Source organism: Thalia democratica, chromosome 4, assembly GCF_965202585.1.
Source record: "Thalia democratica chromosome 4, ktThaDemo2.hap1.1, whole genome shotgun sequence".
Classification (NCBI taxonomy): domain Eukaryota; kingdom Metazoa; phylum Chordata; class Thaliacea; order Salpida; family Salpidae; genus Thalia; species Thalia democratica.
In genome coordinates, this window is record NC_139168.1 from 11,802,104 (window position 1) to 11,946,282 (window position 144,179).

Here is a 144,179-nt window from a genome sequence, read left to right on the forward strand (position 1 = left end):
AAGTACACATCAAAATCAAACGTAGGTTAATAATTGCTGACTGAACAAAATATAAAAGGCAGACAAAATCATGATCACTGTGTTTTTGTACACACATATGATTTTATTTGTAATGATAATATTTCATATAACTATTGTGTATATAAATACAATTCCAACAGTCTAAAAAAAATCTTAATGTCGAAGAAAAATAAACTTTTTGACTTTTAAGTGTAATAGATAGAGGTTCAAAAAGTGAACTTTTTGTAAAACAATTAGAGCTTAGTTTGACATAACACTAATTGAGTAATTTAACCAAAAAGTTAAAACTAATTTTGTATTCTTGAATATAAGGTGTATTACTACACATTCAACTAATGCACAATAACATATAAAATACTGCCAAACAATGTAATTATATACCAAGATTAAGTAAGTTTTTAAGTTCAGAATAAAAACACTTCTTACATTTAGAAGTTATAAAAATAAGATAAGCAGACTAAAAACATTATATAGTTTTACATAATAAAATACAATACTTGTTAACTAACAAATGAAGGTTCATGCAAGTTTCAAGTAAATACTTTAAACAAAATTCATATACTCTATTTTCAATACAGTTCTGTTACAAAATTTTTTAAGTTTTATTGGAATTTTTAAAAGTTTCAATATAAACTAAAGCTTACAAACGATTATTTTTAAAACAAAATAAAATAATCAAAAGCTAATGAAACCTTTAGGTTATTTATATCAGGGAGTTATCAATATTTAACTATTGAGTTAAAAACTAATTTGACAGAGTAATCTATACAAAATGGAGATTGAAAATTAAAATTTTATTATTTTTAGATACACAATTACACTGTTTCCTGCAAAGCGGTTTTCAAATTGAATATCTGTAATAAAATGTTAATGGTAAAAATGACAAACAATGTAAAATTTATATGAATTAAGTTAAATGTTGAGAACATAAAATTTTAAAAAATGTTGAAAAAAATGTGTTTTGTTTTTTAAATCCTCTTAATTTCAATGCCTTATTATATACTATAGTTCAATTGTTTGTCTTTATCTACTTATAGCTTATAATATTTTTAAAAGGTTTTTTTAACGTTTTATAGCATTTATTAAGTTTTTATGTTCTCAGCATATAAATTGATTTACAAAATGTTATTATATTTGTTATTTTTACCACTATTATTTTATTACAGATTTACAGTTTGAAAACCCGCTTTGCAATGGTTGTATAAATTGTGTTTCTTAAAATAATAAAATTTTAAGTTTGTTACCAATATTGACAAATTAATTAAAACAAGTTTTATATTTACTTATACAAAAACATTAATAAAGTTATTATGTTTCTTAAATTAAAATAAGTTTGTTGTCAATACTGACAAATCAAATGAGTCTTATATTTATTTATAATATAACACTAATAAATTAATTATTTTTTCAACATAATAAGCTAATTTGTGTACCAAATGAATAACCCACATTAAAAATATAATCAACAGACAAATAAACAAAACATTTTTAATCAAATAAACAAATAAATGATATATATCAAATTAGTAAAAAAACTAGAAAACTACAACAATAAAATAAAAAACCAAAATAACAAACAAAAAACTTCTTCATCTTTGAACACTTGCAGGTTGAAAACATACTTTTTTGGACCCATTTAGGGGCCACAAGACCATAATTTGAAACTCACACTAGTTATTCTAGAGTTAATGGTGACAAGCAAAAAAAAGCTACAGGAGTATTTAATGGCTCTTTTGAGAAGTCTTGTCGGAGGTGGCCATAGTTTTTTTTTAGTTTTTCAAAGTGGGACTTGAGAAAAAAAAAGTTTGGGAAGCCTTGATCTAAACCAAAACTTAACAACAATTAAGGCCATAGGGGGGGTAGGCCATGTTTTTTGGGAGCCAATCATTTCTAACCCGCTATCACTTCTACCCCGATCATTTCTACCCCGATCATTTCTAACCCGATCATTTCTAACCCGATCATTTCTAACCCAATCACTTCTAACACGATCACTTCTAACCCGATCACTTCTAACACAATCACTTGTAACCCGATCATTTCTAACCCGATTCCTTCTAACCTGATCATTTCTTACCCGATCACTTCTAACCCGATCACTTCTAACACGATCATTTCTAACCCGATCACTTCTAACCCGATCACTTCTAACACGACCATTTCTAACCCGATCACTTCTAACACGATCATTTCTAACCCGATCATTTCTAACCCGATCACTTTTACACGATCATTTCTAACAAGATCACTTCTAACCCGATTATTTCTAACCCAGTTTAGCCAGATCATTTCTGACCCGATCATTTCTAACCCAATAATTTCTAACTTGATCATTTCTAACCCGATCATTTCTAACCCGATCACTTCTAACCCGATCACTTCTAACCTGATAACTTCTAGCCTAATCGTTTCTAGTCCGATCGTTTCTTACCTATTTTACTTGTTTATTTACATTTCTTTGTTTTAAAGATTTAATGCAAAAACCAACAAATCTTTATAAAGTAATTAAACCAATAAAAAAAATTTCCATTTTTAATTTTTTATAACATAATGATTTAACATGTTATGTAAAAAATAATTTTTGTATAATTTTTTTTTTAGTATTAACTTAACATAATATTAATTTACTTTGTTTACCTCAATTTTTTAGTTGTATAAACAAATCTGTTAACTTGTATTTATAATTCATACATAATGATTGCTAAATAATATAAAGTTTTTATGTTTTTGGAAATCTGTAAAATAATAACTTTTAAGACATATCAAAAAAAATATTAAAGAAGTTTTTACTATTAATCGTGTAAAATTAATTTTGGAACTTTAAATTACTAAAACTTTTAAATTTTTATTAAAAATGTAAATTTATTTTGCTCTATATATTTTTATATAGAGCAAAATTTCTATAAATTTATTTCTATTATATTTTTTAAAGAAATATGAAAAAATCAAAATATTAAGTTTTCGACACTTAACTTTTATGTTTAAGTTTATTATATAATATTTCTTATTTAATCTTTAGATATAATTTACCATTGGCTAAAAGAAATAAAATCTAATTTAAGTTCTAGTAAATGGCAGGGTCTATTTATAAAGAAAAAAACGTTTACCTCTACTTTTTACTTTGTGCTATACAGTATACACTTTCGTTTTAAGAACTTATGATTTAATGATAATAATTTTTAATTAAATTATCATACTAATTATGATTACTAAATTTTTTTAACTGTATTATTTTAAGTTTTATATATACTCATACTAATACTCTTAAAAAATGGTATTTCGTTTAAATTTGCCCTAAATTTGAATGCAACTTGCCAGTCTGGTCTCCATACTTAAAATTTATACTAACCATATAGAATCTCTTCAAGAAAAAGTAAAGAATAGTCTTTAACCACTGCAATGCTCATTATAATTCTTACATTGACGACTATCAAAACTTATTATTTAATTTTTAGAATTCAGAAGACTTCTACTTTTCCTAATCCTTTTAAAACTAAAAACTACAGTTAGTTTATAATCAATTTTTGAACTCTATTAAAATAATTAATTACCACGAAAATTACCACAAAGTCTAAATATTTCTCAGTTTAAATGTGGACTTAGCTTTTAAACAAAACTAATCTTTACATAAAGTTGAACAAATTTAATTAAAATAAGATAATTTATATTAGCAACTATCAGTAAATTAACAAATTTTGTACTTATGAACCATTGATTTAATATGTAGGATTTTTTTCATTCTATAGTTTGATTTTATTGTAATTGCCTTTCCTATGTAAATAATAAATCATTTTCTAATGTTTCCGATAAATGTTTATTTAAACTGTATTATTAATGTGCTTTGGACTTAAGGTTTTAAACTTAGTGGTTAGTCAATGTATTTAAATTTTTCGATTATGCTTTGGCAAAGCTACAAAAAATGATAAAAAAACAATGAAATACTAAACGGTTGCACAAATGAGCAGAACCTAACTCTAAAAGTAAGGATGTGAAAATCTGGTAGATGTATAAACTAGAAGAAGTTTTATTCATAAGTTTTTGTAGTTTGTTTAAATTCTGACACTGTAGAATATTCTAAATAAATTTCATAAAAGTAATACTGAACCTTATTTCAATGTAGAAGTGCTTGATTAAGACTACTTTGCTGATTTCTGAACTAAATTCATAGAAGAAATTTACTAAATTGTCTCAATATGTATTGCTGAATTTTGCAGAGAAGGTTGTTTGTTGAAAAGAAATTAAAGTTAATTCTAAAAAGAAAGGTTAAGCAGCTGTGTTTTGTTTTATTGCAACTTACTGATCGTTGAAAGAGTTGATATTTAAGTTGCTTATTATAAAATAAAAACTGAGTTTGTTAAAAAAAAATTTCTTCAAATCATAAGTAACTTAATTAGTCTTATACTAAGTGTTGATTTTTTTTTTGCTGTTAAAAAAAAAACTGTAGTTTTTGTTTTTAAGATATATAAATTTTTGTCTCTTTGTTATGTGCTGTTTAGTTTAAGCTGCCCAGATTAATATGTGTGGGTCTAGCGTAGGAAATAATAAACTTCCAATAACAATAAATATCAAAAATTGAATTTTATTAAAGCTATCTAAACATTAAGTTTTACTTTAAACAAAATATACTAAATTTCGATAAAAAAAAAACTTTGTTGAGATTTTTTTGTTTTTAAAACAAATCTTTAATTTACTTCAATAATACATAAACATATTAATACAGATTGAATTAATAATAGTCGTGTTAGAAACGATCAAGTTAGAAATGATCGGGTTAGCAATGATCGGGTTAGATATGATCGGGTTAGAAATGATCGGGTTAGAAATGATAGTGTTTAATCGGGTTAGAAGTAATCGGGTTAGAAGTGATCAGGTTAGAAATGATCGGGTTAGAAGTGATCGGGTTAGAAATGATCGGGTTAGAAGTGATCGGGTTAGAAATGATCGGGTTAGAAGTGATCGTGTTAGAAGTGATCGGGTTAGAAATGATCAGGTTAGAAGTAATCGGGTTAGAAGTGATCGGGTTACAAGTGATCGGGTTAGAAATGATCGGGTTAGAAATGATCGGGTTAGAAGTGATTGGGTTAGAAATTATCGGGTTAGAAGTGATTGGGTTAGAAATTATCGGGTTAGAAATGATCGGGTTAGAAATGATCGGGTTAGAAATGATCGGGTTAGAAGTGATCGGGTTAGAAATGATCGGGTTAGAAATGATAGCGAGTTAGAAATGATAGTAAACCATGTTTTTTACAAGTTGATCATATTTTATAGAGTTTTTACTAAGCTTCAAGTTGCTTTTTATCGTTTTTTTGAAAAAAAAAAAAATTTGATAAAAAATCACTTTTTTTTTAATTTTTGTCATAAAATTTTTATTTTTTACAATTATTAAAATTCACAAATAACATTTTTTCTCATAATGTAAGGAACATTTCCTGAAAATTTGAAGAAGATTGCTTGAAAAATGAAGGAGAAGATAGATTTTAAAGCCCGTTTTTAAAAACTCGAGAAAAACGGCTTTAAAGTTACCCTTTATAAAGACAACCCTTTATATAACTGGTCATAAAAAAAAAGTTACTTAATATTTTTAAAATCTAAAAAAAGCATCTGAAAGATTATGAAATTTACTATAATATAAGTCTATATGTTATTTTTGATCAAAAAATGGCTTCTACCCCCCTATGGCCTTAAATAACACAACAAGCTTACATTTTTTAAAATATTTTACACAACTAACTATTTTAATAATTTTTTTCTACCTTTAGAAAACAAATTATATCAAACATAAAAAACTAAAGTTTTGTTATTAAAATAAAGATTATAACTAACTTTATAAATAATAAATTAAGACGCAGGGAGGTCGAGATTTTTTTTTACAAAAATTAACATTTGCTCTTAATTGAAATCTTGGATTATGTAATATAATGTATTTTTAAAAGCAAAAAAAATCAATTAATTTCAAAGATATAACTAGTTTTGTTATAAAGGCTGATACAACTGTATAGAATAAAAAAATTTCAAGGTCAATTTTTACAAAATTTTGAAAAGTTGAACAACAGTCGTCTGTCTTCTTCTTCATTTTTAAAGCAATGTACTTCAAACTTATGAGAAATAATTTTTTTCAATATTACAAATAACTTGTAGGAAACAATTTTTTTGTAAAATAAACCAAAACAGTTTATGACCAAAAACTTTTTTTGTTTATTAAAAAATCTAAAAAATTGTTTTTGACAAGTTATTCAAGATTTATTTAAGATTACCCTGATAAATATTTTAAAAGACTGACAGAGGAGCTCAAAAACTGACGGAGGAGATAGATTTTTGGTAAAATAGTCTTTTTAGTTTGCTCCTCACATTGAGAATATATTGAAATTTATAACTTTAATCGCTTTTATCTTAAAACTTACTTCGAAATTTAACAAGCTATGAAAAGTAAATGGTTTAATTAATTATGTAAAAAATATACTAACTTTTAAAATGCTTTACAACCCTCTTACCTATACCTTTAATAAAATAATAGTTTACCTCATAATGTTCAAACACAGGCAAATTAACACCAGCAACATTGTCAACTTTTGTCCTCACTTTTATCTGTGCTTTGTCCACCTTTTAGATAAAAAATGAATTTATAAATTGTTACATATAAACTTAATGAGGTTTGCTTTTAATAAAATATTTTGCCATTTATAAATTTTGCATTTTAAGCAAACTTACTTTAAAAGCCCTCTGAGTTTAAAGTTTATTTTGTTTGAAATTCTTTTATTTTTAATTTTATCATACATATACATATACACATTTTTAAATATATATATACATATTTATCAACCTTCTCAAGGACCACAGCAGAAAAATCGCCTGCAGCAAAACGAGCTTCAGTTTGTGAGAAAGTGGCGTCTTTCATCATATCACCCATCTTCTCTTTTGCCTGCAAAAAGAAAAAAATAAGTAAAAACATAATATACAGACAAAATATTATACAATTACAAATAATCCATCAATTCTTTTCTTCTTTGTCTGAAAAACTTATTGTTTTTTTATAATTAACTAATTTTACATTTATCAGGGTTGCCAATCGTTTTTTCAAAATTTTTTCCATGTTTTCTAAATTTCTTTCAGGTTTTTAAAAGTACACATTTTTGGGTCTACTTTTAGTTTTAAGCTAATTTCTATATAAAAACTGTGTTTAATAGTTTAAAAACATTGAACACATACTGTAAACATACTGTAAAGTTACTTTAAATGTGTTTTTTAATCAAAAAATTTTTGATGATGACAAATTTTTTTTATTTATATTATAGATTTATTGTGTCGAATCGAAATTTTACTACTGAAAATGATAAATTATTTAAAATTCCAGGTTTTTTCATCAAATTTCCAGGTTTTTTCAAAATATCTGAAATTCCGGATTTTTCCAGGTTATTTTTGCCTAAATTGTCAAATTCCAGGTTTTTCCAGGTAAAGTGGCAACCCTGATTTAATAAAGAACTTCTTACTAGGGGAAGGTTTACTCAAAATAATGACTTGCAGACCACTGTACTTTTCAAAAACTTGTTTAGCAAAAAAAAACATAGATATAAGAGCAAATGTGTAGAATAAATAAAATTAAAATATGTTTCAAAAAATATAAAATTGACTCAAAATGCAAAAAAAAAGTATTTGTAAAACTTTATTATAATAAAGAAGTCTAAATCTGTTTATATCACAAGAGTTGTTTGTAGCTAAAATCACATGGGAATTAAACACATTTTTCTCAACTGGTATGTTGTAAAGAGAGGTGAGGAAATTTTTATAAAATATAAATTATAATATGAACCCTAAACTATAACTTATAAGTCATTTGTTATAGAGCATAAATTTATTTTATGACGTTAAGCTAAGGGCATTGGGGCAACTTTTATTTTTCAGTCTTGTTTTTTTTACAGATAAGAATGTATTTGGCCATTTGTTAAAATTTGAAATATTTTTTGAGATATAACCCATCAAATTTTGAGAGTTTCATAGGTACCTTAGGGAAGACGTAAATTATAAAGACAACACTAACTACTCAACTAAAAATCTATCAATTTTAGAACTTTTGAGAAATACTTTTAAAAACTTTTTAATCTATTTTTTATAAAATTTATAAAATCTAAGACAAATAAATTTTTAATTCCTAAATAATCTATTTTAAATTAATTTTTTTTTCCTTTTATTATCATATTTTTTAGTACTTATTTAATATTGCAAGAAACATCACTTAAAAGTTACAGTCTGCAGCTTAAAAAAATAGTTAAGTAGAAATTTAAGTTCCTGAGAAATTTGACAATAAAAAAACTGTGGTCTACAGGTTGACATAAATTTTACAAAATGAACACATCTCAAAAGATAATTGAATTTTATTGCCCTATCAAAAACTAACTTAAAGTTTGTATACTTCAACCTTAATTTAAAAGCATACTTTAATTTTTGAAAAAATAATTGTTAAACCTCCTATGCCCTTAAATGTTTGCAAAACAACTAACATCAATGATTTGCTTCAGAATTTTGTGGAACCTCATTTTCAGGGCATCAGACTTTTTTTTGAGCAGACTGTGGCCGGTCTTGGCACCCTTCAGCCTTGTTTTCATTATTGTCAGGTTCCTAATCAAAAATTAAACAAAATTATTTAGATGAATAAATAATATACAAAGCATAATACACAAAAAACTAGTAATAATGCACCTAAATTTTTAAAAAAAGAAAACCAGGTTGCTAAATTGTGTTACAGACAATTTATAATTGATTTATCTCAAACTATGATATCTTATGAATAATACAGTATAATATAGATAATATATTTTAAACATAAACTTTGCATTGACTTATAACTTAAGCTTTAGAAATATTAATTTACCACAGATGTTTTTGTGTTAAAACTTTATTCCGACTAACAGCGTTTTACTGCTCTTAAATAAATTTATGAACAGATCTACTGAGTCTATAAAATATTAACACACATTAGAAAAAAAGCATGTACAATTATGTATAATATCTAAGTGAGTAGTAACTATAAACAAACTTTATGGTTTAAAAACAAAGTTTGGAATAAAAACATAAAATATAAAATTGTTTACAAAAACTACAAATTTAATAATAGCATGTACAAACCACAAAAAAGCTCTAAGAATAGGCAAGTTTTTTAACAAGAAACATGAATTAAGTTATGCAGAAACATTACGCCATAATAAATTTAACAAACTAATCAATAAGTTTTTCAGAAACAAACTATGCATCAAAATGTTTACTAAAAATTTTTACTAAATTTAAAATATTTATTTATACAGTACAATATACACCGTATATAATAAATAGAGGAAACATGTAGTATTAAGGCCATAGGGGGGGGTCCAACATTTTTTTTACAAAAATTAACTTAGGCTTTTATATGAAAGCTTTAAGTACAAACTACAAACCAGTTTTTATAGAATTCAAAAATATCATTGAACTTTTGAGATATTTAATTTTTTCTAAAAATTTATCAATATAAACGTATGGACCGCAAATTTTTTGGGGTCAATTTTCTTGAAAATTTTAAATTGCACTAAAAACCTATCTACTCCTTCATTTTTTGACCTAGAGACTTCAAATTTTCAGGAAATGTTCCTTTTAATATTTTAAAGAATCTGAATGTTGGAATTTTTGAAATTTTGAAAAATAAAAATTTTATCTACAAAAAACTAAAAAAACGGGTAGTTTTTTGACAATAATTTTTTTTTACTCAAAATGAAATAAATTCCTACAACAGATCTCTTTAAAGTTTAATGATACACATTCTGTAAAAATTTGAGAAAGATTACTCAAAAAATGAAGGAGGAGATAGATTTTTAGTGAAATAGTTTTTTTTTCGCATTTTTAGTTTTCGCCTTCCATAAGGAACCTATTGAATGCCCTTTCTTTGATCGCTTATATCTGAAAAAAGTGTCTGATAGCTCAGATTAAATTCTACAAAATAAGATCAAGTTGTAAAAAACAAAGTGGACCCCCCCCCCCTATGGCCTTAAACTTAATGTTTATGATTGTATATAAAAATGATGTAAAATAAATAAGTGCATAAGTAGACAGAGTTATTTAAAGTAAAAGCTTTTATTTAAGATCTCTAGGGTTTAACGCTTTTTAGTGTTACATCTTTGAAATATTATCTTATTAAATTAATAAACGTGTCATGGTCATAACAGAAATATATCAAACTGTACAACACACAGGATTGCCTATTTTTGAACCAAAAAATTATGAAGTTCAAACAAGCCGGAGTTTATACAACAACTGAAAAAGTAATCCTATGAGCCAAATATAATAAAAAATATAACTATCAATGAAGCTTGAATACTTACAAATACCTAAATTAAAAAATTCAAATGTACTTAATATAAATATAATTTTTAACAAAAAAAGAATTAAAGTCATAAAAACTATTTTTTTATTTTTAACAAATATATAAACAAGCCTTAGTTTATTTTATTTTAAACTGGCCTTAATGTGTAGGCAATCTTTAATACATGTTTAAGACTAACACTAATTATTTTATGTAAACTTTAAATTTGAAAGACAGATATAAATCAGAGTACATAAAGTTTGTACTTATTTAGTTTTTTCAACTTTGTTTCTATCAATACATAAAACTTTACAAGTATAATTAAAATTGCATGAATATAAAAAAACTTTATATAAAAACTTATAAAGCTTTCATGAAAATTAGTGCAGCTGCCAAAAAAATCTACAGAACTTTTTATTGAAGAAAAGAGTTAACAATAGTGATTACTTGATATTAAAAAATTTACTGCTTGTTAAGCAATAATTAGCTAAAAATTACTCTTACATTCTAGAAGGAAAGATATCAACTCTGTCAGAAGCCATGTTGATGTTTTGTAGTGTACCTCAAAATATCTAAACAAAGTCTGAAAAATTTTATAATTGTGTTTTTATTCAAACATTCACTAAATAAGTATAAAAATCAACTTAATAATATTCAAGTTAAGATAAATAAAATTAATTAAGCTAGTAAGTATAACAGTTATTAATTTAATGGGCACAAAACAGTTTAAATTTCTCAATTTTAATGATGCATTTTTGAATCAAAAGTGCTAATAAATATTTTTTCAAGTGTCTCTTTTACCATCACAGTTTTAACAATTTAACTAGGGGTGGAAAATGTTTTTAGTCAGTGGGTCAGATGTGAAAAAATTTAGTGGTTGACAGGCCACAACATTTCATTTAATTCACAAAAAATAGTCAATCATAAAAACAACTTTGAAGGATCTTTTTTTTCTCTTAACTCAAAACCTTAAAATATCTAGTGTAAGTTTTAACTGTTCCTGTAAATTTTACCTACGACCTTTTTTTGTTTTTAACTTCAAATATCAGATTGTCCAGAGTAAGTTTAAAATTTTTTGAAAATGTTACCTATATATATATATAACCTTTATTTTGCTGTTCAGTTCAAAATTCAGAATATATAGTGTAATTTCTTAGATGTTCTTTAGCAGGCTGCAGATTGTACCTTTTATGGGCTACATCATGTTTTCCTTTTAATATGCTACGGCTTTCTGAGCCCCAATCTAAATTTGTAAGTTTCAAAATGTTATTTAGTGTGCATGCAGCATTACCTATTGCAGTTAATTTTTGAAACATTAGCTATGGGCCAGATATCACCAGTTGGCTGAACTTGGCCCACCTCTAAATTATACTTTTGAGTATTTTTTAAAATAATTTAAGTAAGTGTTAAAACTTGATAAAATAGAATATTGTAACACTTATAAACATTGTGTTACAATCAACATATTTTCAACTTTTTTTTTCTCTAAAATTAGGCAAATGTCAGTTTCAAAGATATTTCTGTATGTAATGTGGTCTCTTTCATCATGTGTCTTGAATCTTAAGTTTGTGTGCTTAAAGCAAAGGTTGCTTCTAACATTTATATAACTTAGAGGTTAGCAAAGTACAGCCCCCAAACAACATCTAGTCTATAAAGTTTAAATGTTTTTACTGGCAAACTGGTTTACAAAATTTAAATAGCATATCGCCTGCTATTGATAAAACTGTAGCCTGCAAGCAAGTAAATCTGGCTCATTAAATAAAAAATTTTAACTTAAACTAGATATTTTGCGATTTGGTATTAAGACAAAAAACAGTCTGAGGTAAAATTTCCAGGAGATTTGAAACTTACACTAGATATAAACTTATATTACTTTGGTTTTAAGAGCTGCATTTGGCCTGTGGGCCACAGTATTTTGATTTCTTAATTAATGAAATAAGTTATGAAATTTGATAACATAAGAAAAAAGTATATATATTATTTTATTTTGTTCATAATTTTAGTTATTATTTTACACATATAAAGTAGCATTACACTACTTTTGTACCATGGAAGTTTTTTTCTACCTTATGTTTAAATATTTTTTTAAAAAGGGGCTAGAAAAAGCTGTGCTTAAAAACCTGGATGAAAATTATAAACTGTAGAACAAATATTTTATAACTCAATGGCCACCCTGCCTTGAAGTCATTGAGCTAAGAACCATTTGCTTTTAAACACAACTTTAAGCTAGTTATATAATAACAAAATTGAAAAGTTTAAAATTAAATATATTTTTAATGCTTTTTAAATATAGAAAGTAATAAGTAAAAGTTACAAAAATGGTAAGAACACATTTTAAAGCTCATTTTAAGGCCATAGCAAGCTTCCAACATTTTTTTCTTACAAAATGTAACATTAGACCTTATCTTAAAACTATAATTATGTCCTATAAGATACTTTTCATAGAGTTAAAACATAATAATCAACTTTTGAGATATCATTAGCTGTGTAAAAAGTTTCCAATACAAACATATGGAGGAAAACTTTTTCAACAGCAATTTTCTTGTAATTTTAAAAAATCCACAAAAATCCATCTTCTTTAGTTTTTGGTCAATTATCCTTAAACTTTTAGGAAATTTTCCTTGTATTTTAATATAAAAAATCCTATTGTAAGTATTTTCAATAATGCCTTTAAGTATTAAGTATATGTGCTTATAAATTGGTAAAGTGCTTAAATTATTTTGTATTTGCTTAGCTTTTTTATAGACATGGTTTTGTTTATTTTTATGGTAGAAAAACATTGGACTTTTTCTTCCCTCAAAATCAATAAACATTTTTTGTCAAGCAAGCAAGTTTTCATCACCTGATTGAGATCTTAATTGGCTAAGATTTTTTTCTGGCTAAAATTTAAAAAAAGTCTAAAAACGTTCTGCTTGAATAATTTCATCGCGGCTAATGTTGGCTAAAGTAAAAACTGGCTAATGTTGGCTAATTTTGGCTAAAGTAAGAATTCGAATAAGTAAGAATAAACTGAAAAAACAAAATAAAAATTAATAAACTCAAGTTCAAAAGTTAACAAAAAAAAACAAAATCAAAAAAATTAAGAAAATACTCTTGATTGTTAATATTAATTAAACAAAAAAAAAACGCTTATAAAGTATGTTTTAAGAATCTCTTACATAAATCAAAAATCTTTAAGATATCGAGTAATACATCATCATACTACAATACATTTTTTTACAATATACTTAAAAAGCTAATAACAATTTAAATTAATTAGAATAATAATAAATACGTTATAGTCACGTACAAATTAAATGAAAAACCTTCTATTTAAACTGCGCATTATTTGTAAAAGTATTTGTTATAGAGCTTAACACTATTCTTGCATAAAAATCTCCACAGTTAAACACATATTTATTTAAAACTTTATACAAATATAATGGATTAAAAAAATTAGAATTTTAAACAAATCACTTTTATATATTAGCTAAAGTTGGCAAAAGTATAAACTTTCAATAAAAATTAAACATTAATAAAATTTTATTTATAAAATTAATCAGTTTAATTTGAAAGATGTTATTACTTAATGTAAACCTCAGTGAAAGAGGTAATCATGATGTTAAAAATAGAGAGAGTAGCTCTTAAACGCTGTATCCTAAAATGGTTTGGAATTTGAAGTATCAGCAGAACAACAACCTAGAAAATATAATATTTTAAGTTGGTGAAACAGAATATAATTTGGTAAAGAATTTTAATAAGTAAAATAAATAAGTAATATGTATTAGAATTTTAGTTTAAAACAATAAATTAAACTAATATAATTTATATACATTTAAAGTACCGTAACAGTAAAATTATAATTAATTTATACTGTTAAAAAAAAAACTTTATAATAGTCTCATAACCGAAACAGAATAACTCTAGACCATTTCAAACGTTACATTAAAAGAGTTATAGAGTTAAAAAAGTACTAAGAGAATAAAAGATAGACTATGTCCTTGCCATAATCATAACTTTAACAGTTTTATTTAAAATCTTGTCAAACTTTGTAAAATCTTTTTTAAATGTTAACAAAACAACCCATTTAAAAAAAATTTGTATATATATTGTACTTAAAAAGTTATGGTCTTTTTAAAATTACCTTTTTACGTGAATGATCTGCTATTAAACTTAGCGCTGTAACAAAAAGCATATATTTAAGAACTTAACACTTTGTTTCTAGGGTTCATAATTTCTATGTTTTTACTTGAAATCTTGTCAAACTTTGTAAAATTCTTTTTAAATGTTAACAAAACAACCCATTTAAACAAAATTTGTATATATATTGTACTTTAAAAGTTATGGTCTTTTTAAAATTACCTTTTTACGTGAATGATCTGCTTTTAAACTTAGCGCTGTAACAAAAAGCATATATTTAAGAACTTAACAATTTGTTTCTAGGGTTCATAACTTCTAACAACATAAACATTAACTATGGTATTCTTAAGGATAACAATAAACAAACATAAAAATTTGATTTACTTGAATTTAAATTACAAGATTTTTTGTCCTTTAATAGCAATAATTTGGATAACCTGAAATGTACTACTAATACTATTTGATACTTTATATGCTACTCATAACTAGGTAAGACATGTAATGGCTATAAAACATAATAAAGAACTAAACAAAACATTTAAACTATTAAGCGTAGAAACTATAAAAAAAATTCAACTCTTGAACTAATTATGGAAGGGGTTGACTCGAATCTTATTGCAACAAAACTGACATTTTCTTAACAGACAAGCTTATGTATAGTATATCTTTCTTCATGGTTTTCAATTGCATCAGAAAATATAGAATATTTTTCTTCATGGTTTTCAATTGCATCAGAATATATAGTATATCTTTCTTCATGGTATTCAATTACATCATGCGTTTAACTGCTCTTTTTATTCTCCCGTATTTTAGTTTCACCTTAACTACATTTTTTTAACTTTATCAAACGTAAATTTATATCTATTACAAATAAATAAAGTTCCAAAGTAATTATTGAACTCGAGGGTTTACAATCATATATTTAACTACATTTTGCTAGGTTTGTTTATTAAGTTATGCATTTTTCTAAACCAAAAAAAGCACTAACTAAATTAATATATAAAATAAAATAATTATTTTTTTTTTATTAGCCCATTACAAAAATTACTTTAATCATTGCATACGTTTAAGTTTAGTTCAAGATTGTTGCAGTCAAAACATAAATCTTTAGCCAGATGTTTTATTTAAATTTGATACATATATAATTTAAACAACTCATTGTAGTATTTCTTTAGAAAAAACTTTTAATGTGATCGATAATAAGCAGCAAAAAATGCTTTATTAATATTTATTTTTGTGCATACCTTCTTAAAGTACTATTTAATGTTTTTAATAATTTTCTAATAAAATGCGCCCGCGAGCAACGTATATTTAAAATCGGCCCATTTAAAAAGATTACCAACGGCTGTACTGAGTAGTTACCAAAAATGTATAACAAAATTATGTAAAATTTATATATATTTTTCAAATCTTTTAATGTTTAATTAAAGCAGTTTTTAAGTTGTTTTAATTGGTTTAGAAAAATTTAGAATTGTGTTCAGTTATTCAAGATAAACATTTATATAACAAAGATAATTTTAAAAAGACCATAACTTTTTAACTACAAAATGTAAAGACATTTCGTTTACTTGGTAAATTTAGTTAACATTTAAAAAGGATTTAACAAAGTTTGACATGATTTGAAATGAAAATTTGGAAGTTATGACTATGACAAGGACAGTGTTAAGTTCTTAAATATATGCTTTTTGTTACAGCGCTAAGTTTAATAGCAGATCATTCACGTAAAAAGGTAATTTTAAAAAGACCATAACTTTTTAAGTACAATATATATACAAATTTTGTTTAAATGGGTTGTTTTGTTAACATTTAAACACAATTTTACAAAGTTTGACAAGATTTCAAGTAAAAACATAGCAATTATGAACCCTAGAAAAAAAGTGTTAAGTTCTTAAATATATGCTTTTTGTTACAGCGCTAAGTTTAATAGCAGATCATTCACGTAAAAAAGGTAATTTTAAAAAGACCATAACTTTTTAAGTACATGATATATACAAATTTTGTTTAAATGGGTTGTTTTGTTAACATTTAAAAAGGATTTTACAAAGTTTGACAAGATTTCAAGTAAAAACATAGAAGTTATGAACCCTAGAAACAAATTGTTAAGTTCTTAAATATATGCTTTTTGTTACAGCGCTAAGTTTAATAGCAGATCATTCACGTAAAAAGGTAATTTTAAAAAGACCATAACTTTTTAAGTACAATATATATACAAATTTAGTTTAAATGGGTTGTTTTGTTAACATTTAAAAACGATTTTACAAAGTTTGACAAGATTTCAAGTAAAAACATAGAAGTTATGAACCTTGGAAAAACAGTGTTAAGTTCTTAAAAATATGCTTTTTGTTACAGCGTAAAGTTTAAACGCAGATCATTCACGTAAAAAAGGTAATTTTACAAAGACTATAACTATTTAAGTACAACATATGAAAACATTTTGTTTCTTTGGTAAAGTTAGGTAACATTTAAGAACGATTTTACATAGTTTAACAAGATTTCAAGTATAACTGTGGAAGTTATGATAATGGCAAGGACAGTGTTAAGTTCTTGAACAAATTCTTTTTAATACAGCACTAAGTTTTAAACGCAGATTATTTATGTAACAAAGGTAATTTTAATAAAATATTTTCCAAAATCGCTTTATAAATTATTCAAAATACTTTAAATAAAATATGCCCGCGATTAAATTTTAATTAAATTCGTCGAATTTAAATTTAAGGTTGTCAACGGCTGTACTGATTAGATAATGTAATTTAAGTTTATGTAACAGTTATATATATTTTTTTTAAAAGTTTTAATGTTTACTTAAAATAGTTGTTAAGTTGTTTAGAAACTAAATTATGTGTTCAGTTATACAAGATATAAAGAGATTTAAAACCTTAACTTATAAAAGTTAGGTAATAAACGTTTATATCAAACAAAGGATACAAATATATGTAGCTTAATTTATAATAAATGGCGTATGGAAACAAAATATTTTTATTATTTTTACTTTGATATAATTAACCTATTAAATTTTAGAAAAAAAAAAATTATTATCTTAAAATAGTAATTTGTATAAAGTTCTTACTTTTTAAACTCTACATGCAATAACAGTTTTATGCTCTAAAACATATACTTTTACAGATATCGCGAAGTTTTAATGTTAGATTTTTCATGTGTAAGAGGTACTTTGTAAAATACTTTACTTTTTTTAATACTATTTTTAAATTCATCAATAGTGTATGACTCGATTGCCTCATATGCAAGTTTCTTAAAACAATTACTCGCGAAGTTTTAATAATAGAAATTTAATGTATAAAAGGTACTTCGTAAAATACTTTACTTTTTTTATTACTATTTTTAAAATCGTCAATAGTGATATGACTTTTCTCAAAGCTTTTTTTAGTTTAATAAATTATAACCATCAACAGTATTTTTTTCTAATAAGGTTTAAAAACTTAAGTTTTTTTGTTTAGAATTTTTTAAAAATTGTTATGATTTAATTTTTTAGTTCGAGTTTTAAATTAGTTAAAACTGAGTTTTTTTATTTATGTTTTTTGCTTTTATTTTTTCATCAGTTTGTAAGCCTTTTTATTGTTACTTTAGCTTTTTATTAATTTTATTAATTTTTTTGAATCTTAGCCAGAAAAAAATCTTAGCCAAGTTTTACTTTAGCCAACATTAGCCGCGATGAAGTTATTCAAGCAGAACGTTTTCAGACTTTTTTTAAATCTTAGCCAGAAAAAAATCTTAGCCAATTAAGATCTCAATCATCACCTGTAATTTATCTGTCTCTTTAAAATTAACATTTAACAGTTAAAAAGTATCTATCTAAGTGAAAAAAAACCTTGGTGAAACATTATTTGGCAAACACTATTAAGGTTAAAATTTCAACACTTTCAACCACAAAATGTGGAAAAATCATAAAGCTCAAACCCCCAAGCAAGTATTTGCTGACAACACAGCAACAATCAAATTGTGTGATCACTAAACTATTTAGTATAAACTATTTAGTTTCAATCAATTTTGTACTATTATTATTATATGACTAGTGCAATATTTTGATTTTTTAAAACAATTGTGATATTCAAATTACATGACAAAATTTTCTCTACATTTGGTCCATTTACGGAGTCTATAAACTTCACAAATTTTAAAAAGGTGATGTTTACACTCATGATATATTGATTGTTGGTAATTTTGGATGTTGTATCACAGACAACTTTACACGAGCATAAAGTTATTGTTATAGGAAAATTTATTAATTTTTCAAAAAACGTAAAACTTTAATGTCAATTATTTTCCTTATCTTAAAAGCTATCTAAAATTTTTTTTTTTTTTATTATAGAGAACGCACCTTTGCCTTTAATTTAAAAAAAAAATTATTTAATTTGGGGTTGGAATTATTTCATGGGGTCCCTCCAAAAATAAAGGTTTTTTTTTCGTTTTTTTTCATCAAATGGTATTAGAACCAAAAATAAATATTTTAAAAAAATTTTTTTTTTTGATTTCCCTTAGTTTGCATGTTATTAAAACTCGTAAATAGTTATTTTATAAATAATGTTAATATATTTTACGATTTGGCCCAAAATCAAAATGTAGTATATTACACTATCATTTGCCTTGGCCATTTCCTAGATAAAAAATTGATAAAAGGAAAAAAAAAGTTAATAAGAATGTGAATATACAACAAATTTAATTAAATTATTTTATTTTAATTTAGTTATTTTGGGCCAAATCGTAAAAGATATTAACATTATTTATAAAATAACTATTTACTAGTTTTAATAACATGCAAACTAAGGGAAATCAAAAAAAAAAATTAAAAAAAAATATTTATTTTTGGTTCTAATACCATTTGATGAAAAAAAACGAAAAAAAACCTTTATTTTTGGAGGGACCCCATGAAATAATTCCAACTCCAAATTAAATTATTTTTTTTTTTAAATTAAAGGCAAAGGTGCGTTCTCTATAATAAAAAAAAAATTTTTAGATAGCTTTTAAGATAAGGAAAATAATTGACATTAAAGTTTTATGTTTTTTGAAAAATTAATAAATTTTCCTATAACAATAACTTTATGCTCGTCAACTTTACAGCTATGTAAAACTCTGATTTATAACTTTAAAATATTCAGTATACAACAACTCAATAAAACATTTTTTAAGCAACCTTGGTATTTATGCAAAATTTATTTTACTGTCTAAAAAACTTTCAAGTTTAGAAAACTTGTCTCAATTCATTTATCAGAATAAAAATTGGTTATAACAGTTTTTTTAAAACTAAAATTACAGTATTGGGTAATTTATAAAATAAAAAGTACAATATTTTGTAGAAGTAAAACAATAACACTTTCTATTTCTATTTTTTAAAACAGACGTTACATAGCTGTCTTCTGTGAACAAAGGTTAAAGTTTAATAATTATTACTTTACTAAAAAAAATAGCTAAAACTTTACTTGATTACTCGATTTGCGCTTAACAATTGGCATTAGAGTAAATAACATTGTTATCAAAAACAACTCTACTTTAAAAAACAACTGCAGATAAAATTTGTTTTAAAACTGAAAGTTTTGGAAAAAAATACCACATTCCAATTTTAACTTGATAAAAATTAATAACTTGAACATGTCTTTAAGAAAAACGCTTTGGAAGCTTTTTATAACAAACTTGCTAGATTTACTAAAATTAATCTTTTATGAGGCAGGGAAATTAAAAACATAATTAAAAAAACATGTTATTATGTTCTAGTAAATCTTTTTTCTTTTTTGTTAATTTAGTAACTATAACACAGTCGTTCCACTTTTTATCTTGTTTAATTTTAAAGACGTTTTAATCCCAAGTTGAATAAACATAAAAAATATTTAGAAAGCATTATTTATGATAAAAACACGAGGCAATTGTCAGTCGAAATCGAACATAAAGCATAGAACAACAGATATATAAATTAAATTATTTAAACTACAGTGATAGTGATGCAATATCTAAATTATACGAATAATCAATGTAAATGAACCATAGTTTTGCTTTTTTTTTGTATGTTTGTTTACTTTTTACTTGTGATCATCGCTCTAGCGTGAAACAATTGTTAAGTAATAAACTAAATTTAACTTAGGTCTTAATTGTCTTTTTTCTTTGTGCGCTTTGATTTCTTCAAATAATCTTTTTCTGTTCTTTCAGTCTTTTTTGTACAGCAGATCGCCATTTGAATGGTAATTTGCAAGCAATTCCCACTCACCAGCTTTTATACTCAAGCTGGCTTTTAGGTCGCGCAAGTATACGTAACGTTGGACGTCCTCGATTGCGTTTGCCAAGGACATATAACAGAGACTTTGCAATTCGCTCTTAACCCTTCTAGAACATAATCAAGCCAGCAAAGCCTGCGCTGACTAAAGTCTATGGTAGTAAAAATTAGACGTTTCAAAACTTTCTTGCTAACGATATTTTGTTGCCATGCAATTCTGCTGGGTATCGCAAGTGGAATGTGTTGATTTTCATTTTCTGCACGCTAGACAACGTCCATGTTGTATAACAGAGTACTGCATACACAAGATCAATAAACGTAAACCTCCGTGCAAATGCTTAACTTATGGTTATCCTAAACTCTTGCAGTCAAACAAGCGAACGCCTGAGGCCTTACCAATACGACTATCGATTTGTGTCCATTGATGCGTTTGACGCAACATTTGAACCAAGAAATACAAACTATGTTATATTTTCGATATTCTTTTCATTAATATTGATGGTAGATTACCTCTTCATTAACTTATGACTTTATTTTTCTAAGACTTATTGTAAGACCGAAATACGAGCATACTGATGAAATCGGATCACTAGTGTTTAGTAGCGAGACTTGAGCAAAGTGACCAATGAGTACAACATTATCAGCAAATAGAATATCACGTAATGATATAATCTTTAGATTGCTCTCAAACATGCAAGATTGTATTGGCGACCATTAGTTCTTTGATTGAGCTCAGCAATCATTAATGAACGAAATGCAAGCTATAACAACATTAAAAATAAATTCCAAAAAGAGTTGGTGTCAGCACGTAGCTTGTGGTTTACTACAACTTTGATTTTACTACAATCAGAATAACTACAATCTATGTGAATATTTGTTACTTACTTACAAACGAAGCTCAGTTGATTTATGGTTCTGATTTTTAGTTTTCATTATAATTTATTTTATAAACGTTTAATAATAAAAGAACGGATTGATCAACTAATACTTTTGTTATATCGAGTTAAAAACGATGGAGTTCAGTAGTATTGTTTTCTTAACTAATAACTTTTAGTAAAAACATTTTCATACTGGTTCTTCTGTGTCCAGCGAGGTACTGATAGGCATTATTCAGATTTTGGAAATTTTTATAGAAATATTTTGCGCTTGCCGTTTCAGTAACAAGAAAAAGCAAACTTAGCCAATTTATTTTTAAGTTTCCTGGTTGTCTTCTCTTTATAATTTATTAACAAACTTTGTAAATAGTTATAATATAATGGATGCATAAAATGTGTGACAGTTAAGCTAGTTGTGTAGATCAACCAAGTTTTAAACTTCAAAGACACTTATAAATTTTTATAAGTATAATTTGAATACTTATCTACTAATGCTTTGTATATGTTCCTGCAGAGTTGTATTACTAAGCTTTTTTTTCTTGGAACATGACGTAAAATACTTAAAATTAAAAACTATAAAGTTTTTCGTATTTTTTTTAGTTTTAAAACAATGAAGTATTATTGATCTTATATTTCAAGAAGTATTGTACAAACAAGCAATAACTTACTACTGATAAAAGAAAAGTTTCTAAGATAGTAAACCAGTATGTTGTAGTAAATAAAAAACTTTAATCGCTATTTACGCTACAGTGCTATTTTACAATAAATTTGCCGAACAGAGTTAATAGTCATTTTGAAGTTATACGTTAAATTTTTGTATAGTCATTGAACTCAAGTTATTGTACAATAATTTCAAATAGTTAAATTTCCTGTGAGCATCCGAACAACTATATGACAACTATACGACTATATGACTGTATGACATAATAGAACAACTATAAGTTAATGAGCATCAGAACAAGTTAACATAAGAAAATCTTTAAATCTAGTTGCGCAAGCTTGCATTTCTCATCTAAAGTCTCTAACAACTTCATGAATTAAATTTTCAGTTTCTATTGACAACTGATGGTTAACTTCGTCAAAAGCCACAACAAATGGTTCCGCAAGGCACTCTATTAAGCTTTGGAAACTGTCATTTTATTTACTATTTGTAATCTATCAACTTAAAAAACATATATAAAACAAATCATGTTACTTTTATTGACAAAACATTCTTGTAGACGTAAACAAGAATTTAGTTGATATTTAAAGCCTTATATTTACTGCTATTTATAGATAGTACTGCAAACTTCCAAATAACCTATGATAACTTTTTACGATTTGTTTTATAAAATATTTAGCTTTATACCTAAATTAATTTTAAACAGATTTTGTAAACAAACCACAGTGGGCTGGCAAGTGGCCATTGACTATTTTCGCGACTAAACAGTTAAAGCAAGATTTTTATTTAATTGTTGAGAGCGGGGTTTCGTCTTTTAAAAATTGGGTTTGTTTCTGTTCTGCTTAAAGTATATTAAAAGTTATGTAAGCTTAAATGTAGCCAAAGTTTGCTTTTTTTAAGTTTAAAAAAGCCTCAAAAAATGCTTAAATTTTTGTCAGACAGTACAGAATGAACTTTTCAAGGAAAACTTCTCAGTAAGAAAATTTAACAGACTGTTTAAATCGATTATGGGACAATAGTGACTACGATGTTAACAACACCTTAGACAGACTGAATTGCACTTATTGTAAAGAAGTCGGACATACTGCGCGAAGTTGTTTGCAGCTAAATGAAAATATTTCATCATGTAGTTCAGAATGGGAAACGTTGTTACATATGCTTTGTGCTACTGAATAGAGTGTTTTATTTATTTTAGAAACTTAATTTCAAAGAATTTTTAAGAACTTACTGTTTGACTTATATTTTCTAGTAAATTTTAAGTGCTTTTTTTAATCACAGGCTAAGTTATTTTGTTTTTTGCACTGTTTTGCAACGAATAAATGTTTTTATTGTTCAAAATGTTACGGTTTTTTTCTTTTGATAAACTAGTACAAATGTAACGTTATTTATAATACAAACTTTGATATACAAAAATCAGCCTTAAATTAGAAATAAACTGTATTTAGAGTATAGTTTCACCCGACTTGATATTGAAAATTCATTTATATTCATAACTAAAATGGAAGTAAATGTGACTCTCTTGAGGTAGCCAATTAACATTTTCTAAGTTTCTTTCTTTAAAGTTTCATTAAAAATTAAAATTTAAACTATTTTTTAAATAAAAAGAAACATTATTCTTATTGTAACACTAAGTGTAACTTTAAATTGTACTATAGTGCTTCTTATTACAGTTTTATGTCAATGGCCGCTTGATCCCCGTTTTCAGCCCACTGTGTAAACTTCTTTATAAATGAATAGAAGTTTATAAGGTCTCTTAAATAAAAAATACAAAAAGTAGGGAAAGTTTACTTAAAAGTTTAGTCTGAGTTAAAAAAAGTTGAATCCGCAAATATTTTTAAAGCTTTTTAATTTTTCATTTATTTTTACCCTTATCCTTAATCAACCCTACCCAAACATGTTAAAAGTTAGTAAAAAAAAAAAAGTTTGAATAAATTAAGTTAAAAATAACATGAAATAAAGCTATATGTTTTTGCTGACTCAGCTTTTTTTTTCAGCTCAGACTGACCTTAAAGTATAATAACCATGTGTATACTATAAGAATATAATGCAAAATTAAATTTTATAGATTTTATAACGCTTGTCCTGGACAAGACGTTAAAAGGTATCAAAGTGGAGTGCGACTCGACAAATGAAAGGTTTTTTCGTGCACCAGGTCCTTAAACCAAATATTTTCAGCAATTTATACTGATAAAAAATCTAAAGTTCATATACTTTGCTTAATCTAAATTAGTTACTTTATTTTTCATGTTTCAAAACAAAAGTAAAACAGTTTTATTAACTATTATTTAAAAAAAAAAAAACAAACTTCAAATGTTTTGTTAACGTAAAAACAAACAGTTTAATCTTTTAGTTATACTATTTTTGTTTAAAACATACAAAAATTAATCCGAAAGTATGAAAAGAATAATATTCGCAAAACAACAAAAACTAAGCCTTTTAACAACAAAACTAAACTTTTTTTATATTGTAAGTAGCAAGTAGTGTAAATTAAAAGATAATACTCCTTAAGTTTAATTTTTAAACGTTTTAAAATTTGTAAAATTCAAAACTGTTTTTTTTTATGTAGCTAGTCTATTAAGTATAGAATCATGCTGTGGTATGTCATATAGTTTTTAAGGACGTTTTGAAAAAGTCTATAAAATACAAAAATATTTATACAATACTTGAAACAAATGCTTGTTTTTAATTTTCGGCTATAACTTAACTGCTTAGTGTATGATTAAGCCTTTTGTGTTCTGTATTACATTGATAAGCAAAATATAACATTGGTATTTAAAGATAGCTGAATCTATTATATTCTTATTTTATCACTAGCAAAATACATGCTGCTTTTATTATATAGTTTTGAAGTTATTGATAATTGTATAAATTTTGTTTTAAGACATTTAGGCCGTGTATCGTAGGCGATAGAAAAAATTTATAAGTGTTAATGCAAAGCCATTGGTGTTATGTTCGACGATCACAAACAAAAATTTCAACACAGTTTTATCAGAGATACAACTAGTTAAATAATAGTAAAAGTCTACAATGCGTCGCTCTAAACTTGAGAGTTTTTTGTGATTGATCATTGTCTTCAGACGATAAACAACACGTTTCATTGCTTATAAAAAAAATACTAGCCTTTAGTATAAAGAAAAAGTAATATATAAGCCTTTAATACCTGTTTCTGAATTGTTATATATAGAAAGTAGTTATAACTTGTTTTAATTTGTTTAAATAAATCAAAGAACAGTAGTCTAAATTATTAAGTTTAACTCAAATTAAAAATTATTATTAGTTTAGACCAGTAGCAAGGTGTGGTATCTTTGTTAAAGAGTGCAGGAAGTTTACAAAAATATAAAAAAAAGCTTTTGGTTTGACATACTTTTTAACTAATTTACTAAGAAGAAAATACTACAATTACAACAATTTGTTTATAAAAAAAAGTTTATTTAAAAGTAATAATAGCTGTTTTATTTTATTGTTTTTTTTTTGTGGAGCGTGGTTTTTTTGTTAGGGGTGCAAAAAAATTTACAAGTGTTTATAAAAACCTTTAGTTAGACATACTTTTAAACTATATTTCTAAAACAAATGCTACAATTAATTGTAAACAAAAGTTTATTCAAAAGTAATAATAACAGTTTTATATAATTGCATTTTTTTTGAGGAGCATCTGAACAACGCTTTTTCCCACGCTACGCTTCTGTTTCCGACCTCAGGCTGAGTATTCAATGCAACTGAAATGCATCGAAGAAATAACTGATCTACTTTTGTGCACAACATGTTTACTAAAGTAAGATAGTTTGCAATTTGTAAGCTAAAACTAAGAAGTAACTGATGTTATACTAGTTTGAAAATTACCAATAACAGCAATTATATAAGTACACGCATGCATCTTAAGCTGCTGCAATAATATGAAATTAGTATATGAAACAATTTGAACCCGTGAATCAACTTGAACACTTTAATGCTAAACAATAGTAGTGTGTTGCTTGATAAGTTTTAAGTAAAAAATATAAAAACCTAAATGATAACTAATGCAAGTGTTTTAAGTTTAGTACTTAAATGTATTGTGTTGAATAATGAACACTAAACTAAACAATGACTAATGTTAATTTAACTTTGTTATAACTTACAAACTTTTATCATCGATAAACAATAGGTTAAAGTTTAGTTTAACCGTTAAACGGTCAAAGTTAATAAAGTTTATCAAATATTTGTAAAGTAAACATCTTAAAACAAATTGCCTATACTTAAGTTTGTTTGCTGTACGTAACACTTGTTTGTTTTATTATTAATATGAATTTTTTTATAAATGTTTATGGTTTGAGAAAAGTAAACAAACTTACTTTGCAGTTTGTTTTGCAACCATTGCTTTTCACAGTTTTTAGGTTTCTTATAATTAAAGTTTGAAAATGTTAGGGTAAACTAATTTTTATGATAAATGAAAGAAAATAGTTGTCAACATATTTCAACAAATGTGCACTCCTAAAGATATATGTTTACCAAGAACTTATTATTAACTTGAATTTAATTTTAAGTAAATCATTTTAAGTAAAAATACTCGATTTTTTCAATTAGAACAAAATTTTAAATATATATACTGTATTTACTTTACTGCGAAGTAATAAAACGTTATGGTGTAAAATAAAAAGTATAAGGACTTTTTATAAAACTATAATTAAGTTTTTTTACTGAAAGTTATAACCACTAAAATAAAAATCGCATTATATCTTTTTTTTTAGTTGTCGTGAGACTTAACTAAAACTTTGTATGAAAGGCATTTATTCACGATTATTATTTTATAACAGAGTTTAAATAACTAATCAGGTTATAGAAGTTATTTTAAATACAGTTTAAAGTTTATTTCTTCTTTGGAAACATTATTCATTGTTCGTTCACAAAACTTTAGTAGTTTACTAAAAATATTTGATAACTATTTTCTCAAACTATAAAATTTTATAAAACTGAATGACAAAACTTATTTGATATATTGTTTAAATGAGTTCGGATGATTCAATAAATGAAATACTTAAGAAGCTGTTTAATATTTAAAAGTTTTTATATCATTGATTTAATGTAGGTTAAAATAATCTATAAGAGTTGCTGATTAGAATATGTAAATACATTAAGTTAATAAAAAACACATTACTTTTTATAAAATATGCATCAACTGATAATTATGCGTACAATAAGTTAGACATTTATCAAAAAAAATCATTAGTTAAATAAATAGAAAACTTAATAAATCTATTTGAATTTTTTAAATATCTAGATTTTTAAGTAAGCAACTTTGCATGAAAATTATACAGAGTTTAAAATCCACTAAAAGTTCCATAAATAACAATAGTGTTTTCAATGTGCAGAAATTTATTTACTGGGAGGTACAAATACTTGAATATACAACATAAAGGAAATAAAATACGTATATCGACATATTAAAACATATGAAAACATTATAAAAAAGAATGTAAATTTTTTAATCCAAAGTAATTACTGGAGGTATAAGTACTCGCATATATAATCATAAAGTTTATAAAGACATAACACAGCATAACAGGAGAAAAATCAATTTTTAAAACGTATTTTACAATTTTTTCACGGTGAAGAAAGTTGCTACTTTTTCTCCCCAATTCGTGCAGTGGGGAATTGGCTTTCTTTCCACGACTTTTATCTTCTTTTGATCCTCAAGATCTTTCAGGATTCCCTCAAACTCCTTTTAAAGTAAAAAAATAAATTTATGAACTTTAAAAATAAACTCTTTAAGTTAGTCATTTAATATTTTTGGTTTTTTAAAACAAAATTTTGCTTTTTTGTTTGAACATAATAAATGATAAGTAAACTTTAACTTCTTAAACAAAGTACTTACAAAATATGTTCTTAATTCGAATTCCTTGTTTTATTGAACAAAAATTTTATATACTGAATGAATTCCAAAATATATAAGTACATGAAGTTTAATGAGATACTTATAAAACTTTTTGGATTATCAAAACATTTTCTTTTATTGTTAATAAAATCGTTTGTAAAATAATTTCTTACTTTGTTGTATTCCAAGGAGCAGTGATCTGAAGGCCTCAGGTTGAACAGAAAGAATCCTCCTTTCTTGATTGCTCCAAGAAATCCCTTTTAAAATTTATGGATTAGTCAAAAAATCCATTATGTTTTAGAAAATCATAAGTTGGAAAAAAATAAAATAAATTAGTTGAAGTTAACATATAGCTCATTTAACTGTTAAATTTTTTACTTTTTTACTTAAGGAAGCCTTACTTTTACAAGCTTTAAAATTACAATTACATACCCTAGCAGAACTGGGGTTAATATTCATGGGGAAGAACCCTCCGGTGACCGATAACACGTCATAAGCTTCGTCTTTCAACGGTAATATTCCGTCATTTCCGACACAGTGACGTAGAATATTCCTGAAAAGTTTTATTGGATATGTATACTTAAATAGTGCATTTAACAATATATTAATAACTAGCTTTGTTAGACGGTAATATTATACCGTTGTTAACACAATTACATAAAATGGTTCATGAAAAAATTAATCATGAGAAACCTATTTCGAACCAAAATACAAAGTTTTTATCAGTTTTAACTATTTTACAAGAAGATAAAATACCGCAAGCTTAGTAACAAATGATGTCAACTTGTTTTTTCCTACAGCAGAATTAAAGAAAAAACTAGAAAACTTTTAATTGAACTAATCAAAACTAAAACATCAAGAAAAAAACTAAATACCTTAAGCTTAAAAACGAAAAATAGTGAAAATAGTCTTTTTCTTACATTAAAGCATTATTAGCATTAAAGAGGAGATAAAAAAAAAAAAATTTAATTGAACTTTTAAAAGTATTTTGGACTATGACATCAAGTAACGTAAGTCAAACACAGGCTTAAGTAGAAAATGTAAAAACGTAACAGCATATTTCTAAAAACTTCAAAACTTTCAAAACAAGAAAAGATTATGTAGTTTTATTAAATTTTATTTCAACTTTACACTAAACAAAATTCATTTTAATCACTCGTAAAACTTATAAACTAGATATAATAAAACTAACTTTAGTTTGCTTTGTATTAAAAGATGTAGTTAAAATTTGTGCAGTTGATACCTTGGAATTGTGCTGTTATTATTTTATATACAAAAGATTTACATAAAATCTTATAAAAGTCAAAGTAATAAGTTACTATAGATAACATTTTACCTTTTATAAGAACATTAAAAAAAGTTTTCAAATTTATTTTTAATACTTTAGTTATTATTAAATTGCTTATATTAGCTACTTTAGTAAAATTTAGAACAAGTTTCAATGTTTAAACACGTTTTCCTTTTTACTACAATTATGAAACACGAAAACATTTATTTTCCATCTGAAAAAATTTTAACGACAATAATAAGCACCACTCTTTTCATGCAAAACAAAATATTTGTCATGAGTTAATGGTAGCTGTGGTATTAAAGTAACGTCACTATATAAATATTTATCAACAAGTCAATAAAGCCAAATAGTAACCGTAAGACTAAAGACATGGGGACACGCAGTTAGTCAACAAACAGTTTTTATCTGACCTAGATACAATAAAAACAAATTAGCATCTGCTGAAAAATATTTCACAATTTTACTGAATTATTTAAAACAGTTTGTAATAAAAAAAAAATTGAAATTTTATATTTTCCTTTTATTACAGTAACTCTACATTTAAAGAACTCAGAATATTCATTAAAACTAGATCAGTTAACAATGGTGCACAAACAGGAACAACTCAATTGGAGAATAACCTAAGTCTTCACAAAACGACTTACTAAAGTCTTAAAATAGCCCAACAAGCGCTTTTCGCCCAATTATATGGTTTATTTTTCTTGCTGAATGACTGTTATGACAACGTTAACGTTACAAGCAACAACCTGGTCTAAGCTACAGACACCATTATTAATAAACCAGCAAGCGCTTTTCACGTAACTATCGTTTTTGCTGATCGTATGAGTTTACACAAACAACTTTAAGGCTTTTTGTTTCTTGCTCACCAAATAAGTTGTTAACAACAACACTAAAAACAACAACATAACAAGCTAGTCTCAAACCAAACACATAATTAATAACAAAAACAAATACTTTTTATTTTAGTTTAAAATTTTTATCCTTGTTTACTACATTCAACAACAAGAAGCAAGCTAGTCTGAAACCAAAGAAATTACTTATAATAATAAAAAACTTTTTACCTTATTTTAATATTTTCCTTCTTGTTGGCCAACCAAGTTGATAACAACAATAACATAACAAAATACAAGCCAGTTCCAAACTCCAAACATAGTAAGACCAGTATACACTTTAAGCATAAGTTTTAACCACTCTCTAGTAAAAACCGCTTTACCTTATTTTAAAATAATAATATTCTACCTAGTTATCCTAACTGCTGATCAAATAAGTCAATACAAACAACAACATAACAAGCTACTTTCAAACTGCAGACATCATTAAATTATTTCTTTACTTTTTTGCTGACGAATGTGTTACTAACAACAGCAACAATAACAAGCAGCAAGGTTGCTATTAACACGTTATCAAACTTGTTACCTGATTTTGAGGTTTTCTTTCTTGCTGACAACAGTCAACATGTTCATGTTCGCGTCAACCACATCAATATTTCCTTTGAAGTTGAACTTCAGTCTCAAGTGGTGTGGCATCGTTGCGCTTCCTAAGATTATTTACTAATACATTGTAATGTAAATTTTATAATTCAAAAGTAGCAACAAAGCTTTTATTTTAAACTCACTATTAGAACTTAAAGTCTTATAGATAGTTTTGCATAGTTATCTTGCATAGTTAAACATATCGAAAGTTTAGCTATCAAACCATAATGTTAGGATATAAATCTTTATAATTCTAAACTGAGTTAGAGTATAATGCGGTATTAAAAAATTATATATAACTTTATAATTCCTTTTAAAAGCCTTGTTGATAATAAAACGATATATTTTTTCGCTATAACTCATAAATAAATTTCAAAAACCTTATTAAACAGCTTCAAAAAAAAAAAGGAAAAATAAACCAGATTTGTTTCTTATAAAAAGTAAACAACTGTCAATGTTCAACATTTATATTAAGTAAAACTTATATATATAAAACCAAGGAAAGTTTTAGTCACTCGAAAATATATTTAATACATTTAAGTAACAACATATTTATTTTTTCTTGACACACAACATATAGTTTTTTTTTTGCAAAAGTTTGGCGTGACAAAACAAGAAATATTTAAGAAAAGTTAAAACTTCTTTTGCAACGATTGTTACTAATTCACAATGTATTCTCTTATGACGTATTGTTGACAACTTCTCATATATTTTGCTACCGTCGTATAGTAAAACCCAAAATCAATCAAACGGGTTAAGGCGTAAAATAGCAGCAAACTGACATATCACAAAACATACAATACAGTGCCAAGACCGAAGTAACTTTTAAATTTAACTTTATAAACGTGACGTCAGTATTAAAAACAAATAACGTCACAAACCGATTTATATTAAAACAACACAAATTATAAAAAATACAATTAAACTTTATAAAATTAAACAGTAGGTTCATAATGCTTTATAAGAAGCAAAAAATAAATTGTGACGTCACAAACCGGTACCGACGTCGAGCACGTTGACACTTTCTCCCTCCCCAAATTCTCTGCTTATTATTTCCGCTGATGTCTCAGCAGCGGGGAATCCCAATAACTCCAGCGACGATTTGTCGTATTTTTCGCTCCACTTATCGTAGGCTTTCTGGCACTCCTCAAAGTTTGCCGCGTCCCTTACCTGTGATTGTGACGTAAAAATGTATAGCTGTCTGTATTATGACGTAACTACGCATTATTTTTTGAGTTTTTTTGAAAATTTTGATCTCAAAGTATTTTAGTGCAGGTTAATTGTTGGAGTGGTAAATTTAAATGCCTAACCTGCAGTTTGATACATGTATCTAGATATTTATGTATATTTTTATTTTTAGTAAAACAAAAACAACTATATTTAGAAAAACTTAGAAAGCTTATACTAAAGCACTTAAAAGTTAACAATACTAAACAATGAAAGTTTATAGATAAACATGTTGTATCTGTAAAGTTGTGAACGAATTGTGTTTTTAATTTTATTTTGAGTACAGATAGCTTTTATATAGCTCAATTGTTGCAGTAGGTACCAGCTTAAATAAAAACAATTAAATTTGAATGTTCCTTATAATTGCTTTTTAACTCCGTGAGAGCATAAAAACACATATAATTAACTTTAAAATTTAGTTCATTATATCTATATATATATATATATACATTTAGTATTGTTTAAATATATTATATTTGTTTTTTTTTCTAACCGCTATGGAAAGCTTCTTGTGTTCTTCTTTTTCATCTAAAGTCATTTTATTGTTTATTTATTATCTAAAAAATAGTTAGATCACTTTAAATAAAAAACTGTAAGTTTAAAGAATTTCAAAAATAAAGTTGTATTTTTGAACTTGTGCAAAACTTATTTTATATTCTAAACTAGTCTTAATTCAAAACATGCTCAAGTTTTTGCTGTTATTAGATGTTTTACTTATAATTTTCCCTGAAAGCTACATACTTGAAAATGTATTCTTTACAAGTCTTAAATGCTCTGTGCATTTTATAGATTCTAAATATATGCAAATAAGCTAAAAACAGTAGAACAAATAAATATCTCTTTGAACTTTTCTAAACAAACTTTCTAAGACAAAGCTAATTTATGATAAGTTGTTGCAATGCTTATAAAAGAGCATTTTAGTTGCATATTTGCACCGCAGGCAATTAAGTTTGTCATTATACGTGGGTTTGTAATTTTTAGTCATAAAGTTTAAGCGGTTTGTTGTATTAAGGTTTGCAAATGAGTAGTATTTTCAATAACTTTTTTACCGTTTAAAACTTTAACTTTTTAAACTTATAGTCTTATTCTAGGTTGCTGAATTTTAAATTTCTCTTCACGATTTTAGTTTATGTAAGTAAACAACATATTTCATCCGAGTTTCGATATTAGTCTAAAGTGTATTTTTATCCCCTTCTATTTCCTCTGACCCTTAAGTAATCTTACTATGCAATAGAAAAATAAATAGTTTGGATAGATTTGGTTATTATTAGAATAATATTAGATAAAAAAGAAGCTTTTATTAATAACTGAAGTATCCTACAAAAAAAGAAAAGTGTTGACTTAAGATATGGTTAAATAAAATGGTGCAAAATTATAAGCACAGTCTTGATTGAAATATCTTGCTTGATTTTACTGAAGTCATATTCAATTGATATTTTTCGCTAACATAAAAAAAAGAATAAACCATCCAGAAAGATAAAAAATCAAACTTTGTTGGTAAGAGTTTTATATAGTATTACTAGCAGTTTGAAATTATTTTTGCTTAGTTGCTTTTATTTACATGCCTGTTGCGACAAGTGGTATTTTTATTAAGGAGGCAAGAAGTTTTACAAATGTTTAAAAAATCTCTTAATTTAACACTTAAAATAATTAGCTAGTAAGGTTAAAATGCTAAAACTACAAAAAATCGTTAGTAAACAAAAGTTTATAAAGAAAATAAAATCTTTAACAGTTTTTATACTATAAAAAAAAGTTTTTAGTTTCTTACGCCCCTGCTACATGCTACATTTTTATTTTTAAGTTTGCAACATATTTGAAATAACAAACGAATTTACCAATGGTTAACTTTTATATATAACAAATGTTTAATCAGCCCAAATTACTATTTTAACTTAAGTTTCAATAGTTCTAAAGATAAATATGTAGTGTTTTAACTTACTTTTAATCAAATGACTTATTTTATTTAAAATTAAACTTTTTTAAGATTAAAATTTTTAATCAGTCTGCCTTTTTTAAAACATTTAACATACAACATAAATTAAAACCACTGTTAGTTAAAAATCAAAAGAGCAATCAAAAATAATTTTTTGTAAAACATTAAACAACATAAAAAAAACTATCAAAACTTACATTCAAAACTGTTTTTAATAATTTTTATAAATTAAGCTACATTTTTAATTCTAATATCAGTATTAAATATGTTTGCATTTAAGTAATTCTATAAAACTATAAAAATAAACTTCCAGCAAACTTACCAAAAAGCACAAATCTAAAAAGACCAAACTAAACTTTACTTAAAACAATATTGATTTAAAAGTGATCTATTTTTAATTTAGAATAGTTTTTGTATTGTTAACTAAGTTATTATTTATTTATATTTTAAAGTGCTACATAAATTAAAATAAAAACTAGTGTAGATTAAACTTATTACAAAAATGTTTAACTGAAACAACTAAGTATCATTTCGATCGATTGTTACCTAAACTTTATAATAGAGTCTTCACTAATATAAATACGACCTTTGAATATACCAGTAAAAAATAGTTTAAACTGAGTAAAAAACAAAACAAAAAACAGAAAACTAGAAATAAACTTTAAACGAAATTACTAAGTCAAATTTTTCATTGTTCAGCTTTAGTAAAAATATTTTTGTTCATAACAGAAATTTATCAGGTGTTAATAAGTATCAAAAATAAAGTACTTGTAGACAATTATATTTTGTTTTAACTAAAACTTAGGTTTATGGTTTGCATAGTAACTGATCACTAAACTAAACAGAAACTGAGCAGAAGTTGCTAAATTTCTTTAAACATGTAGGCTCAAAACAAGAAAAAAAAAACAAATGAGCTTTAATCTTAAAAATTTTTTCAGATTAAACAAAAGTTTGATTTTAAAATTACAAGTACTTTTGTAAGTTCAACTGAAAATAACTGGGTCTAACCGCACTGTTTATAACGGTATAATTTTTTGTTGAAAGCAAACATATTGCATAAAAGTTGTGTAATTAAAGCAAACAAAGAACAAGCAAGTTATTTTTTTCTAAGCACTTCAAAAGCAAACAACTTATTTAAGGTGTGATTAGGCATTTTTTGTTTTGAAGCTTAGCTTGAAGCTTGTACCAATAGCAATTGTTATTTTTTCGTGCGGTTTTAATCATAATCTGAAAGAAAATATTTTTTTACTTTTTAACTTCGCTGCGTTATAGTTAAAACGGAATAAATATAAACAAAATAAGATAATAAAAAACAAATATCTACAACATATTACTAAAGCATAGTACTAACACTATATTTCACCTTAATAAGCATTTAAACAAGTTTATAAACTGTTCTTTTTATATTTGTAAATAACAAACAAATTTTAAGTTTAAATAGTTAAAAAACTGCATTAACTTTTATTGCAGGCAATTTTTTTTTTAGATTATACACGATAATCATTTTATTGTTTAAACATTAAAAAATCTACGCGTACTCGTAATTTATTAATTAAAGCTATAAGCTATAAATAGCTAAACAAAAACATAACAATAACCTTACTTCAACAGTTTTATTTAGCATCCTTAGCTAGAGTTAAATTTTGAATACATGCGATTTCGCATGTTGAACATTTAAAATTATATTATTTTCTAACCAAAACTTTTCTATAAAATTTAATTAGGAGCAGTATTTTTTTTAAACTTCTAACCTCATGGAAATATTAAGAAGTTTAAATATGGTTTAATAAAACATTGAAACAAAAAATTTTGTTTTTATAATTAAATTTATTGTTAAAACGTTTAAACTTCAACCCTATCATGAATTAATAAAAATAATTTCATTTAAAACATCATGAATTTGAGAAAACATAATTATTCTTTGAATTTTGCACTAATTTATTAATACGAAATAAAAGCATAGTAAATAATAAACTACAAATAATAACCATTTACTATTAGTAACAATAAAATGTTTTGGCTGACTGTTTCATTTTTTATGTTAAATTATCAAAAAAAAAAAATTAATTATTATAAGCGAATATAAAAAAATGAATTTTATATTTTAAATAATCTATTAAACACTTTTGACTGCATTGGTAATATATAATAAAAAATACGAGAAATTTAGTTAAAGCATACACAAAACGCTAAAAAGAAAAATTAATTGCAGGTAATCTCTTTTAATAATGATATAAAATAAAAAGAAAGCTTTTAACATTTTTACCAAGTAAAAAAGTTTAATCAAAATAAATTTAAATCAACAAACACATTTTTGCGGTAAATTCAACGACTAAAAACATTGCTACAAAATCTCTGGTCAGCAGTTTTCGAGTTTGGGTGTTCCCCTGAAAAAGTCCCAGAACTGCAATAATGCTTCCGAGAAGTATCCACTGTTCACCTCCCTGCTGATTCCGGCCACACGGCGGCGCTGTTGCCTCTCAAAGAACTTTTCGATTTTGCTCCTGTCAGTTTCGCACTTTTCGGTGACGATCTTCACCACTTGTTCGTGGAAGGTCTCGTATGATCTTGTGAAAAATTAAAAGTTTAATTTATTGTCATTGTTATTGTTGTTTTTTAAAATGAAAAATATTTTAGATGTACAAGATGATAAAAAATATGACAAATGTTTTCAATCCCAAAGTTCGACTTTTATTACCACAACAAATTTTGTTTTTACAGCCTTAACTAACTAAATCAATTAGTTTTCTAAACATACTAATGTGCAGTACACTTTTGTAATTTAAAAACAATTAGTACAAACATATCATACATTTAAACTTAAACAATTTTTTTACAATAAAAACGTTAACTTATTACAGCTTCCGGCGTTATGGACTGAAAATTTCTATACCAGTTTCGTAATAAAAACTACCTCTAAATAGTCTGAACAACATTTAAAAGTATTTTAACAACATAACTTCAAATATTTTTTCAATTACCTGCAAACGGTTTGGTGATCATCAGAGAACAGCACCTAGTGTTGTTCTATTTCTATACTATTTTTTATACTTCACTTTATTTAAAATCAACCTGGAAACAGTTTGGTGATCTTCAGAGAACACCACTTAGTGTTGTTCTATTTCTATACTATTTTTTATATTTCACTTTATTTAAAATCAACCTGGAAACAGTTTGGTGATCTTCAGAGAACACCACTTAGTGTTGTTCTATTTCTATACTATTTTTTTATACTTCACTTTATTTAAAATCAACCTGCAAACAGTTTGGTGATCTTCAGAGAACACCACTTAGTGTTGTTCTATTTCTATACTATTTTTTATATTTCACTTTATTTAAAATCAACCTGCAAACAGTTTGGTGATCTTCAGAGAACACCACTTAGTGTTGTTCTATTTCTATACTATTTTTTATATTTCACTTTATTTAAAATCAACCTGCAAACAGTTTGGTGATCTTCAGAGAACACCACTTAGTGTTGTTCTATTTCTATACTATTTTTTATACTTCACTTTATTTAAAATCAACCTGCAAACAGTTTGGTGATCTTCAGAGAACACCACTTAGTGTTGTTCTATTTCTATACAATTTTTTATATTTCACTTTATTTAAAATCAACCTGCAAACAGTTTGGTGATCTTCAGAGAACACCACTTAGTGTTGTTCTATTTCTATACTATTTTTTATACTTCACTTTATTTAAAATCAACCTGCAAACGGTTTGGTGATCTTCAGAGAACACCACTTAGTGTTGTTCTATTTCTATACTATTTTTTTATACTTCACTTTATTTAAAATCAACCTGCAAACAGTTTGGTGATCTTCAGAGAACACCACTTAGTGTTGTTCTATTTCTATACTATTTTTTATATTTCACTTTATTTAAAATCAACCTGCAAACAGTTTGGTGATCATCAGAGAACACCACTTAGTGTTGTTCTATTTCTATACTATTTTTTTATACTTCACTTTATTTAATATCAACCTGCAAACGGTTTGGTGATCTTCAGAGAACACCACTTAGTGTTGTTCTATTTCTATACTATTTTTTTATACTTCACTTTATTTAATATCAACCTGCAAACGGTTTGGTGATCTTCAGAGAACACCACTTAGTGTTGTTCTATTTCTATACTATTTTTTATACTTCACTTTATTTAAAATCAACCTGCAAACGGTTTGGTGATCTTCAGAGAACACCACTTAGTGTTGTTCTATTTCTATACTATTTTTTATATTTCACTTTATTTAAAATCAACCTGCAAACGGTTTGGTGATCTTCAGAGAACACCACTTAGTGTTGTTCTATTTCTATACTATTTTTTTATACTTCACTTTATTTAAAATCAACCTGCAAACGGTTTGGTGATCTTCAGAGAACAGCACCTAGTGTTGTTCTATTTCTATACTATTTTTTTATACTTCACGTTATTTAAAATCAACCTGCAAACGGTTTGGTGATCTTCAGAGAACACCACTTAGTGTTGTTCTATTTCTATACTATTTTTTATACTTCACTTTATTTAAAATCAACCTGCAAACGGTTTGGTGATCTTCAGAGAACACCACTTAGTGTTGTTCTATTTCTATACTATTTTTTTATACTTCACTTTATTTAATATCAACCTGCAAACGGTTTGGTGATCTTCAGAGAACACCACTTAGTGTTGTTCTATTTCTATACTATTTTTTTATACTTCACTTTATTTAAAATCAACCTGCAAACGGTTTGGTGATCTTCAGAGAACACCACTTAGTGTTGTTCTATTTCTATACTATTTTTTTATACTTCACTTTATTTAAAATCAACCTGCAAACGGTTTGGTGATCTTCAGAGAACACCACTTAGTGTTGTTCTATTTCTATACTATTTTTTTATACTTCACTTTATTTAAAATCAACCTGCAAACAGTTTGGTGATCTTCAGAGAACACCACTTAGTGTTGTTCTATTTCTATACTATTTTTTATATTTCACTTTATTTAAAATCAACCTGCAAACAGTTTGGTGATCTTCAGAGAACACCACTTAGTGTTGTTCTATTTCTATACTATTTTTTTATACTTCACTTTATTTAAAATCAACCTGCAAACGGTTTGGTGATCTTCAGAGAACACCACTTAGTGTTGTTCTATTTCTATACTATTTTTTATACTTCACTTTATTTAAAATCAACCTGCAAACGGTTTGGTGATCTTCAGAGAACACCACTTAGTGTTGTTCTATTTCTATACTATTTTTTTATACTTCACTTTATTTAATATCAACCTGCAAACGGTTTGGTGATCTTCAGAGAACACCACTTAGTGTTGTTCTATATCTATACTATTTTTTATACTTCACTTTATTTAAAATCAACCTGCAAACAGTTTGGTGATCTTCAGAGAACACCACTTAGTGTTGTTCTATTTCTATACTATTTTTTATATTTCACTTTATTTAAAATCAACCTGGAAACAGTTTGGTGATCTTCAGAGAACACCACTTAGTGTTGTTCTATTTCTATACTATTTTTTTATACTTCACTTTATTTAAAATCAACCTGCAAACGGTTTGGTGATCTTCAGAGAACACCACTTAGTGTTGTTCTATTTCTATACTATTTTTTTATACTTCACTTTATTTAATATCAACCTGCAAACGGTTTGGTGATCTTCAGAGAACACCACTTAGTGTTGTTCTATTTCTATACTATTTTTTATACTTCACTTTATTTAAAATCAACCTGCAAACGGTTTGGTAATCTTCAGAGAACACCACTTAGTGTTGTTCTATTTCTATACTATTTTTTTATACTTCACTTTATTTAAAATCAACCTGCAAACGGTTTGGTGATCTTCAGAGAACACCACTTAGTGTTGTTCTATTTCTATACTATTTTTTTATACTTCACTTTATTTAAAATCAACCTGCAAACGGTTTGGTGATCTTCAGAGAACAGCACCTAGTGTTGTTCTATTTCTATACTATTTTTTATACTTCACTTTATTTAAAATCAACCTGCAAACAGTTTGGTGATCTTCAGAGAACACCACTTAGTGTTGTTCTATTTCTATACTATTTTTTATATTTCACTTTATTTAAAATCAACCTGCAAACGGTTTGGTGATCTTCAGAGAACAGCACCTAGTGTTGTTCTACTTCTATACTATTTTTTATACTTCACTTTATTTAAAACCAACCTGCAAACGGTTTGGTGATCTTCAGCGAACACAACTTCCTTCAGCGCGTTCTGAGCTGCTTCAGCAGTCACCGTGAAGAACTCATCCTTGCACGGGAGGATGTCCTCCCTACTCGGGAAGTCCACAGCGAAGCCTAGTAACTCCATCAGTCTGTTCACCAGGTGCAGCAGAGACGTGTATCTGAGATAATTATTTAACTTAAAAATTATTAGATGATTCAGGGCAATTTATTAATTTTGTCAACAAACGCAACATAGACGTGTACTTTTTGAACAATTCAAAGTGGTGTGTTCAAAAAACAGAACCGCTAAGTTGTTACATAAAGTCTGATAACAACAAAAAGTCGAAAATAAGCTTCAAAGTCAATTTAACTTCAAATTTAAGTTTTTAGATTTTTCCAAGTTGTGATTGTAAAACTATGTTTAAATTACAGTGGGGCTAGTTTTATTTAGTAGCACTTCAAAAAGTCAAAAAGTAAATGGGTAGGTTAGACTATTACTAATACCATGAATAAGTTTAGAACATTTCAACAGAGTTAGTTTATACATTTTACAAATTTGTACAAAGTTATAATTTTATCAGATATGTTAAACTAGTTTATTTGAAAACTGCTAGTTTTGCATCAACTATTCCAAAGTGTTAAAAAAGTATATAAAAACCATAGCGCTTACACAAAACTAATAATCATTGCCACTTCAACAGAGTTAACTTTGATACATACATTGTTTTACAAATGTTACAATTTTAAGAGATATGTTGAACAAGTTTATTTGAAAACTGATAGGTTTGCATAAATTATTTCAAAATGTCAAAACACCATGGTGCTTGTACAAAACTAACATAATTCTTAAAAAATCATCCGAAAAAAATAATCGCAAAGTTACTTATAGATACAAACAACTAAAAAGTGTGAAACAATCGACTACAAACAGTTACTCGTACTTTGATCCAAAGCAAACCTGTTGGACCACGTTTGGTGAGAAAGGACCCTGTTTGCGGGGTCTTCGGGGCAGAAAACTTTGGGGAAGGCGTCGAACAGCGCTGCGGGGTCGCCATCCACGTTTTCCAGGTTGGCGTACGTGAGCACGACGTTCTTGAAAGATTCGAAGTCCCGCACCTGACTGGTCATCATGACGAGGGTCTGTAAAGTTGCAAATATAAACTGAATTGTTTAAAGTAAATTTTGCGATATGAATAATGTTCTAAGATAAACCAAGGTAAAACACATGACTAAACACAATTTTGCATTTTATAGTTGGTAAAGCTATAAGTGGTCAAATATTTAAAGCAACTAGTTCTGATCAGAACTGACTTATATAATTTCAACTAGATTTACTTAAATGTCTTAAGAAAGTTAAAAGTTTAGTTGAATAATTTTTGTAAATTTCTTACTTCTGTTTATAATTAAGAACAAAACAGATAAATATTTAAATATTGATTAAAACTACGAGGGTAGTAAAAGTTTTTTGTCTTAATTTATATTTTAAGTTTAAGCTAAGTGCAACAGTTTTTATACTTTTAGACGCATTTGTAAAAAAAAGCTTTTTAGTTTATTGTTTTGAAACAAATTAAAATGCTCGCTTATTATAATAAACCTTTATAATTTCGTTAAAAGTAATTAACAAATTAAATAAAAAAGTTTATAACTTACAACACTATCCTCACATAAAAATGTGCATTAGTTAACATACTTAATGTGCTTACTGGTATATAAAAAAAAAATCTAAAAATAAATTTGACTATGTTTCAGACTGATTCAAGAAAATTTAACCAAGTTAAAATAAAAATAAATAAAGTTTTTTTAAATTTTTTATAAAGTATTTCAACTTAGTTTGATACTTTGTTAATTTGACTTCTTTTATGTAATGTGTCTTGCTTCTATTTTACTGTTTAGTACAATGCAAAAGACTATTTGTATCTTTAGGTGCTTGATAGAGTTTTACTTATTTAATTTTAACTTTTATAAATATTTAGTCTTGTATATGATACGAAATACATATTTTTTCTTAAAGTACTTAAACGTAAGTTCTGTCAAAAGTAAACAATAGTTACAATGTATACACTTGAAAGCTTTATTAAAGTAGCACTATTGTCAAACATAGTTAAAAAAATTCATTTTCAACCTGATAGTTTGATCTGATACCGGGAACTTTGTCCAGAGCAGTGGAGCATCTTCCGGAGAAACAGGACACGATCGAGCTTGACATGCATCCGAGGAACTTCTCAAAACCAGGTCTGAAATTGAAAAAAAAATCAACGAAAACAGAGTGACAAGGTCATTTCTTGAGAAAAAAGGTCGTAACATTTTGTACTTTGTAAGTTACAAAAGAATACTTTTAAAAACTAAACAATTGATAATAAATACTACCTGTCAATATTAGAAGTGGAATAGTTAAAGCACTTAAGAGTATATACTTAGTCAGTTATAACGTAAAATTAAACAACAGTTAATAACTTTAAGGGTCTTAAATTTTTTACAGCACAGCTCAAAATAATGAAAAATTTGATATTCTTTTATAAAAATGTAAAATGAGTACAGATAGTTTTTGAGTCTATAGGCACACAAATCAGATGGCTATAAGTAGTAATTCTTTAAGTCTTTTAACTAGCTTCATGTGTTGTTTGTTTCACATTATTCATTTTAAACTAACAAGCAATGCTGGCTGTTGCTTTTGTAAGGCAGTCCTTCCACGAAGGGTGCTGTGCAATACTCGATCTTTCCGAGCAAATCTTTGAACGAACAAGAAGGCAAAAATGGGATGTCTGGAATGATAGAGAAAATAATTAATTACACTTATACTGCTAGTGTACTTATCTACAGCAAAAGTTTTAAAAACATAAGTTACTACTATTTTTCTTTGTAAAAACTTGAACTAGAACTTCTTAAATTTGTTTTTATTTTTAGACTAAAGTGTAGAAAAACCTTAAAAAATTTAAAGTATATTTCTTGTTAAAAAGTTATCACAAGTCTCTTTTTCTATGAAGACTTGTACAGTTTAACTCTGTCATAAACCTTAAAGTAGTCAAACAATTTCAAATGAATTCCAAAACGATTTTAAAAGCGGCAATATCTTCTTGTGTTACAAATAAATTTTAGATAGTTGAAAACAAAAACATAGTATTAATTTAGTTCATTTTATATTATTTTTTCAACTGAATAAAACTTATATGATCAAGACTAAAAATATAACGTTTTCAAAAAGTTAATAGTTGTGAATTAAATTTTTATTTCTAAGCAGGTGTCCTCTTTTTGTGTTCAATGCGAAAGTTTTAATTAAGGTTTAAAAAAATGTTTGCTTAAGTTAAACAGTATTTGATAAATTGTTAAACTTTTAACCAACCAACTTCTCTTGTGGCTTAAAAACAGTTTTACAGTAAACTTAATTAAACTAATTTTATTTTTATCAACAACAAAACCTCTTTTGAAATTCTCAGGGGCTTAGAGTGAAAGTAAAAACTATAAATAATTATTTTACTGACTAAGTACTTATTTTTTCAACCACCAACCTCTTTTGGGGCACTTTTGGGGCGGAGGTGTTTCCTGCATGTCTGAACACTGGTCGCCATGACAATAGTTCATCGTGCAGTTTCTCAGGAAACCCATTCCTGAGTATTCCACGAACCTGCTCACGTCCTGACACGTGTAAGCCTTCCTGCTACTCATACATTTGCCTTCCTCAATTACCACTGTAAAGAAAAAATAAGTTACATAATTTGATATTTTTTACTGTTTAGTTAGTTTAATTCTTGTAAGCCTTCATACTGTTCATGCATTTTCCTACCTCTGTTACCACTGTAAAGGAAAAAAACAAATAGTTTGATAATTAGCATCGTTTTATGTATTTCTGTATTACCACTAAAATAATAACTTATAAAATAATTAATAGTTTGTTTTTTTATGTGCTTAAACGTTGCAAGCCTTCCTCCTCTTCATACATTTGCCTTTCTCGATTATTACTGTTATAGTTTTTTTTGTTTTTTTTTAATGTAATATATAATCTTAAACTAACAAGGAATCTGCTGTGATACGTGTACGCATTTTTCAGACATAAATTTAAAATAAACAATTAGGCATAGAAAACTTTAAAACAAATTCCAACTAACGAGGAGTCTTATTTGAAACGAGCACGTATTTTTCTGACATGCACAAAAACTCCCCATTGCCCACATTGCAGGGTGTGACGTACGTGTTGTCCTCAACCACTTTTCCGTCCACCACCATCCTCTTACCAGTCACGCACTCCCTCTCTGTAAGGTTGTAAAAATTTAAAAGTTACCACTGTTTCTGTTGTGCATAATGTTAGTAGTTTTGAATTATACATTTTTCTTTCTTAGTCTTTAGACCAGTGGTCTTCACGGTTTGCATCTGTGCACATTAGTGTGCATAAAGGTAATTTTAGCGTGCACCAAAGACGTAATGTTCTAATATAAATATATAGTATAATCATTTTATAAAATAAGAAAAAATAAGCAAAAGGTAATTGTACTATACAAAGTACTTTATATATTTTTTTTTATTTTACACTTTAAATCGTTAGACTACAACTTTTTAAAATGCTCAATATCATTAAATTTTAAAACGAAAAGATTTAAATCACTGATAACAGTCGTGTTTCTTTATATTTATTGACAACTAAGTTCATAACAATGCATATAGTATAAGTCTGTCGTTCAAAAAATGATAGATTTTTTTGTAAGATTCTTGTAGTTCTTTAATAGATTTATGCAAACTATTCCGACCGGTTTCGGTGGCGAAAAATTGCTACCTTTTCAAGCAAAAACATTAAACTGCATATAACAATGTTAGTTAATAATGCTGTTATTTAAAAACTTATTCATGCGTGAAAAGTATAAACAATAACTAAAGTGTAGTTCTTTCATATAAATGTATGAAAACCTCTATCGCATCCGATGAGCTTCTTGTTGTCGGCAAAGAACTCATAATAAAAAAATAAAATAAACTTATGAAAACCTTTATCGCAACCGATGAGCTTCTTGTTGTCGGCAAAGAACTCGTACAGTACCCTGGTTGCTGTTTCGAACTGGTAGGCGTACTCGTGGTTGTCCGGGTACTTCCTGAACAACTCCTGAAAGTTGACCACGTCCTTCTTGGAGCACCCGTGCCTGTAGATCAGCTTCATCAGCTTCGTGAAGTAGTCGTACGCTCTGTTGATCAGATTTTAATTAAATGCATATAATATTAAATATTTAAATAGAAAAAAAATTTAAATTTTTTTTTTCACGGTTACTTTTGAAGTAGTCGTACGCTCTGTTGGGAGATAAGTGTATTAAAGTTAATTTTTTTATTCAAATAACGTTTTTAGTTTTCTTTGATTAAACCTGAAGCCAAGAGTTTTTTTCTTACAAATATTTTTTTTTGTTTTTAAATTCAAATCAAAAATCAAGTTGTTTTTACAACTTAACCTAATCTCTAAAAATGCTTTTTAATAATTTTATACACCTAACAAAAATAAAAGTAAGAAGAAAATGAGTAAACTTAAACGTGCACATAACTGCTTAAAAACAAATTCAAACAAAAACAAACTTGCAAATGTCGTTTTTGTCCTGAGCCCTGGCAAGTGAACTGTACAGGTTCTTCTGCAGTATAGCAGACAATGTGTAAAAGTTGTAATCGCAAGGAAGAATTTGCTCGATCGTCGGAATTTCCACTTTGATTTGCAAGCTGTTGAAGAAATCCTGTGAGAAAAATTGTTTACGTTTCATTAAAATCATTTTTTAAATTGTTTTTGTCACTAAAAAGTTATTAAAGTTAATATTTGTTTTTACCTGTGCCATCTTGGTAAAATCGGTTGTGATTATCAAGGGTTTCTGGTACTTTCCCTCCTTATCGGGGCACAACATCACCGCTTGCTCCAGATCCTCCAGTAGGGTCGCTGTTTCCTGGAAACCTAGCAACCTGAACCTCTTGACTATTTCCTCCACTGAACTAACCTCGTACATCACTTCTCGGATGGTCTGAAAAAAAATGTTAAGTTTAAATTAAATTAGATTAAGTATTTAACAGAAGTGAATTCATTGTTTATTAGTCGATTAAAAATAATAATTTTGTTTCTAGAACTTTTATGTACGAAAATAAACTGTTATTTATCTATGTCGTTTTGAATTTTTTGTATGATAATTTCGGAAAATCACAATACAAAATTTTCTTATCTAATTATTTTATTTCAATAATGCTTATTATATCTAATTTAAATTCACTATTAAAAGTATATAAAACGTTAACTAGATAAAATGTTTAATAGACTATGTTTAAGTACATATAAATGTTATTTCTTAGTTCAATATATTATATGTAAAGGTTTTAATGAACTTACGTAAAATCATTTTATTACTTTTATTATTCTAACTTAAGTTAAAACTAAAACATAAATAATGCTACAAACTTAGCATATCAAAAATTACCATGTAAGTGAATCTCATACCAGGAATATCATCTAATACAGTTGGACATCTCCCACTCAAAAAATCAACAATCACCTTTGACAGACACTTTATTGTATCTGTACTTGCTTTTCTGTGTAATAAATTGTTTACTAGTATTTGCTTGATTTTATAGAACTACTTTGCATAATACTTTAATTCATCTACAATTACTATAAACATTGACTCGCGTTTAATTATTTTTTTGGAGCTACATTTTAGTTAGTCTTTTTTTTTTGTTGTTTATAAAACATAAATATAATTGGTTGTTTTGAAAGAAAAGCTTTTCGAGTACTAGATAAACATAGTTGAAAAAAGGCAAATTAAGCACAAAAATATACAATAAAAGATGAATATATTACATTCATTTTTTTTATTTCTTTTCTTTTTTTGGGTGGCACGCATGCACCAGTTTCCCTCCCTACGCTACGCCCCTGGTCCTTAGTAAACTTGCTTTTATCTTTATATTCTATAACGTTTGATAATATAACATTCGCAGATAAATTAAACATTCAAGTTTCAACCTCTGATAATTTACAGTCTGGTTTGTTAACTAAAGTTTTGTCTGTACATAACTTCATATATACTATTTCGGTTTGTTATAGAGATCGAAATAGTTTCCATCGTAAATAAATCATTGAACAAGTTACTGATCTACCTAAACTTAATACTACTTTAAACCAATTAAAACTAACTTTATACACTTACGCGCAGCTCTTTTAGCTAAAACATTGTGCTAAACATTTAAACTAAGTAAACGATTAGAAAATTAGTTGTATTGTATATTATAAAACAGTAACTAGATATTATTTGAATGTAGTTGATAAAAATTTACAAGTTGGTAAGAATTTTCCAACTCCCCTCATCCAAAGTTAGATATATCAAGTACGAAAAAAAACAAACAAATAATCTTACACTTACAAAAGTGGTTATTTGTGCAAAACTTTTAAGTAAACAACTTGGAATATTTATATTACACATACATGAAGAGACTCACTTGCAGCTTTCCGGATCATTGGGCAGTGATGCGATGTACGGAGCGAAGCAAACCATCAACCCGTCCAAACTCTCCCTCAAGGTGGCACCAGGTAACAACTGCATGCCTACATTTTTATCTGTTTGTAAGAGGGTGAAATTACGTATGAAGCTAGGATGACGTCACTTCAAATAACTGATTTGTTTTGAAGCTCGAAGCTTTTTTATGATGGGTGTTTTATTTTTGTTAAGCTCATGGTTGTTGGGTTAGTAACGCTTGCAAGTAAAAAGTAATAGTTTTGTTGTAAAATGAACTATTCCACACATGTAAGTATGCGTACGATTTTTGCTAAAAATGAACAATTTTTAACAAAAAAAAAAACTAAAATGTTCTGTGTGTTAGTCTTTTTACTAGTTTAAACTTCTAGTTTAAGTATGTTAGTATCATATAAAAGTATTTTCAAAGTATGTTAGAATCGTTGTAAATTACGTATAAGTTTTATAAGTAATACAAAAATTATAAATGTTTAAAGACAATGTTAGTAGTGGTTTTTTATCGATTATAAAACAGTGCAGGAAGCTAAACAGAATAAAATCACTAACCATAAAAACAAAATCCTAAAAAACTTAATCCATTTAAAACAAACTAAACACTAAAATATTTTGTAAAGCAAATTTAAAAAAAGTATTCTAATAAACAATTAGTCTTATCTTAACAATGTTTTATTTACAAAATCTCACTTAAGGTACATCAAGAAAACAGTAAAATTAAAATAAAAGAAGTCAATAATTTTTGAACTCAGTTTTTTTTCTATTCACTCGCAAACTAACCATGAGGTAGCGGCTTGCAATCGAGTGGCAGTGTTGCCTTAAGTGAAGTGCACATGTCCGTAGAGCAAGACTCAGTTTCGCACTCGGTAATTTCCCCTCTTCCCATGACGTCATTGTACTTTATGACGTCATCGCAGGTGTAAGGTTCGTGGGCGGGCATGCACATTCCGTATTTGATGTCGACTGTTGATAACGGTTGTGAAATATAAAAAATGTTTAGTGCTGTTAAAATTTTATAAAATGAGTTTTTAGCACGGCCAACTTTGTTGTCGACAGTTGACATTTTTAGCGTTTATTCTAAATTAAACTAAATCATAGAACAAATATAAATAAAGTTGTTGTCAAATTTTGCGAAGTTAACTCCTTAAGTAAAAATTCTGCTAAACTATAATTTAATCATATATATTCTATAACATGTAGTGACATATATTAGTTCGTTTGTTTGAAAGTTTAAAGATTTTAATACTTTAGATGTGTTCTCTGACAAAACTTATGCTTATACATATTTAACGATTAACAGAATAATATTAACTAATTTCTACTATATTTTGTTTACTTACAGTTCTGCAACTATTAGAGAAATAATAAGTATAGTTTTGTCAACATAATCATCCTAAGAAAGTTTATTTTGTATAAAATAATTATTTAAAAAAACTGAGAAAACATTTTTAATTAATAAACAAGTAATTATTTTCACAACAAACGTGTGGTGTTGTCAACGTTCATCTTGTATTTTTTCATCTCGCATCTGTCAGAGGGATTGGGGCAGATTGTGACGACTGTGTTGTCGTTTATGACGTAATCACCCATCTTTGTTACGTCACCCGTTACGCATCTTCTTTCTGTTGATTAATAATTAATAGGTTAATTTTACTAAACTTTATACTTTATGATCATCTATGTAAATAATTTTTGCTTTTAATAATTAAGTATGTATATATGATTTGAGATAATATTCTTGTGTATTGTTAATTAAGTTTTTAATGCTTATATAAGTTTTGTAATTTCTATTTAGATAATAACACTAAAAACCGTTGAACTATCGGTTGAAGTTTTGTTTTTGTCAAAGTGAAATCTATCTTAGCTTAAAGCTGTAATAACTTTTAAAACTTTACTAATTAAAACAAGGTTGTATAAAAAGTTACTCCGAGATTAGAACACTAACAGGCTTTTAAAATTACTGTAGTATATAGTACTTATATATTTATTATACTGTAAGTAAACAAACTGTCCATACCTCCTTCACACTGGAACAAGTTCTTGTTGTTTTCCTTGTAACCCTTCAGAACTCTCACAGCTTTCTCAATGTTCCTCTGTCTCTTTTCCTCGCCTGTTGAGAAGCAGCCGACCTCCAGTGTTTCCACCAAAGTGTCGAAAAAGTACTCGTACGATCTTCAAGTAATAATTAATACTTAACTTCTCTTAAAGTTAACAGTTGTTATGGATTTTGAAGTATTCATACTTTATTTATTTTTTTAGGAAAAATTCGAACTCAAACCTGCAGTACTGCAAGCTTTTACTGAGAGATGCAAACTCAATCTTTCTTCTCTTTAAACTTTCGCTTTTTTCCAAATCTTTTACACAATTATTTTCCGGCTGGACGTCTAATCCCGTTGATAACAGCAGTTTGTACATTTCTTGAAAAAAAATAGTTTGTAAGCTTCTTGAATAAAAAAAGTATTTGTACATTTCGTAAATAAAACAAATATGTTCCTTAAACATAAAATTAGTTTGTACATTCGTTTAATTCACAAATCAGTTTGTAGATTCCTTAGATAAAACAAATATTTCTAATGACTTTAGTTTATACATTACTTATAAACAAAAATAAAGTTTATTTTTTGAACACAAAATTAATACAAAAAAAATTGTGAGTTTAGTTTTGTACTAAATACATACAACGAAAAAAAAAACTCCTAAAGAAAAACTTTTCAATTTTCTCAAACTTCTTCGAACACGATATTTCAAGTTATAAACTTTTGACCCAATTAAAGTGCTTGAAACTTCACTTAACGTGGTAAATCTTGTATCAACTTATAAAAAACTATTTTAGATTTTTTATGTCATTAGAAAATTCTCAATGTTATCCGTATCCCGTATCGTGAGGCCAGCTATTTTACTTTTTTAAATAAAAGTACTTTTATCCCTTAAAATATTTTAAATTTTACCAATCATTGTACTATGAGTATTAGTAGTAACTTATGAAAATATTTTTTTAGTTCTATTAAACCAGGAAAAAATAATCTCAACATTTTCCGAATCCGAAACCTTGAAACCAGGTGATCCATGGAATTAATATTTTTTTAATTTTCTAGACTTTTTACCAAGAGTCTAAACTCATATAGCATCTTAATTCTTTTCAATTACTATTAATATTTACCTTCTCCGAACCCAATACCGTGAAGCCAGTGATCCATAACATCACGTGACGATTGATCATCATCGTGACAGAAGATGTCGTAAGCGCTGCTGAGTATTATGGATGAGTTCGCGAATCCCATCATTTGTATCCGGGAAGCCATCTCCGTGAAAGATGTGGCATCCTTCACTATCTCACGAAACATCTTTAGATTAAATATATTTTATATATTTATGATGGTTTTTATAACTGCATATATATATATTAATCAAAGTAGAGGTTATTTTATCTCCATAAATTATGTGGCATCTTTCAAGACCTCACGGAACACCTAAGAGTCGTGTTTTTAAAGAATAGGAAAGTTAATATTTGTTGGGATTTTATAAAGATCAAACGAAAAAAAAAATGCTTAATAAAACTTTGATTAAGAAAATTAGTTAAACGACAAATACTCATTTTCGAAGTATTTTTAATAGCAGAAACATCTTAAGTTTTTTATTTACTCTACTAACCCCGTAATATTCTCTAAAACCGGGGTAGTCGTCTAAGAATGTGGGGCAATTTCCACTGAAACAATCGAAAGCTTTCTTGTTGACACACGTCATCATTACATCAACTGTATCCCTGTGTATTAATTATGTGCTATTTGATGTAGTTAGCTGTATAATTTTCTATCATTAAAAAAAGCTTTCAAAGTACTTTTGTGTGTTAATTAAACCCCTTTAAAGACAGTTATAATTTTTTATTGTTAGATTTGTCCTGTATGTTTTTACCTATTATTAAAAAAAAAATCTATGAAAGGTATTTATTCAGGTGAAAACTAAGTATAGAAATAAGCTATGTTATTTTTTTGTTTGCCGTTTATAGTTTAAGTTTAGTCATTAGTTTAGTTGAACAGGTAAAAATAAAGTTTGATTTCAGAACAGTAATTATAAATCTAAAACAAATAGTTTGCTTGAAACTTATGAGCGTTCAACAATTTTTACTGAGGTTCATTTTAATTTTTATTGTCCTGGACAAGACGTTAAACTGTATCTAAGTAGTGTACGACTTAATAACCAAAAGCTTTTTTCATACACTAGGTCTTAGGACCATTGTTTTTTATCGTTCATTAAACTATTATTACTTAATTTGAATACTCAATAAACAAATTTAAACCTGCACAGTTCATTACTTGCAAACGGTAGCATTGTGGTAAATTTGGACGCGCATTCATGTATTTCTTTAGCTGCATCAACCAGTGAACAACTTGGCATGAAAAGCATATCTGAAATATTATTATAAAATTGATATTAATGTTATAATTATTATCAAATAATAAATTAATATGTGCATTCATGTATTTCTTTAGCTGCATCAACAAGTGAACAACTTGGCATGAAAAGCATGTCTGAAATATTATTACTGAAGTGTTACTAATATTATAACTTATATTAATTAATGAATTTATATGTGCATTCGTGTATTTCTTTAGCTGCATCAACAAGTGAACAACTTGGCATGAAAAGCATGTCTGAAATATTAATATTGAACTGTTACTAATATTATAACTTATATTAACTAAAGAATTTATATTTGCATTTATGTTTTCTTTAGCTACATCAAAAAGTAAACAACTTGGCATAAACAACATCTCTAAAAAAATTGTTTTAAAAGGTTAAAAAAATACCTTGATAAAAAATATGATGTTCTAAGAAGTTTAGAACTCTTTTGACCCATTTGGTTTGTTTGAACTAACTTATTTTTAGATGTTTTAGCTAAAAATTTGTGTTTAGAGCTTTACTTTACCTGTCACTTTTAGTTTCATTTTGAATTAAAAACGATTTAGATAAACAAATGTTTGAGATAAAAATAACAAGCTTCAGTTACAACAAATACTAATTTTTACAAGTACTACATTATCAAACAAACCGTCATCACTTTCAGTTTCACAGTTTTCAGTGGAGGTCCTCCTTACTATGCCCTCATTGCAATTATCGTGATCGCACAACTTAACACTGCAATCGGAAACTTCACCGTAGTTCTGCATCTTGCTGTACTCGTACGCCATCTTGCAGTCGTCCTGAAGTTGCATGTCGTTCAAACAGCTTCCCACCGTTACTTCGACTGGAAAGGATAAAAATTTCAGTTAAAGATAAAAGCATAAAAAATAAGTTGATAAGCAAGCGTTACTTTAAATAGAAAGGTCAATAAATAATAACCTTGTTTATAAACATAATCTTATGTCAAGTTATGCTCCGATAGTCAGTTTGACAGGAAAGAATAACTCGTAATGGTTAACTTCAAATTAGACTAAATAATATTATGTTAACTATGACTTCTATACTTCGACTGGAAGAATTATTATTTGTATTTACTAGTATGAAACAGCATAAATTTAACAAAGCTCTATGTTAACTGTTGTGTTGAGAAGTTATACTGTTTAAAACTTAAAAGCAGAATATTTTTTTACTAATTAGTATTGTGCTTTATTGTTATATTGCTCATGTCTTTTAAACGTATATACTTGTAAAAATAAACAAAAACTGTGTTATTTATTACTCAAGAGGAATTGCAAATTATCTTTTAAATCTTGTCTTTTACAAATATGTGTTGTGAACAGTTGTTTCAATGGCTGTATTGGTATTAAACAAATTGGTGCTAAACTACATATTCATTTAGTTTTCAATATTTACAAAAGATAATGTTAAACAAAACTTGCTTGATAAACGTTACTGTTAAAAATTATTCCACGCAAATATTTTGTTTTAAATGCTGTTTAGACTATCTAAAACTTACTATAATTAAAAAACAAGTTAGTTATTATATTACAGTACAATTTGAGAGTTGTATATAATATAATATTAGAAAGCTTTGTTCCTATTTACGCTTGACTATTTCTCATTAACTCAAAGATTTTTGTGAAAATTGAACATTTAAATTTAAGACGTCATAATTAACCTTGATTTTCAGTTTTATACAAAGAGACAGTTTTTATATGAGACTTTTTTAACATAGCATTTAAACTATTAATTCTAAACTGAAAAACAATTGTTTTCACACAAAAAAATGTTTAAAAACGTTTTGAATTTTTTTTCAATTAAAATCCGGTTAAATAAAGGCTCGAAAAATAATTTAACTGTGAAAACTTATTAACTAATGCAAAGAACGCTGTGTTTCTACCAATAATATATTGACTACTAATTAAGTTCTTATAATGATATACTCACTATTATGCGTGTCTGGAGTGAGCAAACAGACATAGCCCTATATAGTTTTTAATGTGAAAACTTTACATACCTTTATGTATGTAAAGTAAGTCTGGTATCAACAGAATAAACTAAATATTCAAACAGCCTTAATACATTTATTTTGAAAACTAACCTTTGTGCATGTCTGGAGTGAGCAAGTTGTACTTTTGTGTTTTGCAGAACGCACTTTTCGACTTGCAAGTCACCAATCCGCTGTTGTCCATTGACCAATCGTCCCCGACCCTCGATATGTCTCCCACTACGCATCTTCTTTCTGTAAAAAATTTGAAAAAAGCTCACATGAATCAAGGTACACTGGTAGTTAATTTTAAGCCTCAAACTTGTAATGCAAACATTTGAAAGGTTGTTATTTTAAAACGATATTTTTTAGATTATATTCTACTACACATATCCTTTCAGTAGTTTGTTTAAAACATTACAAAAAAAAAAACTATAAGTTTCTCGTTATTTAATCAAGTTTATATTGCAGAAATATGGTAGGAACTTTCTTTATAGTTTTTACGAAACAGCGTCAAATTTATACTAGAATCGCAGTTGGGAAGTCTAAAAAAAACTTCCATTTAAAAAATATTAATTAAAAAGATAATACTTCATTAAAAAAATTTAATAAACTATAGCCGCAGTTAGTAAATCTCAGCCAGTCTCACAGTAAAAATAACTTTATAAAAATTGAAAAATGAAAAGTGAAAAAATAAGTTTAACAAACTAGAGTCGCAATTCGGCAGTCTCGGGAAATCCCCCATCACCTCATTCAACAAGTTCGCGCTCCTCCTTATGAGACCCATGCTCCTTTCGCTCACGTCTCCTCTCGCTCCGATCTTTGTCATCATCTGTCCGACGAAGTCCGGACACAATGACGGTAGCATGGAGTACATCTTCGTCACAAAGTTGTCGTACTCGCTGAGTTAAAAAAATATTTTGTGTTTGTTTTGTCAGATTCGTAGAAGAAACTAGACATACAAACGTACATCTTTATTGAAAAAAGGTCTTACTGTGTTCAAAAAATATAGCTTTTTTGATTTAGTATGGCTTTTATGTTATTAGGTACAGTTGCCTAACACCTAAAAATATAAAGAAAATTAACTCTTCGACCCTAAAAGCTTATACGTTCTAATCTATTTATTAACTTTAAATATTTCTATTTGTATCGAATGGTATATAATTTAAACATGTTATACAAAATGAAAGCTCAAGTCTGAATTAATTTTTTGTGAGTAAAAGCTTAATGCGTCCATTAAAGTTTAACATCGCAATTAAACTGGTTAATAGTTATTTATAATTTTCAATAAATTTATAAGCAATCATAAGCATCTACCTGCACAAATCGTCGTGAGTGTAAGCCCTAAGCATCATCTTAATACTTTCCGCACTCAAATCTTCCAATTCGTTGAAGAATCTAAAAATTTAAAGTATTTAATTTACTTTTTATCTTACTTGTAGATACAGTTAAGAATGTTTAGTAGCTTTTAAGACTTTGACTGATAAAATTATAGTTCTAAGCTACAATGATAGAGAAAATAAAAATACAATTTAACAAATCAAAAATATTTTGTAGCAAAAAGATAACAAATGTACCTTAAAAAACTACTTACAAACCATAGTACCATCGTTTATAACTACCTGTTGCAGTTGGGGAGGAAGTCGAGGCCACTCTTGAACTTCCCGCCACTGAAAACGTCCGCGACCCCTCCCATCAGGAACTTGACGTCTAGCACTTGGGCCCACTGTTCGTATCCGAAGTAGGTCTTCTCGGGTGGGGAGCAGAAGATCTCGGGGAGGGCGTTCACCATGGCAACCGCTCCCTCCATCTGGACCACCCTGAACCCGTTGGCGAGGTCTTCTAAAGTTTCAGCGTCCTTGAACACCATCAGCGCCCACTAGAGGTGAGAAATATTTTAAAAATTATTGTTTGTGTAAACATTTGTAAATAAATCTATACGTTTATAGTCTGAGTCTACTAAAACCCCCAGAATTAACAATATACATACTAAAAACAAGTAAAAATTTTTTTTTTTTTAAAGCACTTCAACGAATATAGAACATTAAGAACAGTACTATATTCTGTGTCTTTTTTCTAGTATTATTGATTTTCACAAAAAGCTTTAAAACAGAATCATTAAACTAACTCCGTATCTGGATCTTATTCCAGGAAGATGGTCTAATTCTGTGGGGCAGTTACCATGCAAACAGTGGGTAATTCCCTGGGACATGCACTTCACTACTTCTTGCAACCGAGAACTGCGATATTGTTTGTGTTTTGTATTAAGAAACTTTTAAAAAAATAAATTGCAAATTAAAACCAAAAAAACATTTTAGCAGTTGTTGATACATGTAATAACGATTTGTTTACTTTTTCATAAAAATAATTATTACGTTTGACAAAATATGGAAATTTGTTTAGTGAAAAATGGAACTAACTTGCATGTGCTTTCGTCTTCAAACGGCAGATTTCCAAGGTAATTTGCAAAACAAACTTGGTAAATTTCAAAAGTGTCTCTCAATGTGCACTGAGGTAGAAGTTGGAAATCTGTTAAAAATAAACAACATATATCTAGTTCTTGATTGGTTAGTTTTAACAAAAAAGTAAACTAAATATTTACTGAAATTAATTAATTGCTTAAACCAGTGTTGTATAACAATGATTTAAGTCTTATAAAACTGCTAAAGTATTGACATGTTTAGTAATTAAATTATGTTTCAAACAGAATTTTGTATAGAGGTTATAATCCTTTTTTTTGAATTAAGACCTGTGAGATTTTTACTTTTTAATAAAATCATTGTAGTAGCAAAAAGGTTTAAAGTACAAAATGTTTTATCTTTTCCTTAAATAAACTACAGACAACTAAAAATACTTAACTAAATTAGTTTTTACATATTGGTACACCAAAGATATTAACTTAAAAAAAAATTCGAAAGAACACACGTTTCACATAAATCACGTTGTTTGCAAACTTTTCAACTGAAAAAAATCAAACCGTTTTCATTTATCATAGAGTACTAAGGTTAAAATATAAAAAAAAAAAAAAGCACATAAATCACGTTGTTTATAAACCTTTTAACCGTTAAAAATTATAAACAAACCATTTTCATTTATCATAGAGTACTAAGGTTAAAATGTATAAAAAAAACAAACCGTTTTCATTTATCATAGAGTACTAAGGTTAAAATGTATAAAAAAAACAAACCGTTTTCATTTATCATAGAGTACTAAGGTTAAAAAACATAAGCAAAACAAACCATTTTCATCTTCAATGACGGGGCAGCCACTCGGCGTCGCCACTGATCCTTCAGAGCACAGATCACCTTTACAATCTTTCTTCTCGCACATCTTTATGTACGTCGGATCGACGTTCTTGTACAGCGACAAGTACTGCTTGATCTGGTCACAGTTGAACGAGTTTCGATCGTTCACGCACTCACCCTCGTTGTAGTCGACTGTGACGTAATATTGAAGTTGCAAGTACTTTAGAAGGGTAAAGGTAAACTAAGTTTATGACTACGTTTGAAAATTTGAAAACTATGAAATTGTTAGTAATTGGTTGTAAAGTAGTAATTGGAGTCCACTGTGACGAGAAGAGATATAGACCTTTTTTTAATGTAAAATAGCGAAGTAAGAACATAAGAGATAAAAAAAAAGTTTTGACTGTTTAAACTATTTGGAAGGCTATAAAGAAGTAGTAAGGTGCGCTTGTAAAGGACGTAAAATGTAACACATTGTAAGATACTATAAGATACGGTTTTAATAATTTATATATATTCTTATGTGTTGATAATTAGTTAAAAACTTATCAACGACCTTCGTCAATGCTAAATAGTGAAGTTAATTATTAGATGTGTTCTTTAAACTTTAAATATTTTTACAAAGTTAAGTTGTAATTGTTAATATTTGTTACTTAATTAACCACTTTAAACAAAAAAAGTTAAACTTTTTACCTTAAGTTTAAAATAAACGTATTAAACACTAAGCTACTAACATAGGGGAGAGTAAGACCAAAAAACTGTTGTATACTTTGTAAATAAAACTGCCCACCAAAAAAACTATTAGCGTAATAAAAAAATTTAAACAAAATTAGAAAATCTTCAAACGAAAGTTTATAAACTTCTTTACTTGTTATTAATAATATAGTAAAAGACACAGTAGTAAAAGAACTAATATTTCTTCAAAACTACTCACCAACGACACCACCCGGATACTCAAACCTCATCTTCAACCAACTGCAGTGGGTCATCTGATCACCGCAAATGCTGACCACCCTGTTGTCACTGGTAACCACCCCGTTGGTAACCTGGTATTCCCCGGTCACGCATCGAAGGTTGTTATCAGGTTTCTCTATCAGGGGGATTCTCGGGTTTGCAGTTACTGTTTAACAATTAGTTAAAGACAAGTTATTTAAATTGTAATACATAAATATGTAATGAAGTATGTAAATTAGTTTTGTAATGAATAATAAGATTTTATCTTTTTTTCAACATATTCAGTAAATAAGAAAAAAAATCTAAATGATAAAACTGATAAGTAAGTTTTACGAAATTTTTCAACTAAAATTGTAAAACTAATATCACTAAGCAATTTTTTTTAATTTAGGGTTAAAAATTAATGTTATTTACACAACAAACAGTAATCTTTTGAAAAATAATAAAATGTTAAAAACCTGTCTCAGTAGTGGTTGTTTCAGGCTCCACATACTCGTAAAAGTTCTCGCATCCGGGGAAGTTTTTGTTTTGGCGGTAAAACCTCCTTAGCGTGTTGAATGTTGAAGCTTCGTTTTCGTTGATCTTGCAGGTCAGTTTCTCTTCTGCGACCAGACCTTCCGTCAGTTTGTTGTACGCTCTGTAGTAAGTATCTAACGTGTTAAGAGAAAGATCTTAAATTTTATGATGGAATTTAAAAAATAAATAAAGTGAAGTAGTTCCATTTTACGATTTATTTTTCCTACAAATCTGTAATAATTTAACATTTTTTAACGTTTTCTTAAACTCCAAATAGAAAACAATCACTACTGTCAATAAATTTAGTAAGTTCTTAGAGTAAAATTGAAAACAGACACAAACGTTCTAAAAATTAAATTTGAAAAGCCACGTATAAGCATTTTAAATATCAAACAATGTTGAAACACAAAATACCTGCAAATATCGTTCTTGTTAGCCGCACCCGCCACAGTTTTCACGAAATCGTGGTGCAGTATGGAGAAACTGCTGGCGTAAATGTTGGTGCAGGGGAATATCTGGGTCAGGGCCGGAATTCTCAGGTACACGTTCACGTTCTTCAGTGCTTTTCCTATCAACCTGGGAATGAATTAATGTAATTATAAAGATTATAAATATTTGGCTGAAACTTTAATGAATAAATAAGAACTGAGCATTTTAGCGAATAAAGCATCGTATTTTTGTTTAGATAAAGACCTTGTATGTGTGTTTTTACATTTATATGTGCAAAATCCTTTTTTATAACTACAAACCTAATCTTTAAAATTCAAACACTTTGTTTTCGAAACAGTAAATTCAAACATCTTTTAACAAACATGATAAAAAACAGTTTTGTATTTACAAATATTCTTAATTAAATTTATAATAAATATCAACGGTGTAACTTTAAGGCAAAATATTTTAAAGCTAACAAAAAACCAACCTCAACGGATCCTGGGTGAAAATCTTGATGTTCTCCTTGATCTGGACCTGATCTCTGGTGCAGAAGTGGTCGTAAGTGAGAGTTTCCGCCGCTTCGTTCAAACGGAGCAGTTGGAGGCGTTTCTGGAGGTCTGGGACTGTGTGCATGTTCTTCAGCAAGATCCTCATGAACTGCACAATGAATTAAAAATAAATATATGATAAAGTGTAAATAACAACTGATTAAAACGTTCTGGAGGTCTGGGACTGTGTGCATGTTCTTCAGCAAGATCCTCATGAACTGCATAATCAAGTAGTTTGTTTGAATGTTATAACAATATATTATAAAACATGATATTAAATGGCAAATGTTTATAAAAGTTTTTTGAGACCTATGAGCGTATGCATGTTCGTTAGTAAAATTCTTATCAACTGTAAAAAATAAAGTTTTACTGGTGTATTATAAATAATAAGGTATAATGAAAGTATATTGTTTTTATAAAAGTTTCTGGGTATTCTAGAACATTTTAGCCGTGCATATTCTTAAGCAGGATTCTGTCTTTATAAGTTGGACTTGTTTTTTTTTTTTGCATAAAAATGTGTCACAGATATTAATAATAATTAATACTTTTAAAAGTTTTTATAGGTTTGGTAGTTTGTATGTACTACATGTTTTTAGTAGGGTGCATATCACTAACTTAACTAATTAGTTTACTTTTATCTTTTATAGTATATTTTACTGTTTTTAGAAATAACTTAAAAACGTAAGTACTTTTTGCTTTAACTTTTCACAAAACGTTTTAGACGAAACCAAAAAAGAAAAGCAAAATCCATAATTTAATTTTTGTAGTTATAAAAAAAATATTTTGATCAAAAGTTCCTTTTAAAAACTTACTGTTGTGGTTTAGCAATTTATCTTTTATGTTTAATTGAAAAATAAATTTAAATAAATAGTAAAAGTAACTTACAATCTTTCAACAAAAAATTTGCCTTATTATAATTATTAAAGATATTCCTTACAATCAAGCTACTAAAAGCAACAATAAATTACAACGAATAAAATGCAGCGAAATGACAAAACTTTTGACATTAAGCCGTTTTGAGAATTTTGACGATGTTCAAAGTTCAAAGCAAGAATATAATCAAAAGATAACAATCACAAGGTTTTAGTGGTTTTTATGGCTTCTTTGAAATAAAAAATCAATTAGTTTTGTGGCATCTACCGCAGACTATGAGTTGTAGTATGGGAAAATGGTTACAAAAGTTTTACAAATACTGCAGTAGTATTTAAGCTTGCAAGTGTAAATCGAGCGATAAACTTACATTTTTTAGCTGTAATACTCATATTTTAGGTGCTTTTTATTTTCTAAGTACAATATAGCAAACAATAAGTAGTAGTATAATTCATAAACATTACTTACAGTTTATTACTTGATATAAAACAAATTTAAGTTTATTCAGAAGTTTCATTATAACTTGTTAGCTTGTAAGTTTTATTTATAGTGTTAATACTAGCTAAATGAAAATTATTTTAAGAATTTTTTTTTTGAATCGAAAAACTAATTGTTGTTATAGGTTATTGTTATTATTCTAGTTAAACAATTGTTCAGAAACATAACAAGGTAAGAAAGATAATAATTTTCTAAATTACACAATTTCACTGTAGTAGATACAATTAAAATTTTAAGAACATTTCGTTACTATGCTATATAGTTGATAGTGTGATTACTTGATAACATTTTCTTGAGTGAAATTTGAAGAAACTTAGATTTTTATTTAATTTTTACATCTCTATTAGTTTTCGTATGCTATTTATCACTTCAAATGTTATTTAATAGTATAAGAAAATAAAAAAAAGTTCTTTGAAACTTCTTATCTAACCCTGCAGAAACTTTGTTTAAAAATTGAACAAAAAGTTGCTTAGATAAATAGGAAATTAAGATACATAAACACCTAAACAAATGTTGGCTAGTAGACATGCAGTTTCTTTTAAAAACAAGTTTAAGTTTGCTAGATTAACAGTCAAACACTTGCAAACACATCAGAAATTCTCAGAAGAAATATTAAAGGCGTTAGCGGTATTATTGGTTCTCCGCAAAGTTCTATAGCGGGAAATTTACAACCTCTAATGCGTGTGCGACTAAAAAAAGATAGTAAACATATTTGCAGTTTTTACTAGATTTTAAACAAAATAGCTTCTTTTTAAGTTTTTTCTATCTTTTTGTTAGCAAAAATTTTAGTAACAATGTGCCTTAAATCTATTATAAAAAAAATACTCTTCTGAATAAAGTTTTTTAGAGTGATATAAAAATAAGTAAAAAAACATAATAATTGGAGGTTTAATCAGTTTGTTTATTTATATAAAATGTTATACTTCAATTTTGTCTTAAAAAGAGGTTTTAGAAATTTTACTACTTATTTAAAACTCTTTATTTTTCATAATGAATCATAGTTATTCTAATTCTACAAATGTTAACTAGTAATTTAACCTGACACGCTATCAAAACGTACAATTGTTACCCCGTCAAACCGGTAAAATAAAATTAACTCTCGGAAAAATACAATTTTTACGTTCGTACCTTGTAATTCTTAGTACACTTTACAAAAGATACATTCCGTGTCAACCTGTATGACAATGATAAGCGCAAAACGTAATTATCAAGCCCTGACGTTAAGCCTTTTAAAAAAGTTCAGACATCAAAGAAAATTTAAATTTACAGATAACAGTTTTTATACATTAGAGGTTTTCGTTGATTAAATGAAAACGCTTTGATTTTAAATTAATCCCAACTATTTTAAATTTTTACTAAAATATAAGCATATGAATGAGTTTTTTAAGTTGACGTTTTAACAAATAATTCTTTACAATTGTTTTCAAGCTCTTTAATTAATTTCAATGTTGTAAGAAACTTTAGTTATTTGAATTATTAGCTTTGTTTATTTTTCAAGTTTTTTTAATATAAGTTTATAGCAAAGCAAAAATAAAAATTGTTTATTTGCTGCGAGAACAACTTATAAGTCGTTGCTACAAATCGCTAAATTAGAATGTCGCAACTTTTCTGGCAAACTTGTTTCAAGTGTAAACAGAACACCTTGAAATTCTAATTAAGTTCGAATCAAGAGTGTCACCTTGTAACAAGCAATTTGACTTGTAATAACTCGTAACCGTGGTAACGACAAGCACTTTACAATTCGTAACTAACGTAACGATGAAACCAGCAGTTATTTTGCACACTGCTGCAATGTTTTGCTGCAATACTAGACTCTTGTGATGGAGTTGCAACGTAAATATTTTAAATGGTATTAGCGGTTTTAATGGTTCTCGGTACAAGTCTTTAGCGGGAATTTATAACCATTTAGTTGTTGTAGCTACAAACCAACATATCTTATTGATTTCAAATTTATAAGAAAAAAGTTTAAACTGTAAACTTATATAAAGATTTAAATGCAAACTAGTTTTATTTATAGTATTAAATTTAACAAGTACCAAAAATACACAAAATCTAATTTTTTAAACATTTTTTGTACCCTTGTAAAAATTGGCATTTATAAAAGTTAGTTTATTCAGATTAATGTAAACTTGAGAACAAAATATAACAAGTTAAAGCTATTTGACTTTTATGAGAAAGTTCTAATCAAATTATTTTTAAACTGAATTTTTTGCAAAAAGTAGCAATATAACTTTTCTAGAGTAAAAAATATAAAGTAAAAACTATACTTCTTAGTATACTATAAGTTTTACTACCAAGCTGAAAAGTAAAAGCCTGTTTTAGTCTTAACATTTTGTAACAATAGCAGCTTGCGAATGTTTACGTTAAATGTAAACAGGTGCTAAATACAATGCACTGCTTTTGATAAATTTAGTTAAACTGAAAGTGACATCTGCAAGTATTTAAATGTAAACAATTTTCATCAGTAGCACTTTTGTTTTAAACTGAGTTTATGAAAAAAAATTTCAAGTAATTGATTCTTTTGCAATATGAATTGTATATTAAAATGAATACAGTTGTTTAACGCTACGAATTTATTTTAAAAGATAAAACAGTTTTCTAAAAAGTGCAAGTAAACGTTATAAGTGGTATTAAAAACTGTTTTAATTAAAATTATCAGTGCATTCGACAACACAATAAGCTTGTTAAAGGATAGTTTTATATAAAAAATTTTAAGCTTGTTAACTGGAAAGTTTTTATAAGATATATTGTCTAGTCTAGGTATATATACTATCTAATTTAGAATTAATACTTAAAGCTTTTGTTTAGTTGCAACGTATTAAATGTGTCAACAATGTTTCTTAGTTTGTATGCTACACCTTTATTTAATGTAAATACAAGAGTTCACAATTTTAATATTATGGTTTTATAAGCGTCAAGTTGTTATTGCTTTTACCATCCTTTAGATTAATTTGTAACTGTGCTAAAAAATTATTTGAACTATATAATCGATGCTCGATGCTTTTATAATAAACTTAGTTAATGTGGTTTTTTCAAGCAAATATATAAAATTTTAATGATTAATTTAATTTTTGTTTAAAATTTTTGGTAGGAACTTGCAACTAATTACGCTTTATAGCTGAAGTGCTGAATTAATACACTTATATCAGTGTGTATAAATGGAACCCCTAAACAATAATTTCAATAAAACTTTTGGTTTCTGTGTGCATCCTGCCCAAAATAATCAAGTACTAAATATTGTTTATCATAAGTTATATAAACTTAATATTTAAAAACCAATTCTACAAGTATTTTCATACAATACAATTTTGTTTAAACGTTAGTATCTGAACTGTACCTTGAACGATTGCTTTAAGCATAGATGACCATCTAATACATAGAATAAGTTGTAAATAGTGTAAATATAACTCTTTACAACTAAAGTGGCATACAACTAGAACAGTTCTTTTATAAACTTGTTAGTTTTTATGCTCCTTTTATCTAAGGTAATAGAATACTTTAGAATTTTAATACTAAAATATGAGAAATTCAGTTTTAAAAAGCAGTTTTACCTACAGCTTTATACAAAATACACTCAATAGTCATAGCAACAACATAGAAACTGTACCTTGTACGATTGTTTCAGCCCTGGATAATCTTGTAACACAGTAGGGCAATCCCCTGTTGTACAACTGATGAAAGATTGGATCAAGCATGATATCATCCTGTCTGTGTTTGTCCTTAAAAAGATTGTGAGGTTTTAACTGGGTTTATAATGGCAAGTTTTCAAATTTTCACATTAATAAACTGGTTTAAAAAAACTTTTTATTTTGTTTTAATACTTTTTAAAATATTGTTTAAGTAATTCATATATCTGAATAATATTTTTCCCACGTTTAAAAAATTAAAAGTGGGTTGTATTTCGATTAAAAACCTACGTATAGTTTTTAAAATTAGTTGTTTTAAGAAAAAGTAATTGTATGAAATGGATACAATGTAAATCAAAAAATTTTATAAATTTGTTTAAATAAAACAAAACTTCAAACGGTATTTGGATAAGTAAGAATATAATTAAATAATTATAATAGTTTAAATAGAAAATATAAGAAGTTAAAAAACACAACGATTACACAATTATATAATTATATAAAGTTAAGTTTTTATATTAAAATCTTACTTGCAGTTGTTCAAGTCACTGTAAGGCATATCAGTGGCGTATAATGCAGCGCATTCGTACGTTTTTTCCAAAACTTTGTACAAATATCAAATATATATGTATTGAAATGTTAATTATACATTTAATTCTTACTTGCAATTGTTCAAGTCACTATAAGGCATGTCAGTGACGAATAATGCAGCGCATTCGTATGTTTTTCCAAAACTTTGTACAAATATCAAATATATATGTATTGAAATGCTAATTATACATTTAATTCTTACTTGCAATTGTTCAAGTCAGTGTAAGGCAAGTCAGTGGCGTATAATGCAGCGCATTCGTATGTTTTTTCCAAAACTTTGTACAAATATCAAATATATATGTATTGAAATGCTAATTATACATTTAATTCTTACTTGCAATTGTTCAAGTCAGTGTAAGGCAAGTCAGTGGCGTATAATGCAGCGCATTCGTATGTTTTTCCAAAAACTTTGTACAAACACCAAATATATATATATTGAAATATTAATTATACATTTAATTCTTACTTGCAATTGTTCAAGTCAGTGTAAGGCAAGTCAGTGGCGTATAATGCAGCGCATTCGTACGTTTTTCCAAAAACTTTGTACAAACACCAAATATATATATATTGAAATATTAATTATACATTTAATTCTTACTTGCAATTGTTCAAGTCACTGTAAGGCATATCAGTGGCGTATAATGCAGCGCATTCGTATGTTTTTTCCAAAACTTTGTACAAATATCAAATATATATGTATTGAAATGCTAATTATACATTAAAATCTTACTTGCAGTTGTTCAAGTCAGTATAAGGCAAGTCAGTGGCGTATAATGCAGCGCATTCGTATGTTTTTCCAAAAACTTTGTACAAACACCAAATATATATATATTGAAATATTAATTATACATTTAATTCTTACTTGCAATTGTTCAAGTCAGTGTAAGGCAAGTCAGTGGCGTATAATGCAGCGCATTCGTACGTTTTTCCAAAAACTTTGTACAAACACCAAATATATATATATTGAAATATTAATTATACATTTAATTCTTACTTGCAATTGTTCAAGTCACTGTAAGGCATATCAGTGGCGTATAATGCAGCGCATTCGTATGTTTTTTCCAAAACTTTGTACAAATATCAAATATATATGTATTGAAATGCTAATTATACATTTAATTCTTACTTGCAATTGTTCAAGTCAGTGTAAGGCAAGTCAGTGGCGTATAATGCAGCGCATTCGTACGTTTTTCCAAAAACTTTGTACAAATATCAAATATATATGTATTGAAATGTTAATTATACATTTAATTCTTACTTGCAATTGTTCAAGTCAGTGTAAGGCAAGTCAGTGGCGTATAATGCAGCGCATTCGTACGTTTTTTCCAAAACTTTGTACAAATATCAAATATATATATATTAAAATGTTAATTATACATTTAATTCTTACTTGCAATTGTTCAAGTCAGTGTAAGGCAAGTCAGTGGCGTATAATGCAGCGCATTCGTACGTTTTTTCCAAAACTTTGTACAAATATCAAATATATATATATTAAAATGTTAATTATACATTTAATTCTTACTTGCAATTGTTCAAGTCAGTGTAAGGCAAGTCAGTGGCGTATAATGCAGCGCATTCGTACGTTTTTTCCAAAACTTTGTACAAATATCAAATATATATATATTAAAATGTTAATTATACATTTAATTCTTACTTGCAATTGTTCAAGTCAGTGTAAGGCAAGTCAGTGGCGTATAATGCAGCGCTTTCGTAAGTTTTTTCCAAAACTTTGTACAAACATCAAATGTACATATATATATTGTAATATTAATTATACATTTAATTCTTACTTGCAATTGTTCAAGTCACTGTAAGGCAAGTCAGTGGCGTATAATGCAGCGCATTCGTATGTTTTTTCCAAAACTTTGTACAAATATCAAATATATATATATATATATTGTAATATTAATTACACATTAAAATCTTACTTGCAATTGTTCAAGTCACTGTAAGGCATGTCAGTGGCGTATAATGCAGCGCATTCGTACGTTTTTTCCAAAACTTTGTACAAATATCAAATATATATATATTAAAATGTTAATTATACATTTAATTCTTACTTGCAATTGTTCAAGTCAGTGTAAGGCAAGTCAGTGGCGTATAATGCAGCGCATTCGTACGTTTTTCCAAAAACTTTGTACAAATATCAAATATATATGTATTGAAATGTTAATTATACATTTAATTCTTACTTGCAATTGTTCAAGTCAGTGTAAGGCAAGTCAGTGGCGTATAATGCAGCGCATTCGTACGTTTTTTCCAAAACTTTGTACAAATATCAAATATATATATATTAAAATGTTAATTATACATTTAATTCTTACTTGCAATTGTTCAAGTCAGTGTAAGGCAAGTCAGTGGCGTATAATGCAGCGCTTTCGTAAGTTTTTTCCAAAACTTTGTACAAACATCAAATGTACATATATATATTGAAATATTAATTATACATTAAATTCTTACTTGCAGTTGTTCAAGTCAGTATAAGGCAAGTCAGTGGCGTATAATGCAGCGCATTCGTATGTTTTTCCAAAAACTTTGTACAAACACCAAATATATATATATTGTAATATTAATTATACATTTAATTCTTACTTGCAATTGTTCAAGTCACTGTAAGGCATGTCAGTGGCGTATAATGCAGCGCATTCGTATGTTTTTTCCAAAACTTTGTACAAATATCAAATATATATATATATATATTGAAGTATTAATTATACATTAAAATCTTACTTGCAATTGTTCAAGTCAGTGTAAGGTAAGTCAGTGGCGTATAATGCAGCGCATTCGTACGTTTTTCCAAAAACTTTGTACAAATATCAAATATATATGTATTGAAATGTTAATTATACATTTAATTCTTACTTGCAATTGTTCAAGTCAGTGTAAGGCAAGTCAGTGGCGTATAATGCAGCGCTTTCGTAAGTTTTTTCCAAAACTTTGTACAAACATCAAATGTACATATGTATATTGAAATATTAATTATACATTAAATTCTTACTTGCAATTGTTCAAGTCACTGTAAGGCATGTCAGTGGCGTATAATGCAGCGCATTCGTACGTTTTTTCCAAAAACTTTGTACAAATATCAAATATATATATATTAAAATGTTAATTATACATTTAATTCTTACTTGCAATTGTTCAAGTCAGTGTAAGGCATGTCAGTGGCGTATAATGCAGCGCATTCGTACGTTTTTTCCAAAACTTTCTACAAATATCAAATATATATATATTAAAATGTTAATTATACATTTAATTCTTACTTGCAATTGTTCAAGTCAGTATAAGGCAAGTCAGTGGCGTATAATGCAGCGCATTCGTATGTTTTTCCAAAACTTTGTACAAATATCAAATATATATGTATTGAAATGTTAATTATACATTAAAATCTTACTTGCAGTTGTTCAAGTCAGTATAAGGCAAGTCAGTGGCGTATAATGCAGCGCATTCGTATGTTTTTCCAAAAACTTTGTACAAACACCAAATATATATATATTGTAATATTAATTATACATTTAATTCTTACTTGCAATTGTTCAAGTCACTGTAAGGCATGTCAGTGGCGTATAATGCAGCGCATTCGTACGTTTTTTCCAAAAACTTTGTACAAACATCAAATATATATATTGAAATATTAATTATACATTAAAATCTTACTTGCAATTGTTCAAGTCACTGTAAGGCAAGTCAGTGGCGTATAATGCAGCGCATTCGTAAGTTTTTTCCAAAACTTTGTACAAATATCAAATATATATATTGAAATGTTAATTATACATTAAAATCTTACTTGCAATTGTTCAAGTCACTGTAAGGCATGTCAGTGGCGTATAATGCAGCGCATTCGTACGTTTTTTCCAAAACTTTGTACAACGAGCATCCAGGTAGAAGCTGTATGTCTGAAATTATATCTTTGTTTACTTAAAGTTTCTCTTCGAATAAAACTACAAACTATTATGTAACTGTGACAGCTAAATTTATATATTTGTTCTAACTTGTACAGCTAAGTTCCCAAAATGGTTAAAAAACTGCTTATATACTACTTTAAAAAATGTAATAATATTTTTATCAAATGTAAAATCTGCATACCTACAAGTATGTTTAGTTTGTTTGTTAAATTCTTTTTCAGGTTAAAGTAATAAAAAATATAATATAACTACTTAACAGCCAAATTTGTTTATTGGTGCTAATTTTAAGAGTATTGAATTACATAATGATAAAAAACAGTTTAATTTCAAAATAAAAAAAAACATTTTATTTTTTAAATCTGTGGTATATATTTATTGTTTTTATTATAAGCTTTATGCTCAGTTTCTACCAAACTTTTGTTAAAGACATTTTTATTTTATACACTTGTAACGTAACTCCAGTTAACACTTTAAGATAGATAATATTTTTAAATTTTATGAACCTAGTGTAAAACTAAAGTTATAATAATTTAAAAATTAAGCTTTACTTATTTATTAATGTGATAAAGGTTTTGAAATTTTACAATAACCAGTTTTACCAACTCTGCACTTATCAATTTATTCAAATAAATAAGTTATAAGTGCAGCGTAATTTATGCACCCTGAAAATATTATTAACAATTTTCTACATAAAATTTTGTCAATCTAAGTGTTGACTTTTTTGTGTAATAGACAAACAAACAATTTTGTCAATAAATATTACAACATTAAAACCAACCAGTCTTGTCGATTCTGCACTGCTGTGACGTCATCAGGGGTTCGAAGTCGGTGCAAACGTTTCCAATGCAAACTTCCTGCTCGCAACGAGTGACGTCACCGCCCGTTTCCGCTCTGACGACACGCGCTATGTCGTCACACGTGTAAGGTTGTGACGCGTTGAAACACTTTCCGCTCTCCACACGTACTGGAAATAAATTAGAATAATGAAAAAAATTTTAACACTTGTATTGGTGTTAATCATCAAATGTGTTTAATGATTTTTTATAATATGATGTAATTATGTCGTCACAGGCGTAAGGTTGTGATGGGTTAAAACACTTGCCGCTCTCGACTCGGGCTGTGGAAGCAAAATAAAAAGTATTATGTTCTATCTTTTAAAGATTTAGAGCTTTTAAGTTGACTCTGCTGTTTCAATATCCAGTATAAACGAAAAGTATCTCAAAAAGTTTTGATTCAAAAATACTCCAGCTTAAATAAAAACTTAAGCGTAAAGCTTGTGTAAAATAGTTCGATGGTATAAAAGTGTGAGCTGCGTTCAAAGTGGTGCACACTTTTATATAAGTTTTATAATGCTTGATGCTTTATTGACTGAAGACTGAAGAAAGTTCGTTTGTTAAAATACCGAGTTTGAAACAATGGTAAAAAATACTGTTATTTTTTTCAAATGATTCTTTATATATGAACAAGTGTATAGAATATACATTGTGTGTAAAAACCTGTTTATATTTTTTTTTATAAATTTGAAACAAAATAAGGATTAGTTCTACATTGTGCTTTTTTTAATTAATCGCTTGATGACTTAATTTAAGATTTTAAAACCGGATGACACGGTTTTAAGCAGATTAAGTAAAACTTTTTAGTTTTTCAAGGTAACCTTTTTAGACTTTTCATACAACGATCATACTAAGTTGTGCTTACGCTAGTATAAAACAACCTTTCTAAACCTTTCTTGAGTTTAAATAAGTTTGAAACTTCAAGTGCGGTTTTTAATTAAAACTCAAGCTACGTACGAAATAGGGTTGAAAGTTTCAGAAAATAGTAAGCTCTTAATTTCAGCAAAACGTTAATAATGTGAAAAGCTTGTATTAATTCTGTACTTTTAAGCTTGCATTTCGCAAACCTGACATCAAGTTTTAATTTCTTATAAGTTTTAAGAAAGTTTTAAAATATTTTTTCTAACTACGATGTTTTACTTTACAACAGATTAAATCTGATGCGTAAAGCTAAGTATAACAAAATTCTTTAAAATAAATAAATATTTTTTTACTTGTTAGTTCAAACTTATAAACCAAAGTCTTTGTGCTAAATTAATGTAAAATTTTGGACTAATATTCACATTCTAAACATTAATTAAAGCAGCCACACTGCATAGAAGCAAAATGCGAAATAACACTATTAGCTTTTTCGTTTAAGATAAAAGTAATTTTTTATATATTTAAAAAGTTTTTTTTACAATTTTTACGTTTTAGTTTTTTCATATATTTAGATATAAACTAAACCTTCAATTCCACCTAGTAAATAAAACTGTTACTTTTGAGTATAATTTGTCAGAATCAGTGAAAATATAGCTTAAAAAATAGTTTTAAAAATGGTATAAACAACTTAACTCTTAAAAAGTATTTTTAGTATAGACCGTTTTTTCAAAACAGAAAAAGATAGTTATTTAAAAAAACACATTTACTCCTCGCAGTTTAGATATTTCACACAATATTTATTATAATGCAATTCATTTAAGCAAATTATATTGGTTTTTAAAACAAACTTTAGTTTCAATCAGCAACGTTTACATGTAACCTCTAAACAGAAACAGTTGTGTCACAAATCATTTGTTTGTTTACAACAGTCTTATTTTTAACGGACCGGTTTGTTTTAATAACAAACATTTCTATTTGTATAAAACAAGTTTATGCACCACAAGGCAAAACGAAGTTAAACGATGTACTTTGTGCAAATTATTTATTGAAAATAATCATTTCCAATCAAATTTTTAAAGTATTTTTTATAAAAATATCAAAACTAATTGATTTTTTTTTAATTTAAGATACGTCATGAAACCAAACGATGATTAAAAAGAATTTAGATCAAACTTAAAGTATACTTATAATTATATGTAACTTTTGTATTTTAGTCTTAAACATATAAACCGAATAAACAGCCAACCATTGATGCACTGACAAATTAGAATCTTAAAATCTAAAACCTTACTTGTTAACAGTTTCAAAACTATTTTTATTAAACTAAAATATGTACTCGACCACTTTGATAATACAGATAATAAAAACTCAAATGGAACAAATTTAACTATAAAGCGCTTATTATATATGTGTTTGTAACTGTCATTTATCATAACTCACAATATTCTCAAAACAACAAATTATATTTTTAATACATAGGTCGTATTGGTCTTTTTGACTGTTTTGGCTACTACACTAAATAACGTTTTACCAGAAATAACAAAATGTACGTAACATATACTAGCACGTAACTTTTTATTTTATACGACTACTTACCTACGCCGCCCTTGATGAAATCGAATCTTTCGACGTAACTTTTATTGAACTAAAATATGTAGTCGACCGATTTTATTATACAGACAATAAAACTCAAATGATGCAAACTTAATTATAAAGCGTTTATTATATTTTAATTTGTAACTGTCACATATCATAGTTCTCAATATATTGCTAAACAATAAACCATATTTTCAATACATGGGTCGTATTGGTCTTTTTGACTATTTTGGCTACTACGATTTAACAGAAAGTACAAAAACTACCTGTGCCGCCCTTGATGAAATCGAATCTTTCGACGTAACACAAGTGCCTGTTATCAGGGCAAGTTTCGATCTTCGTGTAATCGGAAACAAGTTCTCCTTCCATGAACGTCTTGTCTCCCACCACACACACTCGGTCTGTGTGAAAATAATAAATTAAAATTTCACTTTTCTGTATCTGTTTAACAAAACAAATTATTGTGCATTGTACATGTATAACTAGCTTCCTGTTAAGCACACTGTGTGTCTATAAGAACGAATAAGTTGGTGAGAATATTTTTAAGTACAATCAAAATCTTAATAAAATTAAATGCATTTATCACATACTTACTACTTTACTTGATGCGTTTTTAGTTTTTTTTGTGTTCTTGTAAACGTCTTTTACACTTCTTTTTAATCATAATTTTAAAGGTCGTATATACAAAAGAAACAAAATAACTTGTTAAGTTTGATTTTTAGTTATATATATTTTTAAACTCAAACTTACTAGCATCGCAGGCAGGGAACTTCTTGGCTCTCGTGAACAACTTGTACAATAAATTCAAAGACTTCATCTCTTTTCTGCTCATCATCACATTCATGATGCATGATCTCTTCACTAAGTTGCTAATCTCCGAATGCATTGAGTCGTATGCTCTGTTGTGTTACAAGTTATAAGTGTATCCTAATGGATAAAGATTTTATCTATTTGAAAAAGCTCTAAAATAAAATGCTAATTAAAAACAAATGTGCTTGCTAAGTATAATTGTGCATTAGCATATTCAATTTATTAGAACGATCAAAAAAGTTAATACTCTTAAATAATTAAACTTCTCTTAAGTTAGTCTTTTGTTAAAGCCAGCACGAACGAACCACAGTAAACTCTGAAATTTTTATCAACAAAACAAAACCCACGTGCAGATACCCTCGTGCGATCCGGCTCTCGTGAACTCCACCATGGAGTCTTCGAAAATCTTGTAGATCTTATCGAAGGTTCCTCGCACGCACGGCATGTACTCGTGGAACGACTGCAGTTCCACATCAATTCCAACAGATTTCAAAAGATCCCCTGGGATTTTATGAACAGTTTAAAATACATAAAAATACATAAAAACATTGCGTCTTTTGTTTTAAATAATTTAGTTATCTCGGTAGGACGATCTCATTTTCACTAAATACTTAGACATTTTATCACATAAAACAGTATTTAGAAGTGTTTGTAAATTGAAAAAAAAGTAAAATAAGCTTAATAAAAATAAAAGGAGATAAATCTTCAAAAAATAAAGCTAATGATCACCTAATACTGAGGGCAGGTCCATTAAGCTCATCCAATCCTGAATGTTAGTGTTCCTGGTGCAGAACATCTGTTTCGCCTTTTCCATTTTTTCCAACAAATTCGGGTATCCCATGACGGTGGCCCTGTTCCTAAAGTCTTCGAAGGAAGTGAGTTCGTAGCTCATTAAGTGAATGAACTGAAAAAAAATATATAATAAAAATATTCTGTTTGAATCAGAAATTATTTCAACTGATGATCTTTTTTTTTTGAGTGAAACATTGTTTTGAAAATAAAAGTTTAAACTACTTAAAATTGAACTGAACAAAACCATGAATTTACAATAGGCATTAACTTTGTAATTTTTTTTTGTTGTATTTTTTGTAGTTTTGTTTAAGAAATCATTGTATTGGTTTAAAAGTTTGCAAATAAACTAGTTTCAGGCGACCAAAATAGGTTGTTGGTTTTAATTGTTAGCATTTGCTTGGTATTTATAAGTTAAGGATGAGTTATCTTGGTAAAATAAGTTTTTAACTCAATTATAGGTAGTTGTCGACCCTGTTATATGACTAGATATACAGCTACGACTTAACAAGTTTAATGTTTAGTCAAAAATAAATGATATTAACCCGAATCAAATACAGTTGTAATAGTTCCGTTCAAACAAAAATAAACAAATAAAATAAATTTTTGTGTTAATTACTTATAACTTACCGGGTAAAAAGCGCTCAACCCAGGATTAGGATCGAACATACAATGTAAAAAGTACAATCAAATATTTTACATAAAAAAATTAATTTTAACTCACCGCATATATACATTATATGCTCTCAACCAAGATAAGTGATTGAATAAATTTAAGAAATAAACATAAGTAAATTTTTTAAACAAAAATATAGTATAACTTACTGGATAGTTTGTTCTTTTAATTAATGGATAACTATCTATTAGCTGACAGGATAAGAAGCCCTAAACTCAGGAATATGATCTAAAATACTAAGTATAAAGTACAATAAAAAATGTTTGTTTTAAAAATATTTATTCTAACCGGATAATTTGCTCTCAATCCAGGTATGTGATCGAACAAGGTCTTGCATCTTCCATGCAAGCATCCGTTTAGCACCCTCATCATACAACCCATCATTTCTTCCGATTTCATGCTGGAATGTTATTAAGAAATATTTATATGCTTTTATGATAAAGTTTATGCTTAAATAATTTGCAATAATTCTATATAGGAGCATGTAAACACCCAATCATATGTTCAGCTTTGATATTGGAATGAATAAGTATTGTTTAGTTGAATTAACTTTTTTAAACTACACACAGGTGTTTTCATACACCCGTCGTTTTCTTTGATGTAGCAATATAAAAATCAACTATAAATATTTCATAGCAGAAGTTATACACAAAATAGGTATAATTGGTACTTCATGTACCTATGACATCATTTATTACGATTTTGTGCTAAAAAGTCGTTCAAAGAAATTATAAGCTATACAGTTTGCCAGCAACCTGAAAAACTCTGTCGACTTTTGTTGTTCCTTTAACATATATCGACTTTATAAGTTTAAATAAACTAACCTGCTTTCTAACTATAAGTATTTAACCAACTAAAAAGATTGACTAAAAACACTGTTTTTACGTTTTAGCTGTTTACTTAACTGCAAAATTTAACAAACGTTGTGCTATTGTTCGTATGAAAATAGTAATCATTTTTCTTACCCGCACGTATCATCATTTTCGTACGGCAGGTCCGACAAGTAAGGGACCATGCAAACCAAAATTCTGTCCAAAGCGTCGTTCAGTGTACAGTTGGGCAGTATTCTCATGTCTGTTAATATAAAGTTTTTTTGAAAACAAAAAACAAGTTTAATGTGTTCACTGAAACCTGTTAATATTTGTGTGGTCTAATCTCCAACATAACTTAATATTGACAACTAATGAACGGCTATAATTTTTAAATTACCCTAGAATTTCCATTTCATAAATCAAACAAATCATCAGCATTAGTAAAATAAACAGAGTAAAAAAAAAATCTTAAAAAATATACAAAAGAATAACTAGTTCAAAACATTTTCGTTCATTGTAAAATATTATCAAGTTGACTATATATAACTTATATATCTAACTATGGTTAACATCTACAAGACTTTAAACATAAAATCTTATAATCCACTTATAAAACAACTTTAAAAATACATTCAAAATGTCAACAAAAAAAACGTCATCATCAGTAATCTGACAACTTAAAGCACTACAACTCAAAGGATTATCAAAATAACTAAACATCTCCAACAGTCATAAAAGTATTTATGTTAATTACAAACCGTCATCATCGATAATCTAACAATTTAAAAAACTACAACTCAAAGGAGTATCAGAATAACTAAATATGTCCAACATTTGTAAAAAAAAATATGTTGAGTACAAACCGTCATCATCAGTGTGACAATTGTCGGGATCCGTTGTCTTCATCTGAGTGCACAGGTCTCCGTTGCACACGTGCGTCTCGCACTTTGACACGTCCCCGTCGATGGTCTCCTTCATCAGGTACTTCAAATCGTGGCAGTCCTGAGCCGGTGCCTCGGCCGGGTCGTGGCAAAGTCCTTGCTCAGTTTGCACTGTGCAGAGTGTTTTTATAAATAGCATTTTTTCAATCTTTAGTTTTATTATTAAGTGATAGTGTAGCCCGCTTTGGGAAAAATAGGTTAAAATTACAGCAAGCTTTGCATAACTGTACAACATAAAAGAGCCTAAACTGTTCTTTTAAGTAAATCGTGATCTTTATTATGTATCATTAGTTTATGTTTAAAGAGTTATATTTGAGTTAATAGCTCGGAAACCGATAAACCCAATAAACCAATATCACCTTTTATAAGAAAACTAACTGTTTGTATGGTTGTTGTACATAATTTGTTTTCGTGTAACTTTATTATAATTTAGACCGCAAAAACTGTATGATGGTTTAGTTATACTTCCGTATCTGATTCAAAAAAACTTTATTTGTTCAGATTCTCACCTGTCCACTTGAAGCCATTCTCAACTCCCGACAACTCGTACTTTGCGTGGTAACACACCTGGTTGCCATGGCCGCATGGCACCTCGGTAACCGTGTCAGAGACCGGGTATCCCATGGAAGTCGTCCGGTCCCCAACCACACACCTTCTCTCTGAAAGTAATATAAATGTTAAGTTTGTTTTTTATGGTATTTTTTATCTTAAGTTTGTTTTTTACAGTATTTTTTATCTTAAGTTTGTTTTTTATGGTATTTTTTATCTTAAGTTTGTTTTTTATGGTATTTTTTATATTAAGTTTGTTTTTTATGGTATTTTTTATTTTAAGTTTGTTTTTTACAGTATTTTTTATATTAAGTTTGTTTTTTATGGTATTTTTTATCTTAAGTTTGTTTTTTACAGTATTTTTTATCTTAAGTTTGTTTTTTACAGTATTTTTTATCTTAAGTTTGTTTTTAGTATTTTTGACACCTTTCTTAGTTTAAAACAGTTCAACGGTTAGGTTTGTTACAGCTCTGAGGAAAATATTCAACTTGTTTTCTACTTTTAATATTCAAGTTAAAATCAAATCAAATCAAATTTATAAAATTATCAAAATCAAGCAGCATCGTAGTTATTAATCAAAGTGTTGAAATAAACAAGTTGATCGAAAATTTTAGTTATGTTTATTTAAACCTCGTAATTTTATAACAGAGAAAGGGTTTAAATTAAAGTAAGCACGTTAATATCTGCTAAGTGTTAATGTTAAACTAGTTTTTAAACCATTAACATCACTATTGCAATTGCTTAAACTGTTTTATTAAACAACGACAACTAGCTGCTAAAAGTTCACCTGTTTTTTAGTCAACAGTCGATTCGCTAAATATAGAAAATTTTGTTGTTATCTAAAACTGTTTACTTATATTTTAATTTACACTTGATTTGTGAAGAAACAGTTATAGGTTTCTTTTGTAAAAGAAAAACAAACTACTTTTTTTCAAAAGTACTTTGAACAGACAAACTTTCGCTTAAACAGCTCGTCAGTGCTTAACATAGATACTAGAATATTAAGATTACGATGAGAAGAAATAGAACAATGTTATTTGAATGAATAAGTTCCCATTTTGATTACTTTGAATATTTTGACTAAGTGTTTAAAAATTATCATTAAAATAAAATATAAAATAAACCACTGTCGCATCCTAGCATATTGTATTTTGCGCAAACCAGCTTTTTAATAAAAAATAAAGTATTCTATCAATGTTTATAACTGTCATATTTCACAACTGAAACCAACCGCTGTCACATCCTGGCATCTTGTAATTTTACGATAAGAACTTCTTAAAACCATCTACTTTTGTTTTATGATTATTTTTTTTAAGTTTAAAACGGTCAAAAACTTCTTGCAAATATTTTAAAGATTTCAAGTCAACGGCAAAAGTATCATGAACGTATTTATTTTAACGTCATTTTTTAATCAATTTTTACAAATTAGAACCAACCCTGATCGCATCCGGGCATCTTGTAATTTTGCGAGAAGAACTGTTCGATCACGTCCAGTCCCTCGCTGAACAACCTCGCTGCTCCGTCACTCACTCCCATCTGGTTGACGATCCTCTCAATCCTGATCCGCGGATCCGACTCGCAGTGGGTCACCTTCAGCTTGTTTATCGAAGCGTGAAAGTCCTCGTATGTTCTGAGCAAAATGATTAGCATGGCATTACTATTTATGTTATAACTGCAAAGATATCATAAAAAATTTTATAACTGAATCGTACTTAAATTTACCTACAGTTGTTGTTCAGATCAACTTTATGCTGTTTAGGAAAAGTACATAAAAATAATAAAAATATAAACTTTCTTTTTTAAACTAATCTAACTTGGCTGAAAACCAATAGTTTATAAATTTTCTGTTAACAACAGTGTAAATTTCACCGACTTGCAAAAAGATTGGTGACTGGATGCGCGGGAAAACCCGTCAACGGCCATTTTGATCTCCTCCTTCAGCTTCCTGGGGAATTCCCTGGTGCAAGGCAACACGTACTCCAGTGGGGGAAGCATGAACGCGGACTCGAAACTTTTGAAGAATTTCTCCAAACCGGGAAGCACCTCCGCAACTACGTACCAAATTTCCCTCGCCTTTATATGAATAATATAAATAATAAAACCAAGGATTTTTTTATTAATATTTTATTTAAACAAATTCAAGTAATTTGAAGTATTATTACTAAGTATCCCTTAGATGTAAAATTAAACAAAAATTAAACTATTATATACAGCTTAATTTTGATAAAGTATTTTGATTTAAAACTTATTATTTTTTTAAATATTACTAAAATCAATCCCTCTCACCCGTTCTTTTTCTGCCTCTTGTGGGCAGAAAGCCCTAGTAGCGTTCTTCAAAAGTTCCACGGTCAAAGGGGAATCCCAGAAATTGAGACGATTGTAGGCGTCTTCCACCGAAGTCAGGTCACGTGTCATCTCTCTCACCGGCTGTTGAGTAGTTTTTTTGTTTACTTAACACTAAGCTAATTTTTGTTCATTAACTTTTAACTTGGTAAAAAAACTGGCTTTTTAATATTTTTTATTTTATCAATTCTAATACTGGCTGTTTACTTGGATTTTTTTTTTCAATATTATTTTACTTCATAAAAAAACAGACTATCGTTGTTTTATTTTTTCTCGTCATTTCCTTAGACTTACTGTTGAGCTTTAAAGTTTTAATTTAATTCTTGATAAAATATGTTTACTTGTTTTATTTAAACTTTATGATATGCTTTAAAGTTAACGTAGTGTTTATTATATTGTATCAAAGAAACGCATTTAGATAAATAGTTTCGTTTAATATTTTTTTATGGAAAATAGATTTTTGAGTTTTTCTTTTCTGCAAAATTTCTGCAAAAAAAAAAAAACTCATTTAAAACATAAACTTCAAACATCTTGTGGTTATTTTAAAGCTGTACTTTCAAAATCAAATACAAACCTGATAGAACGATCTCAACCCAGGTAGCATATCAAGAACAGTTGGGCAAGTTCCCCACAAACAGTTGTGAGCTATTTCTCCCATGCATAACAACATATTGTCCACATTATTGCTGTGAAAAGTTTTTGTATTATTTAATACTTTTTTTTTACTGTTAGGTTCAAATATTTCAAAAAATTTATGTTCAATTTCTCCAAGACCTAACAATACCTTACCGATATTGTTTCTGTAAACGGAGTGTTGTATTGGTTATTGTTTAATACTTGTTTTACAATGGTAATGCTAGTTAGTTTTAAAAATTTTTTTACAAGTCATCCAAAACATAACAGTATCTTTTTTACGTTGTTGCTTGAATATAAATTTAAGTTATTTTATAACTAGTATTTCAAATTACTTTAGTTAATTTCAGGTAATAAAAAATATCTCATTCAAGAATGTTTCTGAAATCAAACTAAAAAAGTATCTTACCTAAGTCATAGAAAAGTTTTTTACTTTGAACGTTTTGATAAGAAAGTTAGGATATTAAACAATTAGATTTGCGAATACAATATCTTCAAGATATAAAGCATATTTATATCTTAGTTTAAGCAAAATTTATATCAGCATAAACATGATTAACGAGTAGAAAAAAATAATCAAATATGCTGCTGTATTTTTTGTTTGACATTTTTACAGAAAAAGTTTTTATTTATTAACACAGCTTTTGCATATACTTCAAACTAGTGTATGCCATGTATGTTTACATGGATATATAATTATTGATGCAAAAATGCTCGTTAATTTATACCGCTGTTGCAAAAATTTGGTAATAAAATACCTTTAAGTTGTATCTACATGTAAACTACTGGTAATTATAATAAAAAACACGAACTAATACATGGTTTTTTTTTCAGAGTTCGAAGCAAAAACACAAAATTTATTTAAATTAAGATTTCAGTTTATTTTGCAAAATGCTAACAATCTTCATCTAGTAAAAGAAGAAGCATTTAGTATAAAAAAGTATGTAAATGACAAGCCTGAAGATTTTTAAAAGGTCATATACATGACGTACACAGATGTACAGAATATTTAAACATGCACCAAGATAAATAATCACTTTTTTAAGTTCTCAGACGAAAATAAAGACATACAAACAAATCCAAGTATGTAACAGTATGTTTTACAAGTATAAACAAGTCAACACGAAAAATGTAAAACATGTTTTTAATAACTTATTAACAAAAATTTAAGTTAAATATCACAAAGTAGAATATTTATAAAAGTTTGACTAGTTAGGTTACATATAGTTCAGTTCAAACACTTTTAAGCTGTACTACAAAATTAGAAACATTTGTGAAACATAAATTATATGGTTGATAAATATTTTAAAACTATAAATTGCAAATAGAAATTCTTTATCACGATAACAGAATTCATTAAACCACTTTTCTTTTATTAGAGAAGACAGTATTTTTTTAAGGTAAAACATAACATATGAATGTGAAATACGGTTTTAAAATTTTTTAACTAATTTAAGCTTTTTTAAAAGCTGCATAATATAAAAGTATTCTTTGTTGTAGACATAGACGAGAAATATAAAATAACAGTCAAGTAACTTAAGATGACATTAAAAAATAATCACAGTAAACGGAAGCGACAAACTAAACTTTCAAAGTATCAACTTACTTGCATTTTTTGTGAAACTTTGAGCAACATATATATAGTTTGTAGTAAATACTAATTTATAATCACCATATCGCTAGCAAAAATGTATGCTACCAATATATCAACTCACTTGCAAGTATCTTGTGAGCTGTAGGGGAATTCTGTGAGGTATTGATGGGTGCAATGAGACATCTTTTGTATGAGATCTCTGAGAGTACAGCTAGGTAGAAGTTGCAAGTCTGTTAAATTACATATTCACTTATTTTATTTAAAACCGTTTATACATTATAATACTTCTGTTTTTACCAAGTTTAAAGTCTGTTTATGTGTAATGATGTTTTTAGTTATTATATAAAAATTTATTAATATATTGATATAAAAAGTAATATTTATGTTTATATTTTAGTATTTTTTAAAAACAAACACAAACAACAGACTAGATATGTTTCGCACCTTAAGATCAAAAACTTGTTATTACCTTCATACAAATTATAAGGAAAATTTTATAATATCTGTACTTTTGATTGTTTTCAACTATATGTTGGTTAATGAAAAGTTGTATGTCTGTAAAAACATTCTTGTTGTCTGTAATGTGAAAGTTGTATTTTAGTGACAAGTTTATGTTTTTTGTTATACCGTAAAATTTTGTAAACAAATAAAACAAGTTCAACTAAGCTTAATCATGTCAAGTTCTGTTTTATAAAAAAAGATTACAGTTACATTTATTCATTGTTGTAAGTTAAATTTAGAATCTAGCTTTTAAATAAGAAATCATTTTATATTACTTATATTAAAATTTAAAACATGCTTATTAAAATTATCACATTCATCTCGTTGGGGATTTATCTTCAGTTCAGTGCACATGAGTAAATAAATTAACAAAAAAAATAATTTAACCAAGTTACCATTTTCAGGAGTATCGCACTCATCCCGCTGAGGATTGACTTTGAGCTCCGTGCACATATCCGCGTAGCAATGATGCGTCCGGCAGTTGGTCATGGACTCGTTCCTCATCTCCTTGAACATCTCGATCTCCTTGCAAGTGTACAAGTCCTGAGGTCTCCTGCAGTACCCGCCTTCGTATGTGTCTGCGGGAGAACTTGAAATTAATTAACAAGTTTTATTTTGACGTTCAACATATTTAAATAAAAATAATGATTAAGTTCTAACTATTCTATTTAAGAAAATTCAAACCTAAGGCAAAGCTAACTACTTCTATTTAAAAACAATTTTTTAGTTAAACAAAATAAAGAAAAATTTAATTGCTTACACTTTTTGAAGTTAAAAAAAAAAAATTAGCACAAAAGTCAGTTGATTTTTTATTTTGTTTATTAAACTTACATGTGACACCATTGTCAACATACTGCAGGGTTTCATACAAACAGTAATAATCGGGTCCTGGACATGGGGTGACTGCCACGTTGTCATAGATACCGAACACTCTGTCCCCAGTAACACACGTTCGCAATCCTTGAAAAAAAAAATAAATATTAAACTTATTTAATATACCAAACTTTTTGAAAAATAAAACTTAGTAGGAGTTTAAGTGTGCAAAAAGCTTTATAAAGCCATTGTCTGGATATTTTTTACAAAGAAGTCGTATAAACGGGTAAAATATAAACTGTATAAAAAATAATTAAAAAGTCAAGTTTGTAAGTAAAACAAAAATGGTGTCCACATATTTGAGGTTGTGAATAATAAAAAAGTACTTAAAATTCTTGTTTTCTATTTAAAAAAAGACTTAAAATTTTATTACCTGGGAAGCCGGCAAAAGCACTGCCTTCCACAATTATACTCTCAGTGGGTGTTTCATCAACTTTCTCATCAACTTTCTCATCAACATTTTCAGTAACTTTCTCATCAACATTTTCAGTAGTTCCAGTTGTCAATCCAGATCCTTCGACAGATTTTTCCCCAGAACCAGTTTTGTCTGCTTTTTTTTTTGCATTAAATAAAATTTAATTAATGTACAAATTTGTTTGTAATGCATTTTATTTTTTTCAAACTAATTAGTTGTTATTTATGCAACGATAGCTGCAAAACACAAAACCTTTTAAATTTAAAACAATAAATTAGAAGTGCGTATAAATTTATGAGAAATTTATTTAAAACAAAAATTGACACTATACTTTTATGTTGTCTTACATTTTTTTAAAGACTTTCAAAAACATTAAACGAATGTTTATCATTTATGTTTTCTCTGTGCTTCTGGTAATACATCGTACTGATGGAGTTTTGTATGGCTTAAGTTGTAAAAACTGCGTTTAGTTAAACCTTTTAACTTGAGCTTAAACCGAGTAAGTGCATTAGTCTCAAGCTAAAACGATTGGAATACAGACTAAATGCTGTAACACACATTAAAGTACTATAAGGCTACTTTCTATAGCAAACCGCATTAGATTATTTTATGAAATTTATTTGATTTCCTCTAATTTCGTTTGTAAAACAAAAGTTCGAATATCGATAACAACTTTTTTTAAACTTTTTTATTCAGTTTTAGTTTATTTCAACTTTTAAAGCTTAGTTTTAAACTACCACTTATACTGGTCTTAAAACTTTTTAAACTCATTAGTCACAAGCCTAAACTGCTCAACTACTTTTAAATCGTCGAGTTACAAGCTAAAAACACCAAAAATTTACTCTAAGAGCTGGATAAGAGCTTACCACTCAAATCGCAGTCAGGAGCCTGTAGATTTTCGCTGAAAAACCGGAAGACAATCTCGAGTCCCTTGTTCAAGTCGAGAGCTTGCTGCAGGTTCAAACCCAAGTTGTCTCTGATCTGGTTGACATTGATCAGGTCGTTCGTCTCGCAATATTGTTGCTGAATTTCCACCACTTTAGTTGCAAAGTTGCTGTAAACGCTGTGAAAAAATAAACTTTTTTCAGTAAGTTGTGTAAAAAAAAGTTTTTAATACTTTTATTTTAGCCGTTTATGATTAACAGTTGTTAATAGATTTTATTATATTAAAAAAAACGATTAAAAATTTTAATACTGTTTATCCACCTATTTTGTTGCAAAGCCGCCGTGAAAAATTTGATAGGTTTAGTTTATTTTAATTTTTAAACTTTTTTACTTAAACACTGTAAAAATTTTTATAAGTTTAGTTTGTTTTAGTGACTTGCATGTTTACATTACTGCTTACTATTAAATATTTAAAAACTGTTTGCAGTGAAACATTTGTCAACAAAGTTTATTTTAAGTGTTGAATATTTATGATAAAAATTATGCTAAAAACGAAGACTTATAAAACAAAAGCGGAAGTTAAAAATGAACAAGTTTTGATTAACATTTTTGACGCAAGTTTAAAAAAAAACAACGCAATCAATCAGAAACGAAAAGCTTTAAAATTACCGCTCTAATTTTCACGTTAAAAGTTCATTTGAGATGTGAAAACCTTGGCTTCATTGTAAGCTCATTAATTATTACATTTCACTTTAAGCGGTTTATAAAAATGTTTTTAGACGTCTAAACTCAGTTTAACGGTTATCAAAATCTATTTTTGAACAAATCTGAATTTAATTTGTCAAAAGGCGTTCGTAAAAAGTTTACCTTGTCAAAAAAAAAACGTGTCTCATAACTCATTTAATAAAACCGAATAGTTTCAATGAAAGCTTTCTTTCTTTATTGTTAAGATTTTTCAAATGACAAAAATATTCTTTACATTTTCTATTTGACAAAACACTCGATCAAAATAATTTATCAAGGAATTTTTCAAAATATAATAAATAAAATGCATTTAAGTTTGTTTTATATACGTCTTGTTTAAAATATAAGATATATGTTACAATCGATTTTTTCAGAGGAGAAATTTTATAAGAAATTGTAAAATAATTGCTAAATAAACCACACTTAGAGTAAAATTACCAAGTTATGAAATTTATACCGAAAAATGTACTCAATAAGTTCAAAACAGTTAGTTTTAAGTTTCAAAGTTGAAGCTAGTTTAAACGAATATTTATTACATAATAAGTAAAACGTTGAAAATTACTACTATGTTTCAAATTGTTTAGTAGTAATTTATTTTTGGTAGTATGCACTAGTATAAAATGTTTACCAAAAGTTTCATTTGTTCGGTAAACGCTAAACACTTTTCTAAAAACTGTCAAAACTTAAATTTTTTTTGAAATAAATAATTTTAGATAAAACGTTGATTTATTACTGAAAAGCTTTCGAAAATTGTAAATTAATCAAAAGCGTTTCGATATAACCTCATCTCAACTTTACATTACAAACACCAGCAAACACATATATTTTATTTAAACGTCACAACTAGCTATTTGTGCAAATTTTCACAACAATTTTTCTCTGAGTGTATATATTACAACAAACCTGCAAAAAGCTTCATGATCGGGTAATTCCCTCATGTTTTCAAGAAACATGTTCACCAAGGGAACCAGATTCCTGAAGAATTCATCCTGGCAACTTCCTATCTCGTGTAGGTAGGGTACCTGTTTTTTTGTTTGAGTTTTTATTTCAACAATGTAAACTCTGCAATAATTTTCAAGTTCAACTACTCTACTGACTGTCGTTAAAGATTGCTGAAAAAAATTAATTTAACTGCGCTTAAGAAGTTACTAGTATGTTAACTAATTTTAACTGAGAAAAAACATTTTGTAATGTTATAACATTAATAATTTACAAAAAATCTAGACGAAAAAAGAAATTATGCAAGTTAGTGTCTAACAACAGTTAAAAAAAATAAATCAGATAACAATGACCTGATTGATAAGAACTGCTTTTAACAGCGAGCATATTTGAAAATTTTAAATATTTTTTCTTCTAAATCAATAGTTTTAACTGTTTAAATATAAAGAAAAACCTCCAAAAGGAAAACTATTTACCTTAAAACTCAACGCGAAAGCCTTAAATATTTCATCAAGAAAAAAAAAGTTACTTCTAAAAAAATTTTTATTAGTTCAGCCTTTAGAGTAATATTTTAAAGTTTTTGTTATATTCTTTTAGTTAAAATTTTTAATCAATTTATTGAAAGTAAAAAACCTAAAGCTATGAACACTTCACCAACCAGAGGGTGAGAAAAAACGTTATTTTTTAATTTAAATTTACTGGTCCAACCTTTTAACTAATGCATTATAAATTTATCTTATATGTTTATCTGTAAGTTAAATTAAATACTCAAAATGAAATGTTTAGATTAGCATTTACCTTGACGCTCAACATTAAAACCTTAAACATCTTAACGGGAAAACTAAAATAAAAACTTTAATCTTAAACAAAGCTTTATCATTTAAGCTTTTAAATTAATGTTTCATAGTTATCATATATTCATAGTAACCAAACTGATTTATTGAAAATGAAAATTCACCCAAGCTCCTTGAATATTTTACTAAGCACGGGGGTAAACAGTTAAAAAGTTATTGTTATAAAACTAATAAAAAAACAAGAGCATTAATTTATAAACAATAATTGGTGGTTTGAATTAAAAAATATACTATTTTTGAAAAATGAGTCTGACAAAACTATACTACTTTTCAACTTATTTTATTAAAACACCAAACTAATTTATTGTAAATATAAAATCACCTTCACGCTCAGCCCGAGAGCGTTGAACATTTCGCTCAGCACCGGCGTGATGTAAACCGCGCCCCGCCACTTGCTGATGACGTCATCCAACTGCTCGTCATCGGGGCAGAAAGCTTGCAGTACGGGTTCCACGTAGTCGGCCAGCTCGGGGAAGAGGAGTTCCTTCATGCGCTGCACCATCACGTCGACCGACAGCACTTGAATCGTCAGCTGTCGGATGTGCTGTCAAGGTTTTTAATTAATTTATAATACATCCTGTTGAAAATTTTTACTGATGTCTAAAGAGACTTATAAGAAACAATTTTAAAAAAACATACTTGAAAAATTCTATGGTATTGGTAGCTTATATGATACTTTATAGTTTCTTACAATTTGAACTTTACGCCATTGTTACGTCATTGACATATTTTGCTAAAACATAAGTTCTGTCAGTTCTGAACTAACTTAGAATGTTAGCTGCCTGATGTATTTTTATCGCTATTTTCCAGAACAAGGTAAGAAAAATTATCAGTTGTTAGCTTAGAAAAGATTTATAATTTAAACAATTGTATTTATTTTTTTGGTGCGTTATTAATATACTTTCCACTTGTAAAATATTTAAAACAAGACCAAGTTTTTCTGTCTAAAAGTGTTCAATGAACTTAATAGTACATTAATATTTAGTATATTTAAAATAAAATAAAAACTGATGCTACACATGTTTTCTCAGTGGTAGTGTTGAAAAGAAGCGTATATAAACATATTTATTTACGTAAAATTATATCTTTAAAGCTTAAATGACAAGTAATAAATTGATAATTACCGAGTACAATGAACTCTGCTCTTGTGATATTTGTGATAATTTGACTAAAAAAATTCAACATTTACATAAAACAACGCAGTTAGACTTCGTGCACTTATCTAAAAAGTTTTAGTGCTGAAATATATGCATCGTTAACTCATACCCCGTAGCATCGAACTGTAAAATACTCATACTTGATAACATAATGAAATTTATTTAAAGTATTTCAGCGCTTAAAACACACTCATCGTTTGTCGTCACCAAAAACTTCTGACTTGAATGTTATATATATATTAGTTAAATGTTATATATGTATATACTAGTTGTCACCAACCCCGTACATCGAACGCATGCCTCTGACGTCATCCAACGCGGAAGGGCAGGTTCCTTGCAAGCACTCGTTCAGCATCTTTGCACTGCAAACCAGCATCCCCTCCGCTCTCGTTCTGATAGAGTTGTAACATATAAATGTGTGTAACTATGTGTACATATGTAACGTCCATACGCATCTTGTTTTTATGTTTTATCGTATTATTGTAAAAAACCAAATGAAGATTTGTTTTGTTCTGAAGTTTTAAATGACCCTCCGTGCAAAACTGTCACTCGTGCAAAGTTGACTCTTTGTGCGAAATTGTCTTCGTGCAATTTTGTCTTCTTGCAATTTCGTCTTCGTGCAAAAGTGTCTTCGTTTAATTAAACCCCCTCGTGCAAATTTTCTTCGTGCTATTTTGACTTGTTCCCATTTATGTACATTTATCTACAGTTTAAAAAAAACTGTCGAATTCAAAAAAAATGCAATAAAGTTGTTTCATATTTTCTTTTGAATATAATTTCAGCTTTTTAAACTCGAAACGATATATTGATATAAACACATATTGCGAAATGTTTGTTTGACAGACTAATAGTCCACAATGTAAAAATTTAAACTATTAAAGAACAATTTAATGTAGTTTTGATAGCGATCAGTCTGTAGAAACTTAATGTTACAATTGTTTAAAAATTGTTCGTGCTTTATTGAAAGTTCCACAAAAAAGTCATTGAAAAATTAACTTCTAGCTCGTACCAAGTAGTGAAAATTAAATTTAACAAACAGAACAATACTGTCATTTACATAAAATTTTCAAACATTAGTTTAAACTGTTAGTTTACAATGAATGTCAGATAAAACCAATTTATATCCGATACCTATTAGCTAAATGAGCATTTTATATCTTAAGATGAAACAACTCAGTAAATTTATAACCTGCAGTTGTACATTTAGCACGAATTTTCTACGTGAAGCATTTACAATAAAAACTTGAGTTTTTGAAAACTTTTTACAAAACACTTCGCTTCCTTAACATCGATGGTTAACGTTTTTTAAACTAACTCCGTTAAACAAAATAAAAAAATTAACCTGCAACTGTTGTTATGCTTGTAAGGAAGTTCTCTGAGGAATATTTCGTAGCATTCCTTGCTTTTTTCCAGAAATGTTTTCAGAGAACAACTGGGCAACAGCTGGACGTCTGTGTTTTGTTTTTAAAAATTTGTTTTTATTAATTAAAACTAAAAACAAACTAAATAAAGTTATAAGACAAATATTTAAAATAAACGAAAAAAGTTTTTAGAAAACAAGTTTTTAATGCTTTTTAACTAAAGCTGCTTAATAAAAACTTTTTAAAGTTTCTGATTACGGTTGAACTTACTAATAGAATGTATTTTCTAAGGTACAAAACTTAACAAAGACAACATAAGTTACAAAAACATAAGTTCTCGACTGCTTTAAAAGATTACGTAGGCCTTGAGTAAGTTATAACTTTTTGTCTTTTTCCTTAAACTATACTAACAATTATTTTAAGTAACAGTTTTTTTTTTAATTGTCGACGAGCTGTTAAAAATGTTTAATAGACCTAATTAATACAAAAAAAAACATTTTGCAACACTGTTTTAAATGTTTTTAATCTAATTTCGACCTTAAGAAGTTTCCTGTGTTTTTTTTTTATTAAAGTAGTTTCCTTGTTACAAACAAAAAAAAACTTAGTACTGCACCCTTCTTAAAATTATTGACAGTTTAACTTAGATTTTATGTAGTTTATTTATACATTTTTAATTTAATTAGTTTGTATTTTTCAAATAACCGTCTTAATTTGAATTTTTTTTTAATCATTTTTCTTGTTTTTATTGTTTTTTAAATAAATTTGTATGAAAAAAATTAAAATACCAACAAATTTTACATTAACAATTTCACTAAAATGTTATATTGTTTATTTATTTTATTAAGCAATTTTGAAACAACCGTCTTCCTCCCTCGGGCACTGTGACGTCATAGGCATGGTTGACTTGAGTGACGTGCACAGTGACGTGTTGCAAACTTCCACCTTGCAGTTTTCAATGGGCGTTCCCGCCTGTTGGGCCTTTTCAATCATGACGTCACAGGTGTACTGGCGCTGGGGTTCGTCCAACGGCATGCAAGACCCTCCGGTTAATCGAACTGGAACGGATTTTTTTTTGTTATATATTTTTGTTTATTTATTTAATATGCTGTTTATTTTCTCGGTTAATGTTTTAAGCTCCCGCTTCTAATCGAAGTGAATAGAAAAATAATTATTTTTAATTTTTGACATACAAGTTGCTACTACCAAATAAACTGAAGCAAAAAAAAAAAATTTTAATTAAAATTTTAGTTTTGATTATTATGGCACACAAGTTCCCGCTGGCAAATTAACAGAAATTAAATTTTTGTCTTCTTTTTTTTTTAAATATCTTAAATTAAATTATATAAGCATAATTTATTGTACTCGCTTCTAGTCGGAGTGAATTATTTTTATTAATATAATTTTGTTTTATACTAACTAATTGTTATTTTTATTTGCTGTTTGTTTTATTGATTGACAATGCAATATCTGGCTTCCAATTGAACTAAATAAAACTTATTTTTATTTGTTTTTAAGTCATTACTTCTCTTTTTTTTTAATTTGTTGATATAATTAAGTTGTTTTGTGTATGACGTGAAAACTATTATTTTTTTAGAGTTTGTAGAGCGTACTTTAGGTAATACATTTTTGGTTTTCTTTAATTTTATCGTGTGCAAATTGCTGAAAATTTTTTGAAAATGTTTACTTGATTTAGTGCAAGATTTTTAGTTTTTTTTTATTATAAAATTTACTCTCTGAAATATTTTCATATATAATTTACAGCTTGAGTTTTAACAATGTGAGTTTAAATGAAAAAACATTAATAATTTAAAAAGAGGAGTTTTGATTAGGTTATGAAACTTAACTATCCAGAGTAACTAGTTTTTATGTGAACTCCTTGCTATAGCAACGGTTATTATGACTCTAATAAAATAAAATAAAAGAAGATACATACAGTTATTACTTCACAAAAGCCTTTGAACATAGCATTTAAAACTTAAATTAACTTCAAATAATATATAGTTGCCTTAAAATATTTGTTCATGAAACAAATAAAAAATTATGGTTGTTATCATTAGTTATACTATTTTAAAACCGTTCAGCTTTCACAAAACAGATAAATCAACAAAAATCATGATGAACTCGAAAGAGTTCAGCTGCAACATTTTAAACCTTAACAGAGCAGCCGATTACGTTTGAAAATGTTAAAAGTATGAGTTTAATACCAGACAAAAAACATTTTGAACTTTAACAGCAGCTGATAATATTTAAACAAAAACATTTGGTTTATTTGAAAAATTTATTTCTAAAATCTAAATAGACAAGACTTTTTTTATTAGCAAATGCTTTTTTTTAATCGAAACATTGTTTTGAAAATAAAGTGACTGAAATATTTGATTTAGAACAAGTTATAGTTTAGTGACCTGGTGGCCCGCCGTCGCCGAGCACCAGCGTGTAGGACTCCACCCTGCAGGAGTGGTTCGCATCGGGGCACGAGGCGTCCACCACGTGGTCGATGACCCTCCCGCCGGTGTCGATCCTCTCACCGGTGGCGCAAGTGAGCACTTCACCTGTAAACATGTTTAATTGAAATTATTCTGCAAATTGCGAAACAAGTTTGTGATTTTAGTAATAACGCGAAAATTTTAAACTGTTTCATCTGTGAATGAATTCAAATGAAAAAGTTATTTTATTTTAGAACTTATATGTTTGATATTCAACGTGCCCGATTGGTTTTGTGATAAAATAACAATTTCAAATGAAGTCTTACTAATTTAAGTTTAAAACGGCATTTAGTTGAAAATTTCAAACACTTTCTGTTTAGTAAAGTTCGGGCACAATTTTTGTAGATTTTATCACTTTTATTTTTACATGCTTTGTAAGTTTAACTAAACAAATGTAATTAAAAAAATTTATTCGCCATGCTTTTATTGTATTGAACAAAGTTTTAGGTTTTTAAGGTTTATGGTTGTGCATTATTTTATAGTGAGATAGTAATTTAAAAGTTAAAGTTCTATGTTGTAATACGACTATAAAAAAATTGCAACAACTAAAATAAAACTGTATTTAACTGTTTTTTAAAACTTAATTTAAGAGAATTGTCTGAAAATTTAATCAATTTAAGTTTTTACGCTATTTTTATGTTTTTTCTATAAAGGTTGATTAATTTACGTATAAATAATTTTCGGTTGCTAAGTGCTTTAAATATAACTTTTAAAAATATACTATTTTATAACTTAATAATTACATATATTAAGAATTTTTTTAAGTTAAAACTAAAATAAGCTTCTAAAAACTTCAAAAAAACTAGGAATTAATAAAATTGAAAATGTTTAAAAATAATAATGTTGTAAAATAGAACAACAAAATAGTTTAAAGTAAACTGACCCTGTAAAGTTCCAGTAAAACAACATACTTAAAAATAAACTAACCCTGTAAAGTTCCAGTGAAACAACATAGTGAAAAACAAACTAATCCTGTAAAGTTCCAGTGAAACAACATAGTAAAAAATAAACTAACCCTGTAAAGTTCCAGTGAAACAACATAGAAACAGCAACGCTAAAAACGCTGTTGACCCAATTTTGTAATTCATTTTGAATAACACTACTATGCTGTATAAATTAAATTATTTTTAGTTCAATTAAAATGAATATAAAACAGCAAACGATAATTTCGATGATATTCAAAAGTATGTCTATACAGATAAAGTACATAAATAAAATACAAAAATGCTAATACTAAAATAAAATAAAAAAGAAAACAGTTGCTATGTTGAAAAAAATAATAAGTTGAGCAGTCTTAAATTTTTCTTTAAACAACTTTCTTTACTTTATCACAAACCATTTATACAAATTATTTCAAACAAAAAAAAAACAATATTATAATAAATTTAAACAATGTTTACTTTTGTTGTCTCATTAAAGTAATATTTGCTTCTAGTAAATTATAAACAAAAGTACATTTTTTAAATAACAACTAAAATTATTTTGAGAACAACGTAAAAGTATTTTTTTAATTGGCGCTAGGCTAATTCTTTTGATATGAGCAAATCAAAATAAACTATTTTTAAAGTTTTCTCAGAATTTAAAACATTTATTTTAATCTAAAAAGAAACTTTAAACTATTTATGTTTTAAAATTTCAAAAAAAAACCAAAGTAATTTATCTCTTATATAACATAGCTTATCGAATATTTTAAGTAAAATTTTACTGATTTTATAAATATTAGACAAAATATTTTAGGCTACATTGTTTACAATATAACATTTTAAATTTATATACTATTTCATAAACCACTTTATTTCAGATGATATTACTAAAAACATCAATACTGAAAAGGGATAGGTTAAATAAAGTTGTTATTTTTTTCCGATAATCTAGTAGACTTGTAGTCAAAATTTGATTCGTATTACTAAAAAACAATCAATTATCACTCAAAACGCCCTTTAAAAGTTTAATAATTTAACAACAAACTATTTTTATACTTTTTTATGTGTTTTGTACACAAAACATAGCAAAATTTTCAGCTAGAACCTTAACTCTTTAGTATCTTGTTTTTAACCACTTTAATTATGCCTGATTCTCGTATAACTATTAAACGCATTAAAATCAAGGCGTGTTGAAGTTTTTTATAATCATTTAATACAATTTAATTATTGATGCGCTCTTTGTGGAACCGTTATCAAACAATACAATCAGAAAAATTCTTCTAAGTTGTTTTTTTTAATTGAGATACTTTTAATGAAATATCTCTATTTGATTATTTTTTTCAAAGGTAGAAAATAGAAAAGTTATCAAAAAAAAAAACTTAACCGGTAAAGCGGTTATACTTAAGTTTTAATATAGTAACTTAAGCATATAAATAATTAGATTTGAAAACTATAAGGCTTAAGTTTTTATAAAGACATATCCAAACTAAGTAGACTACGAATCTTTTCCATTAAAAGTTTTCTTTCTGAAAGCCTAGAGCTCACTTGTTAAATAAATAATTAAAATTTATACAAATGTGTTTTATCAAACATTTATTCTTTGTTGAACTTATATTCTCTCTGAGCTAAATACTTACGCGTAAAACACAAAATTTTGGTGTTTAATTTTTTTTTTACTATGTATTTTATTTGAATTTTTTTGACAAGACAATAACATAATTGGTTATAATTAAAATGTTGCATATCTTGCGAAACCATTTCAAATTAAATTAAAAAGGTAATTTTGACTATTGCAGTTTTAACTAAAAATTCTATCGATATCTTTAGGCACAGTTCCACTAAAACACGTGACAACACTTGTTTGTGTGAAACAGTTTAATCATAGTAAATATAAATGAACAAAAAACTAAATAAGGTTCGAGTCTTAAAACAAAGGCTAGCAAACATCAAAAATTAAAAAAAAGCAAACTTATATTCACAATCTCAATTTTTTATGGAATTTCGAAACAAGCCGTTCCGAACTGAAAATATTTTTATTTTTCAACGCAAGCAAAACATACACAGAAAGTTATTTCACAAATTCGAAACCCTCGAAACTGCCTAAAGCAAAACTGCAACGAAAAGCTTTGGTTTTCCCTGAAAACGCACTTAAGTTATTAACCAGCCGCCTCTCACAAACAACTTCAAAATGTTTTGCAATTGTCGCACGGTCGTAACTTTATCAGTAGAATGCGCACGAAGCCCCGGGGCAAGATTGCTTTCAGCGGAAATATGAAAAAATGCACTTTCGACACTCAAACTGCATTAGGTCGCTGCGTTTAATTAAACAATTAATTTAACTGACTCTATGAGCTATATTGATTTTTGTTTACACTTTTAAACACAATGTAATCGCTTTTGCGGCAAATTTTTACGTAAAGATCACGTATTCACAAATCTGAAAAACTTAAACCGGTTTATCGAGTGTAATTTGCTCGTATTTTCGAGTACTGGCAGATCTGATTACAACGGATTATCTCTTTTTGTTTGTGATAAGAATCTTTTTGTTTGTAATAAAAAGTATTTGAACAACCATGACTCAAACAAACAACTTTTAACTTAGAAACAAAATAAAATATACTATAGAGATTTTGTGGTTTTAAGCAAAGTTACATGTAAATTTTAGACTTATTCTTTTTAATTGGTTTGTTTTTATAAAATCATTAAGTTTAAAATTTCTACTTTATTTGTAAAAGAGATTAAGTTGTGTAACTTCTAGTGTTTACTAAATTATTAAAACTTGCTATGATTTTTTAATTGGTTAATAATCGTTGAAAAGCTAAAAGGAAAAAACAAGTTATAGGTCTACTAACAAATTAAAAAAAAAAGTTAAGGTCCGTTGTATCCGTTGGTCACTAGTTAAAAAAAATCGAAAAGTTCTATTTGATTAATTAACTTACAAAATTCCTATAAGCTGCAATTTTTTCTCTGAAAAGTTATTAACTACAGTTTCTTTTTTATCAGTCTTTTATTATCAATATTTTAAATGAAAGAAAGTCTATTTTATCTAAGCTAGTAAAGAAATTTCAAACTATATTTTAATAAAACAAAGTTTTAAATTTTTAACTTATAGTCTTATAGTAAGTTATTTGATTTTTACAGGTAAATATTTTTGATTAGAAAATAAAAAAGTAAACCCTAAAACATATGACCATGTAACTATGGCCTCTACTGACCAAGTGTTCAATTGCTATAAAACGTTGAGAGCTTTGTTAGACTGGCTTTTACTACAAACTAAAGTTTTTCAAGTGTATAGAAAAAAATAACTAAAATTAAAAAATATAAATCCGATTTTTTTATTAACTTTGATTAGTAATTTAAAAAATCAACTTGTATTATTGAAACAAATATGTGTTTTAATAGCTTTTTCAAATTCATCAACTTTTTTTTATTGACAATCTTACAGTTCAAGTACGGCTAAAGGATATCGTAAGTCAGTTACCGTGAAAGAAATTGATAAGACAAAAACATAACAATGAAAAATAATAAAATGTTAATTAAAGTTGAAGTTGACAAAAGTAGCTAGAAAACCAAACGTTCTACGTTTAGTCTGAAATAAGTCTGATTTGCATATTTATAGAATCAGAATTTCTTTAAATGTTTTTTTTATTTTTTAGTTTAGACTCATTCTTAGCCCACCTTACCTTAATACATAAAAATAGTAAATAAATAAATAAAAGTAATTAATAAATAGTTAAAAAAAATTTATTTACTAATAACTAATTAATAGTAGTTAACAATTAATAAACAGTTAATAAACTTAATAATCAATATGATTAATAATAAAGTTATTAAATTGATAATTTATTAAAAAATAAATAAAAAATTAATTTTATTATAATTAATTACTAAATTAATAAAATAAATATATAGATTAATTTAATTAATAATCAAATTAATAAACTAATAAATTTAATTAAAATTAAAAAAAAAAAAAAGTTTTAATAACTAAAACTAAAAATTACATAAAAACAGCTTATATTGCTGACGCAGCAAATATGCAAATCAAACTGAATTTTATGTATACTAGCCCAATATTTATAAGAATTCGTTTAAAGGTCAAAAGTATTCCGTAAAATCGAACTTTTAAATAAAACAAAAATTAAAAGTAAAACTGTCCCACAACTTTAATAAAATATTGATAAGAATAAAAAGAGTTGTATTTTCAAGCCTGTGTTTAATGAATTTTTTTGTTTAAAACTAATTCAAATTAATTATTAAAGTTGTGAAAATGTTAAAATGTATGATAAAATTATTTGAATTAGTTGAAGACGATTTTTTCGTTTCGTTTATTTTTTTCTCACAATGACTATTAAAACTTTATTATGTACTTTAATTTGGAAGCTTACTTTTAAAGAAGCTTTGAACCTGGTAGATTTTGTACAAACTATGTTGGTCATTGACAAATTTGCTAACTATCTGTTGCTAACAAATTTGCATACTAGTTATTAACAAATTTGCATAACAACATTAAGTGATGACAACTTGTCAACTACATTCAATACTTGAAACAACCTTCATAATTATATGCTATACTAAGGTCTGCCCACATAAATTCATACAAGCATATCAGGGCAGATGATTAAATGATTTGATCTTGATCAAAGTATTTTTAAGCTTTTTGGCAAAGTATGAAAAAATAAATAAAACTTAGTTCTAGAAAGTTTTTAGATGCTTATTCTCTTATTGAAGTACCTAAAATCAGTGTTAACTTTTACATGTTAATTAGTAAAGTTTCGATTTTACATAAACAATATATATGAATTGATAGATAAAAACTTTTTATCACTATCAAACTTTTTTACCAGTCAAATACACATTTAAGGGCATAGGGGGGAGTAGGGGGTTGCTTTTTACATATTTTATAAACTCAAAATATTTTTTGAGATATAGGTGGTCAAAGTGGAGGTTACAATAGGTTCCTTAGAGGGGCGCAAACTATAAAACGGTGAATACCTAGTACTCACTAAAAATCTATGTCCTCTTACGTTTTTTGAGATAACTACCACATTTTTTTATGTAGAGCTCCAAAACCTTTATACAACAAAAAACAAAAGAAAATTGTTTTATTTGTTAATGTTTTTAATAAATTTCTTTATCTTCTAATTTTTAAAACTTAGTTCTGACAGAATTTTCTAAAATCTGCAAAGGAACATTTCCTAAAATTTTAAGGTATTTATCTCAAAAAAAAAGTAGCAGAAGATAGATTTAGTGATATAGTCTTTTTTCCGTTTTTAGTTTGCGCCTTCCATTAGGAACCTATTAAACCAACTTTGATCTCTCATATCTCAAAAATTACTTTGAATTTTTTCAAGCAATTAAAAATATCTGATAGCTCAGATAAAACTTAAACAATAGGATCAATGTGTAAAAATCAAGATGGGACCCCCTATGCCCTTAAAGTACATAAAAACAGTGTTTACAAAGCAAATTACCAATAGTTCAAAACTACAAGGTCTTTCTCCACTTTAAGCCATTGACTTTAGTTTTGAGTTTTTAATTTTTTTTTTCTTGAATTAGATATTTCAATCTTAGTGCTAGTCAGACGTCCTGTTTAACTATACTGGGTAATTTTTGTAAGAAAGTATACTTTTCTCTAAAACTTATTAAATATATCATATAAATTTTAAAATAGTTTTTATTTGATTATGTTTGTTGTTTATTTATAACTTATGTGATTGTTTCAAGTAAATACTGTATTGTTTTTAAGCATAAATTGTTGATGAAAATCAGAAATTTTTTTACAAGTAGATATTTTTCCATTGAAATTATACTTACTTGTCTAACCCATCATTATTGTTTGACAAAGTATGAAAATTTTGAGATACAAAGTTGAAAATTTTTAAATATTATTCAAGAAAGTTGTTAATTGCAAAGGGAAAGACAACTTCATTAAAAGTACAACCTTACATGCAGCTAATATTAAATCATTTAAGTTTTTTCTTCTATAATTGTTAGTTTGGGCATAGGGAGGGGTGTCCACCTTTATTTTTACAAGTTGATCTTATTTAATAGAGTTATATCTGATCTATTATAAATTTTTAACTTCTTAAAAAAATCAAAGTAATTTTTGAGATACAAGCGATCAAAATTGGTAACCTCAATAGGTTCCTAATAACAGAAAAAAGAGTATTTATTAAAAATCTATATTATCCTTCATTTTTAACCAATAATTTCAAATTTTCACAAAAAATCCATTATTAAATTTAAAAAGACTAAATGCAGGAATTTTTAAAATAAAAAAAGATATTAAGCACCACCTAATTTTTTATTTATTTTAATACTTTTAAAAATCGCAACATCATAGAACTTTTTGAATTTGTGATAAAATTGATTATGAAAAATTTTCTTACACAGGTATAAATATTCTTACATAACTTTTCTAGAAAAAAATTAAAAGTTATACTAATATGAAATAACTTATATTTTATGTTGTTAGAGCTTTATTAGGGTCCGAGAGTTTTTTTATAATTTTAACTTTAGCTCTTATTTAAAAGCTGAAAGTTAAGCTATAAGTTAATTATCATTAGTGATGTACCCCGGATCCGGACTTTTTTTTCAAATTAGAATCCGGCCGGAACCAGATCCGGACTTTTTTTTCAAATTAGAGTCCGGCCGGATCCGGATATTAGACAAAAATGGCAATATTCGGCCGGACCCGGACCCGGATAGTGAGTCCGGTACATCACTAATTATCATTAAGTTTAAAACTTGTTTTCAGTTTAAAGATGTACTATTTCAAGCTTAAAACATTTATTTAAAGGAGGGCATTCATTCCAATTATCTAAAATTTAGGTAGATATTAAATAAAAAAATTATCTCGGGTTTTTAACACAATTGACAACAAAAATTCATGGAGTGTTCATTGCATAATTATAAAGAAACTTGTTGCAGCATTTAAAAATAAATAATGGATATTTAAAAATTAGGAACTGTGGAGTGAAAAGTTTACCTTAATGTAAAAATGGTTGATTTATTCTTGAAAAAAAAAAATCAAAGTTTTCTTTCTGAATTTTAATTAACAATTTAATCTAAAACTTTTACAAATAGAGATCATATCTATAAATTTTTAATCTTTTTTGATCTTTATCCTGGTAAGCCTTCAAAGTTTGTGAGATAATAGCTCACATGGACCATATAAATGTACATATCATGAAAAAACTTCAGCGTAGTAAATTCTTATAACACTATAATTTAATAATGATCATATATTAAGAAAGCTACTAATTGTACTTAAAAACAATCTATAACTTTTGAGATGTAGTATGCAGAAGACTTCAATTTAAAAAAGTTTTTGCACTATTATAAACAGCTTTTAAATTTTTATTAAATAAAAAAATATTAGAAACTTGAAAGTTGCTTCAAAGAAATTGATAAATGATATAAACTCAGCTTAGAAAAGATTGTTTAACTTTTTTTAAAAAAGTTGTTGCAAAACAAGGTTTGCACCTTTTTAAAGAATCTGTTGAACTCTTCAAAATTAGCCCCCTGTATTTCAATAGTTACTTTTAATTAAGAAAACTGTTTAAAGCAATAATAATTTAAACAATAATAATTTAAGCAATAGTGTCTTTAATAACAATGTAAAAATATAACAAATTCAAAAAATCAGTTAAACTTTTTAAGGTCCTTAAGCTTTCAAAGTTACATTTTTATATTATGTTATTTTGTTAAGGTTTTAATTATTAAAAAAGTAAACAATAATTTAGAAGCTTAATGACAGTGTCTTTTTTATTTAATTTAAAGTTGATTTCTTTTTTCAAAAGTAATAGTTTGTTCATCTTTAAAAAAGAGTTTGACCATTTTTGGGTAATTATCTAAAATTTAAAGATAAATATAAATAAGTAATGAAGTAGCATTCTATTGATTAGTGAGGTTTTACTGTGTACATAATCTTGGTTTAATTTCCATTTACATTTATTTATTAAAAAACAGTTATCAATATAGTTTTGTAGTAATAATTATGGCGATTAGTTTTACACCGTTTAATAGATTAGTTTTCTAAGTTTTTGTACTTATAATTCATATATTAGGCTTACTTATTTTAATTATTGGTACATGGATTTATTCTTAACTTCCATAAATAATTTTGTTAAAATATAATTACAATATTTTGTTAAAGCGGTGCAGTGCTCCAAAACGTTTTAAATTGGTAATTAAAGGTAAGTTATAAGTTCTAAAAGTAAAGTAGCTTGTATATAATAAAAAATACATAAAATTTTAAGTTGTTTTCAATGTTGTAAATTGTTTTCTACAAAAGCGTATATAAGACAAGATAATCTCTTTAATGTCAATTTTGTTAAAAATATATAGTCAACTAAAATTTAAACTCATCTTTTATATTAAAGATTAAATACAGGGTTCCCACTTTAATATAAAATCTACAATTCCTTATAAATCCCTATATATTTGCAATATTCTTAAAAATTCCTAAAAAAACAGAAAATAAGTGAAAATCCCTGGAAATTACGTTTCTTGCTTGATGATTGAAATTTAAAATCCAAAAAAGCAACACAACGTAGTGAAAATAATGATATTTTCTATTTTATTAAATCAAAATCTTTGCAAACTCATTAGAAAAATGTGACTCTATAGCATCACTTTGTGGATATGTTTTTTTCCTTTTTTAATCAAATACAGTTTATCCAAAGTTTGCTTATTTTACTAAAGTTAGAGCTCTAAAACCCTCAAACTATCGCAAATTTCTTATTAAGACTGTCTTTATAATCGGTTGATGACATGTTTAACTTTGAGTACCTTAAAAATATGTTAGTAAAATTTTTAGTTTAAAATTAAAAAATTTTTTTTTTGATAATTTTCCTATAAATTTGCTATACTTAAAGGATTTTCTTATAAAAGTTCTTAAAATTTTGGTGGGAACCCTGTAAATACCTCTGAACTTCCTAAAATAGTTTAAAAGTTGTAAAAAATATAATTTGAAACAGTTTAATATAAAATTCTATATAGCCAAATGTCTTATAAAAGACTTAATGAAAAATCTATTTTGAAATTTATTTTTAATTATATCTATCATGGTTTTTTGTTTTGTTTGATTTTTTAAAGCATTTTTTGTACATAACATACTAACGATATTAGTAATATCATAAGAACTTCTTTAATTTTCAATTAACAGCTTGCCAAAAATCTTTAATCTTATAAAAACCTGGAATATACATTTAAAGTAGCTTTACAACATCTTTTAATGTTGTTATAATAATAAAGACAGTGTTTTACCTAAATCTTAGTTTTAAAATAAAAAAATACTTCAAAAAATTGAAGCTTTAAAACCTGGAAGAATTTTAAAAAAACCTGGAAGAAATTTCCTATTAAATTTTGTCAATTAAACTTCTAAAAAACCTAAGAGCTAAAGTAAAGTTTTCAAAAGTTAGATCAACTAGTAAATAATGAGTATGACCCCTTACTGTGCCTGGTCTAAGCATAATATTACTTACTTAATCTATAATACATTTTATAAAAGTGTTATTTTTCAATATCAAGATTTTATTATATCTTTAGTGCAGTGTTATCTTAAATACAGTCAGCTTGAAAGTTGTAAGGTTAACATTTGTAGTAGTTATTAGTTTAGAAAATTCTTTTTATATGAACTTTTTTCTGTACAGTAAATACCAATGGGCAAATCTCAAAAATTAGTTTAAGGGCATAGGGGAGTGGGGTAAATCACCTTTTTCACAAATTAAATTTATTTTATTGAGTTTTAATTAAGCTACAAGTTGATTTTTACAGATTTCTTTAACTCAAAGTACTTTTTTAGATATAGCCTGTCAAAGTTGAGACTACAGTAGGTTCCTTATGGGAGGCGGAAACTAAAATGGCAAATAATTAGAGATTACTAAAAATCAATCTCCTCCTACGTTCTTTTGGGACAACTACCTCAAACTTTTAAGAAATTTTTCTTGAAATATTTAGAAAACTCTGTCTGAACAAATTTTTATGAACTTATAAATTAAAATCTCTGCCAAAAAAACAATTAAAACACTTTTTCATGTTTATTAAAAAAAAAATAATAATTTTGATTAAACATTTTTTTTCCAACATAATTTTCTAAATATTGCAAGGAACATTTCCTGAAAGTTTAAGGTATTTATCTAAAAATTGTAGGAGGAGATTGATTTTTAGTGAAATAGTCTTTTTTTGCAACTTTAGTTTGAGCCTTCCATAAGGAACCTATTGTTGCCTCCGACTTTGACCGACTATATCTCAAAAATTATTTAGAATTTTTGAAATCTGTAAAAAGTATTTTGTAGCTTAGTTAACACTCAATAAAATAAGTTTAAATAGTGAAAAAAGTGATTTAACCCCTTCCCCTTCTCCCTATGCTCATATTACTTAAAAAATGTTTAAAGTTAAAATCCATAACTTAACAAACTTCAGAAAAATTTAACTACAGCTCAGTTATTTATTCAGGTATATAGCTGATATAGAAAAATCAAATTGTAATGCAGCAGTGCTCGCCCTGCAGTATTGCCAACATAGTTTGGCAAATTGTTGTTCGTAAGTATCAAATTTAATTTTGGTTTTTCAAATTAAATTTAAACAGTTTTTTATTGTCATTCTTTTCAAACCAAGACAACCAAAGGCTTAGCATTAAATATAAAATGAAATTTTGTCTACTACCTTGTTTTAAATTTGACTATTTTAAAATGATTAAAGTTTTGTTTTCTATTAAATGTTTTAATAAAAGTCATCTCAATTCAAACAATTTTAATTTTTAAGGATTGAGCTGTGATTTTACTTAAACTTCATTATAAGTTTTAGCTCAAATTACAATGCATTTTAATCAACATTTTTTAAATTATGTTTTATAGTGGTAAATTAAAAATATATTTCTTATTTTTGTTCTTTACAGTTTTTTATACCACAGTTAGTTTTTAATTATTTTAAGTTTTGTTAATTGATAACTACTAACTGTTTTTTGGTCACTAAGATTTTTTTGTGTTGTGTCAAAGAGTGTATTACAGAAAAAAAAAATGTTTTAGTTTTTTAATGATTATAGTATTAAAAAACTTATACAATATTTTATTTCTTAACTTATTCATACAAAGGTTGTAAAATTGTATAAACTTTTGCATTATGCATGAGTTTGTAAAATGTCATTAAATAAATGTCAATCTCTTAAAAATTTGTAAAAAGTTTTGTAAAGAAGTCTGTTTAAGTCGTTTTTTATCTTTTGACTGATTAAAATAAGTTTAAAATAGGCAAAAGATGTTAAAAATTTTCAAGGTTATTAAGTTATTAATAATTTTAATTAGTTTTTAATAGGTTAGTGTAGAAGAAAGTAAAACTTTTTTTATTAATAAATTTGTATATTTTTAACAATAGATATTTATATTTGTTATCATTTATTCTACCCCATAGTTTTAAATGTTTTTTGACTATTTGTTTTATAAGTTTTACCCTTATCAAAAGTTGTTGTAGTTTAGCAACTAAAAATTTGTTAAACTTTTCAATTGTTCTCATATAAAAATTAGCTTCAATTCAGTAAAAAAAAATTAAATCAAGTTTTTTGACATAGACTACGATTAATTACAAACAAAAACACACAAACAAAATAACAAAGATTCTAAAAATTATGATAAACATTAAAACTTTTATTATATGGAACCTTTTTTAATTCTTATTCTTACCAACACAGTATGTTCTGATCCACCTCTCCTTAAAAATGGGGAGTATTCTGGACCAAACATGCCAAAGAATGGATCCGTTTACAGCTATAGTTGTAAACCCAACTATATGTTTAGCAGAACGTCGTCAAAAACTGCTAGGTGTACCAACAATGGTACTTACATATGGGATGGAGATATTCCTGAATGTCTTCCAAGTTTGTTTAAAAAATTGCTTAATTAGTTTATACAAGGTATTTTGTATACTGAGTAATAGCAAAATTTTAGTACCTACTAAAACTATAAAAATACAAACTATAAATAAAGCTAGAAAAATACTATCAGTTTGCAATGCTCCACCTACTGTTATTAACGGAAGTTACATTGAAAGTCTAAGCACAACATACTTAAGAGGTGACTTTCTTACTTTCAAGTGCGACTTTGGTCCAGATAACTTCATTGGCTCAATCGAATGTGGTGAAAACGACTGGATACAAAAACCTCACTGTCCTATGAATGTAACAGGTTATAATATTGTATGAAATATTAGTTCACATATTTTAATAATATTTATGTAGCTATATATATAAAGAGGCTAAGTAAAAAATAGGGTTGTTTCAAGTTATACTTATAAAATACATAGTAGCAAGCAGTGGCGTTGTGTGATCTTTTTGTTAGGGGGTGCTGCAGATTGACATTGTCAAATTAAAATATTCCTTAGTTTGAAATTTAGATAAAAATCATACAGATAGTATAAATAGATAGACTAATTTTTCATATAAAAGACTTAAAAAATTTAACAAATGGTTGATTATGCCAATTCAATCATCAGACCATAAGCTTTTGGTAGACTGAGACCGCTTTCATCCTTATTAGAACTCATCAGTCAGACACAACCGAATAACTAGTAGTCGTATATCTACAAGTGGTTTATTATGCTTTAATATGAAACAACTATTTGCTGGCAATGATCAATGATGTCAGCATTGTCTTTTGCCGTGCAACGTTTAAGACATTGTTCACTAGGCAAGACAACTGGTACGCTCGTATAAAGTAAAATCAAAAAAACATCAGCAAAAGCTTACAGAGCAGAAGCCTGGACTTTCGTTTGCCTTGAGAAGCTTGTGTTCCGATGATCGAATTGGCATAAATAATCAACCCTTTGTTAAACTTGAGCTTGTCTCAAAGCAAATGAAAGTCTAGGCTTCTGCTCTGCAGAATTTTGCTGATATTTTTGTTTGACAAGTTTAAACCTTTAAAAAAAATACATATATACACGTATCTCATATCTTTATATACCACCATTTCTTATAAACTGTAGCTACTCTTTTTAAATTTACAATCCATGAAAGTTTTGTATTTGCATAATTATAAATTTGCTTATTAAAAATTAACACTTAACTAAGTAGTAATAAAAATCAAGATAAAAAATAAATAAACTTTGTACAAGTAATTTTATAAAAATAACAAGGTTATTCAAATCTAATAAAATAATGTACTTATCGTAAATTAATTTAAATTTTATCTTTTCTATTTTAAAATATTTAAAGTAGTAAGTTTGCTTCAAACATAGCTTGCAAAGGCTTTGAAGGAAGCTTTGGTCCTTGAAAAAAATTGTTTTTAAGTTTGTAATGTTATTTGCTTGAAAACTTTTAAGCTACATGACCCTCAATATACATACCTCATTATACATGATAATGGATAAATTTTTTTAGGGTTAACTTAACTGTCTTAGTTGCTGTAAAAAAACGCTTGGTTAACTCGTAATTTGTGACATAAAATTCAAATTCCAACAATTCAAAATCTTATTTATACTTTCTAAAGATCAAGTATCGAAAAATAACTTTAATTAACAATAAAGTACGTAAAGTTATAAGATTATAAGAGTAAGATAAAAAAAAATAAATGTTTAATAAAAAAATTACATTCAGATAACAAAAAAAAAAGCCACAAACAAATGTAGTAATTAATTCTTTTGTTGATATTTCAAAAATAATTTAAATTTGAACAAAAAATGTTACTGACGCTCAGCTAATAAAATTATAGTATATTTTTTGATATTGAAAGAATAAATATAAACAATTTACAGAAACTCAGAAATTTTATAACTTGTAATCTTGGAATTTGAAATATTAAAATTTAAACAATTTTGCACCTTCATAATTTAACTTATAATAGTTTTTTTTTACATCATTAGTACTTATTCATTTGCCTAATATACATACTAAAAAAAAAATTGGCATTATTGCAACAGGTGTAACTGATGATCCAAACAGCACTGATTCAGTTGATGAAACTACTGCGACAGATGCAAATAGTGAAAAAGAAGTTGACATTACTGCAACAGGTACATCTGATGAAACAGGAGAAACTGATTCAGTTGATGAAACTAATTTAACAGATAGTGAAACTGGAGATACTAGTGAAAATGAAGTTAACATTACTACAACAGGTACAACTGGTGAAACAGGAGAATCTGATTCAGATGATGAAACTACTTCAGCAAATACAGATAGTGGAACAGGAGACACTAGTGAAAAAGAAGTTGACATTACTGCATCAGGTACAACTGGTGAAACAGGAGAATCTGATTCAGATGATGAAACTACTTCAGCAAATACAGATAGTGAAACAGGAGACACTAGTGAAAAAGAAGTTGACATTACTGCATCAGGTACAACTGGTGATACAGGAGAAAATGATTCAGATGATGAAACTAATTTAACAGATACAAATAGTGAAACTGGAGACACTAGTGAAAATGAAGTTAACATTACTGCATCAGGTACAACTGGTGAAACAGGAGAGTCTGATTCAGTTGATGAAAATAATTTAACAGATACAGATAGTGAAACAGGAGACACTAGTGAAAATGAAGTTAACATTACTGCATCAGGTACAACTGGTGGAACAGGAGACACTAGTGAAAATGAAGTTAACATTACTGCATCAGGTACAACTGGTGAAACAGGAGAATCTGATTCAGATGATGAAACTAATTTAACAGATACAGATAGTGAAACAGGGGACACTAGTGAAAATGAAGTTTACATTACTACAACAGGTACAACTGGTGAAACAGGAGAATCTGATTCAGATGATGAAACTACTTCAGCAAATACAGATAGTGGAACAGGAGACACTAGTGAAAAAGAAGTTGACATTACTGCATCAGGTACAACTGGTGAAACAGGAGAATCTGATTCAGATGATGAAACTACTTCAGCAAATACAGATAGTGGAACAGGAGACACTAGTGAAAATGAAGTTAACATTACTACAACAGGTACAACTGATGAAACAGGAGAAAATGATTCAGAGGATGAAACTACTTCAACAAATACAGATAGTGAAACAGGAGACACTAGTGAAAATGAAGTTAACATTACTACATCAGGTACAACTGGTGAAACAGGAGAATCTGATTCAGATGATGAAACTACTTCAGCAAATACAGATAGTGGAACAGGAGACACTAGTGAAAAAGAAGTTAACATTACTACAACAGGTACAACTGGTGAAACAGGAGAAAATGATTCAGATGATGAAACTGCTTTAACAGATACAGATAGTGAAACTGGAGACACTAGTGAAAATGAAGTTATCATTACTACAACTGGTGAAACAGGAGAATCTGATTCAGATGATGAAACTACTTCAGCAAATACAGATAGTGGAACAGGAGACACTAGTGAAAATAAAGTTGACATTACTGCATCAGGTACAACTGGTGAAACAGGAGAAAATGATTCAGATGATGAAACTAATTTAACAGATACAGATAGTGAAACTGGAGACACTAATGAAAATGAAGTTAACATTACTGCATCAGGTACAACTGGTGAAACAGAAGAATCTGATTCAGATGATGAAACTACTTTAACAGATACAGATAGTGAAACTGGAGACACTAGTGAAAATAAAGATAACATTACTACATCAGGTACATCTGATGAAACAGGAGAAAATGATTCAGAGGATGAAACTGCTTTAACAAATACAGATAGTGAAACAGGAGACACTAGTGAAAAAGAAGTTGACATTACTGCATCAGGTACATCTGATGAAACAGAAGAGTCTGATTCAGATGATGAAACTAATTTAACAAATACAGATGGTGAAACAGGAGACACTAGTGAAAATGAAGTTAACATTACTGCATCAGGTACAACTGATGAAACAGGAGAATCTGATTCAGATGATGAAACTACTTCAACAAATACAGACAGTGAAACAGGAGACACTAGTGAAAATGAAGTTAACATTACTACATCAGGTACATCTGATGAAACAGGAGAATCTGATTCAGTTGATGAAAATAATTTAACAGATACAGACAGTGAAACAGGAAACACTAGTGAAAATGAAGTTAACATTACTACATCAGGTACATCTGATGAAACAGGAGAAAATGATTCAGAGGATGAAACTGCTTTAACAAATACAGATAGTGAAACTGGAGACACTAGTGAAAATGAAGTTAACATCATTACATCTGGTACATCTGATAAAACAGGAGAAAATGATTCAGATGATGAAACTAATTTAACAGATACAGACAGTGAAACAGGAAACACTAGTGAAAATGAAGTTAACATTACTACATCAGGTACATCTGATGAAACAGGAGAATCTGATTCAGTTGATGAAAATAATTTAACAGATACAGACAGTGAAACAGGAAACACTAGTGAAAATGAAGTTAACATTACTACATCAGGTACATCTGATGAAACAGGAGAAAATGATTCAGAGGATGAAACTAATTTAACAGATGCTAATAGTGAAACTGGAGACACTAGTGAAAATGAAGTTAACATCATTACATCAGGTACAACTGATGAAACAGAAAAATCTGATTCAGATGATGAAACTAATTTAACAGATACAGATAGTGAAACAGGAGACACTAGTGAAAATAAAGATAACATTACTGCATCAGGTACATCTGATGAAACAGGAGAAAATGATTCAGAGGATGAAACTGCTTTAACAAATACAGATAGTGAAACAGGAGACACTAGTGAAAATGAAGTTAACATCATTACATCTGGTACATCTGATGAAACAGGAGAAAATGATTCAGAGGATGAAACTGCTTTAACAAATACAGACAGTGAAACAGGAGACACTAGTGAAAATGAAGTTAACATCATTACATCTGGTACATCTGATGAAACAGGAGAATCTGATTCAGTTGATGAAACTAATTTAACAAATACAAGTAGTGAAACAGGAGACACTAGTGTAAAAGAATCCGACATTACTACAACAGGTATATTTTTGTTTTTTATTTATTTTTTATATAGTTTCATTAAAGTAAAATTTAGTCAACAGAAGTTTTAAAAATATTTTTAGTTTTAACTACTTATTTATATTGCTGTTAATGAGTATCAAATATTTTTTACCTTAAAAGTGGGCAATTTTGTCCATTGGTTTGAGAATCCGAGGTTTAAACAAACATATTATATAACTTATGCCTTATTATACAAATGAGTTTACAATTCAAAAATTTCATTCGAGATACTATAGAAATTTACTTTTATAAGCATGTTGTGGTCATATTGTAATTTCTTTATTATACAATTTTTTATTAAATCTTCAACTGACTTTTTGCGGTGATCTTTTGTCTTAAATGTTAATGTTGTTTGTCACAGAGTGCAGCGATATTGCTTCAGTAGTTAATGCCGATGCAACAGTAAATAAGTTAACACCTGATCCACCAATCGAATACGGTACTGAGGTTCACTTTGACTGTAGGAGTGGTTACTCTTCCAAAATTGATTTGATGGCAGTATGTGGTGGGACAACACCTGGTGTAGTTGATGTGTCCAGATTAGAATGCTACAAAGGTAACGTTTTGTCTGAAAAACAACTTTTAAGACTATTTAATATTATTCGATAGTTTTGATGATAGCTAATTACTTTATTAGTTGTTAATAGTATGCTATGTATAATTTTTGGAACATGCTTAGTTGTAGTTGATGATAAATTAGTGAAAAAATAAAAATTGTACAGTAATCTTCCTTTATTGTACCAACATATGTTTCTGTGTGTTAACGAATCAACACACTTCAACTGGGTTCTGTAAAAAATAATCACTGTAATGAGAGAATAGAAGCATAGAATAAAGTAGGTGTATACATGTTTTCATTAAAATAAAATATTTTCTACAGATAATAGTTAATAATAGGTAAAATACTTAATATTAAATCTGACTGTTATAAAACTATATGATATTTGTGATTATTAAGTCTAAAATAAGTAAAGTAAGCTAAATTACACAACAAATCATAATATAAACAAACAACTCACGTTAATGGGAAAGATAACTAATTCAAAATTTACTGTTGTTAACTAACGAAAAAAATCCATTTATTACAACTAATTAATTAATTACGTCACAATATAAACGAGGTTATTTCAACTATTTAATTTGTATTGCAAATTGTATTAATTTAGTATTTATGTTTGTAATCTATTTTGAACAAAAATAACACATTAACCATTAGTTAGTATTTTTACCTATTTTTACCACACAGAAACATATGTTGGTACAATAAAGGAATAGTACTGTAACATCAAATCTAGAAGCGTCTCTGTAACACTTTTTTACACAGTGTTGAATAACTTAATGCATGCATTGTATAATTTTTAGGTGCACGACTATTAAAACTCTGACAATTTGGTTATACTTACTCTTGTTTTAATAATTCTGAGTTATTGATAATCATCTTCTTAAATAAATATAAAAAAATCACAAATTTTCCAATCATAATATTATTAATAAGACCCACAATAGCATTATGATTTATAAAAAATTTAAACCAAGGAATAAAATTTATATTTAACAAATTCTAAAACTCACTAAAGTATAGTAATTTTAAGCAGTTAATATTTTTATGTTTTATAATGTTTTTCAATATGTTTTTTACCATTATGATCTTAATATTTAGACCTACCAGAGATTTTTTTTTCAAATATATCTTATTGATATATGGCCACTTGAACTTTTTTTTCAAGGGTTTGAAATGTCATGTAACCAAAGGTTTAAATAAACAATTTCTATAAACAAATACAATTGAAAAATATTGGATGTTCATAAACATGGTCGATGGACCTTTTGAGGAATATTTATAAATTTGGTAATTAGTAAAACTTAAAACGTGTAATTTATATATAGTCATATCAAATCTTATAATAGATTACTATTATCTATATATTTGAAGCTATAAGTAATTGACTTCACAGTATCAGAAACATAGAATGTAATAAAGTTTTCAGGAAAAATAACTTTTTTAGATTGCGTTACACTTCCAACCATTAGGGGAACCACTCGACAAAAGAATGATGGCAGCATTGTTACGTCATCTAACGTGCAGCATGGTGATGAAGTTGATTACACGTGCACAACCGATACTAATAACATGTACACTTACGAGGTAGTAAAACTGTGTAATTTGTACTTTTTAACAGCATAGGAGTGGGGGTTAATTTCCGTCTTGCATTTTACATACTTTAAGCTACCAGTTATTTTCGACCGCTTTTCGAAATTCAAGTTAACTTTTGAGATATAAGCTACCAGAGTTAGAGGGTACAACAGATTTTTTATGGGTGGCGCAGACTAAAAAAACAAATTAGACTAGTTCTCTAAAATTCTATCTCCTTATTAAGTTTTTAAACAATTGGTTTTAAACTTTCACTGAAATCTTTAATAAATTTTAAACAACTTGTATAAAACAGAATTTTTTTTTTTCAAAATTTTTTTAATTAAAATAAACAAACAAAAAAAGGATTTTCGTTATGATTTTAATCATGAATTGATTTTTTTTTCTCTCAAAAATCTGCTTTCTACAAGTTGTTTGTAATACCAAGAAGAACATTTTCTTAAAATTAAATTAACTGCTTTAAAAATGAAGGAGGATATAAATATGTAGTGAATTTTTCAATATCCATAGAAAATCGACCTTGTAAACTTTTGATTCAATGCGGCTGTATTAGATTTTTTAACAAAACTGGTTTTATCAAAAAAGACAGCTGATTTATTTTGAAATAAAATATCTCTTATAGTACATACTCTAACCTTTCAAATAAGAGCCATTGCTAATTATGTAAAAAAAGTGTTTGACCACCCTATGCCCTTAAGCAAAAAACATTTTAGACTAAAAAACATATAAATACAGTAAAATTTTTCATATTGACACCATTTTGAGAAATACTTTTAGTAAATAAAATAAACAAAACTTACATTTCGTTTACTAGTTTTACATTTTCTATTACTCTTAAAGCATCTATTTATTTTTATTGAAGATTATCAATATGTTATCTTTAACTACATAGGTTAAATTTAATTTAAAATGCATTAATGAAATTGCTAGCATTTTTTGAGTTCACTAAGTTTAGACACATTTGAGTATTTTGTTCCATATATAAATCATGTTTTAGTTTTTTTAAAGCTATAAAAATTATACAATACTTAACGATACTAAAAAAAACATTCATCCGTAAGTCTTTTTAAATCAGTTTATAAAGCATGTAAAAGTAAAAAGAAAATAGCTTAAGATTATGTTTGTAACTAATGTACAAATCAAATGATACAATCAATTTGTTTCGAAGTTACCTAGTCAGTTTTTAGATTATAAGTTGATTGATTTAAAGAGTTTCATTTAAGTTATTGCTAGCTAGCTGAAAAATATAAGTATAAATATGTAGAGTTTTGACATATAATAAAAAAGTTAAGCTAATTATTTTAAAATATTTGCACAGATTTTTATTAGGCTAGAAATACATTTTTATTTAATTTCTACAATAAGACAAAAATATCTGAAAAAGTTTAAAAACAATTATCAAAAAAATTGCATACGATTAAAGTATAAAAGCATACGATTAAAGTACTGAATTCTAAAATATACTTTGCTCTTCTTATCTAAATCGTTTATTATCACTGTCTTTGCTAAATGTTGTTTTTTGTTTATAGTGTTTTATAATTAGTTAAAAAAGTATTTCACTAACTTTGTAACATGTATGTACTTAATGTTTTAACATAAATGTCACTTTAAAAACGATGTTTTTTTTATTACTTTTATTCTTGACATTTGCATTTAAAAGTTTATATTTGAATTAAAGCTTTAGGGTTGTTACGCTGTATAAAACCACTTCACTAGTTCTAAAATTTTTAGCTGTTGTAAAATACTTTCTTTAAATATAAATGAAAATTTTTAATATTCAAAACTATTATAATAAAAAAGGTTTATACTTTAATTGTCAACCCATCTGAAACATTCTTATTCTACTTAAAAAAACTTTAAATTATTGAATGCTTTAACAGTTTTGTTAGTGTTTCGTTGTATTTTCGGTATAGTTATTTTTACGCTGAGATGTACGTACAATAATCAAATCGATAGTTTTTGATAAGTATAAAATCTGAGGTATATAGTAAATTCCTTGAAATTTTATTAATAAACTATATTATTTAGCTTATATTTTTGTTAAAATACTTAATTATAACTCTTTTAGTCCCCGCAAATATAATATTAAATTAAGTGCCATACTATGTCGGTTTGTTTATTTTAAAGTATGTGTGTGAATTTTATGATTGATTATTTAGATTTTTTTAATTATTTAGTGTAACAACGGTACTATGGAAGCAAAAGATGACGCGGATTTACCATCAGAGTGTCCTAATTATGGAAGTAAGCATGACTTTTATAAATAAATGTATCTATCTAACTAATATTAGCAAAATTAAATAAAATGTGTTTATTTAGTTAATAAAATTTGAACTTGTGATGCGGTAATTTAATTTCACACTAGCAGTAATTATATAAATAAGTTACAAAAAATGAAAAACTTTAAAAGTCATCATTTGTAGTCAGTTATAAAACTGGTATTTATAATACCTTATTTAAAGTTTTCGAAGTTATTTACAGATAGAAAAACAAAATAAATGCCGTACAAAACAAAGCTTTGTTAAGATATTTTTAGAAGATTATATTTAAGACTTCAATGTGCTTTAATTATTTAAGTCAAAACAAGAATAACTGCAATGAAATATTTTTCCACACCAACACGTATCCAAATGTTTAACTTCTTAGGTTGCAGTCCAGTCCCCGGTGTAAGTAACGCTGTTGTTAGCTACAGCACAGATGTTTTAGACGATGATTCCTACTCCCCAGGCACCGTTGCGACAGTTTCTTGCAATATTGGTTATTTCTTCGTTGACGACAGAACATTAAAAGTAAAAACAAGGACGTGTGAGAAATCAAATGGTTTTAACGGTATAGATACTCTAGGATCTTGTACTAACAGTTAGTTTTTTGATAAAATGCTCGCTATTTTTTATGTAGTTGCATTAAAATAAAATTTAGTCAAAAAAAAAAATAATTTAAAAATATATTTTTGGTTTATGACTACTTATTTATAAAAGGGTAGCCACTTTACCTGGAAACCTTGAAAAATCTGGAATTCGACAATTTAGGCAAAAATAACCTAGAAAAACCTGGAAATTTGATCATAAAACCTGGAAAAACCTGGAATTTTTAATAATTTTAACACTATCAGTAGTAAAATTGCGATTTGACAAAAAATCTATCATATAAATAAGAATTTTTTTGTCATCATCACAAAATTTTTTTATTTCAAAACACGATTTAAGTAACTTCAAAGTATATTTTCGATGTTTTTATACTATTTAATACAGTTTTTTATATTGAAATTAACCTAAAACCAAAAATAAACCCAAAATGTGTACTTTTAAAAATCAGAAGAAATTTGGAAAACCAGGAAAAAAAAAATTAAAAACGAGTGGCAACCCTGTTTATATTGCTGGAAATGAGTATCAAATGTTTTTTACCTTGAAAGTGGGCGATTTAATCGATTGGTTTGAAAATCCCAGCTTTAAACTTACATAAATTACGCCTTATTTTGAAATAATTTTGCCATCGAGATATTATAAAAATTAACTTTTATAAGCGTGTGGTGATCATATGGTAATTTATTTATTCTGCGATTTATGATAAAAAGCTTCATCTGAATCTTTGCGGTGATCTTTTGTCTTAAATGTTAATGTTGTTTGTCACAGAGTGCAGTGATATTGCTTCAGTAGTTAATGCCGATGCAAAAGTAAATGGGTTAACACCTGATCCACCAATCGAATACGGTACTGTGGTTCTCTTTGAATGTAGGAGTGGTTACTCTTCCAAAATTGATTTGATGGCAGTATGTGGTGGGACAACACCTGGTGTAGTTGAGGTGTCCAGCTTAGTATGCTACAAAGGTAACGTTTTGTAAAAACAATCAACTTTCAAGACTATTTAACTTCATTCGAAGATTTTAATGTTAGCTAATTACTATATTAGTTGTTAACATTATGCAATGAATTATTTTCGGAACACGCTCAGTTTTAGTTGATAATAAATTAGTTAAAAATTAGTATGAATTAAAAATTAAAGGGGGTAAGGATTTGGGCTAACTGTGGTAATAAGAAAAAATAAAGTTTTAATTGAAAAAAAAAGTTTTGGGTGGGAATTGTGAGCATACCATTTTTTTAATTTGTCAAGTTTTTCAAACTTTTAAACAACTGTGCACAGTAAGGTGCTTATAAAAACAGCAACTAAAGTGTTTTCAGCTATTTTTTATTTACAATTGGCAAATATCACAAAAACACCCTGCGAAAAACTTTAGATGATTTGAAGAAAGTTTAATGCAGGCAATATTCGATTTTTTGAGAACCACCTCAAAGCAAACTGTCTGGGACTCAAAAATGTGACCTCAAAGTTTTTAGCTGTAAAATGTTTTACAAGTGGAAATTACCACAAAAATAATTTTACACAATTTAAGATGATTAAAGTTTTGGAGGCACTCCTTAATTAAAAAAAAGCTAGAAATCAAGAAAACCTACAAAAAACGATAAAATTTACATCAAATCAAGAAGCTCCTCTATAACACTATTTTACACAGTGTTGAATATCTTTATGCGTTCATTGTATAGTTTTTGGGTGCACGTCTAACAAAGTTTGACAATTCAAATTCTGACAGTTTGAATTCTAATAACTCAAATTTTAATAATTCTGAGTTATTGATAATTATCTCCTTAAACTAACTTTAAAAAAAATAAAAATTTTCCTATCATAATAATATCAATAAGACCTACAATAGCATTTTCATTTACAAAAAGATAAACTAATGAATAAAATTTAGCTTTAATAAATTTTAAAACTCACTAAAATATAGTAATTTTAAGTAATTAATAGTTTTCTTTTTTATAAAGTTTTTAATTATGTTTTATACCATTATGATCTTATTATTTAGACCTACCAGAGATTTTTTTTTCAAATATATCTTATTGATAAATGACCACTTGAAATTTTTTTTCAAGGGTTTGAAATGTCATGTAACCAAAGGTTTTAAAAAACAATATATTTAAACAAATATAATTAAAAAATATTCGATGTTAATAAACATGGTCGATGGATCTTTTGAGGAATATTTATAATTTGGTAGTTGGTAAAACTTAAAACGTGTAATTTATATATAGTCATATCAAATCTTATAATAGGTTATTAATATCTATATATTTAAAGCTATAAGTAATTGATTTCACAGTATCAGAAACATTGAATGTAATAAAGTTTTCAGGAAAAATAACTTTTTTAGATTGCGTTACACTTCCAACCATTAGGGGAACCACTCGACAAAAGAATGATGGCAGCATTGTTACGTCATCTAACGTGCAGCATGGTGATGAAGTTGATTACACGTGCACAACCGATACTAATAACATGTACACTTACGAGGTAGTATAACTGTGTAATTTGTACTTTTTAACAGCATAGGAGTGGGGGTTAATTTCCGTCTTGCATTTTACATACTTTAAGCTACCAGTTATTTTCGACCGCTTTTCGAAATTCAAGTTAACTTTTGAGATATAAGCTACCAGAGTTAGAGGGTACAACAGATTTTTTATGGGTGGCGCAGACTAAAAAAACAAATTAGACTAGTTCACTAAAATTCTATCTCCTTATTCAGTTTTTAAACAATTGGTTTTAAACTTTCACTGAAATCTTTAATAAATTTTAAACAACTTGTATAAAACACAATTTTTTTTTTTTCAAGATTTTTTTAATTAAAATAAACAAACAAAAAAAGGATTTTCGTTATGATTTTAATCATGAATTGTTTTTTTTTTCTCTCAAAAATCTGCTTTCTACAAGTTGTTTGAAATATCAAGAATAACATTTTCTTAAAATTTGAATTTAACTGCTTTAAAAATGAAGGAGGATATAAATATATAGTGAATTTTTCAATATCCATAGAAAATCGACCTTGTAAACTTTTGATTCCATACGGTTGTTTGAGATTTTTTGACAAAACTGGTTTTATCAAAAAAGACAGCTGATTTATTTTGAAATAAAATATCTCTTATAGTACATACTCTAACCTTTCAAATAAGAGCTATTGCTAATTATGTAAAAAAAAGTGTTTGACCACCCTATGCCCTAAAGGAATAAACATTTTATCCTAAAAAACATATAAATACAGTAAAATTTTTCATATTGACACCATTTTTGGGAAAAACTTTTAGTAAATAAAATAAACAAAACTTATATTTTGTTTACTAGTTTTACATTTTTTATTATTCTTAAAGAATCTATTACTTAATTTTTATTGAAGACTATCAATATATTATCTTGTACTACATAGCCTAAGTTTAGTTTAAAATGCATTAATGAAATTACTAGCATTTTTTGAGTTCACTAAGTTTAGACACATTTGAGTATTTGTTCAATATATAAGTCATGTCTAGTATTTTTTAAGCTATAAAAATTATACAAAACTTATCAATCCTAAAAAAAAAACATTCATCCGTAAGTCTTCTCAAATCAGTGTATAAAGCACGTAAAAGTAAAACGAAAATAGCTTAAGATTATGTTTGTAACTAATGTACAAATCAAATGATACAATTAATTTGTTTCGAAGTTACCTAGTCAGTTTTTTGATTATAAGTTGATTGATTTAAAGAGTTTCATTTAAGTTATTGCTAGCTAGCTGAAACATATAAGTATAAATATGTAGAGTTTTGACATATAATAAAATAAGTAAAGCTAATTATTAAAAAAATATTTGCACAGTTTTTTATTAGGCTTGAAATAAAATTTATGTTTAATTTCTACAATAAGACAAAAAATATCTAGAAAAATTTAAATACAAATATTAAAAAAAAAATTTACGATTAAAGTAGTGAATTATAAAATATACTTTGCTCTTCTTATCTAAATCGTTTATTCTCATTGTCTTTTATTAGCTAAATGTTGTTTTTGGTAATAGTGTTTTTTGTAATAAGTATTTCACTAACTTTGTACCATGTATGTACTTAATGTTTTAACATAAATTTCACTTTAAAAACGTTGTAATTTTTCGACCTTTTTTCTGGACATTTTCATTTAAAAGTTTCTTATTTAGTTAAGGTTTACGGTTGTTACACTGTATAAAACAACTTCACTAGGTTAAGCATTTTGAGCTATTGTAAAATACTTTTTATAAATATAAATGAAAAATTTTAATTTTCAAAACTGTTATAATAAAAAAGGTTTATACTTTAATTGTCAATCTATCTGAAAAATACTTATTCTACTTAAAAAAACTTAAATTTATTGAAAGCTTTAACAGTTTTGTTAGTGTTTCGTTGTATTTTCGGTATAGTTATTTTTACGCTGAGATGTACGTACAATAATCAAATCGATAGTTTTAATTAGTATAAAATCTGAAGTATATAGTAAATTCCGTGATGTTTAATTAATTTATTATAGTTTTAACATATTAAAGGTTATATTTTTGTTAAAATACGTAATTTTAACTCTTTTAGTCCCCGCAAATATATTATTAAATTAAGTGCCATACTATGTCGGTTTGTTTATTTCAAAGTACGTGTGTGAATTTTATGATTGATAATTTAGATTTCTTTAATTATTTAGTGTAACAACGGTACTATGGAAGCAAAAGATGACGCGGATTTACCATCAGAGTGTCCTAATTATGGAAGTAAGCATGACTTTTATAAATAAATGTATCTATCTAACTAACATTAGCAAAATTAAATAAAATGTGTTTATTTAGTTAATAAAATTTGAACTTGTGATGCGGTAATTTAATTTCACACTAGCAGTAATTTTAAAGATAAGTTACAAAAAATGAAAAACTTTAAAAGTCATCATTTGTAGTCAGTTATAAAACCGGTATTTATAATACCTTATTTAAAGTTTTCGAAGTTATTTACAGATAAAAAAACCAAAAAAATGCCGTACAAAACAAAGCTTTGTTAAGATATTCTTAGAAGGTTATATTTAGGACTTCAATGTGCATTTAATTATTTAAGTCGAAACAAGAATAACTGCAATGAAATATTTTCCCACACCAACACGTATCCAAATGTTTAACTTCTTAGGTTGCAGTCCAGTCCCCGGTGTAAGTAACGCTGTTGTTAGCTACAACACAGATGTTTTATACGATGGTTCCTACTCCCCACGCACCGTTGCGACAATTTCTTGCAATATTGGTTATTTCTTTGTTGACGACAGAACATTAGAAGTAAAAACAAGGACGTGTGAGAAATCAAATGGTTTTAACGGTATAGATACTATAGGATCTTGTACTAACAGTTAGTTTTTTGATAAAATGCTCGCTATTTTTTATGTAGTTGCATTAAAATAAAATTTAGTCAAAAAATAATAATAATTCAAAAATATATTTTTGGTTTATGACTACTTATTTATAAAAGGGTAGCCACTTTACCTGGAAACCTTGAAAAATCTTGAATTCGACAATTTAGGCAAAAATAACCTAGAAAAACCTGGAAATTTGATCATAAAACCTGGAAAAACCTGGAATTTCTAATAATTTTAACACTATCAGTAGTAAAATTGCGATTTGACAAAAAATCTATCATATAAATAAGAATTTTTTTGTCATCATCACAAAATTTTTTTATTTCAAAACACGATTTAAGTAACTTCAAAGTATATTTTCGATGTTTTTATACTATTTAATACAGTTTTTTATATAGAAATTAACCTAAAACCAAAAATAAACCCAAAATGTGTACTTTTAAAAATCAGAAGAAATTTGGAAAACCAGGAAAAAAAAATTTAAAAACGAGTGGCAACCCTGTTTATATTGCTGGAAATGAGTATCAAATGTTTTTTACCTTGAAAGTGGGCGATTTAATCGATTGGTTTGAAAATCCCAGCTTTAAACTTACATAAATTACGCCTTATTTTGAAATAATTTTGCCATCGAGATATTATAAAAATTAACTTTTATAAGCGTGTGGTGATCATATGGTAATTTATTTATTCTGCGATTTTTGATATAAAGCTTCATCTGAATCTTTGCGGTGATCTTTTATCTTTAATGTTAATGTTGTTTGTCACAGAGTGCAGTGATATTGCTTCAGTAGTTAATGCCGATGCAAAAGTAAATGGGTTAACACCTGATCCACCAATCGAATACGGTACTGTGGTTCTCTTTGAATGTAGGAGTGGTTACTCTTCCAAAATTGATTTGATGGCAGTATGTGGTGGGACAACACCTGGTGTAGTTGATGTGTCCAGATTAGAATGCTACAAAGGTAACGTTTTGTGTGAAAAATAACTTTCAAGACTATTTAACTTCATTCGAAGATTTTAATGTTAGCTAATTACTATATTAGTTGTTAACATTATGCAATGAATTTTCGGAACACGCTCAGTTTTAGTTGATAATAAATTAGTTAAAAATTAGTATGAATTAAAAATTAAAGGGGGTAAGGATTTGGGCTAACTGTGGTAATAAGGAAAAATAAAGTTTTAATTGAAAAAATAAGTTTTGGGTGGGAATTGTGAGCATACCATTTTTTTAATTTGTCAAGTTTTTCAAACTTTTAAACAACTGTGCACAGTAAGGTGCTTATAAAAACAGCAACTAAAGTGTTTTCAGCTATTTTTTATTTACAATTGGCAAATATCACAAAAACACCCTGCGAAAAACTTTAGATGATTTGAAGAAAGTTTAATGCAGGCATTATTCGATTTTTTGAGAACCACCCCAAAGCAAACTGTCTGGGACTCAAAAATGCGACCTCAAAGTTTTTAGCTGTAAAATGTTTTACAAGTGGAAATTACCACAAAAATAATTTCACACAATTTAAGATGATTAAAGTTTTGGAGGCACTCCTTAATTAAAAAAAAGCTAGAAATCAAGAAAACCTACAAAAAACGATAAAATTTACATCAAATCAAGAAGCTCCTCTATAACACTATTTTACACAGTGTTGAATATCTTTATGCGTTCATTGTATAGTTTTTGGGTGCACGTCTTACAAAGTTTGACAATTCAAATTCTGACAGTTTGAATTCTAATAACTCAAATTTTAATAATTCTGAGTTATTGATAATTATCTCCTTAAACTAACTTTAAAAAAAATAAAAATTTTCCTATCATAATAATATCAATAAGACCTACAATAGCATTTTCATTTACAAAAAGATAAACTAATGAATAAAATTTAGCTTTAATAAATTTTAAAACTCACTAAAATATAGTAATTTTAAGTAATTAATAGATTTTTTTTTTATAAAACTTTTCAATATGTTTTTTACCATTATGATCTTATTATTTAGACCTACCAGAGATTTTTTTTTCAAATATATCTTATTGATAAATGACCACTTGAAATTTTTTTTCAAGGGTTTGAAATGTCATGTAACCAAAGGTTTTAAAAAACAATATATTTAAACAAATATAATTAAAAAATATTCGATGTTAATAAACATGGTCGATGGATCTTTTGAGGAATATTTATAATTTGGTAATTGGTAAAACTTAAAACGTGTAATTTATATATAGTCATATCAAATCTTATAATAGATTATTAATATCTATATATTTAAAGCTATAAGTAATTGATTTCACAGTATCAGAAACATTGAATGTAATAAAGTTTTCAGGAAAAATAACTTTTTTAGATTGCGTTACACTTCCAACCATTAGGGGAACCACTCGACAAAAGAATGATGGCAGCATTGTTACGTCATCTAACGTGCAGCATGGTGATGAAGTTGATTACACGTGCACAACCGATACTAATAACATGTACACTTACGAGGTAGTAAAACTGTGTAGTTTGTACTTTTTAACAGCATAGGAGTGGGGGTTAATTTCCGTCTTGCTTTTTACATACTTTAAGCTACCAGTTATTTTCGACCGCTTTTCGAAATTCAAGTTAACTTTTGAGATATAAGCTACCAGAGTTAGAGGGTACAACAAATTTTTTATGGGTGGCGCAGACTAAAAAAACAAATTAGACTAGTTCACTAAAATTCTATCTCCTTATTCAGTTTTTAAACAATTGGTTTTAAACTTTCACTGAAATCTTTAATAAATTTTAAACAACTTGTATAAAACACAATTTTTTTTTTTTCAAGATTTTTTTAATTAAAATAAACAAACAAAAAAAGGATTTTCGTTATGATTTTAATCATGAATTGTTTTTTTTTTCTCTCAAAAATCTGCTTTCTACAAGTTGTTTGAAATATCAAGAATAACATTTTCTTAAAATTTGAATTTAACTGCTTTAAAAATGAAGGAGGATATAAATATATAGTGAATTTTTCAATATCCATAGAAAATCGACCTTGTAAACTTTTGATTCCATACGGTTGTTTGAGATTTTTTTGACAAAACTGGTTTTATCAAAAAAGACAGCTGATTTATTTTGAAATAAAATATCTCTTATAGTACATACTCTAACCTTTCAAATAAGAGCTATTGCTAATTATGTAAAAAAAAGTATTTGACCACCCTATGCCCTAAAGGAATAAATATTTTATCCTAAAAAACATATAAATACAGTAAAATTTTTCATATTGACACCATTTTTGGGAAAAACTTTTAGTAAATAAAATAAACAAAACTTATATTTTGTTTACTAGTTTTACATTTTTTATTATTCTTAAAGAATCTATTACTTAATTTTTATTGAAGATTATCAATATATTATCTTGTACTACATAGCCTAAGTTTAGTTTAAAATGCATTAATGAAATTACTAGCATTTTTTGAGTTCACTAAGTTTAGACACATTTGAGTATTTGTTCAATATATAAGTCATGTCTAGTATTTTTTAAGCTATAAAAATTATACAAAACTTATCAATCCTAAAAAAAAAACATTCATCCGTAAGTCTTCTCAAATCAGTGTATAAAGCACGTAAAAGTAAAACGAAAATAGCTTAAGATTATGTTTGTAACTAATGTACAAATCAAATGATACAATTAATTTGTTTCAAAGTTACCTAGTCAGTTTTTAGATTATAAGTTGATTGATTTAAAGAGTTTCATTTAAGTTATTGCTAGCTAGCTGAAACATATAAGTATAAATATGTAGAGTTTTGACATATAATAAAATAAGTAAAGCTAATTATTAAAAAAATATTTGCACAGTTTTTTATTAGGCTAGAAATAAAATTTATGTTTAATTTCTACAATAAGACAAAAAATATCTAGAAAAATTTAAATACAAATATTAAAAAAAAAATTTACGATTAAAGTAGTGAATTATAAAATATACTTTGCTCTTCTTATCTAAATCGTTTATTCTCATTGTCTTTTATTAGCTAAATGTTGTTTTTGGTAATAGTGTTTTTTGTAATAAGTATTTCACTAACTTTGTACCATGTATGTACTTAATGTTTTAACATAAATTTCACTTTAAAAACGTTGTAATTTTTCGACCTTTTTTCTGGACATTTTCATTTAAAAGTTTCTTATTTAGTTAAGGTTTACGGTTGTTACACTGTATAAAACAACTTCACTAGGTTAAGCATTTTGAGCTATTGTAAAATACTTTTTATAAATATAAATGAAAAATTTTAATTTTCAAAACTGTTATAATAAAAAAGGTTTATACTTTAATTGTCAACCTGTCTGAAAAATACTTATTCTACTTAAAAAAACTTAAATTTATTGAAAGCTTTAACAGTTTTGTTAGTGTTTCGTTGTATTTTCGGTATAGTTATTTTTACGCTGAGATGTACGTACAATAATCAAATCGATAGTTTTTGATAAGTATAAAATCTGAGGTATATAGTAAATTCCTTGAAATTTTATTAATAAACTATATTATTTAGCTTATATTTTTGTTAAAATACTTAATTATAACTCTTTTAGTCCCCGCAAATATAATATTAAATTAAGTGCCATACTATGTCGGTTTGTTTATTTTAAAGTATGTGTGTGAATTTTATGATTGATTATTTAGATTTTTTTAATTATTTAGTGTAACAACGGTACTATGGAAGCAAAAGATGACGCGGATTTACCATCAGAGTGTCCTAATTATGGAAGTAAGCAATATATAAGACTTTTATAAATAAATGTATCTATCTAACTAATATTAGCAAAATTAAATAAAATGTGTTTATTTAGTTAATAAAATTTGAACTTGTGATGCAGTAATTTAAATTCACACTAGTATTAATTTTAAAGATAAGTTACAAAAAATGAAAAACTTTAAAAGTCATCATTTGTAGTCAGTTATAAAACCGGTATTTATAATACCTTATTTAAAGTTTTCGAAGTTATTTACAGATAAAAAAACAAAAAAAATGCCGTACAAAACAAAGCTTTGTTAAGATATTCTTAGAAGGTTATATTTAGGACTTCAATGTGCATTTAATTATTTAAGTCGAAACAAGAATAACTGCAATGAAATATTTTCCCACACCAACACGTATCCAAATGTTTAACTTCTTAGGTTGCAGTCCAGTCCCCGGTGTAAGTAACGCTGTTGTTAGCTACAGCACAGATGTTTTATACGATGGATCCTACTCCCCAGGCACCACTGCGACAATTTCTTGCAATATTGGTTATTTCTTTGTTGACGACAGAACATTAGAAGTAAAAACAAGGACGTGTGAGAAATCAAATGGTTTTAACGGTATAGATACTATAGGATCTTGTACTAACAGTTAGTTTTTTGATAAAATGCTCGCTATTTTTTATGTAGTTGCATTAAAATAAAATTTAGTCAAAAAAAAATAATAATTCAAAAATATATTTTTGGTTTATGACTACTTATTTATAAAAGGGTAGCCACTTTACCTGGAAACCTTGAAAAATCTGGAATTCGACAATTTAGGCAAAAATAACCTAGAAAAACCTGGAAATTTGATCATAAAACCTGGAAAAACCTGGAATTTTTAATAATTTTAACACTATCAGTAGTAAAATTGCGATTTGACAAAATATCTATCATATAAATAAGAATTTTTTTGTCATCATCACAAAAGTTTTTTATTTCAAAACACGATTTAAGTAACTTCAAAGTATATTTTCGATGTTTTTATACTATTTAATACAGTTTTTTATATAGAAATTAACCTAAAACCAAAAATAAACCCAAAATGTGTACTTTTAAAAATCAGAAGAAATTTGGAAAACCAGGAAAAAAACATTTAAAAACGAGTGGCAACCCTGTTTATATTGCTGGAAATGAGTATCAAATGTTTTTTACCTTGAAAGTGGGCGATTTAATCGATTGGTTTGAAAATCCCAGCTTTAAACTTACATAAATTACGCCTTATTTTGAAATAATTTTGCCATCGAGATATTATAAAAATTAACTTTTATAAGCATGTGATGATCATATGGCAATTTATTTATTCTGCGATTTTTGATATAAAGCTTCATCTGAATCTTTGCGGTGATCTTTTGTCTTAAATGTTAATGTTGTTTGTCACAGAGTGCAGTGATATTGCTTCAGTAGTTAATGCCGATGCAAAAGTAAATGGGTTAACACCTGATCCACCAATCGAATACGGTACTGTGGTTCTCTTTGAATGTAGGAGTGGTTACTCTTCCAAAATTGATTTGACGGCAGTATGTGGTAGGACAACACCTGGTGTAGTTGAGGTGTCCAGCTTAGTATGCTACAAAGGTAACGTTTTGTAAAAACAATCAACTTTCAAGACTATTTAACTTCATTCGAAGATTTTAATGTTAGCTAATTACTATATTAGTTGTTAACATTATGCAATGAATTATTTTCGGAACACGCTCAGTTGTAGTTGATAATAAATTGGTTAAAAATTAGTATGAATTAAAAATTAAAGGGGGTAAGGATTTGGGCTAACTGTGGTAGTAAGAAAAAATAAAGTTTTAATTGAAAAAAAAAGTTTTGGGTGGGAATTGTGAGCATACGATTATTTTCATTTGTCATGTTTTTCAAATTTCTAAACAACTGTGCACAGTAAGGTGCTTATAAAAACAGCAACGAAAGTATTTCAGCTATTTTTATTTACAATTGGCAAATATTACAAAAACACCCTGTGAAAAACTTTAGATGATTTGAAGAAAGTTTAATGCAGGCAATATTCGATTTTTTGAGAACCACCCCAAAGCAAACTGTCTGGGACTCAAAAATGTGACCTCAAAGTTTTTAATTGTAAAGTGTTTTACAAGTGGAATTTGTCACAAAAATCATTTTAACACAATTTAAGATGATCAAAGTTTTGGAGGCACTTTTGATTATAAAAAGTTAGAAATCAAGAAAACCTACAAAAAGTGATAAAAGTTACATCAAATTTAGAAGCGCCTCTATAACACTTTTTTACACAGTGTTAAATAACTTTATGCATGCATTGTATAATATTTAGGTGCACGACTATTAAATTTTGAAAATTCAGTTTCTGACAGTTTGAATTCTAATAACTCAAATTTTAATAAATCTGAGGTATTGATAATTATCTTCTTAAAATGATTTTTTAAAATATAAAAATTCTCCCATCATAATAGTATCAATAAGACCCACAATAGAATTTTCATTTATAAAAAGATAAAGTAATAAATAAAATTTGGCTTAAATAAGTTTTAAAACTCACTAAAATATAGTAATTTTAAGTAATTAATAGATTTCTTTTTTATAAAACTTTTAAATATGTTTTTTACCATTATGATCTTATTATTTAGACCTACCAGAGATTTTTTTTTCTTTTTTCAAATCTAACTAATTGATATATGGCCACTTGATTTTTTTTTTCTAGGGTTGGAATTTTCTTGTAACCAAAGGTTTTAATAAACAATCTATATAAACAAATACAATTAAAAAATAATGGATGTTAATAAACATGGTCGATGGACCTTTTGAGGAATATTTATAATTTGATAATTGGTAAAACCTAAAACGTATATTTTATATATAATCATATCAAATGGTAAAGCAGATTATTAATATCTATATATTTGAAGCTATAAGTAATTGACTTCACAGTATCAGAAACATTGAGTGTAGTAAAGATGCAGTTTTCACGAAAAAATTTATCACTAGTTGAATTTGAAAGCTATAAACTTAAACTGGATTAGTTTACGAGGAAAAAAATCTGACAACTTTTTTGATTTAAATTTAGAGAAATATGTTGTTTATCAAAATCATAATATAGTAAAAGTAGCTTTATTAAACTTTTGTATCAAAAAATTGTTATGTCATAGCTTTGCTTAATAATTTAATTGTAAACTGTAGTTTAAAATCTAATCAAACTTTTTCACACATTGTGACGATCGCTCGGCTATGCTGTACTAGTCTTAGACGGAGCCGGCGGTCGAGACTTATCTTCTACGTTAATAACGGGGTCAGGCGCGTTGCCTGACCCAGAGCGGGTGGTCATTTTGACCACCTGCTTTAAGATTTCTTAGTACTCATTACGCGTTACTATCTATTACGATACAACGAATGAATGGTCAAGTAAGTATAAAACTAAAATAACAAAATATACAGAACACAAACTATTATTATTTGAACTCACAATATAAAACACAATTAGGACTTAATGATCGTAAATAAATGAAAACAAGTATAATAGAAAGACTTTAAACTGAGTAAAAGTAAACAAAGACTTATATTCTCAAGCAACTAGGCGATGAAAAAGCAACGTAATCGCTCATGCGTAGTATATATAGTGTTTTAACAACCCCTTTTTCCCAATTCTCTCAATTTATAACAGAGCATGTCTGTTAGACTGCTACAACATCATTGAAAGTAAAAATAAGTATAAAACTTTAAAATTTATAATTTCTATCAAAGATAGAATACAAGACTAAAACGCTTAACATTTTCTTTCAGTTTATCAGTTAACTAAAAAAATTACCTGAATTTGAAAATAATTTGAACTGATTTACTTTATTAGTAGAAAATTACAATTGTTTACCATTAGTAAAGCCTGTTTAATAACTTTTGCGAAAATACCTTTAGTTTATGGTCAAAAGGATTCTATTACGAACGTTAAAAATTTCAGACCTGCTATCAATAATTCTGATTCTTTTTTGTTCGGTGTTACAGTTTATTTTTTATTTAACGAATTAAGTACTACCGAATTGTTTTTGTCTATAGCTAATATCTTACTTCATACACTGGTTTCTGATTTGATTTCTGAAGAATTATAGTAGCCTTAGTCTTGTTTATAACTTTTAAACTGCACTGTTGGCACCTGATGTTTTGGCTCGCTATCATATTTTTAACTGTAACTGCTATTTTTCTGCTGTTGCTTCTGATATTTTTTTTTGCTAAATTTACCTTGTTTTGCTGTAAAAACAAAAGTTTCATTATAAGCTCTATAAGCTTTTCTTTTCTGCTGTTAGGGATTACTTGAATGATAGTTTCTGTTATTTTTTTCTAAAACTTTTGATTGTAGTTTGAATTCTTATCTACAATGTACTTAGACCCTTGAACTGGTTCTTTATAAAAAAATATAAAATAATGTATGTCTTTTTCCCCTTTTTTCGGAGTAATAGAAGTATCTCTTGTAAATAATTCTTCACGTAAGAAGTATTGTCATTGAACGTTGCGATATCAGTTTTCTACGAAGTGTGCATTTTGTAAGTCGGTTAACGTTTTATACGCAATTAAAAGATTGCTAATATTTATAATAAAAACTTTATTTGTTTTTTGGCGCTTTGACTTAAAAAACTTCACAAAATGTTTATACTTGTTTCTATTTTAAGTTCTAAAGCAATTTTCTCTAAAAAACTTTAAAATAATGAATACCTTTGGCACATAAAAAATTTTTAGGAATATTTACTTTCATCTGAAAATTTTAATATCTAAAACGTAAATAGTTCTATATTTTATCAATTTTTTTTTGTGGTGAAACACTTGTATTTTTAAAGAATGCCCAATGCCGGGTAGTTTAACTCTGAACGGAGGAAGAACTATCAGTTACGTCAGAGAAACGTATTTAATTGAGGGAGCTGAAGTTTCGTACACATGTGATAACGATTATCTTCTTTCTTTGGAGCAGAGCACGTCCACATGCACGTCGGTTGGAAGTTGGGACCCACCCATTGACAATCCTATGTGTTATCCAAGTAATGCTGTTGTTTGAATAAGACTACGTCGTTTTTTTTTTTGCTGTTTCTACTTAAAGCATATGTTTAATTTTCAGAATGTAACGCCCCACCGGATATACCCTTTGCAACGATAAACGTCATCGAAAATGTGACTTTTCTGACAAGAAGTTTAACCTCTGTAATAGAGTACAGTTGCAAGAATAATTATGTGAAGGTTCCTGGAGATGCGAACACGACTCACAGCTGCACAGCTCCTCCCACTTGGACCAGCCAGACAACTTTCAAATGTCTAAGAGGTATTTAGAATGTTAATAGAAGTTAAATGGTTAAAAAAATCAAACTGTTTTAGATTGTGGAAACCCTCCTTCTCCGAGTATCACGTGGGCAAGCAGCACAACAAAATGGGTTTCGGACGAGGGTTTGTACCTCCAAGATACCAAAGTTAATTACATATGCGAAGATGGTTTTTCGATGAGCCCGTCTGGTTTTAGCGGGTACGTCTGCCAAGATTCTGGTAGTTGGGAAACTCCTGACTTAGAATTTTCAGGAACTCCGATTTGTATTAGAAGTTTGTGTTTTAAATTTGTTGGTACCTTATTTTGGTGTATATTTTATAGTTTTGTACTTTAAAAATATAACAAAAAATAAACCCGATGAATGAGGCTTAATATTGTTTTTAGACATTCAAAAGTATTTAATATACACTTAATAACTAAGTAAAATAACAAATTAATTAAAATTAATTTTATTTTCTAATGCTTCATTCAGACTTGAATCTTTACATACGCGCTGGAAGTTATGAGTCTGTCTTGGACGCAGCTGGAGTTCACAAGAAAAAAGAACGTTGTTCTGTCAAGGTGAATGGCCAGGAAATATGTAAAGTTGAAGGAACAAGAGGATTTAACATTCACGTTATAGATCCGTACGGAGAAGAAATTACACATGTATACGAAGTCTTTGATGTTTATAATGATAAATCAAAGGTATTAATAAATAAAAATATTGTGTTCTTTTCAGTTTTATAATGTGTTTTTATACAAGTTTATATATAAGTTTTGCACTAAGTTTTGTCTATTCAGGGTTGCCACTTTACCTGGAAACCTGGAAAAATCTTGGAAAACCTGGAATTTGACAATTTACGCATAAATAACCTGGAAAAAACTGGAACTTTGAACAAAAATAACTAAAAAAACCTGGAAAAAACTGGAATTTTAACAATTTTCACATGTTCAGTAGTAAAATTTCAATTTGACTTAAAAAATCTACCATATAAATAAAACATTTTGTCATCATCCAAAACTTTTTTCAATTAAAAAGTATATTTAAAGTAGCTTTACATTATCTTTTCAATGTTTTTATACTATTTAACACAGTATCTTACCTTAGACTTAACTTTAAACTAAAAACAGACCCAAAAATGTGTACTTTAAAAAACCTGGAAGAAATTTGGAAAACCTGGAATTTTTTTTTGAAAAAACAAGTGGCAACCCTGTCTATTACTCAATATGTATCAAGTTATTTACTATAGTTTTATAAAATTTAACTTTAATACCTGCTAGACATTGAAATTGAATTGGTTTACTTTTACTACTGAGTTTTTAAAGTTATAATTTAATTTCGTAGTAACATTGTTTTTTTGGAAGTTCGATAATTCATATTATTTCATACTTAATGAAATTTTTATTTTCTGAGTACTCTAGGACTTAGGATAAATACTTTTTAAATAACTAAAATGTTGGAGTTTATATTTATCACCCCTGTATTATTTTGTTGTTAAGAAAATCCACACCAGCTTATTTACTTTAAATTAACTCTAGTTTTAATCTCTTAACGACTTACAGTGTTTTAATAGTCGCATTAAAGTGTTAATTCACTTAAAACAGCTTCAAGATATTACAAACTTCATAAAAGAAAACGCTGACGATTTCAAAGTGGTTGTTTTGACTGTTAATGATGCTATTCATTTTCATGCAGCAACTACTGTAGATGAGTATACAGATGAAATTGATTATTTGAAGCACTACTTTGGTGTCACACAAAAAAACTGCAGTGACTTTAATTTTCTTGGAAGTGAGTTTACTTTTGAAATGAATTATTGTTATTTTTAGAAATTTAAATCAGATTAGTTTTACCGCTATTCAGGTTTGTATTAGAAATTTGTTTGCATATTCTGTATTTTGGCAGAATTAATAATCTGTGTAGTTATCAAAGTTATTAAAACACTCATATTTTAAACTAATGTTATACTACTATTCTTAATTACGAGCAGAACATTTTGAAAGTGTAGATTGATTAAATTTGTATTACACATTCAAGTTTAAGACTCATCTTAAATTAAAAAGTGGTTGCAAGTAGTCAGGAAAAACTTAAAATTTTCATTTACCAAATTCAAAAATAGCATTGCCAAATTTTTTTTGTTTACATATATATATCTGTTAAAATACCTTTACTGAGGAACATTGAAAAAATAAATAATTCTAAAATAAAAATTTAAATACTCGATAAAAATGTGGTTTGATTAACATTTTTCCACCACTGTAACTTGTAAGTTATTCAAGTTCGAGTTTTCTTTAACTAACTTAATGCTAGGTCATTTTTAGTTTTATAAACTAAACCAAGTTAAAAAAAAATCTTTAGTATAAATAAAAATTTAACAGTTTTTGTATACTTGTTTATAGCATTACATACAAATTAATTAATTTTAATATAAAAACTGCTTCTAGTTAAACGTTTACTTGTTGTAATAGTGTAAGTAATCTTAAGAGTTGACAGTCTTTTAAAATACTTCATTAAAGTTGTTGAAATCGACTCCTTTAATATTTTATTTATACTTTTTGTGCTTTTAATAACAAAAACTGTTTGTAAACCTTTAGTTTTGAGACTTGATAAAAACAGCTTAACCAGTTTTGGTTTCTGTATTACACAGTTAAGCTCATAGCAGGTACAAAAAATATAACTGCTCAAGTTTCGCAATCTTTTTCAGCCCGGCAATCGTACGCTCTTTTGAGCCACAAACGCCCGGAATATGGCCTTTTTTCCTCATGGACGGCATGCGATAATCTTGGAGATGAGTCGCCGTACTACAATTTGCATGAACTTACGATTACACCAATAGAAAGTTAGTTTTGCTCCATTTTGAGGTTTAAAATTGTTTATTAGCGCCTATACTACGTTTAAATTTAGAATTTTTTTTATTCAGTCAAATTTAGTTTACTTTGTCACTATGATAATTTTTGTTTTTAAAAGTAAGTTATCAGTATGTTTCCACTTGTTTGCTGGTATGCTAGATCTTTCAAAACTATTTTAGATGTCAAGAAAAACGGGGTTGCCTACGGCAGGGTTACCATAAAACCTGGATTCCTCGAAAAAACACTGAATTTGAAAAAACCTGGAATTTTGAACAAAAAACTCTTAAAAACCATGAATGTTAAACAATTTTTACTTGTATAATAATAAAATTTAGATTTTATACAAAAATAAATCGTATACAATAATTTATTTTTATCTTAATTAAATATTCACTCATTATAAAACATTATAGTAGCATTATAGTTTTTATTAAATATTTTTATCATATTAAATGAAGCTTTTTACCTACATTTTAATTTTGAACTAAAAATCGACAAAAAAATTGTGATTTCAAAAAACCTTTAAAAACCCCGCCACGGGTCGATAAGGGAAAATAAACATTTCATTATCACATCTCTATAGGGTGGCCAAGAAACGTAGAATTTGAGAAATCTTGAAAAAAAGAGGAAAACATGAATTTTCGAACAAAAAACCTGGAATTTTAAACTATGTTTACATGATAAGTAATGAATTTCAATTAGGTACGGATATTGTATCATATAAATAATTAATTTTTATCATAAAATTTTTTATAACACATTTTAAGTAGTTTTAAAGTATCTTCTCTATGTTGTTATACTATTAAAGTCTAAGTCAGTTAACACCAAAAGTGGGTAATTTACAAACAAATACGGAAAAACCTGATCTAATTAGTATATGTAAAACGAGAGACTTAATCATTCAACGTTCTTTTCGAAAAGTTACTTTTTGATGCAACCTGTTATAATCTCAAAAAGCGTGCGGGAATCCCAAAGACACGGATAATGGTTTTTGGAGAGCAACAAGCACGGTGGAAGTGTGGGAGAGCAGAACAATCATACAGCAAGTGCAGTACTTTTGCAACACGGGTTTTCAGCTGGTGACGGGCGAAAAATCGTTTGTGAACTGCGACCACGGCAGCAACTCTTTCACTCCGGACCCGCCGCAGTGCGTGGCAGATACAGGTCAGAGCGTGTTTAGCTGCTAATTTAATTGTTATTGTGGTCAAAAAACATTTTAACGTTTATTTAATAAACTTTTAGCCCGACACTTTTAAGTTAGTTACTACTGTAGTGTTGTCATACTTTATAATTATTTTGCAATCAGAATCATCTCGACAAGTAATATTTTTATATTGCGGTTCTCTACGAACCACATATGACCTTAACGTCGTTTGTTAATAAGCTAGTTGTCAGTGAACAAGCTGTTTTGTATTCTTAAAAACTCCATTAGTTTTTGATAACTCACTGTTTAGTTCATGTTTGCGCTATTTAGTGGTGATCGTTGTTGTTTAGATGCGTGTGATAGGCTGCCAGTAAGAAGCAGAGTTGATTGCCATGCTAACACAAATCAGGAGTGTGCTGAAAAAGGTTGTTGCTATGACCACACTGCTACCGGTTCCCCCAAGTGTTACTACAAAAGAGGTTTGTCACAGTTTTTTTTAATCTTTTTCTCACTACTTAAAAGACGTTTGCAAAGCTGTTTGAATTTTTCTTAGTAAGCTCCATCGTGAGTTTATGCGTAAATTATTGACTAAAAATTCTTTTCTACTGTACATATATATGCTTGTTTAGTAGTAGTATTAGTTATTTCTCAAAATGCTCAATAAGTTGTAAATAAACAGTAGATAAGTATGTTTGTTTATGTGAGTAATTTTTTCAGCATCGGAAATTATTTAGATAACTTTTTTGGTACCAACAGTTGCTTAATATTGTTCGTAGTAACCTATAATAAAAGTTTAAAGGTAGTATATGTTATTTATTACTGTTCTAAATAAATTTCATAATTTTTTATACAAATACTTATGTTGAACATTGAACGAATCTGAGTTTATGTTCCAAACAAACATTTTAGTTTTCTTTCCAACAATAAAGCAATAAACTTTTTTAGTGTTAAAGAAACTGTTTTTATTAAATAAAGCTTTAAAGGAAAATAAGTAAAGAAAAAATTATTGTACCCCACAAACTATTAAGTAAATAATTTTGTACATTATTAAGTTACATAAAATTATGTAGTCTATCAATAAAAGTAATTAAAAAAATTCAGATTAAAAACTTGTTAAAAAAAATAGTATATAAATTCATTTCGTAAAATTTCATTAATTGTTTGTTGTTAGCCTTGCTTTAAAATGATTTTTTACGTTAAACACATTATAATGAATTAAATAATAATTTACAATAAGAATTTGAAAAATAACAGCTTAAAAATTAAAAAAATATTTTTTTTGCGAATAAAGTATATAACTACTTTAATTATTTGAACCTTCATTGAAAATAGTCTTCAAATTTAGAAAAAAAAGATGTTTCTTGTTTTAGAAAACTCTAGCTTAATATCAGGGAAATATTATGGACTGGATTTTACTTGAAACTAGTACAAAATGTACTTTTTCAAAAATAGCCACTATTTTCCCACAGCGTGCGGGACACCACCGACAATTGAAAACGGGCATGTCGCCAACGCCGAAACAAATATAGTTCGTGAAGACACTGTACGTTACGAATGCGATTCGGGCTACTTTTCCGACCAAGCGAGTTCCCTTCAAACGTTGTGTGAATTAGGTGGAAACTACACTTCGATTACAAAAGAATTGGCGGCTTCCTGTGCTAAATGTTAGTTTTGTTTCCAGATTGTTCGTTCTTATTCAGTATGTATTTTGTAGCTCTAAAATATATATTTCGTTACAAAAGTTTTAATTTGATGTCTTATACGCCCTTACAAATTCATAAATGCAGTATTTGTTTTTCTTATAACATTAAATCAAACATACTGCAAATAATTTGTATAAAATCTTTATAATAGACATTTATATTGTCTTAATTTTTAAAGAATAGTATAATAATATATTTAAAAATCTAAATATTGTTGAATAAACTAACAAGGTACTAAGGATCTTCAATTTTTTTTTTAAACCGAAAATAAATTAAAGTAGAACTTAATTGTTGGTTAATCACAGAAAATTGTTGGTTGTAAATAATTGAAGTTGTTATTTTATTATTTCAACCAAAATTTTCTAATTTTTACAACATTTGATGTATAAATTCAATTTTCAAAGTTTTTACTACTATGCATTTCTTGAAGACCTTAAAACATTACACCACTTTACATATAGCAAAAAGTTTTAAACCGAGTTAAAGATATATAAATATTCTATAAATAATAACTATTCAATAAAGTTCTGTAATTTTCAACAACTGTTTTGTTTTCAATTCTTTATCTCTACCAACAACTGTACAGCATTCCCTAAAATGGATGAAGCGATCTAGATGTTTTGTTGTATATAAAGTGAGTTTTAGCTTAGGGCAAAGGGAGTAAGTCACTTTTGTTGAAATTTGGTCTTGTTTAAAAAAAAAAATACTAAGCTACCAGTTATGTTTACTGTTTTTAAAATTCAAAGTTGTTTTTTAGGTGTAAGAGAACAAAAATGGAGATTTCAAAATAATAAAGAGACAAAAATAAGCTAAACTTGTATAAAAGCAAATACTTAGATACCATTTATTTGATAGTGTATGCTGGTAAGGGTTAGATATCTGTAAAATATTGTAGTTGAGGAATGTCACATTGGTCAACATTTAGAATACATTTTTAAAAAAAATTGTATTACTGTAAGAAAACAATAATGTTTAATTTTTATGTTTAAAAGTTATATAAAGTTTAATTAAATTATCTACAACTTATGAAGGTTTAGGTATTAACTTATGTACATAGTAGTTTGAATTTTGTAATCTAATTATTCAAAAGTTTTATCAATATCATTAAAAATTTTATTTACTGACAGTATGTGACGCACCACCAACAATTGAAGACGCAAATGTTGTTAACGACGGCGAAACTATAGTTGTGGGAGACACTGTAACATACCAATGCGATGAGGGCTATTTTGCTCATGGTGACAATTCTAATCAACTTTCAACAACCTGTCTTGAAGGTGGTAAAACTTACAGTTTGCAACCAGATGGTTTAGCAAAGTGTGCTCCTATATGTTAGTTTTATTGTAACTCAGCTTGAAATGTTCGTTTAATTTAATTTTTAATTATTTGAAAATTTTTTGGTTTCAGTTAGAATAGTTTTAGCACGAAAATAGTAAAACTTAAAAAAGGCTGATTTTCACAAATAACAAAATAGATTTATTGTCAACATTCTCCATTTAAAACATATAAGTTCTTTCTGCCTTTGACCGCAGATTTATACATAATTAAAGTTATAAATCTTAAGTGGTATATCTGTAAAAAAGTTATTTAGAATATTTAAGTCGTTTGTTTGCCTTTTTACAATCTTTTTGATGAGGAAACGTTTTAGCATTTTAAATGCTAATAGTAATTAATTGCATCTAAATTGTTTCCATTTGGTTTCACTATGCAAAACAAAATTCACTTTTCAACAACATATATGCACAAATACACTTTTGTAACTAAATTTGAAGCATCACGGTTAAGATTTGTATAAGCAAAAATAAACTGCAAAAATCTGAAAAAACTTTTTATAAAAACTTAGATACAATTGTTACGTACTTCAATATTTAGTTTGTGCTGTATTAAAACTTAGAATATCCAAAGCACGTTCTGGAGCACAAAAATTGCAAATAAAAATAAGAAAATCCGTCGGTCAAATTGCTAATCAGGATATAGTATTTAGTTATACTGTAGTCTACATGACTACCAAATATGTTATTGAAGCCACTATTTTGTAGTGTTTGCGATCTGTTCACGCTCTTTATGGGTTTACTAATGACAATTGATGCTTTAATTTTTTGGCTCAAGCTACCCTTGTTCATTACAGTATATACTCACTAGCTAAACAACTACTTTAAATATTTAACGTATTTTTAGATATCTATTAATAAGTTCTTTTGAAAGATTAATTAATTAATAAATAATAAAAGAGTATAAAACATTTAGACAATAAAACTTTTAAGTGATTTTTTACTTTAAAGTACGTAAAAGTTAAATAACCCTGTTTTTATTCAAACATTTGCCAACGTGTAAGTATATTTTTTCTGCAAGTAAATAAATTTAAAATTAATTTATTTCTGCACAGCTTGCAAACGACCTGCTAATATTCATAATGGAAGTTATAGTGGAGATGTTTTAGAAAATTATACAACAGATGATGTTGTTGAATTCACTTGTGAAAGTGATTTCCTCAGTTCGCCTGGTAATAATCGAATCGAATGTGGTGAATCTGGGTGGAGGGAAATTGCTACCTGTAGTGAAAGTTTGTTAACATTTTTTACTGTATGTGTTCATATTGTTTATTTTTTTAATGTTTGTTGATATTTTCAGTAAAAACACTTTCTTTTACTTACCCAGGCTAGTTTGATTTTAAAAAAGTTTAGGATAATTTAAAGCTTTTTAAGAAACTGAGGCTATTTTTTTAAATTTCAGTTTAGTTTTTGTTTAGAGTTTAAATGGGCTAGAGTTGATTCAGTTTCCAATATTTTGATACTTTTTAATTAAGTTATGTTGTAACATTAAATCAAATCTTTTAAGTTTTTTTAATTTGTTTTGAATATACTATTAATTCTTAATAAAAAAATGTGGTTTCTCGAAACATTTGACTTATAGATAATAAGTTTGTGTTTTAAACAATCCAGAAACTTTTACAACAGAAACCTTTTATTAAATGTATTCAATGTATTTTAAAACTGGTATCTTTTTAGCTATATTTATATGAAAAAAACACTTTGTTAAATAATATTTGTTTAATAATATGTTTCACTTTAGAATGTCCACTTATATCTGAAGACGTACGTTCAAAGCTAAATATAACTGTGGAAATTCTAACTGAATCCAGTGATAGCTCAAATTTGGTTGTCGAGTATAAATGCAAAGATGACTACACACTGTTGTATGAGGGTAACTTTGTGTACGAATGTAATAATGATGGAACATGGACTAATTCAAACATACCACAATGCGTTAACGGTTTATATATTTATTTTTTATCGTGTATAATTTAATTAGTAGCAGCTGTTTAAATAAAGACTGCAGAGCAATAAAACATACTAAACTAATATTCTTTTTTATTTAACAAACATTTAAATAGCCAAGTTAAACGCTAAGTTAGAGAAAGACTCAGGTTTTTTTAAGTAGACATATGCTTAAAAGAAAAGTAAATATAAATATTTTAGCAAACAGTCTATTATTATAGTAAAGTTTCATTAAAACCTCTATTTTTTTTGTTTATTGTGTTAAACTTTCATCTTGTAATTTTTTGCAAAAAAACTCAGATGCGATTTTTTAAGTACGCTAAACAAGAACAATATAAATCAATTTATTAACATCAATTTACAATAAGAAAATGTAAAACCAACTGAAGACAAATGCACCGTTAAACTATTGATTTCAGAGTGCTTCAACATTCAAATATCTGAACAAAGTTTTGGCTTTGATCAAGCGAAAGAATATTGTGAAAATGAATTCGATGGAACTTTGTTGCAGCACGCATTACAACTTAAATGGAAACTTGGCTCGTGGGTTATTTTAATAGTTTGAGTTTCAGCAGTATGTATATTTAAAACAATTGTAAAATAGTTTTAACAATATTATTTTACTATTTACTCTAAGTTATAAAAAGTATATATTCTGAAATAATCACTTAGAATTTTTTTTATGTAATACCATAATTTTTTTTTATTCTCAATAAACTGTTAATTAAACTCATACCTGTTAACGAAATAGAAAACATTATCAATTTAAAATGGTTTTGAATTAAAAAAATACTTTCCATAGTTTTATCTTTATTGAAATTTTTGTAGAAAAAAGATATAAGTTTTTCAAATAGTATTCGGAAATTTAAGATTAAAAGATTTGTAGTGTCTAAAAAAACACCATTATAAAATACCACCTTGTTGTCTGATGCATAACAGTAAATATTGACAAACCTTAAAATAAAATTAAATTAAAACTTAGCTGTATAGCTAATCTAATGCCTGCTTTTTGTTCGAGCAAATAGTGTTTACATATTTGTTTTGTTTAATGAGTATTTTAACATGTGGAAATATGTTTTTTTAAATGAATTAAACTTACTTTAAACAATAAATAGTGATGCAGTTTACTTGCTATTTTATTGTAGATTTAGGCTAAATAAAAGATAACAAAATAGAACAACGTTAAATTTTTTGAAAGCCTCTAAAAACATTTTTGTTTTCATTTGCACTACAAATCAGTAAAAAAAAATTGCAGTAATTTAAAAATTATAAATAATTCTCAAAATTATCCGCTCGGAAGCACCCATTTAAAATCGTGTGTTTTAAAGTTGAACAAACTAACTATGTTTGGTTTGATATTAAAAAACAAAACACTTTTGATTTCATAGCGAGATAGAAGAGCAAGTCTCAAAGACTAGGGAAGGTGACAGAGCTTGGGTGGGCATACAAGTTCATCACGACGTGGATGGATCAGTCCGGTTCCTCGACGGAACAGCTGCCAACATAAAAGCATACGGCGAAACTCCATCTGAAAAGGAGGATTTGTATGCCAAATGGGACAACTACAATCCCAGCGATAGTGGCGGTAAGGAAGACAACGTTGAAATTTTTTATAAACCGACCGGAGAGTACCTTTTCAACGATGTTGCTTTGGAAAACACAAAGCGTGCCGCTTGTCAAAAAGCCAATCCGCATTGCCACGAAGGTGTTTGATTTGAATTTGAAGGTTTTAGTTTTGACAAACATTTTTTCTTGTTGTAACACGTTTAATAAATTCAAGGTATAAGGTGCCCAGGAATATCTCATGCAACTTACAGTTTCTCGAAGAGATATCTAGATAATGAGTTCGTACGTGGCGTCGAAATATCTTACGAATGTGATAATGGATTCATTTCCACTCTTGATGATAACTCTATTGAGTGCACTTCTAATGGGTGGTCAAAAAACGCAGAGTGTGTTAAAGGTGCGTGATCTATTTTCAAACTTAAACTAAAGAAATATTTTTCAATTAAATGTTGTTTTAGGTCGAAAATTCAAACAAATTCAAAATTTAAATAAAGTTTTATTTAAAACTAAAATAAAGCAAATATTAACAATTTAGTATGTTTTTTATTTATCCTATAACTAGTGATGTACCGGACTTTTTTTTCAAATTAGAAAATATTTTTTTTTCATATCAAGATCCGGCCGGATCCGGATATCAGACAAAATTGGCAATATCCGGCCGGATCCGGACCCGGATAGTAAGTCCGGTACATCACTAGTTTTCACATAAAAAGTAGAGTTTACATTTTTAGTTTCAAAACTTCATTTCTATAAATGCTAAAAAAAAACTGAATAACTTTAAGTTTAGTATAAAGAAAATTGGTAGAAAGATAAAGTATATCACAGAAACAATATCTGGTAGCTAAGATTAAAATCTATTAAATAAGATCAACTTGTAAAAATCAAGGAGAACCCCCCCCCTATCGCCTTACCAATCTAAAATTAATTTAAATCAAGTTGTTGAACAAAATTAACCAGGAAATCACAAAATATTGAAAACTGGATCAGCTTAAACTCATTCAAAATCTAAAAGAAGACTAGCCTGAGATTTTCAAAAAATCTTAAAACTAGCCTAACAATTTGGTAGTAAAGTTTTTAATTTTACAACATAGGTAAAAAGTTGCATTTCTAAAATGTTTATTTCATAGTTTAAATGTAAACAAATGTAAATTAGTCACGTGTTCAAAATTAGTTAATCGCGGTAGGTGTTTAATTTTAACTGACGAAAATGACTCTTTTTAATTTACAAAGGGTTTGTTTTTAAAAAAATACTTTTCTGTATGTTCTTTTTTACTAACTAGATCCGGATCTCTGTTAGGATCCGGCCGGAAGTGGATCCGAACTTTTTTTTCATATCAAGATCCGGCCGGATCCGGATATCAGACAAAAATGGCAATATCCGGCCGGATCCGGACCCGGATAGTGAGTCCGGTACATCACTACCTATAACAGACTATCTTAGTAACAAATAATATTTCAAATTTTCTGTTTAGCGGTGGAGTTAGAATAATAAAATACATCAAAAGTTTTTTCTTTCATATTTATGTAAGCAAAACGTACGTTTGTAACAAAAAACTGCACAGTTCACTAGAATGTTATTTGAAGCAGCTTGGTTTGTTTGGAGTACGAACAGCACATCGACTGCTTAAATAATTAAGGGCACGGGGGGTAAAAACATTTTCTTTTTAATTTAGTCTTAATTTTACATAATTAGATAGCTACTTGTTACTTTTTACCGCTTGTTAAAATTTGAAGTAACTTTTGAGATGTAAGCGATCAAAGTTAGGCGCTTAATAGGTTCTTTATGAAAGGCGCAAACTTTTCTATAAAAAGTATCTTATAATATATACTTTAAGCTTTTAAATAAGAGCCAACGTTAATTTTTGTGAAAAAGAAAGTTGGATCTCCCCTATGCCCTTAAGTTTTATGAATTCAAAATTTTAGACTTTTTATAATAAGTCAAATACAATTTGTATATATCCGATTTCAAAAAAGTATCTGTATCCGTAGAACAATCAGATTAATGTAGAGTATAAAAATATATTTTTCTTTCAAAATGGGTCAGTATTATGTTAAGTTTACGATACAAACGTAAAAATATTTTTTTTTATAAACAATTTTCCTTAGGTCTTTTAAACTAAGAACGTCAAATTTTCATTAAGTGCTCTAAAGCATACTTTAAAACAACTTGTTCTAGAAAGTTGTTTAAAAACAGTAAACATCTTTTTAATTAAATAATAGTAAGTAAAAAGTAGTTTTTATAATTAATATTTACAGAAAAAAGTTACTTAAACACCAAAAAACAAAGCAAAAGTTTGTTAACTAGTTTCTATTAAGTAGACATAAACATTATGAAAAAGTTTACACAAAACTGTATTAGAAGGAACTTTTATAATGAAATGTTTTATTTTTGACTGGTTAGTTTGCGCCTTTTATCAGGAAACATTTTAACTCTCAAAATTTCACCCGTTTTTTATCTAAAATTTATATTTAAATGGTAAAAGATACTCAAAGCTCACCTAAACGTCTAGAAAATAACCAAGCTGTAGAAAACCTACTTGTGGCCTTGAACAAGTACAAAGTATCAGTTTATGTACAATAGAAAAAAACGTGAGGTGTGGTCAGTAAGAAAATGTAAAATTAGTAAGATAAAATATTACACTAAAATTATCAATTTCAGAGTGCTACGATTTTGAAGTTTCTGATAGAGGATTTACTTATAACGCAGCTTTAGATTATTGTAAAACGGAATTTGGAGGAACTTTGTTGCAGCACACCTTAAAACTTAAACATAGAGTTTATCATAAGTGAGTAACTTTAACAACTTAATTAATTTACAATTTTCAGTTTAAGTTTGTTATGTACCACCTTACACCGTTAAAGTTGATTATTTGCTTTTAGTTGTTAAATAAATAGGTATAGGTTTTTTGAAAGTTTGTTTTACAGAAAAAGTTTTTAGCTTAAAAAAAACTGTTTACTTAAGCCCTTGCTGATGGCAAAAGCAAATACATTCTCATGATCAGATGTCTTTCTAATTTAAGGCTCATTTTTTCTCCTTCGTTGTATATTAATATAAATAACTTAGTACTACCTGTTTCGGCATTTCTAGCTTTAAACAATAGTACTTTTAGATTTTTAGTTTTTATATTTTGTATTATCAGTTAAAAGGTGTTGTTATCAAAAAAGTTTACTTGAATATGATTAAATATAATGATATAGAAAAGTTTATAGTTATAATGTTAAGTACAATCAAATAAAAGGTATTGTTACCTAATACTGGGTTGCCACACGGTCAGGAAAAGTCAGGAAAAACTAAAAAAATTACAAAAGTCAGGAAAAAGTGGGGGTTTTTGAAAAAAAGTCAAGAATAGTCAGGAAATTTGATAAAGTTTAAAAAAAAAGGTCAGATTTTGTTAGATGAATTTACAAAATTCCTTATTTTCCAAAGCCTTCAAATACTAAAAAAATAATTAAAAGTCATTTAAAGTCAGGCTAAAATTGCAAAGTTTTCTAGAAAGCTACAAAATTATTTAATTACCAATGCCTTCATCTAGTATAAATTAAAA

The 144,179-nt window shown here is 27.2% G+C and overlaps 3 protein-coding genes across 3 annotated transcripts in view; all 3 read right to left on the minus strand.

Annotated features, from left to right (window-relative positions):
- Positions 1-10,930, minus strand: part of LOC145834983 (V-type proton ATPase subunit D-like) — a 15,130-nt gene extending 4,200 nt beyond the window's left edge. The window contains exons 1-4 of the mRNA XM_082942512.1: positions 10,850-10,930; positions 8,517-8,634; positions 6,842-6,940; positions 6,541-6,621 (exon numbers count right to left, since the gene is read on the minus strand). Of these exons, the coding sequence (XP_082798638.1) occupies positions 6,541-6,621; positions 6,842-6,940; positions 8,517-8,634; positions 10,850-10,887 (336 nt within the window). The 5' untranslated portion in view covers positions 10,888-10,930. The remainder of the gene's footprint in view (positions 1-6,540; positions 6,622-6,841; positions 6,941-8,516; positions 8,635-10,849) is intronic.
- A 16,856-nt stretch (positions 10,931-27,786) lies between these two features.
- Positions 27,787-32,596, minus strand: LOC145833016 (uncharacterized). The gene is made up of 6 exons (XM_082940219.1): positions 32,552-32,596; positions 31,827-32,001; positions 30,776-30,896; positions 28,501-28,621; positions 28,242-28,325; positions 27,787-27,915 (listed from the first exon to the last, which is right to left on the minus strand). Exons 1-6 carry the CDS (start codon positions 32,594-32,596, stop codon positions 27,787-27,789), a joined length of 675 nt encoding a protein of 224 aa, XP_082796345.1.
- A 3,725-nt stretch (positions 32,597-36,321) lies between these two features.
- LOC145833017 (uncharacterized) lies at positions 36,322-92,953 on the minus strand. Its single transcript, XM_082940220.1, has 59 exons — positions 92,875-92,953; positions 91,779-91,925; positions 90,237-90,431; positions 89,358-89,466; positions 88,296-88,407; positions 87,181-87,402; positions 85,969-86,087; positions 84,303-84,499; positions 83,395-83,568; positions 82,980-83,108; positions 82,544-82,726; positions 81,769-81,877; positions 79,995-80,106; positions 79,364-79,504; positions 78,951-79,150; positions 78,514-78,707; positions 77,038-77,187; positions 76,451-76,639; positions 75,741-75,849; positions 75,064-75,175; positions 74,040-74,214; positions 73,658-73,811; positions 73,251-73,399; positions 72,767-72,901; positions 69,989-70,174; positions 69,097-69,201; positions 67,234-67,306; positions 64,696-64,807; positions 59,660-59,829; positions 59,155-59,316; positions 58,683-58,861; positions 58,205-58,390; positions 57,268-57,465; positions 56,449-56,557; positions 56,157-56,268; positions 55,651-55,907; positions 55,346-55,426; positions 54,737-54,930; positions 54,143-54,283; positions 52,691-52,885; positions 51,938-52,046; positions 51,292-51,403; positions 50,801-50,984; positions 49,919-50,057; positions 49,658-49,812; positions 49,125-49,262; positions 48,421-48,603; positions 47,612-47,729; positions 46,597-46,708; positions 45,961-46,149; positions 45,719-45,870; positions 45,146-45,339; positions 44,278-44,421; positions 43,681-43,860; positions 42,825-42,936; positions 42,297-42,408; positions 41,133-41,314; positions 40,174-40,353; positions 36,322-36,558 (listed from the first exon to the last, which is right to left on the minus strand). The coding sequence occupies exons 1-59, from the start codon at positions 92,945-92,947 to the stop codon at positions 36,351-36,353; spliced, it is 8,952 nt and encodes a 2,983-aa protein (XP_082796346.1). The 5' UTR covers positions 92,948-92,953; the 3' UTR covers positions 36,322-36,350.
- Between the last annotated feature and the right edge of the window lie 51,226 nt (positions 92,954-144,179).

What these genes read in the sequence shown, in the direction of transcription:
- LOC145833016 (XM_082940219.1), bottom strand. Translation starts at nt 32,596, where the DNA reads ATGACTTTAGATGAAAAAGAAGAACACAAGAAGCTTTCCATAGCG. An exon ending in CGTGCTCGACGTCGGTACCG is followed by an intron (nt 30,897 to 31,826) that starts GTTTGTGACGTC and finishes AAATAATCTTAG; the next exon opens with GAAGCGCAACGATGCCACAC. An exon ending in AAAGAAAACCTCAAAATCAG is followed by an intron (nt 28,622 to 30,775) that starts GTAACAAGTTTG and finishes AAAACTTTTCAG; the next exon opens with GAATATTCTACGTCACTGTG.
- LOC145833017 (XM_082940220.1), bottom strand. Translation starts at nt 92,947, where the DNA reads ATGAATTACAAAATTGGGTCAACAGCGTTTTTAGCGTTGCTGTTTCTA. An exon ending in GAATGGCTTCAAGTGGACAG is followed by an intron (nt 76,640 to 77,037) that starts GTGAGAATCTGA and finishes CACTCTGCACAG; the next exon opens with TGCAAACTGAGCAAGGACTT. An exon ending in GGCTGAAACAATCGTACAAG is followed by an intron (nt 59,830 to 64,695) that starts GTACAGTTTCTA and finishes TTCATTGTGCAG; the next exon opens with TTCATGAGGATCTTGCTGAA.